A 144,179-nucleotide genomic window follows, 5' to 3' on the forward strand; every position below is an offset into this window, starting at 1 on the left:
GCTTTCTTTTCATTGGTATCTTGATTTAATGAACACACAAACAGACCATCGCCATATGCTCCAAATACCAGCTTGCTGTTCTTCAAGAAGCAGCTTGGGAAAATGCCAAGGCAAGAAGCTTGGAAGAAACTTGAAAAGGCTTCAAGACATATCTTTGTAGCCTGGGATAGCAAATGCACCAGTGATTAATTACGCTGGGGTTGGACGTGAATAGGAATGCCAATAAGGCGTTCGTAGCACTGCAACGGTGGGCATGTTGGCCTGATAATAGAACCCTTCCTGTTTTGATTTCCCCAGTTTCCTTTCTTTTGGTAACACATTCACATGCGGGTCAGGGTTATAAGATGGCAATGTCATGCTGCTTCTCATTACAGAATCATTAGATCAGGTGTGACCACAATCAAGGAAGAAGTGTTCCTAGGAAAGAGGAACTCCAGGATTTGTGCCAGAGAATTCCTGTCTGAAGAGAAATCCATGCCTGGATCTTCTTGTACAAATCCTCCACTACCCCCATCATAGATACTCAAAAAACAGTGTAAGGGGTGACATTACCCTGCTGGCAACATCACTTACAGCATCTCCTCTGGATGACTTTGAAAAATGATTCCCCTCCTTTGGGATCCAGAGTTGGAGTTTGCTGAGGTTTGTAGAGTAAGAAAGGTCATTTTCTTTCTCTTTCTTAGAAGAAGATGAAGGAGTAGTAAGAGAGGAATAAGAAGGAAGGGGGCTTCTTATCCAGAGCAGAAAGCTTAATTGAACCTAATAACAGGGAAGAACCTGTCTTGATGGCAGAATTTAAGTACCAGAATTCAGAAAAGCTTGAAAATGGTAATTTCAACTCAAGTCTTGGGGCCTGTGTAACCTACTTCCAAGTTCACTTTGTAGATTTCATCCATCCTGTATTTCTCCATTTGATGATCAGCCCAGGTGCATCCTAAATGGCTTCAGTCACCTACAAAACATATTCTAGAATCCTTCACCTTTCAACATGGCCCTTTATAACCTGACGCTGACATACAGATCCAGACTCAGCTCCCATCTTTCCCCCTACACCCTACATTGCTCTTACCACACTGCTTGTAACAGACTCAAGGGTGCCAGCTCTTTCAATCATGAGCTTTTGCACATTTTTTCCCTCTCCCTCAAATTCTCTTCTCCACATTGTCTTTCTAGGGAAAATTCTGACTACATCATTTACTTATCCCCTGGGGTCTCGTCCCAAATTTTTCACTAACACTTCCACATCTTTCCTTCAATGTCTCAATAGCACCTCAAATCAAACACATATTTATGGCTTCACTCGTCTTTCCTTCAAACATCCTCCAGTTTGTAAATCCCAGTCCCTGTTAATGGCACTTCAGGTGCCACTAACCATAAGGTCACTAACACTCAAAATATTGATTTATACATTTGCATTTGCTCATTCCTTCTAACACCCTTCTAGTCAGTCACTGGATCATTTTTGATGCATCCACTCCATCCATGAGAATCACTCTCATATCCAAAAATCTTTATACCGTCCCTCAATTGTCTCCTAGGCTTTCCCTCTCTGTTGTCCCTTCCCTACTTCAGATATTGCTTTTATTTCACATAGCCTATTGTTATAATCACCTAATTGACCTGGTTTCTTTCCAGTCTCTTTATCCATTTTGCCTTAAGCTACTACAGTATTACACTGTGATACTTGAAGTATCCATTCACTCATTTGATATGTATGAGCATATGTGCCAGGTACCAGGATATACACCCCTCAAGAACAGAATTCTTATATCTATTTAAAGTGTCAATCAGTGATTGGTACTTAGTCACTTTTAAATAAGTGACTATTAAGAAAATAAATGAATAAATGAATGAGTGGGGCTTACAGTCTAGTTAGGGAGCAGAGTTGTAATATCATCAGAAGCTGAATAGTAAGATACTGTGGAATAGTTTAATAAGAGAATCTAATTGATTGCCAGATGAAAGATATTAGCGTTCTTGACTAATGTAATCAGAGACGCCCTTAGAGAAGGTAAGGGAGAAGAAAGAGAATCAAGATTTATTGGGCAAATATTACACATCCAGCCCTATACTAGGTGAACTGCATACGTTATTAATTAATTAATTTATTTATTTATTTATTTTTTAAATTTATGATAGTCATACAGAGAGGGAGAGAGGCAGAGACATAGGCAGAGGGAGAAGCAGGCTCCATGTACCGGGAGCCTGACGTGGGATTCGATCCCGGGTCTCCAGGATCGCGCCCTGGGCCAAAGGCAGGCGCCAAACCGCTGCGCCACCCAGGGATCCCCAATTTATTTATTTTTAATTTTATTATTTTTTATATTTAAAATTCAATTTGCCAACATATAGTATGACACCTTATATAAGAGAGAGAGAGAGAGAGAGAGAGCACACAAGCAGACAGAGTGGCAGTCAGAGAGAGAAGGAGAGGCAGGCTCTGAGCAGGGAGCCTGATGCAGGGCTCTATCCCAAGACCCTGGAATCACAACCTGAGCCAAAAGCAGGCATTCAACTGACTGAACCATCCAGATGCCCTCATTCTTTTATTTAATCCTTAAAACAACTCTAAGAGTAAGCCCATCCCAGATAAATCAACAGAAGTTCACAGAGGTTAAATAACTTGCTCAAGGCCATCCAGTTAGAAAAGGTTAGAACTAAAGCAGCTTGAAGCAAGCAGTGGGTGGTTCCAATGCCTAAATCCTCCCACAAGGCTAAGCTAGAAAAGAAAGGTAGGTGTGAAAACATTTCAAAGAAGACTAGATAAGCCTTGGTTATAGGTTTGACGCGGCAGACTCAGTAAGGAGGAGTCAAGATCTAGCCTCAAACTTTGGATCAGAATATCTAGGAGGAACACGGGAAGTGTGAAAGGGGTGCTACTTTTAATCAGAAAGGAATTTTTCATGAGAAACTCTTGTCACTAACTCTAGGTTCCATATATTTAGTTAAGGTTTTCATGGGTTTCGCAGTACCTACAAAATACTGGATAAAAGCAACTCTTAAGAAATGAAAAATGACCCTCAGAACCATGAACTTACTTTCCAAGTTTTTTTTTTTTTTAGTGTTCCTGGTTAGACCATGGTCTGATGTGATCAGTCTGGTTAGTAAGAACAAGTTTGAGGAGGTTAGGTGTGGAGTAATAGGATCACATACAGCCAGGCAGAACCTCATATTACACTTGGGACAGTCTTCCATCCAGTATCCAAATTTTGTCTCAGGTAATTCAGATCTGCACTTCTCAATTCTGCTCACCACTTGCAGCACCAAGAACCTCATTCCATTGTTAGAATAATCTAATAGAAAACTGCTTTTTTTTTTCCATAATCAGAATCTACCTTCTCAGGACATTCATCCACTAGTCCTCTTTCTGCTAATTCTTTGAACCATAATAGCCTTCCCTATATTTTATTACAGTCTTTGTATCTCCCTACATTCTTCTCTCTTCCAGGCTAAAATGATAGGGCTTATTCAAAAGGAGATAGGAACACCCTTTAACATACACAGTAAACTTATTGTGTATTTTTATCTGACCTATTACCTATACTCTGCAAATAGGGACATTGATTATTAATCAAAGTCAACAATATGCCCAGACTCACAAGGCTCACAAGTAAAGGAGCAAGGATTCGAACTCAGGTCTGTATGATACCCAAACCCCTATTTTTTCTATTACAAATCACTGTTTTCAACTTTCTCATTGGATATTTCTTTACAGATAATCTCTTGCCCCTTCTAAATTTTAAGTGACTCAAAGAACACTTAAGTAAATTGGACATTTTGATTATATCTACAAGCATTTTCATAGCCTAAATTGCATATATGACAAAAATCATATTTTTAAGGAAGATAATTATGCCTGATATAAACCATAAGAAAAGCTATCCATTAAAGCATTACATTTAGTTGTGAGTTTCCTAGCACTGAAGGCAAAAAGAGAAGTAAAATCATAGTTTCAGAGTTCTTACCATAGGACGTTAAAAAAAAAAAAAAACTAACCAGTTCAAGAGAGAGAGAAATGTTTTCCTGGCACTACATTCTAAAAAAGAATTCTAAAAAGCATTTATCACATAGCTGTAAGAAGAATTCATCACTTAGATGTTGAGTAAAACAACAGATGATGTCTTCAAAGTGGTTTTACAGAAGATAAAACAACAGTCTTCACACAGCTATTTCTTGTAGAGATTCTTATTAAAGCAAAGAGGAAAATATTAAATTGCTACTCAGTGAAGGCAATTCTAAATGGACAAAGCCAGCATAATCCACAAACATGCATATAAGAACAGAGCCCAGAAAAATTGAGGAATGGGCTCCTGTAATGGATCCAGATTGAGTTAGAACCCTTGAGAGGTTTACCCTGCTCTGGCCAGGAGCTATATAAGAGAAATGTCCTCTCATACATGCTTTGATAATCTCATTTTCTGCTGGGTTGAATGTTTCCATTACCTGGCCTTTTAGTTTGGATGTCCAAATGGTTACTTCCCGCTTTTTCTCTTTATCATATTTTCCAAGTTCCCAACTTCAACTCCTGGCACTGCATTTCTAAGAATGGATCTTCTCCCAAAAGACCCTTCTTCTTGATGAGCCCTAGGATCTTCCTTCTTCAGGTTCTGCTCTAGCCAGAGACACAGGCAATTCAGTAGGCACATGGTCAGCAAATCCCTTAGAGAATTTCTCAAAAAGCAATCAATTCAACAGTGCTCTGGGAGAGAACTATAGCAATCAATTCCAGACTGAGTTTTCTGGCAGCACTGAGGGTGCAGTTCCTCTGTGTGGCTGAACGAAGCAAATTCCAATGGCTTTTGATATGAGACATTCCAGTGGCACAATTGACATTCTGTTAGGGTAATTGTGGAATCTGACTTATACTTTCCCAGATGAAGGGGCAAGCTGGGCTATGAAAATGCTTGCAGATACAATCAAAATTTTCTTAAAAAGAAGATTTAGATCTGCTTAAGAGCTTGGATAAATCTCTTGACTTCAGAACATGAGAGAGATATTTTTCCCCTAACTGCCTTTGTTTTTGCTTTAGTTGAAAAAAATTAACAAAATTCTAAATAAAATTAGAAATTTACCTACAGTCCACCATCCACCCATCTCCATTAAACTGACCCTTTGTCTATGTCTATATACAAACATAATTTTTAAATTACAATTATTGCACAGGCATACTTTTATTTTCTGGGGTTTTTCTTTTTTTTTTTTTATTCTGGGGTTTTTCCACTCAACTTTATAAACACTTTTCCTATGACATGATTACCACATGGTTTTTATAATTATCACTTTTGATGGAGCCATACTTCCATTAAGCAACTGCGTTTGATTGAATTAACCATTTCACAATGCAGACATTTAAATTGTTCATATTATTTTAGTCATTTCCACATGACAAATTCAAAGATGTCATATTTTTATTGTTCATCTATTTATTTACTTATTTATTGACAGAGAGAGAGAAAGCACATGAGTGTGGTGGTGGGAGAGGCAGAGGGAGAGAGAGAATCCCAAGCAGGCTCTACACCCAGTTTTCATGAAGCCCAACATAAATCTCGATCTCACAACTCTGAGATCATGACTAGAACCAAGATCAAGAATCATATGCTTAACCTACTAGCCACTAGGTGCTGTCAAAGGAGTTATATTTCTAAACCAAACTATATAAATTCATATCGAACTGATTTTCACAATGATAAATTCCCATTTACACACTCATCAGTAACATATGAAGTATCATTTTCACCATGATTATGCCAACAGTGGGGATTTGTATGTTTTAACAATAATCTACAGGCACCTGGGTGGCTCAGTGGTTGAGCATCTGCCTTTGGCTCAGGTTGTGATCCTGGGGTCCTGGTCCTGGGATAGAGTCCTGCATCAGGCTCCCTGCATGGAGCCTGCTTCTCCCTCTGCCTGTGTCTCTGCTTCTTTCTCTGTGTTCTCTCATGAGTAAATAAATAAAATCTTTAAATATATTAATCTAAAAAGTATAGGATGGCATATGTGCAGGTATCTGGTTAAGTGACCTAGAAATTAGTAAGAATTGTCATAATAATAGGTATAACAGAGATGCTGCCAATCAGCCAGCTCTTCCCTTTTTCCTTGCTATAGAGTCCAGATTTTGTCCTGATTTCTATCCATCCCCCATACGACTCAGAAATAAATAGTGATTAGTCAAGGACAATCTTTAAAATCCCATTTTGGTGCTAATGAGACTTGGGATGTCCACCCCAGAGCTTCTAGGAAAGGTTTCTTTATTCCTAAAAAAAGACAGATAAAACAACTGAACATACTTGATACTCTGTATCAAAGTTATAACAGTTATATCATGTAACTTTTGAATATACTTTTCTGACTACATTCTTAGTGTCATATCTACACATATCAATCACTACAAAATATCTTGAAATTTTTTCGTGGGTGGTTTTAGTGGGTGGGTTTTTTTTTAATCACAGGGATGTTGGTGTTATAGTTTTCAGCTTACATACACACACATACACACACACACACATATACACACGACCCTTGAGTAACACAGGGTTAGGTGCATTGATGCCCCAGCCCAGAGTCAGAAATCTGCACATAAATTTGACTCCCCAAAACTTAACTACTGATAGACTACTGTTGACCAGAAGTCTTACTAACAACATAAACAGCTGGTTAACACATATTTTATATGTTACATGCATAATATGCTGTATTCTTACAATAAAGTAATCTAAAGAAAAGAAAATGTTACTTAGCACATCATGAGGAAGAGAAAACACATTTATAGTACTCTGTTGTAAAAAAAAATCCAGGTATAAGTGTATACATATATAATACTGTATATAGTCCTGTACTGTACATATATAGTACTATAAAAAATCCAGGTATAAGTGGATCTGCGCAGTTCAAACCCATGCTGTGCAATGGTCAACTGTATATTTATATACAATTACTGATATATATGTATGTGTATGTGTATATGTATATGTAATATATATATATATATCAGTAATTAGAAACCAAGATGTTCACTTTAAGGAAAATAAATGAAAACAAAGTAAAATAAGGTAGTATAATATTGGATTTGAATTAGAAATACCAATATAAACTTATGATTATATAGACTATATATTTTTCATGTGAATACCCTAGTTCTTTCCATTAAAAGAAGATAGAAGGAATGATAAATAATTATCAGTAAACACACCCAGCAACATATCTTGGTTTTTAAATGCCAGTCCCCTGGGATGCCTGGGTGGCTCAGCAGTTGAGCCTCTATCTTTGGCTCAGGGCGTAATCCCAGAGTCCTGGGATCAAGTCCCACATCGGGCTCCCCACCAGGAGCCTGCTTCTCCCTCTGCCTACGTCTCTGCCTCTCTCTCTGGGTCTCTCATGAATAAATAAATAAAATCTAATGAATGAATGAATGAATGCCAGTCCCCACCTGAGAGAACAATGGCTTCTTGTAGAAATGGCTAATCTATGTCTGGGATAAAAAAAGGGCAAGGTTAATCTTAGATACCTTATTGTGCCAGAAAGCAAAGGAACTCTCAAAGACTAAAGAAATAATGTCAAGGGCACCGAGGAACCAACCTGAAGGAGTTCCAACTAGCAAAATGTAGGACATTTTAAGTATCAAAAAGAGTAATCACTGTAATTGATGATATAACTAACATAACTAAATGTATGAATCCATAGTAACATTTAAGTAAAAGGAGAGGTGCCTGTCTTTACAGAAAAACACAACTAATATACATGAAATGAATTATAGAATAGAAATTTGCTATTTTACAGCCTTCTATGTAACTAATAATCAATCCAACTAAGTATTGTCAATGGATGCTAAAATCATTAGCTGAGGAAGAACCAGATGATCAAGTATTATCCTCTTCCCTGAGATTAATTACTGTTCCTTTGTAATGAGGAGATAGGACTGTCATCACCTTAACTAGGTATCAAACTTAATATCATCAATAGTAGGACATCTTGATATTGTGCCTGATATGCTGCAACATACAGTACATGGCATTACCCAGGAAGTTATCTTGCCAAAAATAATCTGAATCTACCCAAAGCACTAGGCCTGATATCTGGATATACAGTGAATAGAGAAAAAAATTAGATGACACCATAAGGAAACAATCAGATAAGTATAGAATGTGGTACTTATTACAAGGTCTGAATTCTTCAAAACATTAGTGTCATAAAAAATAAAAAGGTAGGGGTACTGTTCTGGATTAAAAGAGACTGAAGACTCATAAACAAATGCAATGGCACATAATCATTGGATCCTAGATTTTAAAAACAGATATAAGGGATATTTGGAGGCCAGTGGAGAATTTGAATATGCATTAGATTTGAAATGATATTATGGAATTAGTGTTAATTCCCTTAAGTCTGACAATTGTATTGTCTTTATGTAGGATATTATCCTTTTTCTTAGGAGATACATGCTGAAGTATTTAGAATGAAGTGTCATGATATCCGCAACTTAATTTCAAATGGTTTGGCCAAAAAGACTTTTCTTTCAATTTTTCTGTATTCTTGAAAATTTTCAAAGTAAAAAGTTCATTAAGTAGAGAAGGATAAGAAAACATAATCTTTCTTCTTCCACTAGATGTTATCATTCAGTTGTCATAATCAGGAGAACTATAGTGATATATCAAGAAGAGCACAGAAAACAAACATACAACAAACAGAGCAGAACCTGGCCCTTGATTTATTGAGACACTGAATTAATCCATATTATAACCATCTTACCTAATTTTTTCTTGTTCTATCATTTATAAATTATTCTTATTTGTTAAACCAGTTGAGGTTCTATATAATTCTATATAATTAAAAGTATTTTAATAGGATAAGTAGCAGACAACAAAAGCTTACCATGTGGCAGTCCCCATAATAAAAGCAGTCACATATAGTATATACTTTCAACATTTCACATCCATTAGAAGTACTATTCTTCTTCCCATTTTCTTGAGATTTGGAGGTCAAGGTAGAGACAGGTAAGTCTTTTTGTAGGTCAAATAGCCATTAAGGTTTGCTAGAATGCAAACCTAAGCATCTAGCGATACTTTTCCACTAAGACCCAGACACTTATATTCAATTGCTATTTAACATATTCATTTGGTTCATGAATGACTTCTTAAATTTCAGTTAACATGGCCTAAACATGAAATGGGTAGGAAATATCAGAAAGGGAGACAGAACATGAGAGACTCCTAACTCTGGGAAACAAACTAGGGGGGGTGGAAGGGGAGGAGGGCGGGGGGTGACTGGGTGGTGGGCACTTAGGGGGGCACTTGATGGGATGAGCACTGGGTGTTATTCTGTATGTTGGCAAATTGAACACCAATAAAAAATAAATTTATAAAAAAAAACATGGCCTAAACAACATTCATGATTTCTTTTACAAAACATGCTTCTATACCCAATTGTGCAAGATAGAGATATCCCTTGATTTGTCTTTCTACATAATATCCCATCTATAAGCAAATCAATTTTCCTCTACCTCCAAAATATACCCAAGATCTGTTTTTTTCTATCCCAATTGCTACAATCTTGATTAGAAGGTTCCACTGTCTCTGGCATGCATAACTGCAGTAAGCTCCTAATTGACCTCCATTCATTCAGTTTTCCTCCCTGCATCCTTTCTCTACAACAGCCAGAGTGACCTTTCCCTATTATGAATGATCTGATCATATTGTTGCCATAGTTAATGCCTCTAATAACTTACTATTGAATTTCGAATCCAAATTTATCACAACAGTCAATAAGGCCCTACAGAATCTCTTCAACATTATCCGGAACCACTTTAACCCAAGTTCACTACACCATAGTACATATCTTTTTTCTGTTCCTCAAATATAAGTACAGTCTTACACTTAGGGCCTTGGCACTTGGTCCTCTCTATACCTGAAATACTCTTTCCCCAAATGTTTTCATTGTTGGATCCTTTGGGACATTCAAGTCTTAGCTCAAGTGTCTTCTCAAAGAGGTATTCTCTGAACACTCCGCACACTTTATACGAACTGCTCACAATCCCTCTCAATTGCCTTTGTAAAAGTTAATAATATTTCAAATGATCTTGTTCATTCATTTGCTTTGTTGTTTTTTATGTCTCCTTTCTCTCTTTCCAACTAGGATGTAAGTTAAACGAGATTGGAATACTGTTTGTCTCATTCACCATTTTATCCCTTGTTCCTAGAATAGTGCTTGGCACATAGTAAGATGTTCAATAAATATCTGTTAATTGCATGAATAAATAAAATATCCAAAGGCTCTTAACAATCACACTTCACTATCTCTCTATAAAATATCAATCCAGGTTACTTTTCCTTGAAAGCATATAATTTAGTTTCTCAAATCTCCTCTATAGTGTTAGGGTCAGGCAGCAACAAAGAGCAATAATCTCTTCCACAATTTTCTTTACCATATAAATTATGTTTTCTTTTCCCTTTTCCCCTACTATTTAGAAGGTGAATATTTTTAAGTTTCATAAAAATGTTTTACTGATATATCTCTAATTTTCAGCATTAAGAATAAGATACATAGCCCACACACATACAAAGATTTACACACTCAATGTATGATGGGAAATCAGCATAATATGATATCCTCTTATTTATTAAATCCTATTTTTTGGAAATATATGGAATTTTTGCCCTTGGCTACTTATTATTTTCACTCTGTATATTTGCCCTTTCAAGAATCATTTAAGATATTTACATTAGAGCTTTTCTTTTCTTTATATTTATTCATCTTAGAGATATCTGGAATATATCTCCAAGTAATTTTTTAAGAAAGATAAATGAGAAGACTATTTCCTGTGTCTTTGCTCATTTGATAATGTCTTTCTATAGCTTTCATACAAATGTCATAACTTGGCTAGGCCACAAACTTTTTTTCCATAGTTATATAGATGTTTCTCTACTGTTTTAAAACATAATGCGTTAGAACAGCCTGGAATTTATTCCTTTTTGGATGACCTTTTATTTTATATAAATATTTGTGGCCTTTTTTCTTTACTTGAAAGTTTAAAACATTTCAAGAATGTGTCTACATATTAATTGCTTTTCATTAACTGCCTGATAACCATTCACTTATTTTGACCTAGGGTAGACATCAGCAAATATTTTCTGTAAAATGCCAGATAGTAAATATTTTAAGCTTTGATGGTCATATGGTCTGTCACAACTAGTCAACTCTGCCATCCCTGAGCCTTTCTTCACACCACCACAGTTTTCTTGTTGGGACTGCTACAAGAATGAATTAACTGAGGAATCTATGGTGATGAGGCTTGAGGAGGAAGTGTATGTTATTTCAACCTGCAGATGACACTAAAATCTAGCTACTGATAGCTAAGCAGGAAACTGAAGTCACTGAATAAGGAAAGAGCATTCAAAAGCATTTGAACAATCAAAGGGCAACAACACATCCTAGAGAAAAATTCAGAAAAATGTGGATTTGAGGACAGAAAGCAGAGAAGAAGACAAATACACAATTGAGTGGGGGGGGGGTTGGGCATCAGGGACAAGTGTGCCTAGATGAGGCTGACTTTTATTCAATTATCCATCTAACTATGTTTCCATCTTAAAAAATGGAACTGTTATCCATCAATGGTCTTTGCTCAAAGATCTTCAATGACTCTCCATAACTTACGAGATAAAGTTCAAATGACTCAGCATAAAATTAAGGCCCTGACCAATCTGATCCCAACTACTTATTTTGTAACTCAAAATCTGCCTTTCTCTCCCTCCCATGCACCATATGCTTCATTAAACAGCCCATTTCCTTAGTGTGTTATACTCTTACAATTCTATGTGTTTTTCTTCCTAAATTGTTCCTTCTTCTCCTCTCTTGTCTGGAAAAATAAATCTACTTTTCTTTCAACATTCAACTTTAATGCCCCCTTATAAATGAAGCCTTTTCCCAATATACTTACCTGTGTTAAAAAAAAAAAAAAAAAAAAAAAACCACTCCCATGTATTACTCTGGAATCCCATCACATAGATTTCATCTAAATCCACTCATTTATGACAATGATTCTAACTAATGATTTGTCCCTAAGCCGTTTTATTTCTTCACTTGAAATTTTAAAACATTAGTATTTCCTAGTATTTCCACAAAGCCAACTCTTTTTGGTGTTGCATAATTGACCACCTAAATATAAAAAAAAGACATGTGCTTAAATAATACAGAAGTATTATTTATAAGAGCAAATGAAAAATGCCAGTAACTTAATTCAAGAAATTATAGTGTTTAAATAAACCATGATAAATTTGCCACATGAAATATTATACAACCACTGAAAAAGTTGATTTTTGATATATATAGTTTTATATACCAAAATCTTAAAAATGATTGTGTCCAGGTGATGAATTATAGTTAAAATCTTTTCCACTTTTTTGCATATTTGAAATTGTTTATAACAGTATATATTATCTTAGAACAAAGTATTTTTTTAAGATTTTATTTATGCATTCATCAGAGAGACAGAGAGAGAGAGAGAGAGAGAGAGAGGCAGAGACACAGGCAGAGGGAGAAGTAGACTCCATGCAGGGAGCCCAACATGGGACTCGATCCCGGGTCTCCAGGATGATGCCCTGGGCTGAAGGCGGTGCTAAACCACTGAGCCACCCGGGCTGTCCTATAATAGAACAAAGTATTTTAATTGCCTTATTTTAATTGCTTGGTAGAACAAGGATCACAATCTATAGTATCTAAATTTTTCTTTTGGCAATTCTCCATTGACCTGCTAGAAGTACTTCTGTATATATGAGCATATTTAGCCACTTACATGTTAACTCATCTGGGTTGATGAGTTTATTATTCTTGATCCATGACTCTATGACTTGAGCAAAGAATGGGGAAAGGAAGCTATTTGGAATTTAGGTATTCCCATTGCCTGTAGTTCTTATGGCCTATCTGACATGTTTGTTTTTTATAGAAAGGAACCTTAATCTTAGCTAGCAGCTGCTTCCCTCTGCCCTCAGAAACATGCTTGGAGATATAGTGAGCAAATGTACTATATTGGATACCTCTTATGTAGCACTTCAGATTCCTTGGGCCTTGACTCTATTTCTAGGAATTGCTTTATCAACCAGTTTCAGTGAAGACTTTAACCAGCTTCCCTCAGGTGGAACCTGACAGCACTTTGTACCTTTCACTTCCTGCCCTTAAAAGTTCTGAGATTCATGGCAACCTACTTGGTATTCATTCACATACAAACCAGAGTACAGAAGAGTTAATACCTTTCTGGGTAATATTCCAACCAATGGGAAAGGAAATACTCCTCTTTCTTCACCTGAGTAGATGGTTCTCAGTGGATTCATTAAGACTTAGAAGACGAGCAATCAGCTATCAACAACTATCAAGAGCACTAGCCAAAACAGCAATATATTCTACTATGGGCTTTCCCTTCTTCCATGTTTCATGCCCTCTGTCCCTTATTACTACCCTCTGTGATTGCATTCATTTATTAAATCTTGGAGAAATTTTTTTAAAGATTTTCTATGTATAAAACCATATCATTTGCAGAGAAAGACAATTTTATGTCTTCAAGTCTGCAGGTCTTTTATTTCTCTTATCTTATTGAATTGGCTAGGACCTTCAGTATAGCATTGAATAGAAGTAAAAGTGGACATCTTTGCCTAACTCCTGATCTAATTAATGTTTCACTGTTAAACATGTCTACTGTGAGTTTTGAGTTTTCATTCTGACTCTTTTTTTAAAACCTAAAATGAATGCATCTTATTTTTATTAAATTGTGCTTACATAGAGTTGTTTAAAAAAAAAAGCTAACCTACCTAAAGAAATGAAGACAGTTTCAAATAAGCAAAAAACTAAGAGATTATATTACCAAGATACCTTCACTAAAAGAAATAATAAAAGAACTCCCTCAGAGTGAATGTGAATTATATCAAATGAAAGTTTAGATGTAGAGAAAGGAATGCTCTCCATTGTTAAATATAAAACTATTTTTCTCTTAATTTCCTTAAAAGACAACTAATTATTTTAAGCAATTATAACATTGTATCATGGGACTTATAACATATATAACTATAAATAAATGACAAAAGTAGCATAAATATGTAGTCATAAATGGAATTATTTTAAATGATTCTTATATTTTACATGAGCAGCACAGTATTAACTCTAAGTACACTGTGATAAGTTAAGGATACACAATGAAGACCCTAGAGTTAATACCACTAAAAACACCATGAAGAAACATGGCTAAAAAGCTCTTAGAGGAATTAAGATAGTATGTTAGAAAACACACCATTAACCAAAATAAGATAGGAAAATAAGAGGAAAAACTACAAAACTGATGAAGCAAATAGAAAATAAACCACAAGTGATAGGCCTACACATAAATATTTCAGTAATTTCATTAATTATAAGTGGACAAAACATTTCACTTAAAAGGCAAAGTTTGTCAGACTGGATTTTTTATAAAAGCAAAACATAAGAATATATTGTTTACAAGTGACAAGCTACCAGTACAAAGAGATAGGCAAGTTAAAGTAAAAACATGAAAAAAATATGTACATGCAAACATTGAGCATAATAAATCTTGGGTACTCAAATTCTCATCTCAAGTTCTTCTTAGGGAACCTGACCTAAGTAAGGTAAGTCCCAAATTACAAAATAGGATCTATAAGTCATTCAAAATGTCTTGATCTGATAGTTGACCTAACATACATTTGATCATAAGCAATTTATGATAGTCATTCCAAGACTATACATGTATGATTTCCTAATATTCAAGTAGTTTCTGTAAGTTTGGGGCACTTTTCAAAATCATCAGCATCCTAGGGCTGGCTCGTAAAGTAATGATATGATCAAGTACTGTTATTAAATTACATACCATAATTACATACCTATGTCTGTGTGATTGGAGAGAACTTACAGGTCCTGAGCCTTCTTCCAACTGTAATGAATTCACAGACTGCATTTTTATCCCTTTACCACTTGATTTTGCTATCTAACAAGGAAGTTTTGAGCAGGTGGGACTGGCATATTGCCCACTGAGACTTTCTAGTCATAAATGAACTGGAGCTTTGGGATGCTATCAGAGAAAATCCCTGAGTATCTTTGCAGACTTAACTGGATCAAATCTTTCCCAGTTTTTCACAGGAAAAGTCTCCACTGGCAAATTGTATGTGAAACATGGACACATGACATATGCAGGTTGTTTTCCTTAGAGAAGTCTGGGTTTATGACACATTGTTTCACTAGGGGAAAAGGAAATAATCCTTTACCTTTGCCAAATTCAGCATTTCTGATGTTCTTCACTCCTCTTTGTAGATCCAACTCTTCACCTTCTGTCATTTATCTTTAGTCTGAAGTTCTTTTATCATTTCTTATTGGACAAATCTTTTGGCAAGAAATCCTCGCAGCTTTAGTTTATCTGAAAATGCCTTTGTTTCAACTTTTATTTTGGGGGGCTGGTTATCTTTTAATCAACTTTATTGTGGTATAACTGGGTTCATATATTAGCCTCTGTAGTTGATCCAGTATGAGAGTAGAACCCATGACTTACTCTGAAGCGGTAGCATAGCACAGTGGTCCAGAGCCCAGACTCAAAAGCCAAATGCCTGAATTTGAATCTCAGCTCTACAATCAACCTCTTAGGCAGATGTTTAACCTCCCAGTGCCTCAGTTTCCTCGTATATCAAATTGGAAAATAAAAACAGTAACTACTTCAAAGAATTGCTGCAAAGATGACGTGAACTACTATATGTAAAAATTTTAGAATAATATCTGGTGCATAGGAATCACTATATAAATGTTTATTACTGTTATTATTAATCTCTATGTCCCCAGAGACTGACAGAATGCTTATATCTTGGTAAATGTTTAAGATAATATTGAATAAATTAGTTCTTCCTAGGTGATTTAAAAACTCATACAATTCAGGAGTCATAATTATTAAGGAATTCTAAGATTATTCCTTTTGTCATTTTCCCTCTATGGCCTAATTGGACTACATCATCCTTGCCCTAGACTCCTCTCCTAACTCCATTTTAGCCTTTGGCCTCCCCTTCCTTTCCTCCGTTAACTTTTTACATTTAGATAAACATCCAGATGTCCTAATCTCCATGAATCCCACATCCTCAAGTAAGATATGCTCTCTGCCTTCCATGACTCATAGTTTTTGTCTAACCTTCTTTTTTAAGACTCAACATACTTTATGCCAGATTATAGCTTTTCAGATCTGGGCCATCCATTCATGTATTTCGTCAGAGCCATGAAGGATAAAAAGAGTCCAAGACCAGTCATCATTGAACCTATGACACAGATATCCTGGCTGCTAACCTGCCTTTGTCTCACCCCTGAGGGCAGATATCTGGGTTTCTGCTTTAGGCCCTGTATTTGAATCCCTGGGTTAGTAATCAGCCTAGTATTCTAGTTCTCTGTCTACAACACCAAAACTGGACATGGCCTAATCCCAGTCTAGACTACAACATTGGCAACCTGAGGCAAACTGCCTACCCCACTTCTAGGCACCACGTACCAACAAAAAACCTTTGGCCAGATCTTACTCCCCCAAATAAACATCTGATGATGAAAATCACCTGTCCAAAAAGCTTTCATGTGTCCTGACAGAGAACTGTGTCCATAACTTGGTAACAATGTCCTTCATGCCTTTCCTACTCCATCTCCCACAAATTCCTTTCTATGTCCCTTAACTTCCAGCCGCTCTGAGTTCCTTAAAGATATCATTATATTTTTTTGAGAGATAAAGGGGAGAATGAAGAGTAGCCTATTCCTTTGTACATGCAATACACTCTACCTATAATACCTTCACCCTTATAACTTACCCAATTCCTCCTTATCTTTTATAACCCTCACCAGTTACCACACTTAAATTTCCAAGGACATGTTCAAAAGTTCAGCTCTGCCTGTATTATAAATGCTCATTAGCTAGCACTTTTCAGGTGAAAACCCTGCGCAAAGAGGAGATTTAGCAGTGCAGGATTTAGCAAAGTAGGTGAGTTCAGGCACACCAAAAAGAACAAAGCATGGATCAGCTTTTCACTCTTAGTTCTCAAGAGTTGCCATTTCTCCATATCGATCAATGAGCTTTCTGTGACTACGAATCATTTCAGTGTTCTAGATCTGTAAGTGTGTGACTGTGGTCAGTATATACATCTATGCTACGATGTCCAGAATATAAACAAGTGATACTCACAGTCAGAATGTTTCATACTGAAAAACTATTGCCCCAAAGTTGTAAAAGAACCAGGAGAGAATGATTACCCACAAGTCATCACATACCTGGCCCTAAGCAATACTTTTCCCTATTAAGGGAGGCTTTGAGTTGCCACAATTTATCATAAACCTTTATAAAATCCCTTTTCTTCAAATGTGCTCTGTTGCCAGGCACTATATCTGACAGTTCTCACTTTTTCAAGTGAGGGGCTCGATAATTTCTCCATTCCTGGCCTCAGCTTCAGTTAGTATAAATGAGGCAAGCCTTTAAAAAGGCATCAAGAAATGATGGCTGTCTTCTCCTCCCTAACTGTATCCCCATACCCAGTTTCCATCATGATAACAAATAAGGCTCTTGGTAGCTAAGCACTCCTGGTGCAAGACCAGTGAAAATAAAATCCCATGTTTCTATGACACCTGACACTTCAAAGTAGAGGGTGGTTATTAATTGGTTAATACATTTATTGTTAGTTTGGGTTTGATTCTTCTTAACTTACAGTTGAGAGAGAAATGACAATAACAGCCATCAAAAGAATAGCTGGGACTTATCTGTGATAAGATGCAGAAGCAAAGTGCAAGCAAAGGAAACATCTGCTGTATCACTGGGCTGATCTGTCTACCTCACTCAGCTGATAAAGTTCATGTCTTAACCCTGGCCACTGTCATTAGTTCGATGCGAGGTCACTTTTTTTTTAATTTTTTTAAATTTATTTATGATAGTCACAAAAAGAGAGAGAGAGAGGCAGAGACATAGGCAGAGGGAGAAGCAGGCTCCATGCACTGGGAGCCCGATGTGGGACTCAATCCCGGTTCTCCAGGATCACACCCTGGGCCAAAGGCCGCTGCACCACCCAGGGATCCCTGCGAGGTCACTTTTGAGCCACAGTTGCTCCTTTTTCAGGTGCTGCCTTTGATGCAGCTGCTATTGCCTCAGAGGCTGGAAGGTGTTGGTAGAAGAAGTTCAAAAAAGAAACCTCTCTTCTAAACACCTCTTGTGTAGGTACTATGGTGGGGTGGGTGGGTGGGATATTATATATATTATATATATATATCCTTCTACCCTCACAGCAATCCAATGAGGTCAATGGTATTATTAGCTCCCTGTTAGAGAGGCAATATCTGAGATTCAGAAATGGTAAATAACTTGACCAGAGTCATACAGGTACTAAGTGAAGACTTGAATTTGAAACTAATGCCAGACCGGTGCTTTTTGTCATCTGATTTCTCTTAATTTCTCATAATTTAATTCAGGGATGTTTAATACAGTTGGATCTTAGAAACTTTAGGGACCTATTGGAAAAAGCCTTTTATTTAGATCTTCTGGGTATGGAGGACTCAGGGTTTCTAGTTGATGGATTTCTGGGTGGTAGTACAATTTATGAGATAGTAAATGCAGGAGTTTGTGAACAACTAAAGCCTTAATGATCCCAAGCCTTTGCCCAAATCACCTCCACAGCATCTGAGCTGAACACAAAGAGGCACATGAGTGACTAAATCAAAGCAGATTTGACTGCCCATGAAATAACTACAGAATAGTCACAATGTAGCCTGAAGATCTAGCCATCATCTCCTTTTCATGTCTGCAAAGAAAGTATATTACCTACAAAAGATCTGCATCCCTCTTTTTCTCTCTTCCTCACTTCTTTCTTAGAATTTTCTATTCATTTCTTTTCTTACTTTTTCTCTAATTCATTCTTCAGCAACAGATTATTAAACATTACATGCACACGGAAGTATTCTCTTTATGGAAGTATTCTCTTTATAATAATTAACTATGCCTAGTTATTGTGATCCAAGAACTAGCATTCTGATTTGAATAATAAGACATATACATAATACAAGATAAAAAGTATTGCCTTAAGAGAAGATTGCAAAAATATGTTGTGGGGGTAAAAGGAAGCATTACTTTTAACTAGAGGATGGGCTTTAAAGGATGGATGAAATTAATGGATGGATATATACATATAGAAATAAAGGAGAAAGGAATCTGGCAGAGGTTCTATGCTAGGCAGAATAATGCCCAAGCCCGAAGATGTCCATGACCTATTAATGCCCCAAATCCTGTAAATGTATTAGGCTACATGGCAAAGGGGAAGTAAGGTTGAGATGGAATTAAGGTTGTTAATCAGGTGACTTTAAAATAGAGAGATGAGGGATGCCTGGGTGGCTTGACAGTTGAGCGTCTGCCTTCGGCTCAGGTCATGACCCTGGGATCCCGGGATTGAGTCCGGCATTGGGCTCCCTGCAGGGAGCCTGCTTCTGCCTCTGCCTGTGTCTCTGCCCCTCTCTCTGTCTCTCTCATGAATAAATAAATAAAATCTTTAAAAAAATAATAAAATAAAATAGAGAGATGATCTTGGGTTGTGTGGGTGGGTCCAATATGGGTGCTTAAAGATAAAAGAGGGAGGCACAAGGAAAGAATCAGAGAAGATGTGATTACAGAAGATCAGAGAACTATTGTATTTATGGCTTTGAAGATGAAAGGAGGTGTCTATGAGTCAGTGAATGAGGGTAGCCTCTAGAAGCTCTAAAGGGCAAGGAAATAGATTCTCTCTTGGAGCCTCCAGAAGTTCCAGAAAGAACACAGCCCTGTTAACACTTTGATCATAGCCCAGGGAGACCTGTGGCCAACTCCTGACCTCCAGAACTGATGGATAATAAATGTTTATTGTTGTTGTTTAAAGATTGTATTCATTTATTTGAGAGAGAGAGAAAGTGTCAGTAGGGGAGGGGGAGGGGGCGAGGGAGAGGGAGTGAATCTCAAGCAGACTCTGCCCTGAATACAGAACTCACTCGGGGCTCTCTCACAAACCTGACATCATGACCTGAGCCAAAACCAAGAGTCAAACCCTTAACTGACTGTGCCACCCAGGTGCCCCTAAATGTTTTAAGCCACGAAGTTGGTAGTGATTTGTCACAATAGCAAATGGAAACTAATACAGGAGAAATCATACAGTGGAAGGATAGGAGATTTAATCTTATTTTTTATAACACAAAGCACACTAAGGAAGAGATGATGCTTGGGAGGCATGCAAGAACCTAGCTATGATAGGCAATAAGGAGCCACAAAAGTTTTTAAAGAAGAGAGATATGAGCAGATTTCCATTTAAGAATGATCACTGTGGCAGTTGTATGAAGGAGATATCAGGAGAGCAAGTCAGGAATATCAGTTAGGAAGTTACTAGAATGATTTAGGCAAGGGTGATAAGGCCTCAGGGAGAGCAGTAGAATGGGATGAGATAAGAGGTCATTCATTGGGCAGCCCAGATGGCTCAGTGGCTTAGTGCCTGCCTTCAGCCCAGGGTGTGATTCTGGAGACCCCAGATCAAGTCCCACGTCAGGCTCCCTGTGTAGAGCCTGCTTCTCCCTCTGCCTGTGTCTCTGCCTCTCTCTCTCTCTCTCTCTCTCTCTCTCTCTCTCTGTCTCTCATGAATAAATAAATAAAATCTTTAAAAAAAGAGGTCATTCATTCATTCACTTATTCTTTCATTCATTAAACAAATTATTTATGAGCCAAACGTTGTTGTAGGAGTTGGAGATATGGGCAAGCACGTGGCTGATACTGCAATCCTCCCTTCAGGATTTAAGGTCTAATTGGTACAGAAAAACAATAAGCCCACAGGTATATAATATGTTATGGGGTGATAAGATATCTGAAAAAAATGGGAGTGGGAAAAGAAGACTAGAGAGTGATAGGTGTGGACATTGGTACCTTGGGGAAGGCCTCTCTGAGAAGGTAGTGTTTGAGCACAGATTCGAAAGAGAAAAAGAGAACCAAGAAATATTTCAGGGTAGAGCCTTCCTGGCAGAAAACAGAAAGAGAAGTACATTTAATTTGAAAATAAACCAAATAATAGAAGTATATATCTTCTGTAAAGTGAAGAGGCAGATATGGTAGATGGAAGTGAACAAAGGTGTGCATGGTGGGAGCTGAGGTCAGGAACATGGAGTGGGGGCATCTGTTGGACTGCCTCAAAGACCCTTGTGAAAACTTGGGCTGCCAAATAAAGTAAATTCATTCTGCTTTTTGGATTGATAGGCCGTTCAAGTGGAGAGCCAAGGGCCTAAGAATAATGAGTCTTCTCCTATGGCTTCAGTTGTTAGATTCATCCTGAGCAGATTAGAAGTTCCCATCACACTCATCCAAAGGAATCCCACTCAGGAGAACATAAGAAATATGTGCTGAGCTATATGCCACCTCAGGATCACTCAAATCCAACTGGACTACAATGTGGGTGCTTTGCATGAAAAAAATTCCATCTTGTTTTCCATGTTTTCTTCATGGATCAAAGCCAGACTGGCCACCAACAGAAAAAAATTTGGATCCCCAAACAATGCACATTTACCTGAAAAGAGACAAACCAAGAATCCTGTTCAACTTGCAACTAGAAGATATCCCACTGCAATGATGGCACCACAGGTGGTCTTGGATGTGTCCCTTAACTTTTCTAAGTCTGTTTCCAAACTTTTAGAAGAAAGAAGGACTATTTAGTTTCCATTTAGATCTCTTCAAGTCCTTTGGCTGTAGGACCTGTGCTTCTACCCTGAGATAAAGGCCTCAGATATATTCAATAAATAGTCTGGCATGTGGGTAAAGGAGGACAAATCTCCAATCTCTGGGATTTTATGTAGCCTGGTATTATATCATAGAGCAGGAACAGAAACTCATTTTAGTGATAAGAGCACAGATTTGTGTTTTGGTTTTAATTCCATCTCTTACTGGCCATGTGAGCTCCTGTAAATCCTGTTGTAGAATAAGACAGAGAGCAAATACACAAATGTATAATAATAACCATGTGACTTTGAACTCATTATGTCACCTCTCTGAAGCTTATATGATCATCTACAAATTGGGGGTATTATTGTCTACTCAATAATATTATTGGGAGGGTTAGAGAAAAATGCATATAGTAAATGCTAACCAGGTCCTTTGCCAATTAAAGGTATTAAAATGGGGGAGGGGAAGCTATTAACGTTACTTTAAATTGAAAATTAAGTGTAAGAATTCCATTAGAAGTTGAAAACTACAATAATCCTGTTGAGAAACAGCACATTAAAGATACTAGCTCCCGGGAAAGGAGAAAGAGAAGTTCATGCTCTCCACAGTTGCTCCTAAAGAAGCAAAGGTCTTAGATGCAAAATCTCTCAAACAGTTGACCTAAGAATTGAGGGAGAGTGCTTTCTTGTTCTGTAATCCTTAACTCCTACCCAGACCTCTTATTACCTCACCAGGAGTTCCCTTAACACCAACTGAGAACCACAGCCCTAAGGGGAACTCAGGGATTGTTCAATGTAACACTGATTTAATCTAGCTTGTATACATCCCCCAGCAATCTTTGGTGAGAAAGGGGCAAAGTGGCTAATGGGATCTGTCCCTTTGCCTTACCTACTCTGTTCCCTTTTATAGGCTGTGGTAGGGGACTGATCCTGAAGCCTACATTTCCCCAACACCTGTGTGATCTGCACTCAGCCAATGGGAGGCACTGGCAGGAAATGAAAGAGGAGGAATAGACAAGCCAAGGTATTTCTCCCCATTTCTCTTTTTGCTAAAGGGACAAAATTTCTGGAATCAGTGATGCCCCTCCCATAGCTCCAGCTTTCCCCTGGTGACCCCAGCCCCTGCACTCTGACAGCAAGTAGTGCCTCCATCCTCTGTCACTACAGTTCACAGACAGAAAAAGTTTCTTTTGCTGGAAGGTGGGTTACTTTGTTGTTCTCAGTTTGGCTTTGCAGCTTTTCTTTTACCTATGTAAGCCATTCTCTACTTTAACTTCCCTGTTTTTAATGCTTGGAGTGATTTCCTCTCTGGTGGGACCCTAGCTGATATAGCCACATTTAAAGCTGGCTGTAACCAGGACAGGTTTGGACAAGTTCGGACTGGTCTCATAGAACAGCAGCATCACAGAGGTTGTGCCACTCCAGGATCTGTCTATGGTCAAGTTGGTCCAAAATTTCACTCTTGCTAGGGATCCTAAGTTGATTTAAATTCTAGGAAGTACACTCATACCCAAACTAGTACAATTTTGAAAGATAAATCACAATATCCATTTAAAAATTCTGATCTGAGATAGAACTGTCACGTGGACCATAACAATCTTGTCAGCAGGACCCAGTTTCTCCCTACAGAAGACCTACATGGAAGCCTAATCACAAATAGAAGGCAACCTGGAAACACCAGAATCAGAGGAGTTTATGTGTTTAAATGTTAAATAGCATCCGGCTCAGAGTCCACAGAATTCATTGCAATGTTAGAGAGACAGCCTTGACAATCTGCCAATGATAACTTATTGGAAATTCATTGTCAACGGGATAGATTGTTCTTGCCCTCATGGAATGTACATTAAGTCTCCAACTCACTTCTTGGGGAATGCTAGAACAGAGACTTCCACACCCACCTCTGTGACGTTTCACTTATACATACCTCCATGGCTACCATACCCTGTTCCAATGAGCACATTGTTGCTTTGGATCTCTGTCATCAGAAAAAGCATCATTCCTCAGTAGAAAATAGGCATGGTCTTAGGTAAGGAAGATCCCAGAACTGGTTCTCCTCAGCTGCCCACCCTTCCCACAGGACTCCTGGGGAAGTTACCTAAATGCTGCCTGTTGGAAAGTCAGGTTACACACGGCATGAAACACTATTCTCCAAGTGTAATACTGAGCAAATCAGGTCACTCCCCCTCTGAGAACCTAAAGGAACCATCAGAAGCTCAGGTTCTATGTGGTTTTTGATGACCACACTCAAGGCAGCACTGCAGAGAGACAACTTCTATTCCTGCACATATCTGCACATGCACTCCCATGCAAATGCACAGTCACACACACACCCTGAAATAACAGCAGGGTCACCTCAACAGTAAATAAAACATTCAGTACCATCAACTGAGCAGCATCATATGTGGTACTCACTCAACAGAAAACTGGTACTTCTATAAGACTGGTTGTATCCCCCACATCTCTCTCCATGAGGCACTTGAAAGCAGCAGACTGTACTACCCTCTATTTTGAGCCATAATTTATTAATCTGCAGTTTAAGTCTAAAAAGACAATTTTACTAGTTCATGTCCAAATTTGGAGAAGGGGAGAGGGCAACACCCAGTAGATATGCTGGTAAACAAATTCTAAAAAAAAAAAAAAAAAAAAAAAGTTTTATTTTTGTGACCTTTTACCACTTTTATTGCATTAATACTCTTACCATAGGGGATCCCTGGGTGGCTCAGTGGTTTGGTGCCTGCCTTTGGCCCAGGGCATGATCCTGGAGTCCCGGGATCCAGTTCCGCGTCGGGCTCCCGGCATGGAGCCTGCTTCTCCCTCTGCCTGTGTCTCTGCCTCTCTCTCTCTTTGTGTCTCTCATGAATGAATAAATAAAATCTTAAAAAAAAAACCCTACATATAAAAAAAATTCTCTGGCTGACTTAAAGCTACCAGAGTGTCATCAACCAACTTGAAAGATCCCTTAAAATTTAACAAATTCTCTCTCATGAAAACAAACAAGCTCTAGAACATGGCTAGAATATTTATCCCTCGAAATGAACTATCATCTCCCAAAATAAACTACAGGAGGAACTCAAGAAAATCCACCTATGCTTAAAATTCACTTGTAACTTTCTCTACTACCTGGAGCTATGGAGAAAAATTCTCACCATTGTATGGAACTCAAGCCTATCTCCTACAGAAATTATGTTTATTTGCCTGTTTATTTATTTATACTTTTTTTTTCAATAAAACACTTTAAGATGGATTACCTAAATATATTCAATATAAAAATAGATAAAATCTAATTTAAAATAAGTAGATGAGGAAAGTGGGACAAAGAGAAAATGAGAGTTTTAATAGTAATAGAACATGAAATCAAGAGTGAGCTTAGCACACAAAAGGCTATGGTATAAGGCTTTCTGGGCCATTCAGAATGCATGCAAAAAAGTTCAGTGGGAATAGACAGACATGGATGAGCCACTCACAGGAGTTCTTATGCCCAGATAACGGTGGATCAGGCCATCTATACAGAATGATGTGGCAACTGGGTCTCAGTGGGTCAGTTTGGACATTAATGTTACACCTAGGACTTCTATGGAAAGGTGGTAAATGGGTCTAGTGTCCCACTCTCTGCCTACAGAGGTACTTGGCAGTCTAATGATCTCCCATTGCCCTGTCAATTTGTCAGAATTGCTGTTCTGGAGCAAACCCCAGTCTCCAGGAACAGGCTCGCTAGGGGCACTCTCTGGATGGTGAATTCATCAAGCCCCCTCCGAGTCAGACTGGCAGCCTATGAAAGCTGTGATCCAGCTCTGCACAGACAGTGCCTGTCAAGCAGAATAGTGGCCCATGCTTTCTCCAGCTGCCAATAACCCAGAAGGGCCAGAAAATCAATCCTTGGGACATGGATGAGTGGAGAGGCCAGAGAAGAAGAGAATCATTCAAAATAGACATAAATCTGGGCTTTAGCGACCTATGGTCACTGAATGCCTAGGATAGAAACTTTGGCAGGCTTTTCATGTTATTTGTGATGAAGCTCCAATATTAGCCCCAAGCTGGCTCCCCAGAGCCCTTGGGGAGACCCTCCAACAGTACCCTCCATATAGAACTCTTTCTATGTGTTGGCTCAGTTATCAGACTTGGTTGTAAGTTCCTGCTTAATCAAATTTAAGAAACAAAACAAAACAAAACATATACCTGGCATAGGGCTTGTTATTGAGCAAAGAGTTGAATGGAAGCCCCAAATCTGATTCTTCCAGGCGTCTGAGATGCCCCAAAGCTTCAGCAGGATCTTTATGGCAAGGTCTTGCTCTTTTTCTGGGGTCTGGTCTGGGTTAGAGCCCACTTTCCCAAGATTATGACCATGGGATGCCTAGGTGCCTCTTACCCCCACACCCCACACCCCTGTGCTCAGCCAGGCCTGGTACATGATAAGCTTGCCAAGCTCTCTGGGCTCAGTGCCTTCCTGCTTGGCTGTACTTCCAGAGCCAATCACTGTAGCCAGGACAGTTTCCTCAATGGTCTTCATCTTATGCCAGACCCATCCCACTTTCATGCCTCTTCTGAATCTAAATCTGCAGATAAGCCCCCTAGGATGATGCTTTGGGGAATCTGCATTAAGCAGGCATTGGTCCATCAACCTTTAGGGGACCAGTTCATGGCAAAGGAACAAATATGTAGTCCTGAGAATTCCATATGCTGAATATCCGTGGGAATTGGCAGACCCTGCTCAGTGGTACGTGCCCAGGCTTCAGAGAAGACTTTCCCTCTCCAGTTGCCATTCAGCCACATCCAGCCACAAATTTTCTATGAGCAGGTCATCAAAGCTATCCAGGCCTCAGTTAGGAGGCAGAAGTTCCCTATGGAGACAACTTTGGTGTCGTGTAAGAAGCCCACGGCTTAGAATTAGCAAAACTGAGTTCAAAAGACAATTCTATTAGATGCATGAGCATAAGATAATGTCTCTGAATTTCAATTTCTTCATCTGTAAAATGGGAACAATGAAATATCTTCCTAACTAGATTGAGTCAAAGTTTAAAAAAGAAAATATATATAAAAATCCTTCATAAACTGAAAGCACAATACAATGTTATAATATTTATTTATAGCTGACTTCTCAAAGAGGTTGCTAAGATTATAAAAGGCAAAGTGAATTTAATAAAGTTCCAACTTCCAATAATGGCAAAGTAGTTCAGCCAGACTAACTCTTCTACAGATAACAATAAAATGTATTAAAAATAATTTTTAAGAGCATTGGATAATAACACAACCTGGCAGAAATTGGATGAGAGATCAATCCTTGTAAGACAGAAGTATACTGCTGAGATCTGTAGTTGGCAGCTTTTTACCTGAGGGCATGTCCCAATCTCTATAGCTCAGGGTGGTAGGAAACTCGTCTTGCTATCTTGAGATATTAAAGAATGAAGTGCTGAGTTGGCAAAATTGCTGAAGTGTGTGTGCGTGTGTGTTGGGGGGGGGGGGGCAGAAAAGATCCTGAAGGGGGGAAGTACTAGAGGGAGGGAGTGCAAAAATCTGCAAATAAATTCTCCTAAAAGTATTGGTTGACTGCTGAACAAGGAAAAATACAAGCACTGAAAGCTGAAATAATTGGGCAGAGATTTCAACTATTTCCTCTCAAGGAAGACACAGTTTAGAGTTAAGTTCAGCCAGGTTAATTAAACAAATAACAACACTCTTCCAAAAAAAAAAAAAGTCTCTACAATATATCTTCCACATTGTACACATATAATAAAAAATTACTAGACACTCAAAGTAAAAAGAATGTATGACCTCTACTTCAAAAAAGTGGTATGTTCAAGAACTTCTATGAAAATATGTGTTAGTGAGTGAAGAATGGGGAATATTAGCAAACAAGTAGCAACTATAAAAAAGAAACAGCAAATTTTAGAACTGAAACAGAACACTAAAAAATTCAGAGGAAAGAAACTGTAAACTCAAGAACAGATGAACTAAAATTATCCAAACTAAAGAACGGAAAGGAAAAATTCTGAGTAAAAATTCACAAAATTTTAATGACCTGTGAGACAATATCAAGAAGTTTAAGAAGTTTAATACATTTATAGTTGGAGTTCCAAAAGAAAGTCAAAAAGAATGGAGCAGAGAAAAATACTAAAGTCAAATATTTCCCAAATTACTTGAGAAGGTTCAATTTATAGATACAAAATTTCCAGTGAACCTCAAGTAGAATAAATATAATCATTATCATATGACATCATATCAAAATGGTTGAATCCAAAGGTTAAAAGAAAATCTTAAACACAGCCAGAGAAAAATCATACATTACATACAGAAGCATAATGATACAAATACTGCTGACTTCTTATCAGAAATCATGAAGGTCACAAGGCAATGGAATGACACCTTTAAAATGATGAAAGGATAAGACTGACAACCAAGCATTCTATACCCTGTAAAAATATCCTAAAAATATAAAGGCAAAATGAAGATATTTTTAAATGAACAAAAGCTGAGAGGACTTGTCACCAGGATTTTTACTGTGCAAAATATTCTGAAGGAAGCTCTCCTGGCTAAGGGGCAATAACACTAGATAGACAGTCTGACAGATAAAAAAAAAAAAACAAAAAAAAAACAAAAAAAAAAAAAAACAAAACAAGAGTAGCACTAACCACGATAAATATTGCACAAATATGGGGGTGAGTTTTCCTTTCCTTTCTTCCTTTTCCTCAAAAATATGACTGTTTAAACAAAAACAAAAATTACGATATTTTGTTATGGTGTTTATAGTATATATGAATTGAAAAATGTGTGTATATAATATATGTTTATAACACAAAGGATGATGAAATCAATGTTGCAATTTTCCTGTGCTTCATGCAAAGGAGTAAAGAGTTAGCACTGTGAAGCTAAAGGTGCATTGGTAATCATTATTTAAAAACTGAACAGTCAGTTAAAGATATGAAAAGAGGTATGATTAAAAAGCTATGAAAGTAAAATTGAATATTAAAACTGATTAATTCAGAACAAGGCAAGAAATGTAGAAGAGAATAATGAAAAAAAAAATAGTTGAAACAAGTAATAACATGATCAATTCAATAATATCAATACTTAGTGTAACACAAATGGACTAAACCCTCAAATGAAAGGTAGAAATTGTTAGGTTGTATAAAAAGTCAAGATGCAACTATATGCTGTGTACAAAAGACAATTTTAATACCAACACACAAATACAGAAAAGCAAATCCCATGATCACACATAACTTTTGAGACGAGTGCAAAAGTGCAACCTTACCATGTGCTAGATGGTGGGAAAGCAAGTATCTGTGAACATAAGCTCTCTCTGTCCCACAGATAGGTGCTGACAGTGTTGATAAAGAGAAGGAAAGAGCTTAAAGTCTCTTGCACAACAGATTCCCATTGTCCACCTAGCTGGCTAGAGTATGTAGGGTACATTATGTCCATGGTTCCTGTGTCAAGTCCAGTCCCCAATGATATTCATGCCTGAACTGAGGTTGGCATTGTCACAAACCAGGGGGATCCAAAATAAATTGGAAATGCTATTCTTTCTTTAGCTACCAGAGGGATAGGTAAGTGGCAAGTCCAACTCTTTAGACTGTAGCATTAGTGTTAACAAATTCCCTAAGCATTTGAGAGAGGGTCTTACACCAGCATATTCATGGGTACAGTGTTGGGAGTATTAAGAGAATTCCTTTATAAGTCATCTCCTCCATAACTTATATCTCATAGAAAGAATAACTCCAGCTATTTTAACAGGAAGAATTTAATATAAAAATTGTAATTCAAGTAAAAAAATATTAACTAGATATCTCAAAAGACAAAATATGATACACTAAGAGATAAATAGACATAGCAAATGTAGAAAGAGCTACTACCCCTAGGACAGGAAGAACAAAGAGAAAAGGGGAAATTAAAATTTAGAAGTGTGGATGAACATCTCATGAATAGACTAGGGTCCCAGAGACCCTCAGATCTCTGAGGGTAGGGATGCCCACTGCTTGGCTGCATTTGTGTCTTGGAAAAGGTGCCATGCAGCTGATTCTTCGTGTTGGAAAAATTGGATTCAGCAGCTGCTGCAGAAACACCTTGCTATTGTGGAGGTACAAGAAGCCTGAGGTAACCCACCAAAAGCCCACAGGGAAGAGACTCCTGCCTTGCAGTCTGACTCTGGCTCTCCCTATTGACAAAATACCATGGAGCCTGGTGGGAAAACAGAAAAGAGGTGTACAGGCTCCCAGTCCCTGCTTAACAAACCTGAGTGCAGAAGACTGAGTTTGGAGCCAAGAGATAATAGTTCAATATCTGACCCAGCCAGGCCATGGCAATTCCAGCAGTGACTACGAGGGTGGATTCCTGAGGCAAGGAACTTGATATGGGAACTGGAGAAAAGACTTTCCTAGAACATTCGGGAACAAACCAAATCAAAGGAAGACTGAGTTCAAGTAAGTGAGGCAAGACCCCAAAGTGGGAAGCCAGATTTTGTTTTAGGGTGAGAGGGACTGTGGAATTAGTGTTGGGGGAGGAAACTGTAGAAGTCTGGGAAATTTGGGAGCACAGCAAGGCATGGGGAGCCTAGTTGGTAATGAAACAAGAAGACACAGAAATGTGCAGGACCTGGTTGTCAAAAGTCTCTCTGGGATGGCTGAATACTGACGGGAAGGTCAAAGGTACGGTTTGGATAGGGTGCTATAAATTGAGACAGAGAGCAACAGCACTTATTCATCTATTTATCAATCAGCCTTATTTTGTGTTTTAGAGGGCAAGTGGTATATAAATAAGTTCATGTGTGCACATGGGCATGCATGCAAGTGCACGCATAGGTGGATGTATATCTCAGGGGATTGTTTCAGAAGAACACTGTAACATTGATGCATGGGCAATATGATATGTATTTATTATGGCTGGTGACAAGAATTGGGTCTTAATGGAGAAGGTGATTGTTATTCATGATTTCCAAATGGTTAACTAGATCCAGAGGATTTGCATTAAACCAAGTCATTCCCCTTCCATGCTTGCTAGCCATGATCGATGGAAATGTCAAGTCCCATGAGATCTCTGAGCTCACATTTTCTTTCTACTAGAATTGGGGCATTTTTTCCTACCATTTCTGCTCTGAGTCTCATTTCCACAAACAGTGCCGGCAATATGTCTATGGATTTGATCTTCAATTTCTGACTTCTTTTAAAGGGCATTGTCAGTCCACAACATAGTTTCTAAAGCAGATATTGTTCTGGCTTCCAGGAAAAAAAAATAAGGATGGGAGAAAGCAGGTGACTCTAAATATGAAGTACGAGATTTCACAGAATCATGGATTTTCTAGCCAGAAAGCACTTTAGGGATTACTGAGTCCAGTGTTTGCAAACCCTATTTTAAACAGAAGAGGTCTTTACACTAGACGTTGAAACTGGTGATTTGAGTGAATAAATGCATAAACAAGACAAAATATGTGATGGAGGACTTTTCAAGTATGAGAAATTACAGGATCAAAGGTATCGGAGTCATGATATTATTGTAGCCAAGGTGCAAGAGAAGAGAAGGGGAAGGTGAAGAATGAACTCATTTCCCTCATTTCAACTTAACCTTATAGCTAATGGTGCAAGAACCAGTGACGCATTTTAAGCAAAGGAAATACACAATCACATTTGAGTTTTAAATATATTACATCAAGATTATACCAAAAAATAGAGGAAGGAACTTTGCAACAATCAAAATGAGAAATAATAAAGTCTAACTAGAGAGGAGGAATTGGGTAGCTAAGACTAGAAAGAACAAATTCAAGAGACATTTAGGAGATAGTTCTAAATGACCAGTTGGGTGGAGAGAGGGCAGACAGGAACATGGAAGAGTCTGGGATCACCCCCCAGGTCTCCAGCTTATACTGCAGAGCTAATGATGGTCTTCCCTAAACTCAGGAGCCAAAGAGAAGCAGGGGGACAATTACAATGTTTGGTTTTAGACATGTTAAGTTAGGTTCAGTAGGGGAACACTGAAGATAAAAATAAAGAATGAAAAAGCTAAGATAAAATACTGGTAAGCTTCTGGGTGGGTTGACAGATTGAATGGGAGACAGACATAAAGTAGAGATAGCACTAGGTGTGGCCACCTAAATTTCAAATAAATCCAGTATCAAAGCCAGCAGAGATTGCTGAGGCAAAGCCTAGGAGCAAAGGAGCATCTGAGTAGATTAGGACCAATTTCCGCAAAATTGCCCTAGTGACCTGGGCCTTTCGGCTCTTCATCCCCTTTCTGGGATCTTAAAGACCCAGTAGTCCATACCCAGTTTCTAAGAGAGGATATGAGCAAAGCCCAGCTTTATCTATTCCAGTGTCTCTGTATTCCATTTCCAAGAGAGCACATAACTATTAAGCTGGAAAAGGATGTCTCCATCTCAAGGGAGATGGAGCTGTGTGGGTAGTGACTTTGGCGAGCAGTCCAACCTCAGAGGAGTGTGAATTACCGCCCGCACACACAGAGTGGCTCTCCTCGACTGCCTGCCAAGGAAGGGATGGTTCTCAACCAAATCAGTCTGTGGCTGCCAAAAGCTCTTGTGAGGGCCCAGTTTTCCAGCAGGAAACGTAACCTGAATTGGAAAACATGAGTGTAAGCTGGAAAACAAACAGCTCAAAATATCTGTGTCCTGAAATGAACTGTAAGCCATTCTGTCTCCAGAACTGAATCCACTTAGTCAAAGGAGCAGAGGGTTGAGGGAGCCAGCAGAAGGGAGGGAGAGGGGAAGGAAAGACCAACTGATGAAAGGAAGGAAAGAAAGAAGGAAATTCAGAACAAAAGGAACATTGAGCCTCTGCTATATGCCAGGATCTGTGCTGGGAGGTCCACATTCATTTTCCTATCAAGGCTCTCCACAATGTCATGATGCATGGAGAAACTGGAGGTCCTGAGGTTAATTAACATACCCAAGATCACATAATTAGAATGCAACAGAGCTGGAATTTGAACTCAGATTCAATGACTCCAAAATTAACATGCTTTCACTAGATTCTTTTGCACCCCAAAAGAGGGAAAGGGGGAAGTATTATTGGAAACCACCTTAGAGAAGGCTTCCTGAGTCCCTATTAGAGTGGAAGGAAAAAAAAAAAAAAGATTGAGGATTTAGAATGGGCCAACATCAGAGAATTCCTAGTCCCTGAATTGGGCTTATAGAGAATAGTTTGAATAATTAATTGAAAGCCTACAAGACAACTATTCTTTCCTAGAAAACTCTCCCTTCTCATCTCTCCCTTTTTTTTCCTGATTTTCCCTGCTCTCTGAGGCTCCACTTGAGCTATTTGCATATGCACTTTCACATATGGTGCTTATACATGAAACTCTACAGGGTCAAAGGATTTAAGCAATTTATCAAGCCACCTGACTGATAAATGACAGGACTGCGATTTAAACTCAGGTCTTCCAACTCTTCATTCTAAGCAATTTTCACTGCATAATAGCTGTCTCTACAACATGTGCCTTCAACAAGGAGATGCAAGATAAACATTGACCATTAATTTGTCAATTCCAGCTCCTGGGATATTTGAGTGACCACTAATCCACCGGTAACTTCACAGAAATACTGAGAAGGATAAGCCACTGTCGATGAGGAAATGATTATTAAAATATGTTAAAAGCTGTAAAGTGATATGCAAATAAAAGCAATTACTACCATTTTAATAATGGATTCTTTTTTGCTTGGTGCCCAAAACTATAGTTATTAGTTCAAAGATGGCTACTGGAAAATACTGCAAAGATAGAAGATAAAATATTCAGTTATCCATTTAAGAAATGATTGTCTTTTCTAAAGCCTGTTTTAAATGTTAATGTCCAAAGTCACAAATCTAGAAGACGGTGAAACAAATACAACTCCAGCAACTGGTCTCCAGCAACCACAGTTAAAGCCACTTTGTAACAATCCAATGAAATAGATGACATCATTATATATGCCTCCATTGTCTAAATAAGGTAATAAAAAGTTATAATTCTTGGGTAAAGGACCCACATCCAGTAAGCAGTGGAGCTGAGATTTGCATTCAGGTTCTTTGACCCCAGATTTGGTGGGATTAACCATGATCCTACAGCCAATGCCTAATAAGATAAAGAGAAGACGGAAAAATATAGGGCCAGTTTCCCTTTGTAATTTGTAAACAGTAAAGAATTGCAAGGCGTTAACATCATTGTCCGTAATGGTCATCAACTACCTGTTCCTGAAACCTAACGCACTTGTCCATTTCCACTTAAGACACCTGAATTCAGAGCCATCAGGCCTCCCCTAGACAGCATCTTATGTCCTCCCTCTTGTGCAACCCATTCCCCACATTGCCACAGGAGGAATCCTTTAGAAACTTGGATCTAATTATGTCACTCCTTAACTTGGAGACTCTCACCAGCTCCGTCTTTTCTTTAGGAAAATGCCCATGGATCCCAGAGCTACATTTCTAGCCTCTCCTCTGCCATGTGACAACCTCATGGATCTTGTCCCATGCTGCTGCTTTACAACCCTCACAATTTCCGATCCTACCACACTGGACCACTTCTGGTTCTTAGATTATGCAATGCTGTTCCTTGCCTCTGTATCTATCCTTGCAATGCTCTCCATGGCTGGGATATTTCCTCTTCCCTTACGCGTGTCTGGCAAACTTCTAGCCAAGATACCCTCTCTTTAAGAATCTCTCTTTTTCAAACCCTCAGAGTTCCAGTCCTTCCTTGGGCTGCTTTTGTACTAATCATGTATTTCTGTCATTTTGCGTGGTACATGTATCTTCACAACCAAACTGGGGCAAGCTCAAGGTAGAGCTTGTCTTAATCATCTCTGGGTTATCAGAGCCTAGCATAAGGGTTTAATAAGTGCTTGTCAAAATGAATTTAGCTGACGTCTCTGTTTATTCTTTACTTGTCCTCAATCAAGATAATAAACTGGCCCCTCAGGTAGATAAAATGTGTTTTCCTTTCCTGCTTGCCTCCCTGCTTCCCTTTCGTTCTCTCCATCTCCTCTGCTCCCTTCCTATGCACTTGGAAGAGATGAGAAAGCAAGGGGCTGGGAGAAAAAGTGCCCTCAAAAGCCCTATCCAAATACCAAGGTATCTTATTTCTTCCATGTTTGTAAGAGAGAGACAGAGAAGCAGAGAAAGGGGAGAGGGTGGAGAGCTTGCAGCTGGCTGTGGGTAGTAGTGTCCCCACTGGGCAAGATCTCACACTGCGTTTAATGGCAAGCTTACTTTGGGGACGATGGAAATGGGGAGCAATAGATTGACTGCTGTGTGTACCAATTTCAAATTGCTAGCTATACCCTCAGCTAACACTAGTGTTTCATGTTGCAAATCCAATGTTACCACATGAAATAGTCAGCAAGTACACCTCTGCCAGAGATGGAGTAATTTGTTATCGGCTGGAGTGAGAAGCTGACACAGTTACCTCCCAGAGATGCTTTTATTCAGATGTGTGGCCTTCCTTAGATTAACCGTGACTCTCCCGTCTCCCTGGCGACACACTCTGAGCAATAGCTCCTTGACCAGTGCCGTTGCATTTTTGAAGGCAGTCCCCTATCTGCTATCCAGTTTCTGACTTTGCCAACTCGGCTGTTACATGGTGATGGCAAAGGAGGGTAATTTGGAGAAGTGTGGGATTCAGAGATAGTTGGAAAAAAGGTCTCTGTCTCTGGTCTTAACTACCTTCAATCTGTCCTCCAGTGTGTTTTGCTAAAACTCGGATCTGAATGCATCACCCCTGTTGACATTACCTCAATGATTCCTGTTGCACTTGGGATGAAATGTAAAGCTTCCTAGGCTAGCATGTCTCCCTCCGGGTAGCCTGGCCCCTGCTTACTTGTCCACTCTTGTTTCTGACTTTTGGATCCTGTGAACATCAAACTATTTGTCAGTTTCTGCACGTAGTGTTTTTGTATCCATGTCTTTGCTCAAGCAATTCCTTCTGCCTGGAGTACCCTTTCCTATACCCCTCACCTCTCACCTACTTTGCTTAGCAAATTTCTACGTAGCATTAAAAGGCTTAGCTAAAGCATCAACTCTTCCAGCTTCTTCTAACCCTCTGGATGAATTCATTTCTTTCAGGCTCCCCTAATTCTTTTACATTTCTTCTGCATGTTTTACAGTGACCTGGGAAAGCAGTAGAGTATAGGGGTTAAGCAGAGAGGAAGTACCAAGGGCAGTGACAGGAGTCGTCTGCCCTGGGTGCAGGCAATAAAGAGTGCATTGTATGTAGAATATGTAAAATTAGTTGAAAGTAAAAAAGCACTAAAAGTTTGATGTACCTGAAATTCTACACAATCTCAGTGATAAAACATCCACTTCCACCAGGGCAGTCCGTTCCCACCTCTACCTCTGGTTAATAATGCAGGGTCTGGAATGGAACACTCAGTTCCATTATTTAACATCACTTATGACCTTGGGCACATTACTTATCTATCTTACTGTTCTTCAGTTCCCTCCTCTGTAAAATGGGTACAAGAAAACCATCTGCCTTGCTGGTTTTACTGCATGAGACAAAGCAGGTAAAACACCTAGCATGGTAACTAGGATTAAATAATGATTAAATAATCACCCCATAAATATTTACTACTATCTGCTGATGAGTCTGTAATCCTCCTTTAGGTTAAAGCCCCCTCACTAGCTTAAAGCTCTTGGAGAATCTCTCTTGTTCACTGTTGTATACGCTCTGCCTAGCATAATAAGCATTTGTGGAATGAGTGAATGAATTTTATTCATCTCTGTGAGTCAAGTGCATTGCAGAGTGTGTGCACTGCAAATAGGTGAATGTTTGTTGGATGAATTGGTAGTTGAATGAAAGAATAGTTCATAGGAAAAGAAGAAACCTGCAATGAAGCTTGAAAGAACCCTAAGAAGACAGAAAAATAGGGCTAAAACACATAGAGAAAGTCAATGGTGAGAGCAAAGGAGAGATCCAAAATTCTCTCTCCTTAAACATCATGCACTCCAGGAAAATGGGAGCAGTGAAAGGGTGTGCAAGAGAAAGCCTTTTCCCACAGTCTCAGCCCCACATTAAGCCTAGAAACATGGCTATGAAGAGGAAAATGGAGATCTGCCAGTTTCTTATTCCAGCTACTGTCTTAATATTAGGGTTTTTTTTTTTAATTTGGTCAGTAAAGTTCACTACCATAATTCTTTGCATCTAGTTTTTAAAAGATATATGACTAAGATATGTTCAGTATATGGATTACTGTCAGATTTTCCAGGGTGGGACACTTATGAAACCCGGTGAGAGACTCATAAAACTCTAGATTGGAGTCATTAACAGAACCGATCAAGATAATCCTTTCAAGTAACTCTAACAACATTTAGAATTTCCTTCCAAAATATCACCTCATTAATTCTTAGCCTTAATAAGTAGGAAGAATGGGCTATATCTGGGAAAACTTTGCTAGATCATATGTCATCACCAGGATTCCAAAAGACCTTAACAGACTGAATTCAAACCAACAAAATACGATCCAATGTAAAAAAAAAAAAAGTCCAAAGCTTGGTTGACATTTATATTAAATTTAAAAAAAAAAAAGCCTGCATAAGCAGCTATAGTTCCAACTATGATCCTGATGTTTCCACCCAGTGACCCAAATCCTGTCCTTTGTGGAGGCCAAGAGGTGTAATTTACTTCGTATATACATCACAGCCCACCAGCAAACTGGTGATAGCTCTCACATGCTGCCAACCCAAACCACTAAGGTTTATCTTTTCCAGAAGTAAATATTCCCAGTTCCTTCAGCTAGTCCTCACAAAGCACATTTTTCTATCTCCTCTTAGAATTTAAATCAGAAAAAAAGTAGCTTCTGAATATATGGACTAACTTAAGCAATTCCAGTATCATTCAAATGCTCTATATCTAACCTATGATGAATCACGTAAGATATTTTGTCCAGTCACCCATTCAATGAAATACTTTCCTCCACAGTAATTTTGTTTGGACCTCACCTGCTAATAAGAGATCATTATCTTCCAAAGCACTTGTTGGAAAGAACAGACAGATGAGGTACTAGTTACTCCATTATAAGGAAACCCAAAATAATATTGGCTTTAATAATCTAGTAGTTTATTTTTGTGAGTAGATGGTCCAAGTCTGATATGGCAGTTCTAACAGTCATTAGAGCCCCTGGTTCTATTTATCTTTCACTCTGCTGTTTTCAACATGCAACTTCCATCTCATGCTACAAGGTAGTTTTTTCAGTTCCTATCGTCATGAGTTTATATTCCCAGTGACAAGGAGAAAGGAGGGCAGCAGAATGCACATCCCTTCTTTTTGACAGTACAACCAGAAGCTGCAATCATAATTCTTGCTCAGTTCCAGCTAACCAGAACTCAATTACATTCCATACATGGTTAAAAGGAAGTCTTTATTCTAGACCATCATAGACATATATATTTTTTTTAAAAAAAGGGTTCTACTGCAATGTAAATAAGAGACAATTAATATTAGAGGACAACTGGCAATTTCTGCCATACACGGTTTAAAACTCTTCCTCGTACTTAGGTAAAATTACCTCTCTCTCATTTTTGCAACTGAAAATGATTTATTCTCTGGAGACAAAATAGACAAACTTATTTTCTTCAAAAAATTAAATACAATTGCCATGTAGCTTCCCCTTACTAAATCTTTACTTTGCCAAGAAAAGCAACCCTCCATTTTTTTTGCTTCTTTTGTAATATGGTTTCTGCATATATCTGCATCCTTGTCACATTCTTTTGTCTCTTTTATCCTAATGTTTCTCTCATAGAGTTCTTGTTCTATATCTCTAAGATCATCCATAACAGTCACATTCCACAAACATGTATTTATTACTGATACTTTCCCAAAACGATGCTAGGTATTGGCAATAACTCAAAGATGATAGGACTTTTAACTTCAAGTTTAGAAGTCTAGTGCCACATCAGACAACTGATTCATAATGACCTTACAGTCAACTCAATCCTCCTGGGTATTTCTCACAAGAACAACAATGAAGTAATGCTTGCATCATTCTGAACTTAGATAATTGACTTTTTCACTTAACTGAGGGATGTAATGTCCAGCTATCTTGTACCTTACCTTAGTTTTCAGCCTTTCAATTGGACCTTGAATTGTGTCCTTGAACATTATGCAACCACTCCCACTTTTATGGGTTTTAATTTTTTTCTTTGATAGACATGTTTGGAGAAATCATTGATATAGGTAATTTGTTGGAACCCAGGTAGGATTCCAAGTATAACATCCATTGCTTAGGAGAGGTTAGAAAAAGAAACCATGATTAAAAAAAAAATCAGGACTTATTTTTCCTTTGCATCCTTCTTTTTTTCTTTTGTTAAATATTGTATAAAATGATCCTGACAGTAGGAATGGCTGTGCAGGTAATTAGCCAATGCCAGCTGAATGCAGCCCAGAAGCTTCCAAGGCCCATTGGCAAGCTGGTACCAGTAACATTCCATATTAATAACTGGTAATACTGGTATAACTCTAGGAATTATGTGAACCCATCCTGTTTTGTGAGTTTGATCCTCATCAACAGAATGTTCTCCCATGCTCCATCTCCTCTTCTGAAAAGAAATGCAAATAAATGTGAATTACAGCTTGGGAAGTTTTCAAATTCTCAAATATATATTCACTTCTCCTGTTTTGGGGCCATGAATGAGGAACCAGCTAGAAGTCGAAAAAGTCTTATCACGAGAGCTTAACGTCAGCCATAAATCTACCTCTTTTCACCTGGATTCTCAGGCTTACAGGGCAGAAGCCAAATATATGTCTTGTTCCATCGCCTCCACTTGTTTGTATTATCACAATTATTCCCTGCCCATGTCATCTGTGTGACAAGGAAGGTAGTAGCTAAACACAATCTCTCACACACACCACAGAATAATTTAATAGTACCATGCAGAAGAAGGATAACAACCATGATTTCAGCAATGGGGGAAATCCTTCGCATTTATATCCCTCTATAAAATTGGTGAACCCTCTACCTGAAAAAAAAAAAAGTAGGAAAAAAGATCCTTCCATCATTCCCCCCAGGGAAAAGGTAGAACACAGGAGGACAATTAAGTTTGAGGAGAGAGGGGGAGGGAGACTAAAAGAAAGAGGGGAATTAGAGGGGAAGGAGAGAGAGAGAGTGATTCACAGACTAGGCAAGTGAAGAAATAATCCATTCCTTTGCTAATAAGAGAATGGGAAAGGCACTTGGCAGAGAGCATTCAGGGGAAAGTACATCTTTTCACTGCAGCTAATAAAAGCTCTACATTTTAGGTGACCTTTGAGCAGTAACAGACACAGAGAGTGAAAAGTTCCTGCAAATAGAAATAAATGCCTCACAGAAAGAATTGACATCCCAGAGCAGACCTACCTGGGGCAACCACAGCTGAGGGCACACAGTGTCCTGTAGTGGCCTACAGTCAACCTTATGTCCCTTGAGGCTATACCCAGTGGAACCAGGATAGCTCATTCATGTTGACTACCTACTACCTATCAGGCACTATACAATAAAATCATCAATCCGTCCTGGATCATAGCAGTGACAATTTTCTTTGCAGGCTGCATTGATAGAGGCCAACCAACAAAAGCAACTAAGATGGACTCCCAAGGAAGACAGACACTTAAAGAACATTGCTTTGTCAGGGCATGTTTGGGCAGGCTGCCTGCCAATTATATTCAAATAACACCGTTGCTTACTTTTTTTTTAACTCCCTGAAGTATATTCACACAGTGTCTATGAGAAGAAGAAACAGAAATTAGAGAATAACATTTATGGATAGTACAGAATTATGTTTTCATGACTTAAGGTTTCTGGTAGCAACAGAGATGTGCAGCAAAAACAAAACTGATTAGAGGCCGTGAGACCATCTGAGACTTTACCAATTATTAAATGAGATGCTTTCTGCAAAACTCTAGCAAGTTGCTTGGAGATTGGTAATTACTCAAGATATTACAGCTCCTGGTATTGCATTATTACTATTGATTATTGTTCCAGTTGATTTTGGAAGCCATTGCATATCCATGATTCTAAAATTATCTCAGTTTTATACGGGTTCATTTTCCAGGGATGAATTGGGGAAAATGATAGAAGAGAATCATCCTTCCTAAACAAAAAGTATACAGGAAAAAAAATTCCTAGAAAAGTATAAACTATACCTTCACAACAAATACTCAGGAAAGTCAGCAATCTTTTATATCCAAATTCAGACCAGTAAAGTAAGATATCAGCATGCCTGGGATGGGATCGTGCCATACATCAAAAGAAGTGAACTATGGACTCCAGAGTGACCTACAGGTTGGTGGCCTGTACCAAGAAAGGGCAGAGAAGACTAGTCTGTGTAGATCGGTAAAAGAAATGTTTTAGCTTTAAACTCATTATATGCTTCAAGCCAGCTACCCTAAAGGCAGCTTAGTTGCAGACAACAAAAACCATTATATCTGGCTTAAGGAAAGAGATCTATATTGGAGGGCAGTAAATAGTTCACAGAACGTATTGGATAGTCAGGGCAATAAAACTGAATGCTACGCCCCTTGGAATTATATTTTCAGGAGAAATGTCCAACCACACTACTGGACTTCAGCAGATGTCCCATTGCTGCTGCCAAAAGGGACTGGAAAATAGAATTTCCAGCATAGATGCCCTATGAGAAACAAGTGCTTCTGTGATAAAATTTGGTTTCATGCATGTTCTCCAAATCTCCTATAATTGTGTCAGCTTAGTAGAATCTAGGTAACCTATAAAAATCTTAACTGCACAATAATGTCAGAATGCAGTATTTGGCTTTCCAGCCCCTATAGTACAGAAAAGTATGAGAAAAAAAAAGGTAGTGGAAGTAGCTGTTGAGTAAACTAATCTGTAGTATCTGCCACATTGACATCAGATGTGGAAACTGAGTTGCTTTTTTAAAAAATATATTTTATTTATTTATTTGAGAGGGAGAGAGAGAGCAAGCACACACAAGAGCTGGGAAAGCAGCAGAAGGAGAGGGAGGAGCAGACTCCTCACTGAGCAGGAAGCCCAATGCAGGGCTTGATCCCAGGGCCCTGAAACCATGACCCAAGCTGACGGCAGACATTCAACTGGCTGAGCCACCCAGGTGCCCCCTGAATTGCTTTTTAAGGCATCTGGTTATTAAATCTGGAAATCCCTCTTTATGCCAAATGGCCTAGAGCTGCTGCAGGACTTGGAATGGCCCCAGAAAATTAGTTTACCATGAATTTAATGGACAGAGATCCACAAATGCAAAGAAAAGCATAGAACTTGTCATTTTACTGGACTCCATAAGGTTTAGCATAGGCTCCACTGGGTATTTTCAATATTGAAAATGACTCATGCGCCTTGTCTTTTTACTAGTGGTACTCTCAGGTATGGGTATAGACCAAAGTGTCTCAAAATAAGTCCTGCACAACACCCTCATTGAAATCACTTGGGACCTTTGTTAAAATAAAGATTATTGGGCCCCATTCCAGACTCTGAAGCAGAATCTCTGCAATAGTGGGAACTACAAAATTATGGAACCACTTATCTGTATTTTGATATAGGTCCCCAGGAGTCTAGAGTCTAGACTCAGAGTATAGTGAAAACTCCCACTTATTTCTATAGAAGTTTACCTCCAACAGCTTATTATGTAGGTCTAAAAATTATAAAGTAGGAATATCATTGGAAACTACTTTCTGGCCTTGTGAATTTGAGGGTCACAAAAGAGCTGAGATTGAAAATATACTGAGACTTAATCCAAGATGTTTTAATGTTTTAAGCTACATTAGCATCTTGTCATATCTTAGACACCAAAAATATATAAATCAAAATTGCATTCATACTAATCCAAATGTTGTGTGCAAAATACCTCACTCAATTTCAGGAATAAGGTCATGGGCTTAGAACGTTGTTTATAGGTGTCTCCAAGGAGATGGCATTAAAACATTTATACATGATGTACCCTGTATTTATATGCAAACTAGCTTCTACTCTTTTCCTGTGGATGTTTTTAACCCTACAAAAAGAAATGTGAGGACCAACTTCTAGCACATGGAAGTAGTTTCATGTGGCCAACTGTATGGGAACTAGAGAAAACAGGAAAGACCTGTAAATACTGTGTGTTTAAATGTGCCTCTCAAATTCCATTAGAAGACCTAAATCCCTCTATACGCATGCAACTAAAATCAGCCAACATTTCTTGAAAACCTACTGTGTGCCAAACTCGTTCTGGGTGCTTTCTCATATGCAATCTCATTTAATTTTTAGAACAATCCTATGAAGTAAGTAATTTTAATTCTGTCCACCATTCAGAAAACTGAAGTACCAAGAGATGATTGGGCAACATGCCACAGAGCAAGGAAGAAGCCAGGACTTTCTGACAACAAATCCGGTGCTCCTTCTACTCTGTCACTAAATAAGTAAATAAGTATTACTTAATACTAAATAAGTATTACTTAATAATCAATACTAACAACTCTCTATTTCTTATAGCAAAATACATTTTTACTAACTACATTATCTCATTTGATCCTAGTAACAGCACTCAAGGCAGAGAATGATGTTATTATTTCACAATGTGAAAACAGAAACCCCAGGAGACTCAGTAACTCCTCATAGGTCACAAAGCTTATAGCTGCAGAGCCAGGATTTGAGCCTTATTCTGATTCCAAATATGTGTTCTATTTACTACCTCAGAATTCAGGAAAAGGGAATTAACATTACCCTGTGCCTGGTTTATCATCTGCTAGGCATTTTATAGACATGAGTTCTAATCCTTACCACGGCCCTGAAAATTAGGAAGTAGACCCATTTTATAGATGTATAAACAATGGCTTAAAAGAGATTGAAGTTAATCAGCACCAGAACTGATTCCAACTCAAAAGCGTGAGACACTGATACAACTGTACATTACACACACATACAGTGTCATTCAGAGTGGAGAAGACTGTGATAAAGTACAAATAGCTCTTAACAGAGCCTTCTATTTGGAAACTCCTAGGTTAGATCACAAAAGTGTTCCAAATCACTATTCTTAAGTAACAACATAGAGCAAGCAAATGTAGTCAAAAATCTCTCCATAGAGTCAAAATTGTACCTGAAGGAAGAAGAAACTGGTTGGCTCATTCTGAAAGCACTTGACCATGTCTCTGAATGTCTATTGCCAGGATAACTTCAAATAACTATGTCCTTCATGCCATTTACACAGAGTCATTCTTAGAAGCAATATCCTTGAGGATCAAGTTATGAACAGACCTGTAGAGTCAATGAGGCCCTGTGCTCAGAACTACTTGCAAATGGATAGAAAATTAAGTAGAAAAACTTGTGTACTGAATGAGAACAGCATGCCAGCCAATACTTTCACAGATACTCTGAAAAGCACATTTGTTATAAAAATGCATGAGATTTTATCCAAGAAGGAGCAATAAAGTATTTTCCTTGTTAACCAATAGCTTAGCAGGTAAGTATGTCATTGAGACTTACATATACTTTTTATAGCATACAAAATATTTTCACACAAAGTTCATTTGATTTTCAGATTATAAAATATTTTAATCCCATCTTCTGTCCATTGGAGGCTTTCAAAAAATGCTTGTTACAATGAACAGAGTTAATAATTATTATCCTTTTTAAAAACATGAGAAAATAGATGCTCAGTAAGGTTAAGACTTGCCAGCTGTCAAATAAAAGCTGTTACATTTATTTAAGTTATTCTACTCTTTGGTGGATCTTTTAGAAACCATCCAACTCCATATTGTTATCATGAAGTAACATTAGGCCATATGATAAACATCAAAATTGGGTATCTTTCCATTAAGATGTCTATCCATCTTAGTCAGAAAACCTGGATTTGATTAATTTTGGTTTCTAGAATAGAACCCCTGAAGAATTTAAATCCAGATTTTTTGAGCGGTCTATATGTCTGAGTAAGTTGTTTCTGTCAAATATCCATTATCCCATGGCCCAAATTTCCATAATTAAATGAGGTCAAATGAGAATATATGCAAACTGAAAAGCACCGTGTTAATATTAGTTGTTGCCAGTGAAATGTATTTCTCTTATAAACATAGAAGACAGTTAGATAAAGGGCTTCTTTTATAACAGAAAGAACTGTCTAGTTAGAAAAAAAAGATTATTTTACATTTTGCACACAAAAAATTTAAAGACAAACATAATTGGTAATAACACTATTATAATTATATTGCAAAATGGGTTGAAAGTTTGGAGTTTATTGTTTAAAGGAACAGTCAAATGTTGCAAGCACGGAGAACTTTTAGGGATTCAGTCTATTATGAAAACCAGAGATTTACCGGGATATAATCCTCTTAAAACATGAGCACATGTCTTCACATTTTCGGGTTCAGCTTTCTTGATGTCTTCAATCTTTAAAAAGCTATAACTTTAAAAAGGAGGGGGGCTAAAGCACTTGGAATGAATATAAGCTATATTCAAAACAGCAGCTATTTATTGAATATGTTTTAGGTGATAAGTGACTGCAAAAAATACATTACTGTCCCTATTTTACACATTAGGAAACTGAGATTTAGACTGGCTAAGGCACTTGTCCAAGATGATGGAAATAATAATTAACAGAGGCATAAATTAAGTTCAAGTGTTCCAATGTTGGGTTCTATATTCATATTTTCTAAACTTTTCTATAAGTTTCAAAATAGACCAATAGATGGGTCCAACATGCAAATACCGTCTTTTGTTCTTTTAATCTTTTTATTAATGTAATTATTTTTAACATTTGCTTCCTCTTAATGTCTCAATTACTCTCTATTCTTCACATCTATTTAAAGATTAACACATTAAAATCAACGTAATAAAGAGACTTCTAGTGTTAAGATATCTTCTTCTTTCAGCTATCACTCCCAAAGTAATAAGAAACATAAACAACAGAATTCATAGTCTTTTGTTTGGCAAAATTTAGAAAATCTATAATCCCAAACCACTGTATATGATTAAAAGATGTCAAGATGCGGGATTAGCTCAAGAAAAGAAGCTTTCAGGAGCAAATCTTAAACATATCAGGGGAGTACAATCACCAAAACAGATGGTGCACTAAAAAAAGCAAAAAACAATAATCACATCTTTGGGAAAAAAAATAGACTGAGAGGCCCAGGCAATGTAAAGTAGCAAGAGATAAGCAATGAAATAGGAAGACATTCCATATTTACAAGAAACAGTCTATTGATGAATTGTAGTGAAAGAAAAAGTCAAGCACTGAGAAAATAAAAATGTCTAAACTCTTTAAAAAAACCATCACACACACATACATCCACACAGACACATACACACACATACACACACACACAGGGAGGAGAGAAAAAAAGGGAGAAATAGAGAGACTTTCATTTCACTGTGAAAGGAAGAGACTCCTATTCATCTGCAATATAAGTTGGTTCCTTTCTCATAAACTTCCTATGCATGCAATCCAAGAACCCAATAATTTATTTCACTCAAGCTACATTCAAAAAGAACCAAAGATTCTTTAAGAAAAAAAAGGAAGAAATGGAAAAAGTTGTTTTCTTTCTCACAAAAAAAAAAAAATGCACGTATAAAAGAGGCAGAGAAAAATCATGACAAAACTTATTGTTACAAATCAAAGAACATTAAAAAAAATCAAAGAACCCAAAGTAGAGATACAAGAGCTTAGGGACTATGTGGTGAAATGATAGAAGAAAGTGAAGTATAAGAGGTCAGGCCTAAGAAAAGAAGGAAAGGAAAAGTAATTAAATAAAGACCATATTATAAACAGTACACAAAATGGATTAAATCTTATGTAAACATAGTAAAGTAGGATGAGATTGCAAAAAGTAATCAAAATAAATAGAAAGAATTCATTAAAATAGCTTGGAGAAAAATTATATTAATGAAAAATAAACTGGAGATCTTTTATACATATGATCAGTGTTCCTAAAGAGAACAAAACACACACACACACAAAATCAAGATATAAATATATAAATAAAATTTCCAGAAAGAAAATATTTGAATCCAAATTAAGATAGTCCAATCTGTCTGAGAAAATGAATATATTACAGTACCACTAACTACAAACATATCTCAATAATGTTATCACATTTCAAAACAAAAAACTTCTGGTCATTCAAACAAAAATATTAACTATAAGACTAAAACATACAAAGGGGGCCTGGTTGGCTCAGTTGGTAGAGCATGTGACTCTTAATCTCAGGGTCATGAGTTTAAGCCACATGTTGGGAGTAAAGTACTTAAAAAAAAAAAAAAGGAATAAGACATACCAAGCTAATCTCAAGTTTCCCAAGCACAATTTTTAAGAACAGAATCCAGTAACACTATGTTTAAAAACCCTAGAGGAAAAATTTGAAAAATTCAGGTATAAAGACAAGAGAAAAACATTTTGAACTTGTAAGACCTGAAGAATATAAACTATACAGAGAGGAAAAACCTATGCAATTTAAGAAATGAATTTAAAACTATTACAGAAAGTCTGGCAGTGATTATTGGATTCAGGTAGCCACAAACCTAAGTCTAAAATAATTCTGGTAATGGTAAGTGTAAAATACAAATGTTGGAAAGTATTACGATGTATAAGTGATATAAATATCATATAAATATATAGCATATATATAAATATATTATATTTATATATAAATATATGTATATATTTTTAAACACCAGAAGAACCAGAAAAAGGAAAAATGAATAAAGGTAGGAGAAAATTAAGAATGTGGCTTTCATCATTGCTTAATACATACTGTCTTTAAGAAATGAGGAATTAATTATACAAGGTTATAATAATAAAGATAATAAATAAAACTTAGAATGTAAACCTAAATGATTATTTAGAAAAACAGATTTGAACAAAAAAAGATTTTTAAGGAGAATTATTAAAAAGAATCCATGCTACAAGATTTTATTGCAAAATTATGATTAAACTATTAAAGCTATTATATAAAAGAGATAAAGTCAGAAATAAGTAGAAAAAAACTAAAACACAATAAAATACAACTACACACCATATACAGAGAAGATGCTATGTGTCAATTACATATGCATATATATAATCTTATAACTTAATAATACACATACATATATATTCATATATAATAATCTTAAAGCTTAGTAACAGACAACCCAAATAAAAATGGACAAAGGACCTGAATAGACATTTCTCTGAAGAATATATACAAATAGTTAGTAAAACACTAAAAAAAAGTGCTTAGAATCACTAGCCATTATAGGGAAATACAATTTAGAATCACAGGGGAACCTGGGTGGCTCAGTGGTTGAGCATCTGCCTTTGGCTCAGGTCATGATCCCAGGATCCTGGGATAGAGTCCCACATCAGGCTCTCTGCAGGGAGCCTGCTTTTCCCTCTACCTATGTCTCTGACTCTGTGTCTCTCAATAAGTAAATAAAATCTTAAAAAAAAAAATAGAACCAAAATGAGAGATCACTCACTCACTAGAATGGCTATAATAAAAAAGAGACACAAGCAAATGTTGGCAAGTATATGGGGAAATTAAATCCCTCATATGTTGCTTATAAGAATTTAAAATGGCACAGCTACTTTGGAAAGCAGTTTATCAATTTCTTAGGATGTTAAACATAGAGTTACATATGATTGAGCAATTCTACTCCTACCAAGAGAAATGAAAACATATGCCCATGAAAGACTTATACACAAATGTTCAAGGTAGCATTATTCATAACAGCACTTGTGGAAATAACTCAAACATCCATCAGCTGAAGAACAGATAAATAATGTGGTATATCCATAAAATGAGTATTATTTGGCAATGAGAATGATGTACTGATGCATGGTACAAGATGGATAAAAGTTGAAAATATGATGCTAGATGAAAGAAGCCAATCACAAAAGATCATATACTACATTCCATTTACCTGAAATGTCAAGAATGAGCAAATTTGTAGACAGGGAGTAAATTGGTAGTTACCTAGGGCCAGGAAGTGGGGGAAGTTGGGGAGAAATGGGAAATAATGAATACGTGGTTTCTTTTAGAGATGATGAAATGTTCTAAAATTGTGGTGATGGTTGCACAACTTTCTGAATACACTAAAAACTATTTGACTGTCTTTAAATGAGTAGACTGTATGGTGTACTAACTATATATTAATAAGGTCATTAAGAAAGATAAACCATTAATTATTTTAGTTTTTAAAAACAAAGTAGAGAAGCACAAGTATATAAATGGGAAATGAGAATGGAGAACTGACTGCATATAGAATTTAAAAGATTATGAAAGACTATTTTGCTTGACTATACATATTAACTTGAAAACCTGAATGAAATGGATGACTTTCCAGGAAAATAAAAATTACAAATAAGAAAATAAAAGCAAATAAATTGTCATAGGAGACACAAAGTTGTCAAAGAACTAATCACCCCTTTCCCCCAGAGTGGGTCAGGTTAAGTCTCTCATGTTGAGTTCCACTAAACCTTTAGAAAAAATATATATTTCAAATACTCAAATATATCTCAAATATCTAATCAAATTCAACATCTATTCTTAATTTTTATAATTTTTACTAAACTATATATCAGTTCATACTTATAAGACATGATATGTGTGTGCAAACAAAGTGGGAGAGAGAAAGGGCGAGGGAAGTAGAGGAAGTAAGAGAGTTGGAAAGGGCAAGAGAGCAAGAGAGGGTAGGAGAAGAGAGGAACCATCAAATTTACAAGTAAAACACTAAAGGATTCCTAGCAAAGACAAAATAAGGCAAGGATTACAGAATGCTATCAATTGTATAAACACAAAATTATTATCATATTATAAAAGAAGATCCTGTTTACAATAGCAGAAAATAACCACAGACAAAAAATACATAGAAATAAACCTAACAAGATATGCCCAAAACTTAGATAACTTTTAAAACACATTGAAGAATTCAGAAGAAGGCTGTAATAAATGAAAGGAATACTTCATTCTTAAATAGGAAGACACAATATTGTGATGATGTCTATTGTTTTCTAAACATCTATAAATTTGACCTCATCTTTTTTTTAAAAAGCTTTTTAAAAAGATTTATTTGAGAAAGAGAGAGAGCAAGCAAGTGTACAAATGGGGGGAGGGGCAGAGGGAGAGAGAGAATCCTCAAGCAGACTCCCTGCTGAGCTTGATGCAGGGCTCCATCCCAGAAACCATGACCCAAGACAAATCAAGAGTCAGCCATTTAAGGCACCCACCTTTTGATTCGAACTGAGCCACTCAGGTACCCACCATTTGATTCGAACTTAATAAAATACCAATAGAATTTTTATTTTTAGAAGGAGACAAATTCTAAATTACATGTGGGAGAATAAGTATGCACACTATAACAAAAAGAATTCTGAAAAGCAAAAGTAATGTGGGAGACCTACTCCAAAAGGTATTAGAACATATTCTATACCAGTATAATTTAATTGGTGTGGTACTTGTGCATGAATAGAGAGTTAAGAAAAAGAAAAATGCACATAGGAATTTAGCATATGATATGGTCGTGTTGAGATATGATAGATTAATTCAATAAATGAGTACCTTCTAGAGAAAGTAAAGATCTGTCCACATAAATATTTTACAAGATCCTTGCCAAAAAGAAATTACAAATGGATAAAGGCTTAATTCTAAAAACTGAAGCCATAAAATTCCACAAAGAAAACACAGAATTTTAAAAATAATCTTAGAGATATTCTCAGTATAATACAAAACCCAAGAATCTTTAAAGATTGCTATATCTTTCAAATGTTTATGTATAGCAAACAAAAATTAAAGTTAAGATTAAAAGTTGGGAGAATAAATAACACATACAAAGGCTATATTTTTGTGCATATAAAGAGAGCTTCTGAAAATCAAGAAGAAAGTGACCTACAGCCTATATTAAAGTTGTTGAAGAACATGAACATGCTCACAATAAAGGAAGTATAAAACTTTAGACATATGAAAAGATGTTCAAATTCACAATAAAATAAATGCAAAAAGTAAAATGAGTTAGCATTCACCTAGCAAAAACCGAATCCCTTCTAAAAATCTATATTTTTCAGGGGATGGGAAAATAGGGAAACTATTTTGTTGATAGGTATTTTGCACACAGACAATTTGAAATATATACTTAAAAAATACAATTTAAAAACCAATACTGGGGGAAAATTTCTAAACTGAAAACCACTCAATATTACTGAGGGAAATTAAGACCAAATAAATGAATAGATTTACCGTGTCAATGGATAAAAAAAAAACTGAATATTGTAAGATACTACTCCTTCCTAAATTGATCTATAAGTTTAATGCAACAGGGTTCCTTTTCATTCCAAAATTTATGTGGAAAAGCAAAGACAAAGCTAGACTAAACAAGACATCTTTGAAGATAAAGAATTAAGTTGAGGAATTACAATCAAGACAATGTAGTACTGGCATAAAAAGAAGTGGAACAGAGTACCCAGATATAAAGCCCCTTATAAATGGACAATTGATTTCAACAATGACACCAACACATTTCAATGAGGAAAGAATGGCTTTTCAACAAATGATGCTGGAACAACTATAAAAAGATCTATTTTTTGGGGGGATATTTCACTTTCAATAATACTCTCTAGCTCCATCTACATCATTTCAAATGGCAAGATTTCATTCTTTTTGATGGCAGACTAGTATTCTATTGACAAATTGATATCATGCATATTTGAAATTTAGGGAAAAAATAAATTTAGGAAACAGAACAATCATAGGGGAGAAATAGAAAGTGAGAGGCAAACCAAGAAACAGACTCTTAACTACAGAGAACTGATGGTTGCCAGAGGGGAGGCAGGTGCCAGAGGAGAGGCAGAGGGGAGCCTGAGAGAAAAAGGTGATGGGGATTAAGGAAGGCACAGGAAGATATGAGAGTAAGAAGCACTTCAAACCTGTTTTACAACATATACAATTTGAGATGCATCACAGACCTAAATGAAAGCCAAACTCTAAGATATCTAGAAGAAAACATGGAATAATATTATTGCACACTTGGGGTATGAAAACATTTCTTAGTAAGAACAGAACCTGTTATAATCACAAAAGAAAAAAATATTGATAGACTAAATTTCACAAAAATAAAATCACCTGCTCTTCAAAAAACATTGCTAAGAAAAAGACAAGCCACAGACCGGGAGAAATATTCACAAAACATATATCTGACAAGACACTTGTACCTAGAATATATTTTTAAGCACACAAATCAATAGCAAAAAGATAAATTTTCCCAATTCTTTAAATGGCAAAAAATCCTGGACAGTTCACAAAAATAGAAATATATGTGCCAACAAGCACATCAAAAATGTACTCAACGCCATTAGCTATCAAGGAAATGCAATTTACAAACCACCGTGAGATACCATTTCATATTCATTCAAGTAAATAATATTTAAAATGACAACACCAAATATTGGTGAAAACATGAAAAAGCTGAACTCTACTATGTTGCTGGTGGGAATGTAGAAACTTTTGGCAGTTTATAACAAAGTTAAAATACATCTAGCCTATGACCTAGAAATTCTACTCTACATGTTTACTCAAGAGAAATGAAAACACATACGTCCTAAAAAATTTTACAAGAATGTTCTTAGCAGCTTTATTCATAATATTCTCAAACTGTAAATGACTGAAATGTCCATCAATAAGAGAATGAGTACAGTTGTGATATATTCATGAAATTGAATACTATCCAGTAAGCAGAAGTGTGCATACTGTATGACTCCACTTATATGAAGTTCAAGAATAAGCAGAACTCATCTGTGGTTAGAAATAAGACCGTGTTTGACTACTAGAGGCATAAAAATTGACTTAAAAAGGAACTTTGAGGTGATGGAAATGCTCAATATCTTGATTAGAGTGGTGAGTAACATGGGTACATACATTTATCAGAATTTTTCAAGTTGTACACTTAATGTATTTGTATTTCACTATATACAAACTTTACGTCAATAAAACAAACCAATGAAGTGAAAAAATATATATATATACATATGATTTGATCTTGCAATTCCCCTCCCAGAGTTTATCCTAAAGTATAGTGTTCACTGAAACACACTGGAAACATTCTAAATATCCACTATGAGGTCATTAAAAAGGAGGTGCCACAATAGATAAAGAATGAGCTTTAATATATAAAGTGTTAAGTTTAAAAGGCAAAGTACAGAATAGTGCATATGATATGTTACTGCACGTATTTTTAAAAAAACACAGAAAATATCCAGAAAGATACAAAAGAGAATGGAAACCCTTGTCAATGTACCTGGAGTAGGACAGACTTAATTTCAATATTTATTCTTTCTATATTTGAATTGTATATCACTGAGCATATGTACTCTACTTTTTTAAGTAAAGAATTACTTTACTATGTTTCTTTAAAACTTTTATAGGATAAAACCCACTTACATCATTTTTAGACCTGAGATTGAGTGTATGTCAAATGAGAGGTCAGAAACGAAGTATTAAGGATATTCAAAGAGAAAGAGATGAGTTTCTATACTGAAGGAAAATCAAGGAAGGCTTCATACTGAAGGGAGGATCTGTAATGGAATTTTGAAGCGAGAGTCGTATTTTGACAAGAGTACAACAGAATGAACCAGAAACAGTATCCAAATAGAGGAACTGAGGCGGCAAATACAGGCTTTAGGTACCCTCGGCCACATTTGGAAATTGGGCACTAGAAACTATGTTTGAAAAAATAAATGGGAGGCCTTAGCCTAACCACTGAAGGCTCATTCAGTATACTTTATTGATTTGGTTATAACCCTCAAGCCTGTGTCTTCTACATGTATACAGTATTGACTTCTTTTCTATCAGAAAAAGAAAATCAAAAGGGATGTGAAAAGAACAGAACAGGGAAAAAAAAAAGGAGAGAAGGGATCCCTGGGTGGCGCAGCGGTTTAGCGCCTGCCTTTGGCCCAGGGCGTGATCCTGGAGACCCAGGATCGAATCCCACGTCTGGCTCCCGGTGCATGGAGCCAGCTTCTCCCTCTGCCTATGTCTCTGCCTCTCTCCCCCTCTCTCTCTGTGACTATCATAAATAAATAAAAAATTAAAAAAAAAAGGAGAGAAGAACAAGTGTCAAGATAAAGAATCTTAGAAAAGTTAGAATGTGGTTCATTGGAAGAGAAAGTGAAGCAAATTTAAAAATTGAGGAAAATAAAGATTTGGTTGGTGTTGGTTTTGCTCGTACAAAAAGAGAAAAGAAATAAAAGGACAAGGGCAGTTGCTTTCCTAGGACCTGTGGTAGGTAATCAGACACTAGGGGATAAAAGGACAAAAGGCCTATTAAATAACTGTCCTCCATCTGCAGTTACAAACGAAGAAGGTGGATCATCAGACAAACCAAGGATCAGGCTTCCAGGAATGAAAGATGAGGGCAGATAAAATCAGAGTGGAAATTAAACATCTTTGGAAATTAAGAAGACACCAAGATCTCACAAAAGCAAGAAACCTGCAAAGGGAGGAGAATCCAACACGTGGACGAGACTTGACAGACCAGCTCTGAGTTCATTCATCTGAGCTCATTGGCTTGGCAAAAGCTGCCTCCTCTCAGAATGAACTGTACGTACAGAGATGAGCGGGGTCTGAGACACTGGGCCACTGTCGGCTCACAGTGGGCAAGTTACAGGCTTCCACTTGGCTTAAGAGAAGACCTATCTCAGGATCTGTGTCTTCTCTTAAGTGAATGTTTGTTCAGACTTAGAAAGGCCATGGGACACTCTGGTCTTTCACGTCCCTTGAAGCTCAGTCTCTGGGATGTGCTAGGAAGATATCTGAGGGAATAAAAAAAAATGTATTTATTCATTCATGGGACAAATATCTATTGGTTACCTATAGGTGCCTGATACGCTGCTAAGTTCCAATGAAATAAAGATAAATTAGATTAATAATCATTGAGGCACTCCAGTCTAGTGGGAAGAGAGAAACAAATAATGGATAAAGCAAGTGTAGCAAAAGGTTCACTGTAGAATCTAGACACTGGGGATATTTGCTTTTGCTGTACATTGCTTTCAATTCTTTTGTCACTTCAAAAACCTTAATAATAAAATGTTGAAAAAATAAATTGTAAGTGACAAATGCTATTGGCATTTAACTCAAAGTGAGGACGCCATAATTTTTTCTAATGATGGGTGCAACATGGAAAGAGGTGTGTGGTCAAGTAAGTTTGGTAAACACTGAGTTAACAGTGTTTCTTTACTGCTTCATTTATTAATACCACTGAAATGTTCTATGCACCTTAGATCAGATATAATGTGCAGAGTTTTCCAGGGTTATTCAAATATACACCTTCTTTTTCACTGGGTGTTTCTCAGCATACATGTTTTAAGGAGCGGACAGTAGGAGAGATGCTAGATTAAGGATTAATTCCCCTGAGCTACCGCTATCCTGCAGAAATGTAATGAGGTCACTCAGGTAGTGCCAGGTGTACTGCACATGGGGATGCCTTTTTCAGCTCATAGTCTGAACAGGAATTTACTTTCTCATATATAGTGATTTAAAGTACACAATCCAGTATCACAGCCCTGTGATCATTCACAGAGACACGGAGTAAGGGCTTTGTAAGATACGAAGAACAGAAACACAAAAACAAATTGATTTTGAAAAACAACAACTTCCTTTAAACAAATGCATAAGCAAAACCTAAGAACTATGAAAATATTTAGTTAAGAACCCTGAAATGAGGGCGGGGCATCTCAGTCCAGAATGACTTACAGGAGAGGAAAAGCAGAACTAGAACAATGCAAACATTAAAGACACAGTTGTTGGTTTTTTTTTTTGTTTTTTTTTTTTTTTGGTTTGGGTTTTTGTTTTTGTCCCACTGGTTTAGAGTCTTTTCATGAAGGAGAACTGGAGATGAACATTAGAATCCCACAAAATAGTATTCAGAATTGTACTTGAGTAGGACTGTGTAGTAAAATAGACATAATTCTCCACAAGAAGACATTTTCAACAAGTCCTTTTGCACTTTTTCAAAGTCCCAAATGAAAGAACCCATCTAAGTATTGTGTGAGGTAAGCTTATGTCTGCATTGATATGAACCTGCCAGACAACATGTGTTAAATTTTGCTGCACAGAGTGAGTAAACTAAGTACACAGATGACTTTGGAGAATGCTCTCTTAACAAGCCAAACTACTCTGTTGCAGGGCTACATCCTACATGATAATAGAAGTATTACAAATATCACACTTCATTATTGTTGTTTTTATTTGCACATAACTATGAGAACATTTTTCATAGTGCATTAAAATTGTGTATGCACCGGCCTCCCTAATCAAATCGTGAGCTCAGAAGATGGGACTGCATTTTTTCATTTTTTGTATCCCACGTGCAAATTCCGAAGGTCCTGGTATGCCGTTCTAAAGAGCTTGGATCTTATCCCAAGAGCAATTGGAAGCACTAGAGGCTTTTAAATAAGGTCAGTTTTTAATAGGACTAGATTTGCATTTAGAAAGCCCTTTGGCTGGATTGTGGAAAGTAGATTAGAGGCAGGAAGCCAGGTGGCAGACAGGCCAGTGAGAAGGCTACTGCAGTCTTGCAGGTAGAGATGATGGGGGGTGGGGGTGGTGCTGAAACCAGGGCACTGGCACAGAGGAGGGGACAGCTGGAGGCTTCTCAGAGGTAGAATGGGCTGGATTTGGTAACTCCTGAGATGCTGGAGATAAAGAAAGTATAGCCTTAAATGACAGATGTTTCTAGTTTTGGTGATGCCAGTGATTGAAAAGGGGATTCCTATAGGGAGATGTGGGCCAGGAAAAAAAAAGAAATTAACATGTTCCTTACAAAGGACTTTTTTTTTTTTTGGAAAGCAAGGTGCTGTGCTAACACAGAGAAACACAGACAGTCTAACTTATCAGGCTAGAATCTAACTGTTTACAAATTTCAAGTGCTTATAAATTGAAATCTGTTTTCCCAAAGAAACAATATTATAGATCCCGTTTGGGCCTAAAGGCTATTGACTCTCCACAAGTATAGTAGGTGGGTGTTGAGGAAAAAGCCCTGGACACAGGAGAACAAAGCTTAGAACCTAGACCCAGGATCACCACTGACTAGCCTCATCATCTGCTTCCTTAGTTTCTCTATCAATAAAATGAAGATTGAAAGAAATGCTCTGCTTACCCAGGAGGATTGTTGTAAAGCTCAAGGGAGATGGTTTATAGGAAAATAATTTCTGCATACAGTAATATGTCTTTTAAAGGTAAAATTTGAAAGCAGCTATTCAGTTATCTGATACTCCTACAGGGTAAATGATTCTGGGTAGCTGGGATTGAAACACAGTGGATAATTTATTCCCTTAAGCAGGAAAATATTTTTTCTGAAATATTAACCAATTTGTAGGTATGGAAAGCTCTCCAAACTATTGCTTCTTTTACAGAGCACACTGAAGACAAGATGTATAAATGGCAGCACGATTGGCCATTTGCTCTGACCAACATTCTTGGAGTCAGCCTTGACACTCTCTTTTCCTCACACTCTGTGTCCAATCCATCAGCTACAACCTTCAAGGTCAATTCACACTGCAGCCACTTCTTGCCATTTCCACTGTTCCTCCCTAGCCAAGCCGTCATCATTTGTTCTATAGATTTTTACAAAAGCCTTCTAACTTTCCCTCCTGTAATCTGTTCCCCAGTGAGCAGATAGTATGTTATTCAGCCATGGTTATAATTCACGTCACTCCTTCGCTCAAAATCCTCCAAAGACTTAGAATAAAATCTGATGTTCTTCAGTATGGAGATTCCTCGAAAAGTTAAAGATAGAGTTACCCTACAAACCAGCAATTGTATTACAAGTTATTTACCTAAAAGATATTAAAATACAGATTTGAAGCGGTGCATGCACCCCAACGTTTATAGCAGCATTATCAACAATAGCCAAACAATGGAGAGAGCCCCAATGTCCATCAATTGATGAATGGATAAAGAAGATGTGGTGTATATACATACACACACACACATACACACACACAATGGAATATTAGTCAATCATCAAAAAATGAAATCTTGTCATGTGCAAGGATATGGATGGAGCTAGAGTATATTATGCTAAGTGAAACAAGTCAGAGAAAGACAAATACCCTATGGTCTTACTCAGATGTGGAATTTAAGAAAGGAAACAGATGAAATAGGAAAGGGGAAAAGAAAAAAAGGAGAGAGGGAAATAAACCATAAGAGGCTTTCAACGATAGAGAACTGAGAGTTGATGGAGGGTGGTGGGTGGAAGATGGGCTAGACGGGTGACGGAGATTAAAGAAAGCACTTGCGATGAGCACTGGGTGTCGTATGTAAGTGGAGAAGCACTGAATTCTACTCTAGAAACCAATATTGCACAATTCAAATTTTAAATAAAAGAAAAAAATCTGAAGTTTTCATGATCTAATAGGCTATAGTAATCTGACCCACCTTTTGCAAGCCCCCCAGTCATAGAAGACAGCATGAATCTTGGCTCAGAGCCTTTGCTCATATGGTTTCCTTTCCCTGAAACTCTCCTCTGGTATCTGCAAAGCTCACACTCCTACTTCATTCCATTCTCTGTTCAAACCTCACATCATCAGGAAGCTTCTCTGTCTTCCTTCAAAAGTAGCACCACCACCTTCCAACTCCATCATTCTCTTTTCCACTGCTGGGCTCTATTTCACTCAATAGCATTTAAACAACACCTGCACATTATTTGTGTATTTGTATGTATTTCAGTGGTCCATGTGGTCCATGGATTGCTGCCAGTCTGCAAACTGTTACCAGTCTGCAATGAGAAAAAGAAAAAAAATGCTTTGAAACTTGTTTAGTAATTTGACAGAGGTAGTTTATGTTTATAGAATCTAATAGTAAAAAGTTAAGCCTTGTGCTTTGTATTTATTTTTTTTCAAAATTATTTTTCCAAGTATCATCCTACAAGAGATTGGAAAATTAAAAAACAAACAGGAAAAACTAGCTTTTCACCAAAGATTGTCCAAAAGGGGCTAGTTTACTTCATCCTCTGGACCGTGAGCTCCAAGAGAGCGGGATTACATTTATCAAAGACTTACTAAGCACCTACTATGTTTCTGGTCCTGTACTGATCTCTGGGACTCAAACTTAAAAAGCACATAGATCATGCCCTCCTGGAACTCACAATTCACAGGAGGAGAGAAACACAAAAACCAAATGGTAATAATATGGAAGTCCAACAGCGCAGGCAAGTTACATATCACTCATAACTTACAAGTTTAAATATTTTCATACCTGAAAAAATAGCCAATAGTGCAAATGCATAATAAGCAAGGAATAAGCGGTCACAGAAAGCTTTCTTGGGGAGTCCCTAGGCTACACTGGTACATGTCTCCCTCCCAATTCATGAGAGTCCATTAGTGCTTCTTCCCTTAGCATCACCTTACATATTATATATCCATTTGTTCATTGTTTACCACAAAGGTATTCCATGGACCAGTACCCATTTGTTACCTGGGTCAGAGGAGGTAACTCACCTCCATCTTTTCAGCCATTCACACATACCACATCCATGGTCCATGCCTAGAGAGGAGTTTTCTGTTTTTTTGTGCTAGTCTGGCAGAGGCAGGAGCTCCTGCTAAGTGGCAAAAGTTAGACACAGGAAGTGGAAGGACAAACCACTGCTGAGATGCAAAAACCTACAAATATGTAACAACACCAAACTGTAGCCAGGAAACATTTGTTTGCTTCATGTTCTCTGGACCACCATAATAATAATTTTTAAAAATTCACAATTCCTCCTAGCACTGTCTCTGGAACAGGGTATCTCATTTCACTGCAAACAAAGTCACCTCACTCTTTCCACTGCAAGCCTGGAAGTACGTGAAGGTAGATAGCACATCCTCCATCATCGTCTCCATCTCCCAAACACACAACATGCATTTGGTACAGTGCCATACAATCTGAGAGCCCTCATCAGTTAGGTATTTTAATACGTGTCTAAATCCTATTGCTTTTCAAAAAATGGTTTAATAATAAGAAAAAATGGAAACAAGGATTTATTGATCAAGGCCCATTGCATAGCTCTTTGATTATTTAATCTTCACCATGGTCAAGGGAGGGAGGGAGAGTATGCCCATTTTACAAATGAGGAACCCGGCTAAGAGAAGCTAGGTGGAGAGATTAGGCTACAAATTATGTTGATTTTATTCCAGAGCTATGGACTTAAGTAGGGTCTTGGAAAAAAAGTAGGAGGAAAATATGAAAATAATAATAGCCACTAGAATTTCTACAAGTGCATTATAATTGGCTACAAATGCTTTTGGTTTCAAACTAACAGCTGAGGCATCACAAAGGAGGAAGAGGAGAAAAGGAGGAGAGGCAGAGGAAGAGAATGGGGAGAGGAAAGGGAGGAAGAGAAGGGAAAAGCTAATTTTCCTAACATCTATATCAGAAAAAGAGAAAGCGCTCAATTTCTCAAAGGTATAATTTCTTATATGAAACTTTAAATAAAAGATAATGAGCTGAAGAAAGAATGTGGCTGTCAACAAATTTATCCATTTATTCAATACTGTCATCAGGCCAGATGCTAAAGTTCTCAGGCACAAAAACAAACGAGTTCCTGATCTCACAGAGCTTAGAGTTCTAAAACAAACAGGGTTTTTCTCAATGACATTAATGTTATTTTCAAACAACAGTTCTTAAAATTGAAATATTCAAATCTCCTTGACATTGGGCTTCAAGTAGATCTCTTGGTGAGTTCCTAAGCTGACAGAGCCCAAAGTCATAGCATTTTGGAGGAGCTAATTTGACCCAAAGATTAAATATAAAGCAGTGGATAGAAAACATGTCTCTTTACCCTATTTTCCATAGATATTACATTTCACAGCCTGGCTTAATTGAGGTCATTCACACAGACCCATGAACAGGGTTTCCTGTGTTGCTGATGGAAGGAAGATCCATTTTGTTTTAGTTGCCAAATTTGTGGCTAGGAGAACTGTTATCAAGCTCTGACAGTTGAGAATCCAAACCAATTTCATTCAAATGGTTCATAAGCAAATTCATACTAAGATTCCTGTTTTCTCTTTTGCTGCTTTAGTTCTCTCCCAATTGCCAACCCCCTCACCCCCACCAAAACACAACAGAATAAAAAATATTTTATAGTATTACACAAGAAATAGGACCTTTGATTGGATTAGGGCCTTGTGGTCATTGCCTCCTTCATTTTAGGGGGATTCTTTCCATTATTCCACAGCTCAATTTACTATTAACTATAATTATAATCGCTCATTCACTGAATAGTAAATGAGTACTTTCTCTGTGCTAGGCACTCTACTAGTGCTAGTAATGCCCTCAGGAAGCTTACTATCTAATGGAAAAACTGGGCAAGCATATAATTAAAATATGAAAAGCAATGTTTCTATAACAGAAATGGAACTAAGCTGTGGAGCCCAAAGAGAATAATATAGTGATGACTGTTATGTAATACATTGTATAATGATATCATCACAATAAAAAGTGGAAAACAGACTTATAAAAATCTTACATGTTCAACAAAACAGGCATTTTTATGTCTTTGTTCACTTTCTGCCTTTATGTTCAGACACAGTTGATTTCCTGAAGATGTACATTATTTTTTATTGTTTATTTTTATATATTTGGAGTGTCTATGTATTGCTCTGTAACTTGTAATTATCACATAATAGCCTTCTAAATCAATTTGTTGTAAGTTTCATATCAATTTCTCCATTGTTGAATACTTAGATTGTATCTAACCTCTCTCTAGTATAAATGACACTAATATATATTTTCACTGTATATGTTTGGGCCAAGAAAAGTTACTGGAGCTCTTATATCTCAATTTTCTCAATTTTCCCTTCTTTCTATATCAAAAGTAGCATATTGTGTTGTAGAATATTTACTTTTCTTTATATATTTTTCTCTTTTCTTTTTGATTTTTTTGGCATTTAAGAGATTTTCAATTTTTTTGTTCTTGTAGCTACCATTATATAATAAATGCCCTTTTAATCTTTTTTCTTCCCTATGCTTCTACTATTTCTGTTTTAAACAGAAATTACCTATGGGTCAATTATCGAGTTTTTGTCTTTTTTTTTTCTCTTCTCTCATGGTTTAGTTATGCCACTTCTTCTTTGTAAAAATGTATAAAATTTACATAGTAGTCTCCTACATCCTTTTTTTTAGCTTTAGATGTTGCTCTATATTTTATAAATCTAAAATCTACAATTAGATATATTTAATGCTTGCCAATGTGCCAAACTTCCCCTAGTCATAGCTTACTTGAATGAAGTTCATCCTCTATTAAGATTCCTCAGAAACTACTCATAAATGCACTATTTCCCAAGTTGTTGTGTGTTTAAAACTGTTTTCCCTTACAATATATGTTAACTAACCAGAATTTAAATAAAAATTTGGAGAGAAAAATAAAGATAGAAAAAAAAAAACCTGCTTTCCTTTAGTCTTGATTTTTAAGTACAAGTTGGCTTGATAAAAAATCCCTAACACTTTATTTCCTTAAGTCTCTTGAAAACAGTGTTCCACTATTGTCTTTCTCTGTATTTTGCTGTTAAGAATTCTGACATCCTAAATTTTTCCTTTTTCAGGTGATTTTGCTTTTTTTGCCTGGAGGCCTTTATCTTAAAAATGTGCTGTTAAAGACTTTGAACCAGAGTTGACTATTCCGGGTCATTTTTCCCAAATATGTAATCGGTCTTTTAAATATATAGGTTTAGGTCTTTTTTCCTAGAAAGTTTTCTTTGATTATAATTTTAAAGATTTGTTGAGTTCCCTGTTTTAACTCTTTAAAGACTCCAATTATAGATATTTTGGGTCTTCTTTGCCTATCTTCTAGATCTATTACTTTTTCTTTCAACAATTTAACCTTCTATTATTTTGTTATTATTTTCTTGGCTATTATCTTTCCATTTCCTTGCTCCTCTCAATGTCTTTTCAGTTGAATCTGTTCTCCTTAAGCACTTTGCATTTTATCCTCATTTTGAAGGAGATTTTGTCTCTTCTTTCAAATGCTTTTTGAGTTTATTCAGTACAAATTTCCCCTCTTCTTGGATGTTCTGTCCATCTCAATTCTGAGTTTTTGAATTTTTGATTTGAGGAAGATTTTCATATCTACTTGCTTAAGGATATTCATTTCAAATTGGGGTAATGTATTATATAGCTTTCCTGTGCTTCATGATTGGTTTGGGGGAAGAATTTTCTTTTCTGGTTTCTTCCTCATCTATTAGATTCCATTTTCTGTTTGTTTTTTGTTTTTTTTTTTTCAATGTTTTATATTTTCCTGACCTGCGATAACCGGCTTATGTAGGCAGGAGTGATGGGTTTAGATGGCTTATCAAGTTTCCTAGTTCAAGAGTACCTCTTCTATGGCTATAGCAAAGTCAGTTTCTTTAACAGTGGTCCCTTAATCAAAAGTTCCTTTTATTTGGATGGGGATAACAGCTGGTGTGTCTTCTGATTTTATGATTATCTGTTATTTCTGTAATGTCCTTTATTTGCATACTTTGCTTTCTTCTTTCTATTTACTTCAAGAAACACCTCCACCCTCCAAATCATCCCCTCCTTCCCAAAAGCAGTGGTTCTAAAACTTGTCTAGTAAATTTACCATCTTACAGTTCTAGAGGTCAAAAGTCCAAAGCGGGTCTCATTGAGCTAAATTCAAGGTACTTGCAGAACTGAATTCCTTCTGGAGGCTATAGGAGAGAATATATTTCCTTGCTTATTCCAGATTCTAGAGGACACCCACATTCTTTGACTCGTGGTCACATTCCTCCATTTTCAAAGCCAGCAAGGTCCTGCTGAACCCTTTCATACTGCCATCTGTCTGGTTCTTTCTCTTCTAGTTCCTTCTTCCACTTAAAATACCATTGTGATTACATTGAGCCCCACCTGGATAATCCAGGATAGTCTCCTCATCTCAAAATCATCTCATTAGTTACCTTAATTTTCTCTACAATTTTACTTCCCTTTGTCACTTAAGGTAACATATCAACAGTTTTCAGGAATTAGGATGTGGATATCTTGGGGGAGTGGAGCATTATTCTGCCTACCATACTCTACTTGAACAGAAATGGAATTTATAATATTCATGCCTTCTAGTGTGCTGTACATATGGATTGTGGGTAGTTTTATTTGTTCTCCTTATTGATACTGATGGTTTTGGGGGGGGGATTTGAAAAGATTTGGCTTTAGGCAATTACTACTGCCCCAGTAGAAAATAGATTTCATCCACTTATCATTTCAAAGGCCAGAATATTGTTTCAGATCTCCACTCCTTTGTTCATAATATACTTACTGATCAAAATGTCCTTTATCCTTTATAAAACCCTACCTCAGATGGTATCTCTCCCATACATCCTGGACAGAATCATTTTTTCTTTGAAGATTGTTTAAGATTTTGCATTTAAACCATCATTCCATTTGCCATGTTGTGTTACAATTATTCCTTTATGTATCCTACTAGACCAGGGAACCTTTGAGAGTAAAAGATTACTTCTTATTCACTATTGTTTACCTGCTGCCAAGCATAGCATATGGCATGTACTTTGCTGTATTATTGTTACTGTCTATATGAGTGATGTCAATTTTATAGCTAGTATTTATACTGAACACTTAATACATTATTATTAATACACACTAAAATTCAATGGCATAGGTCTATTATTATCCTTATTTTCCAGAGGGAAATACTGAGACTGAAATTGTGTCCAAAGTCAGAGTTAATAGTGGTGTAAACTTTTATCTTAATTCAAGACTAATTAAATACAAATCTTAAGCTTTCACTTCATCCCAATATGTTCTCAGAGAGACAAAGGAAAAGTAGAGCATTTTTGGAACAGTCAGCAAAAGAAGATTCCAGAACCCTCTTGTTCTTTCTTCCTTAATGTTCCAATAAAATCACATGGTCTACCTAGACGCCAAGAACCTCTGCTAGGTAGACAAATAAAAAACCTTTCAACTAGAGCATAATATAAGTAATCTTGGCATTTAACATTTTACTTGAATAAAAGGAAGCCTTAAGCATTTTCCCAAGAAAAAAGACCAGATGAACTCTGGGAGCTGTGAAGATTCTGGAGATAAGCCAGATACTCAAGGAGGCTTTCAGGAAAAGTGGCTCTCCTATTACAGAAAGCAAAATGTCCTGAATAGTCACCAAAGTCCTCAGAATAGGTATAGAGAAGGCATACAATGCATTATTTTCTAAAGAGCTGACAAAGATCCTAGCCTTGGCTCAAAAAAGACCAAAATTAAAATACAAAGTTGCTGAGTGAAAACCCATTTATAGGTATAGATTACCAGGAATCCACCGATTCCATTGTTAAGATGGGAAGACAAATCTAACAGGTAACCAGCAAAATGAGAACCATGCTGGCTAATTAGTTGTGAAGAGAGCTTGGATACTAATTTCACAGATGTAGGGATGTATTTCATATCTCCAGATGGAACCAAATTGGGAGAAGTGAGAGCAAAGCAAAATCATGAACCTAAAATAAATGACCCTTCAGTTCTGCTTCCAAAAACTTCCTTGAGAATTGGTGGCACTTCTTAAAGGAATCAATAGCTTTACAGCCCTGGAAAATAGTCTTAAGGCAGGTCTGAGGCAAAGAAGACATAGTCTTTGATCCTGACCACTGACCCCTGTGACTTAATGTTGACTCCTAATATAAGGGGATGCAGGCTTAAGTCAAATAATATAAACCAGAAAGGAATTAAAATTCAGAAGTCAGTGCCACCAAACACCAAGAAGACTGAGAAATGCCAATTAATGTTACTCAAAAGGAAGGCTCTCATACTGCTGGTATCGGGTAAGATCAGATGAGTCAGAATGATCTGAGACAGACTCCAAATGTAACTTTTGCCTCTACTATTGCATGACTTAGTGGCTTTGAGGAAGAACCAAACTAAGTCAAAATGGCAGAGTTAATTTATATGAGCTTATAGGCTACGAAGGGCTACACAACTCTGAGCTATATGACAAACCAATGACTTGAAAGTGCCATTCCCATTAGAACACAACAATGATATCTACCATTTAAACTAACAAAGATAAAACTAAGTAAAAACAGACAAAAAGAAAAAAAAAAAAGAACTTCTGTTGGTCCCACAGCTCCTTCTAGTCACTACCATATTACTCTAAGAAGGATTGACTCTTCTATTTCCCTACCTTCTGTTCTTTAATGAAAATACTCCAGTCAAGCTCTCATCCCCACCACTCCAACCAAACTGTCCTATAAAGGACCACCAGTGCCTTCTACTCTAATGAAGACAATGGATAACTTTTAGTCTCTAGCATACTTGACTTCTCCGTAACATTTGGCAGAGTTAATTTCCTTCTCCCTCTTGAAATACTTGTCTCTCTTGTTTCTGGAATAGCACACGTCTGTTTTATTTCGTTTTTACTTGTTTGCTTGTTCATTGTTTTATTAGATTTTTCTATTTTGCTGGCTGTTCCTTCTCAGGCTTTTTTGCTGACTCCTCCTCATTTTACTCCCTAAATGTTGGAATGTCCAAGGGCTGGGTCCTCCATTCTCATTTCTTCTCTTTTTATATGCATGTAAAAGGTATGCTCATCAGGCTTCAAGATTAAATATCTATCATGCCTATGATGCCTTGATATGACTTTCAAGCTCCAAACTCTCCCTTACTGACTAATAGCATTCTCAAATTCTTGACCATCTAATAGGCTTTCTCAAAAGAGAGCCTTAATTCTATTTGCTCTAGTACCTTGCAACCTGCCCCTTACCTATTCCTCTAGCCTACACTTACCTTTGCTTTACTGTACAATTATTCCTTGTATGGCAACCAGAGTGATCATTCTTTTTTTTATGTTATTTATTTATTCATGAGAGACACAGAGGGAGAAGCAAAGGGAGCCTAATGTGGGACTCGATCCCAGGACCCGGGGATCACAACCTGAGCCAAAGGCAGACACTTAACCACTGAGCTGCCCAGATGCCCCCAGAGTGATCATTTTCAAACATAAGTCAGACAATGACATTCCCTTGACCAAAACACTTAAAGGCTTCTCATCTCACTTATATTAAACTCCAAATTTCTGGTCATCTTAACTATAACTCCTGTATTACTGATGCTCTCATCTCCTTTAAATATTTGCTCAAATGTCACTTTTAAAATGTTTATAGTGACCCCCAGCCCTCTACTTTCGGTCCAACTTAACTCTGATTTATTATTTTTACAGTATTTATCACCATCTCAGATGTTACATAATTTATGCATTATATTTATTATTTATACTCTCTTGCTCTGCATTTAAATATGAATTTCTATAATGTTTTGGTCTATCTTACTCACAGACATGCCCTGAGAGCCTAAACAAGTGCCTAGCATACGATAAGCACTCAACAGACACTCACTAAATGATGACGACGACTCTATCTTGCCCTTGTGACTACGCTCCTGCCTAATTCCCTGGCCTCATTTCCTACCACTCTGCTCTTTTTCTCTGTGCTCCAACTATACTTGCCCTCTTGCTGTTCCTCAAACACACCACTCTCATTCCTCCCTCAGTCCTTTTGTGCTTGCTTTCCCTTTACCTATAACAGGCTTTGCCCATATCTTCACACAGCTTATTTCTTTATTGCATTTATAGAACACTTTCCAGACCCCTCTGGTAAGTGTGTGCTTTCTGTTAGATTGTAACACTATTCACCAAATACCCATGTCCCTCCCTATGGTTCTCCACCCAGTGGGGCAATAATAAAAGTCAAGAGCAGCCATTTAATTTGCTTTCATCAATGAAATGTGAACAGAAATGATGTGTGCCACTTCCAAGAAGCAGCTTTAAGAACCAGCCAGTGGCTTATTACATTTATTTTCTCTCTGCCACCATGACCAGAAATGTTCCAGATTGAGACTGCTCTGTTGGTCTGGATCCTACAGTAAAAATGTGGACCAGAGGTGCAGCAAATCCATAGTAGACATGTTGCAGGAGTGAGAAATAAGCTTCTTATTATAAGCTACTGATATGTGGAGCTTGTTACTGTATCATAACTTAACGCTTTACCTTCCATGTCATTTAACACCACCTGAAATTATGCTTTTGTTTGATTAGTTGTTCAATATATCCCACTGGAATGTAAACTCATGAGGATAGGGACTTTGCCTTTTTTACTATATTGCCATCACTTAGAACAGTACCTGTAGGGGACTCCATAAATATTGATAGACTTTATTAATGAAGCTTTGTGCTTTAGGACAGCAAGTGCTGGTGGCTCCAACATGCATCTATACTGTGTATATAGATATAGTGGAATTGCTAGGTCTCTCTCCCTCAAGGTAAAGGGCATACGGAGAATGCTAACCCAACACCTGTTTCTCTAAGAATCAGCATCCTTCCATCCCAAACTTCCTGCCCCATCCTGGTATTGATGGAGTAGTGTATCTGGATAAATTCATCCCTGACAAGGGACAGCCAAGAGGTGTCCGTCCCATTCTGATCCATACCAACAGGAAAAGGTATAGTTCTTGTGCCTCAGTTTTACATGAGCCAAGCCCGAGGAAGCTCTTTTTCTTTTATAAAGGATATACAAATACCACATGGGGCATAGGGCATGCTATCTTTGCTTTAGGCCTGTTTTTTATGAAGGGTGAATATCAAACTCTCTGTTCTTCATCTGCAACAAGGTTACTAGTTCTCAAGGAAGTTGTCTGGATTCAAGTAAGAGTGGAGAGGAGAGGGGCAGTGGGGAGTTGGGGGAGAGAGGGAGAAGAAAGGAGGAGAGGGAGAAAGAGAAGAAGGAAAGAAAGAGGGAAAGATAGAGAGAGAGAGAGGAGAAAAGAACACATCAATTTTACTTAATCCAAATTTTGACCAAAGATAAAATTGCTTGTTTACTTAATTTGATTATAGAGACTAATTTTACAAAGCCTCAGGAGAGACTGAAAAATCATCTACCTTTCTCCTCCTTTCCCATAAACTCCCATACTAGTGTTCAAAATATCCTACACCCTCCCTTCCCAGGGACTGACATCCTCTACTGCTCACTCCCAGTGACAGGGAACCCACTCTCCCACCCCATCTTTGGACAGTTGTGACTGCTGGAATTGTCTTCCTTGAATTTAGCTACAATCTGTGCTCCAGAGCTTTTCATACATTATCCCTAGCTCTAATCCCTGACACAGCAATCAGTCTGATCCCTCCCTGTGGGCCAACTGTTTGGCGGACTGGAGGAATCAACTTCACTTTCCTAGAGAAAGGCACCTCTAAGCAGATACTTTATAAAATAACTGGTAGTAAGTCATGTGAAGAAGAAAGAGACCTTGTAAGAAGCAAAAGGAACAGAACACACTTCTGTCCAGAAACAAGTAAGAGTGTGACAAGTTCCAAGGACTGAAAGATATGTAAAATGTTGCAAGACTACTGTTTCTGAGGATTTTAGGGAAGAAAGGAGAGTGCAAGGAATAAGCCTAAAGAGGTAAAATTATAAAGGTGCTTATAATTAATTTTAAGAAGTTTGAATTTTACTCTATGAACACCAAGGAATGTAGACCTGTTTCAAGCAGAAGAGTAACTTAACATAAATTTTAGGAAGACCACCTTTTGGAAATGGAAGACCAATTCCTGTAGCGTGGAGAATGGATTAGACAAGGGTATGATATAAGACAATTAGGGGAGACCTTTTAGGAAGCTCTTGTAGTAATTAGGGTTCGAGATGATGGTAGTCCGGACAAGGAAAATAGCAATGAGAGAGATAGAAATTGATAGAAATCATGATACATAGGAACTAGAATTGACAGAACTTTTATGCTTGGAGACTAAAATTCTCTCAGAGCCTTGGTATATATTCTGTTGGATCAAAAGCCTGGCATCACTCTTCAAGGCTAGTGCTTCTATACTATTTCCCCACCTCTCTTGGGCTTCAGTTCCCCTGACTACTGTTGGCTCATTCTATCCAAATCAGTCCAGATGCATTCTACTTGGCAAAGGAAAACAAACTCAGGAAGTGAAGACTTTGAACTCTGCTCTGTTAGGGTAACATGTCCCTATCAGTTATTTGCATAATTGACAACCAGCCAGAATAAAGACTGTGTAGGAGGGTGATGGTTGTCAACAAAAAAATGATAGAACACAAAAGCACAAAAGTATTTGTTTTCTTTTATATTTCAAACAATGCTTCAGCTTATAGATAAAAGATTACCAGATGTTATGTAGTTTTTTTGTTTTTTTTTTAATAATAAATTTATTTTTTATTGGTGTTCAATTTGCCAACATACAGAATAACACCCAGTGCTCATCTTGTCAAGTGCCCCCCTCAGTGCCCGCCACCCAGTCACCCCCACCCCCCGCCCTCCTCCCCTTCCACCACCCCATGTTATATCTATGTAGTTTTAACCATTTTTAGGCTCCCTTCATCTCAGTTCCAGGAGGCAGGAGGGAGACACGTGACACAGAACTGGATTTGAAACTCAACTCTATTCTCTAAAAAGCAGTGTGACCTTGGACAAGTCATGTAACTTCTTTGGCCCTCAGTTTTCTCATGTGAAACACAGGGTAATAACCCAGCTCGTTATACCTGAGATAGCTGATGAAGGTAAAATGCTTAGCATAGGGCCTGCTACCCAACAGTCCTCGGTAAACAGTGGTAATGATGGTTACTGTCGGTGATAATTGCAAGGTTAAGTTGTTTTGAAAAATCCATTATACTCACTACCAAGAGAATAACATTCTGTCAAGCCAAGGCCTTCTTAAATTTTCCTGGGGTCAACTCTAGGTGGCCTGAGAAGCTGTTTTCTTTTCTCTCTCTCTGAAAGTGGCCTAGCACTTTCACAGGTATAGGTGGTCTTGAGGAGAACTGAGTCTCAGCTCAGGCCTTGTCCCCTCAGGTATGTTCCAGATTGTCTCATGGTACCACCATGGCCTGGGCTTCTCCCTGCCTCTCTAATTGGACTGATTCCTATTAGTACCTTGGCTATCATATTCATCAACTTTTTTGGGACTCCTAGTTCCCCTGAACAGTTATACCATCCTTCTGCTCCCTCTCAAAAATCCCCCACCTCTCATTTCCTTAGAGACCCAGCATCTAATTCATCTCCTAAAGCTCTAGTATCATAGCCTCTACTTGGAAGAAGAAACTGGCTGTATGGTTAGCATCCAGATAAGATGTAAAGGACCAGAGAGCAAAAAGCTTCAGTAAAGTAACACTGGGTTAGAAATTAGTCTAACTTTATTCTAATTTTACTCTCTTGGAGGTGACATACATGGAAATTATGCAGATGTGTTTAATTCCACTTATTAAATAAACTCTGAGACCTCCCTGAACCTGTTTGTTCATTTGAAAAATGAGTAACAAGAGTACTTATTACTTCATGGGCTCATTGTCAGATGAATAAGGTAAGACATTTAATGGACTTAGTAGACCTCTCACATAATATGCACTTAACTAAAGGAAGCTCCTTCTATTGTTCTATGATAATGATTATTACTCCTAGAGTCATTGGACAGGTGGTTAGTGTCCAGTCCTCTTCATGGCCTATAATTCACAACTCTTTTTTTTATCCCCATAAGTTAAACATCATCTGACCTCTCCAAGGAAATGTCTATTGACTTTCTCTGAAAGTTCTCCGTACCTCCATCTCTGTAAAATCTCAAAACAAAGATATCTTCGCATACTAAACCAAAAACCATGGAAGCATGATGATGACTCTATGCATGTTACAGCTGACAAAGTACTGAATCTTCTTAGAGCCTTACCACCACTCTGAGTAATAAACAGAGCAAGGGTCACCATGCTTACTTAGAAGGCAGGCCAAGAGAGTTCGGGTAACTTGTTCAAGATCACACAGCCAGAAAAAGGCAGAACCAGAATTAGAATGAAGGTCTTAGGACTTCTAGTAATACCTCTTAACTACTAAGTTTGAACTTCTCTACTTGGAATTGGCCAACTGTTTGGCCCAGGGCTTCTGGGTCAGATGACCTCATAGAAAGTATACAGGCCAACAGCCTGTATGCTAACAGCGCTTGACCTCTGGTTACACTGACAAACCAGACCAAAGAGAAGAGAAAGGGAAGGGAACAGGAATTTCAGAACTCCAAAGACTTCAGCATGCCAACTCCTCATTCTAAATAAGAAAACCATTCCTCCTCTGAGGACACACTGAATTCATGGCAAACCAAGACCAAAATACAAAGGAGAAAATTAATTTGGGTTATTTGAAAAAAAATGTATGAACTCATCACTGTTAGGTTTCATTACCATCATTAATTCAACTAACATTCATTGAACACCTACCATGTGCTAAAGTCAATTCTGAAATCAGAAAAGATAATTCTAATTTTGAGAGCAATCAAGTATAGTCTCTCTCTCTCTCTCTCCCTCTCTCTCTCTCTCTCTCTCTTTCTCTCACACACACACACACACTCATCATATTTATAAAAACTATTAATTAACTGACATCAGCAAAGCACTATAATTTCCATATAAATACTTTACATCTTAATTAACCCTGTAAGGGTAGGCACAGTTACTATTCCTATTTTATATGTGAAGAAACTGGGGCTCAAAGAGCCTAAGAAATATTCTCAAGGTCTAAGTAACACAGGTAGGACTTTAAGGCGATCAAATTCTGAAATCCATGCTCTATTCTAGTGGAAGATAAAAACTCCTAAACAAAGAAGTTCCCTCAAAATATTTCAAGGGGATGATAGGTCCATTTCACTTGGGCAGTGAGGGATCTTAGAGCTGAGGATGGAACCCACAGCACCTGAGAATGGTGTTCTCTCAGGTTACAGACTTGGTAGAAGGTATGAAAGAAATTTCATGAGTGGAGCTGCTTGAATTCTACATCCATTGTCCAGGCAGTATCATATCTCTTCTCTGAATTTTTCAAAGCACCACTTCTTAATGAATCTGCAGCAGCCCCAGCCAGGGCGATTGCAGAAGGGGTATTACAGAAAGAAAAGCAGGAGTGAGAGGGAGGGGGTTGAGGCAGCATGGAGAGACACTTAGTTTCATTGCTATTGAATCTGTTATCTTTCAAAGCTGGAACAAGCAATCCAATCCATACAGCCTTTTCCCCCCTCCAATAAATTGCATTTAAAAAAAATCAACTGGTGCAGGATTTATTGATCTGAATTGACAGTGAACTGCACAAATTCATACAAAAGAGTTTTCTCATTATAGAGTCATTTAAAGGACTTGTTAGTTCAGAGCATTCATTGTAAAGTTCACCTGCAGTATTAAAAAAAAAAAGCCAAAAAATGTATAAAATTGAACCTGGGCTGTGTTTTTATTTCTATCAATCGAATTTTTTCAGCATATTCTTTCAGTTATGTTTTCTCCAGCTTGGTAGACAAAACCAGAAGGCACACTTCCATAAATTTATTCCAAGAGCAGCAACAGAAAACCAGGGGTTTTAGCCAGTCAAAACTTGAAACCAAGTGCTATAACTGATCAAAAGTTGAATCTATGGAAAAGTGTGGGGTTTTTTTTCTGCAGGTCCCCTTCCATGTGGAAATGAAATGGTTTGTCCTTGAGGGTGGCTTCTTAGGTTTCTCAACCTACACGTGGAATATCAACTCTACTATCTGCTCTTATGGCTTCTCAAACATAAAGCTCTATCTTCAACCAAATACTCTAAGCTTTAATCAGATAGTATCAGTCTCACTGGTCACAGTTTGCATCCTAATAGAAGCCTCTAAGTATGTAGATAAGATATTTATACAAAAAAAAAGAGAAAAAAACCACTCCTTTAGACAATTTATACTATTCTATAGGATCACGAAACAACCAGAGGCTCCATAATCAAACATCACCAGTTTGTCCTGAGTTGCCCTCCAATGACGTGGAGGCATCGCAGAAGGAATACCCATTCCACTTCTTGCTGTATTTGTCAGAGGAAGAGTTAAGGGCACAGGCTCCCAAGTCAGGCTGCCGGGTGTCAGTATTGGTTCTACCACCTACGAGTTTTAGGCCCTTGATAAGTTATATGCCCTGTTAGGTTTCAGTTTCTCCATCTGCAAACTAGGGTTAATTAAGAGCATTTACCACATAAGGTAAAAATTAAATGAGATGAATATATGCTCTTAGTTCAATAAATGCAAGTTATGGCATTTAATTGTTCTTATAAAGAACTCTTATGTAGGACATGATATATTAAATCATTTGATGTCTCTGATATTAGGCTTTCCCTGAAATTTTTTCTTAAAAATGTAACATAGAGAAAACAGAGTACCTACAAGAATCATAGCTTTGTTACCCTGACGAGCTCTGTAATCTAACCTGGTTCTCACTTTGCCTTGTAAAAAGGAATCTCAAATCTAAACATGATGAAAGCTTGTATTTGATTGACTGTAGCTAATGTATTTATTTAACCTCCCTAATACTAGTATTTTGATATCCTGCTGCAGAATGTTTCAAGGTCATTTGGGGAAGAGTTTACCTGACAGTCTGTTTCTTAGTAGCAAGGTGCTTGCCATTTCCATTTGTATACACCTTATCTAAGCATAGAGCACAAAGTAGGTGTTCATAAATATCTATTGATTTGCATGTTTGAGAAAATTTAAGAAAACAAGACACTCAAAAGATAGAGCTTTAATTAGCATTAATACTGTCCAAGGTACAATGAAAGCAATTTATGCCTTCCTCAAAACCTATCTGTTTACTGCAATTAAAAACATGTTTTTACTGTATAGTAATGAGTTTGAGTAATGAGTTACTTAAGGATCTTCAGTTTATTCATCTTTCTTTCCTCAGATCTAGCCTGGTGGTTAGCACATTTGTGGTAAAAGTAATGAATACACATATGAAATTTTTAAAATGACTATGAGTAATGGATGGTCAGTAAAGTCCCCAGAACAAAATAAAACTTACACTTCACATCAAGCACAGCACATTATAAAGACTCATTGGCAGCAGTTAGAATGAATTCAAGCCATTCTTAGTTAATCTAAGAGAAAGATAAAAAGGAGGATAATAGGGAAAAGGGAGCAGGAAGCCGTCTCCAACCACATTTATTTAGTCAATAAATATTTCTTAAGCACCTTCAATATGCCAAGCATTGTTTTAAACACAGCATTACAAGAGTGAATGAGTCAAAGGATCTGTTTTTACAGAGCCTACATCCCAGTGGAGACAAAATAAACAAGGAAACAGCAGAATAAATAAGATAAGCTTAGATAATAAATCCTATGAGAAAATGAAGCCAGATAACACAATAGAGAATAACTGGATATGTAAAGGTGGGTAGTTTTAGATAGAGTGTCTAAAAAAGCCTCCTTTTAGTCTCTATTTGAGTACTTCTTTACTATAAACTTTACATCATTGGGTTATGATGATCTCTCCTACATTTATCTCCCGACTACTCCAATTGAAATATAACATATCACAGTCTTAAGCACAAAACATAGTGTCTGGTACCTGTTAGACCCTCAAGAATTTTTGCTGGATTAACATTTTTTAAGGAAGTACTTCCTCTATTTGGACAATACCGAAGCAGGAAAAAAAATTTTTTTTTTTTCATGAGAAGGAAAGAGGAGTTGAAGTCAGGAAAAGCTTCAAAAGCAAGGTAAGAAAATGCACAGAAACAGGAAAGTACATGCCATATTTGGGAAACAACTGTAGTTCAGGCAAAGCATGGCCGGGGAAGTAACTAGAAGGTTCATTGGTAGAAGCTAGTGTGGCAAGGTTGTGAAAAGACATGATTGCTATGCTTGGACTTTCTCCTGCAGGCAGTGTAGGAGCCATCAGAGATTTTACCACAAAAGAGCCACACAACAAGGTCTGGAAGGTGGAAAAATCACCTGGCAGCTGAGAAAGAGATCAAAGAAAGGGGAAGAGGTCATAGAAGGGGAATCAAGACAAAAGCAGCTATAATGACATTGTTGAGAAAAGAAGAAGGGCTGAACTAGGCTGCCCCAGATTGGATGGAAAGACACAATGTAGATTCAGGAGATGTTAATGAAATAGAATCAATAGGACCTGGGGATCAATTGTACCTGAACCAATTTCATGTAGCCCAGAAGTTACTGGAAAGGGTGGCTCAGCAGTTGCCAGCTCAGAGAACTCCATTTTCTCATGGTTTATCCATAGGAGAGTTTGAGATACATAAAATATGTTACAAGAACAGATACCCTGAGCAAGTGGCAATTCCATCAACAAATGTGGAATCATTTTGCTTTCAGTCTGTATGAGAGTCTGAACCAAGAAGCATCCAAAACATTTTTTGGGCCAGCATGGACTTTTACTCTCAGTTGGCCAGTTTGACATGGAGTCTTTTTATCCAAGGATGTCAGCCATTGCCCTGTGCAGGCTAACTCTCCTCATCACAAGGAGGGTTTGTCTGCATAGCAGTGGCTGGCAACTTAATATTTTGCATAAAAATTCATGAGGTGCAGTATCCATTTCAGCTATGTTATAAAGTAGTAAAAGGAAGAAAGAGGGAGGAAAAGAAAAAGTTCAGCCCTGCACTCAGATAGGGTTCATTTTGAGTGATGATTGCGAGCCATCCTTGGAAATTACAGATGCTACTTGGTTCACTATTATTTTGCAGCATCTCTAGTAATCTTCCATGATCATTTATAACAGCATGTCTGATGACTTTCAAAACGTAACGGGAAAGGGTACTTCTGTGAAGCATGTCTACTCAAAGGAAAAATCAATCTTGGCTGCCGAGGGAGTGAACTTTGTACCACCACGATTAGACAGTTAGAGATTTCAACATATAAAAATAGGAATGGCAGGGGTCCAGTCCTCCGACGTATATGTGTGTGTAATGTGTGTTCCAGTTGCTTGAGCGGTTTATGATTTCTCCTTTCATCCAAACAAAACACAACATGTGTCAAGAATCCAAATTGGCACACTCCAATAGAAAATATTCATGAACTCCATAATCATAACTACTAATGTTTATATAATGCCTTTACAGTTTGCTAAGTACTTGTCACACACCTGAGCTGCTAATCATCAAAAATACCTTACACTTTCCAACCTTCTTTACTTCTCTGACAACCATTCCTATTACCTGGAATGTTCTCCCGAAACATCTGTGCTCCCGCACTTCAAGGTTAAGCTTAGAATTTCCCTCCCTGTAGCACACTCCATGGTTATTTTAACCCTTACAAGTGAATAATATTTTATAATGTATAAAGGTCTCTGACAGGCAGTGTAATGTGGAAAGTCAGCAACATTCAGCACCAGAAGACTTATATTCAAGTACTAGTTTTACAATTTATTAGCTGTATGACCTGAGCCCATCTTTAAACCACAAAACAGGAGTCAAACTGTTATCTACTCTATATGATTTTTTATGTAGATCCAAAGAGATGTTATATATAAACCTGCTTTGTAATCCTAACTGATTATATAAGTATTAAGTATTAGTATCCTACTATATTTATCTCAGAGGGTTACTATGAGAACTAAGTAACTGATGTAAACACTCAACCCAGTGCCTGGCACATAGATGCTCAATTAATGAGAGTGAGAATTATTGTTGAGGTTTACTTGTTGAGTTATCAGATTTGAATTAGGCACATATTATGTAGCACCTATAATGGATATAGCACCTCACTCATCTTATACATAATGCACTGTGGAAACATAAAAAACATTGTTGTGAATAAATAGGGCAACACAATGATTAGAAATAGTGGCTCTGGGGATGTCTGTGTGGCTCAGTGGTTCAGCGTCTGCCTTTGGCTCAGGTCATCATCCTGGAGTCCTGGGATCGAGTTCCGCATCAGGATCCCCATGGGGATCCTGCTTCTCCCTCTGCCTATGTCTCTGTCTCTCTGTGTCTCTCATGAATAAATAAAATCTTTAAAAAAAAAAAGAAAGAAAAGAAATAGTAGCTCTGGAATCAGATGATCTAGGCTCTAAACTTCATTCTAATTCTATAGAACTGCATGACCTTGGGCAAGTTACTTATTCTATGACTGTTTTCTTATCCATAAAATGATAAAAATGGTATATCCTTAAGTATAGGCTTATTATAAAGTTTAAGCAAATTAATCCATGGAAAGAGCCCCAAATGGTGTTGATCACATAGAAATTATTCAAAAAGTGTTAGATATTATTGTACTCTTCCAGAGTAACTACCTCAAAAATAGTTTTTGTGTGTGTGTGAGTCAGGAAGAAAAATGTTGTAGTAAAGAATATACTCAATTATTCATTCTTTCAATCCATTCCACTTCACCTCTCTGCCTCTATACTTGTCCTCTCTCCTCATGCACTCTCATGTTCAAACTAGTCAACTTTCTAAGGCATCAAGCCAATCATGTCAGAACCTGCAATGTATCCTTAACTTGCTTTACAGCTTTCCATTACCTGGCTTCACCTTCCCCTGCAGCTGCTCTTCTGCAACTTATCTCAGCCAATTCTCTAGACTGTCGTGGTTGCAGAGTCATGGAGATGATTTGGGAGAGATTAACCCATCCCCTCCAGTAACGTCCAGAAGCCATATATCCTCATTTTTTATTTGGGTAATAGATAGCTTATCAATTTCATGTCAAGATGCTACGCAAATTCAGCTTCAATGTAAGTTCTCTGGTTTTCTTCCAACCAGATCACCTCCCCCAAACCTCTCCTATGTAGAAATTGAGGTCATCATGTTTAATTGGCTGCCCACTTTCCCAAACAAGCCATTTCCTCCCAGACCTCCCTATTATTTGTCCAAGTGACTTCCTTTCCCTAGGATTCCACTCCACCATCAACAATAATGCCCATTTAGAGACTCAACTCAATTTTCTTCTCCTCAAAGACTCTTCGGACTCTTCAGGCAGATTCAGTCATTCTTACACCAAACTTGCCAGAACGTCCCTACAATATGTGCTTCCCAAAGGAGAATTTAGCTCAATGGTTTTAGCACCTAGCACAACTACATACCTAGTAAATACTCAATAAATATTAGTCTAAGTTAATATTTGGGAGATCATGTTATCCATAAAAGCTTTGAATAATAGGATCCTAAAAAATAATTGAGTACATTCTTTACTACAGAGCACCAGTGATATCAACAATGATGTTAGATTGCTTGTCAATGCTAGATTTTTTTTGGTTCAGTATCTTCATAATAATAATGAAACTCTTGGGGGATCCCTGGGTGGCTCAGCGGTTTGGCACCTGCCTTTGGCCCAGGGCACGATCCTGGAGTCCCGGGATCCAGTTCCGTGTCGGGCTCCCGGCATGGAGCCTGGTTCTCCCTCTGCCTATGTCTCTGCCTCTCTCTCTGTGTGTGTGTCTATCATGAATAGATAAAAAAATAAATCTTAAAAAAAAAGGAAACTCTCTAAAACCCAAAATAGCCACTATAATAAATGTCAGTAACATTGTTTTCACCATTCAACAAACACATTGAGGGCTGTAAACTCATCTCTATAATGGGTGCTAGATATATTGAGATGTTAAAGTAGCCAGATTTTCTGAACCAAAAATAGGTCACGCATTTAAGAACAATAATGATAAAAAATATCTACCATTTACTGAGTAGTTATGATGTCTCAAGACATCTGGTACAGTACATGGATTATCTGTGATCTTACAAAAATTCTGTATGTTAAATATTTTTACCTCCATTTGATAGATTTAAAAAAAAAAACTGAGTCTTAAGAAGGCAAACAACTTGCCCAAAGTCACAACTTGGAAAAGGGAAATCAGAATTTGAATCTGTTTTCAGAAACTATTATACTATCAGTTTCAGTAATAATTTCTACCTTGACATATATGAGAAGTACTAAAACATGAGCAAGACTTCTGAGTTGTCTTTTAAGGACTTTCTGAATTGTCTCTTAACCTCTAGTCTCTTTCTTTCTGTGAAATAGTGGCTTTCTTTCTAAGGCTAGCAACACTGATAATTGCTCTAGATCCAAGTTACACAAGACCTCTCCTCATCAAGTCATCCTATACATTATTTTTAAATAAATCACCTTACCACACCATTTCAACTGCTGATAAGGACAGGGAGATAGACTGGGGTAGAGTGGTGAAGGGCCTTGAGAATTTAGCTAAAAATTATCTTTCTATTCTGTAATAGGGTCCTATTACATTGAAAGTTTCTGAGTGCAGAAGTGATATATGCACAGCAAGGTTGTAGAATATAAATCTACCAGCAGCATAGTGATAGAGAAGAAAGGCAAGGAGACTAACTCAAAGGAAATAGTGTGTTGTATCTCTCTCTCTCTCTCTCTCTCTCTCTCTCTCTCTCTCTCTCTCTCTCACACACACACACACACACACACACAAAATAAAAATAAAACCAAACCTAGAGAATTGATAGTAGAAATGGAATAAATGGAGAAATGGTAAAGGATGTTATAAATGTCTAGATGATGGGGGAGAAATGCAGAAGTAGAGACGAAGATCAACTCCGAGGCTGGGATAAGGATTTTGAATTGCATTTAGAGTATTTCTCCTAAGGTAACAAGAAGATAGCTAATTACTCTGCCTGCAAATCATTGGATTGTGGCACAGGATACAATGGGTCATGGGTATCGCATGGGTATCAGATGGGTGGCTAAGACTTCTAACGAAGTCAGGGTAGAAAAAGAATTTAAGGATAAACCCTTGAAGTATAACTCTATTCAGAAGACTCAATGATCTAGTCAATAAATGTCTGTTGAACATGAGCTATATGCCAGGCAGTGTTCACAGTCCTGGAGATATAGCAGTGAGCAAAGCCCTAGGCCTCCTGCAGTTCACCGTATAGTAGAGTCTGAGAAGGAATAGCTACAGAGGTAGAGAGAAAACCAGGATGCTGTGATAATCAGTTCAATAAGCTTCAAAAAAGGAATTGGTGGTCAACCACATCAACTTATAGTCTATTGCTCTCACCAGGAACTCAGAAAAATGAAAGAATGCATGTTTAAGGTAAACATTGCCCAAAAGTTCTTCTCTAGACTACCTATTTGGACTATCAGAACCATCCACCAAAAAGACTGAAAGTGGTTGAAAATAAAAAGCGGGTCTTAGAAGCCTCTTTAGGATAATTATAATTCATCAAGGCATTGTCTCTACTCAAGTAAAGTCTTCAAAATGGGATAGGACACTAGCCAGAAGGGGAGAAAATATACAGGCTGAGGAAATCCGAAATGTGACTTGTCTCAAGCAGTTTTTAAGGAGGAATGTGCTTTAAGAGGAATTTAATCCATATGTTCCAGATTCTTTTACATTCTACAAAATGTCAGCACATAAAAGCTCTTTGATGTCCAGAGATCTTTCCAGTTCTTTTTACGAGACTTGTTAAGCCATATCACTTCTAAATTGGAAGTTGTGTTTTACTCAGAGTAAACAAGCTCACACACCAGCAACCCAGAGTTTGGGTCAAGGCAAAAAAGACAAAACCCTCAGTAAACATGTAGAACATAAAAATAATTTCCTTCCTTGACGTATGTGGTCCACATGTAAGGGGGGCATGAATCAGCTAAGCACAAAACCAGACAATAAAGCAAGTGCATAGTGTTTAAGACCAGCTGCTATGGGCAGAGACAAGAGTGTGGAGAGTGGCCAGAGAAAACATACTTGATAGTGGGACTCATGAAGTAATCACAGAATGTGAGGAAGAAAATTATTTTAGCCAACACTCAGCCCAGAAATTGTTTCATCTACTGAAAGCCAGAGAGCGCTATAAAGACCGTCCCATCACGACACTGCAGAGAAGGTGGCATTTTGCAACAAGAATTCTACAAAACAAGTTTTCCTGAAAGAATATTCTGCCTCTAGCATTTTCAAAGATTTGTGAAATGGCAAATAAAAACAGAAATCATTGGAATAAAATAGAAATACACAAAGAAATCTTTACTGTATAGATTGAACTTAAGCAATTTCATTCATAAGGATTAAAAACTGTGAGATCAGTATTGAGAATCTGCCAAGCAGCTTCTGTTTCTCCATTGAAACTGAAAACAGAAACAAACTGATGCAATTGCAAGATTGGCTCAGCCATCTACAGAATGAGTGTGACAAGAGGCGCTGGTGATAGATTGCTGTGCATTTATAATATATGCCATTTCCTTTAGAACAATTCTGTCTTTCTATAGGACACCAGAGTACTAAGCTCTTTCACTGGTCAATTCTGAGACTTTAGGTATTATGAGGAAGAAATGTTTATTATTTTTAATATCCCACTACCGTCTATGGAGGATGAGGCTTAACAAATGAAGAACCCGTTAGTTGTCAAAACTAGGGCCCAAATATTAGCTAGGCCAGAGCCAAACCACTCAGCATAAGTGATAAGAATCTGAGGATAAGAGAAGATCCGGGAAAGGGAAGAAAGGAGCCAGTGAGATGGGGCAAAGTCTGGGCTGGGAGAAGCCTCTTTGATAATAGACATGGAAAGATTGAGAGGATAGACATATCTTCAAGACTTTACCTCAGTCACCTGGTGTGCACAATTCAGCATGGCCCTACGATTCTATTTCAAGTAGCATCTGACAAAGAAGAAGAATGTTGTGTCAAAATGGGTAGGGAACTAAATAAAAGGTCAAGCAAATGCCAGGGACTAGAGCTATCTGGCTTGTATCTGGACAGAATAACTTCTTTCCCTACCACATGTTCCTAACCCAGGCCACTGCTCTGATAGGTGGAAAGGTACAAGGGAATATCCAACATAGACCTCATGACCAGGGGCCCTGCTTCCTTGGAGAATGCTGGAACTCATATCAATGACACTGAAACCCATGTCTATCAACTGTGATACTTAGTGCTTAGCACAGTTCCTGACACACAGCAATGACTTACTGAATGTTGAAAGAATGAATGAGCCAAGAATATAACCCGCCTGTATGAAAAGGGGTAATGGAATCCACAAAGAGTTACATTTATAGGTGCAATAGAATGAGGTAAGAAAAATAAAAAAGAACATGCGTAACCTTGCTACTCAAAATGTGGTTTACGGGCCGCACTGGCATCACCTGGGAGCTTGTTAGAAATGAAGAACCTCATGCTTTACTCCAGACCTTTGAATCTTATTTTACATTTTTTAAAGAGATTTTATTTATTCATGAGAGACACTGGGAGAGAGAGAGGCAGAGACATAGGCAGAGGGAAAAGTAGGCTCCTCAAGGGGAACCCGACCGGGGACTTGATCCTGGGACCCCAAGACCATGCCCTGAGCTGAAGGTAGGTGCTCAACCACTGAGGCACCCTGACATCCCTGATTTTATATTTTAAACAAAGTCCCCAAGTGATTGGTGGGCCCATTTAAGATAGAGGAGCACTGATCTAGATCATAAGCAGGACAGGCACTACTAAAGCCACACATGACTAAGAGGATCATTACCGCCACAGTGCAGAGGAACTGGTGGTTACCCCAAGACCATGCTGTGGTGATGCCTGTATGTTATTTGTCTGTCACTCTGAAGAGTGAATTCCATCTGCCACAACTCTCCTTTTCTCTTCAGAAATGCCCAAGGGAAGAACTTATTTGGATACTATTATTAGAGACAGAGAGTTTTCCCCCATTCTGCTGGACTTCGTGTACATTTGCAGTGGTCAAATCAGCAGCCTAGGGGAAAAAATATGTACTGCCAGATACATTGCTTACATTATCACTGTTCACAGTGGTAACCGTAACAACAATAAGAGCTAACAGCCATACAGTGAGGATAGGCACACAGTGCGTATGTACAGGCTTCATGGTTTCCACATTTGATCCTCTTAAGAACCCAGTAACAGAGGTGCTTTTCTTACCCTCATTTAATCCTTTGACACTGTGACGTGGGTATTTTAATGCAGTTACAGATATATTATGGAAAAGAAATTACACACACATACACACACACACACACATATATGAAAACAGCAATTAAATCATAACAAGTTCTTGCATTCAAACCCAGACCTCCTTGATTCCAGTGCCTGCATTCTTCCCTTTATATTGTGTGGTCCAGTGACAGCCAAAGTGGATGCAAGGGTGAGTGTCTTCTTGGATAACAGTTCCTAGGGGCCTTTTGCTGAAGAGTGGGCTATGCCCATAGCACCAACCCCAGATACTCTGAAGCCAGATTCATCTGAGCCTGAAGTTGTTTTCCATACCAGTGAACAAAATGATGGGAATGGAAAACACACAGAAATGATTTTGTCTTAAGATGACAGCAGCAGAAAGTGGACTGTGTGTACTCCTCCAGGTGTAGACCATGATGCTCCACCAAAACACAGGACACCTCACCCACAATCTCTGGGTGCTCTTGACACATTTGGGTACCAGTTCCTTACTCTTCTTCCCCAGAGAGTGTGCTCAGTTCTCCTCTAACTCCGAGGACTATGATTTTTAAAGATAAGTTTTCCTTTAGTGTCTTACTTTGTCTCAGGCAACTTGCTCAGATCCTGGTAGTGAAGCAGAGAAGCAAAGCTGCTGATGGGATCCTGAGGGATCAGAAGGAAAAAGGCTTGTAAGAGGCTACATCAGATGGCTTCATTCCAAATTCCTTAACTGCCCTATTTTCCTGTTTCCCTGTCTATGAAATAGGATCTATTTTACCTTAGCTGGAAGCAGTGCTAAGTACATCAATCAGAGTAGAGTCTAGTAAGTACTAAAGGAAGAAATTCTTTTTATCCAAACTTGGTTGTTTTATATTCTTTGTGTCAGAGGAACTGATTGCTCAAGATACCCACATCACTCTGAAAAGGAGTCATGCAAACTGCAGCTGGAGCTCCCAACTCAGACGATTCTGCAAGCTGGCACCAAATCTCCCTCTTGCACAAGGACTAGTGTCAGTAAAAGCTTTATTAAAGAAAAAAATAGGTGTATGTATTAGTTTCCTAGGGCTGCTATAACAAAATACCGCAATCGGGGTAACTTAAAACAACAGCAATTTCTTGTCTCACCAGTCTGGAGGTGAGAAGTTTAAAATCAAGATGTCAGCAGGGGACTCCTCTGTCACAGCCAGTGGTCTGCCAGGAGTTTTTGGGGTCACTGGCTTGCAGCTGCATCACTCCAAGCTCTGCCTCCGTTATCATATGAGGTTCTCCCTGTGGGTCTGTATCTTCACATGTCCCTCTTCTCATAAGGCTGCCACTCATATTGGACTAGGGACTCACCCTGCCCTTGTATGACCTCCTCATAACTACTTACATCTGCAATGATCCTATTTCCAAATAAGGTCACATTCTGACGTATTGGCAGTTAGGACTTCAATGTATCTTTTTTGGAGGACACGATTCAACTCCTGACAGGATGGATTCCAAATACTAGGCAACACAACAGTTGATGACTCTAAACTCCTTAACAGCCCCAAAGTACATTTCCGTTTCAGAGAGAGTCATAGTCCTCAGACTAGTTTGTTTTCACACAGACTACTCCCCTGCCTGGTGATGGAAGGCAGGATAATGCAAGGAGTAGGAAAAGTCAGGGTGTGGGAGTCAGAACTACTTGCATTCTAGTACCAGCTGGATATGACATTTTACATACTAGGGAGTAGGGGCAAGCTAGTTGATTCCTCTGAGCCTCAGTTTCCTCGACTGTAGCAGACATTGTAAGGGCCTCACCCATTTTCTCTTGAACCTCCCACCTGCCAGCATCTTCATTCATCTGCCCAAGGATTTCTCTGTCCACAAGAGCCCATTCTGCTCACCCAAGGTAGGTCACAAGTACTGAATAATTAACATGGACAGAGTGCAGCCCTCATCCAATGAGCAATGGGAACCAGTGCATACAATACTTCAACTCCCTCACACCTTGATTGGGATAAGCCTGAGGCACTTGTCCCGCACTGGCTTCTAGAGGTGCCCGGCAGGATTAGCCCCAGTTGCCCACAGTGTTAACTTGCGTTACAACACGTCCTTGATTGGCTGCCTTCCCTTCCCTGCCCACTTCCTGACTCCTTCTCAGTATTTCCTGGGACTGTTTCCCAAATAAACTACTTGCATTTGAACAATATCTTAGGGCCTACTTCTAGGAAAATCAAACCAAGACAATGTATTTTGCCTTGCAGATTAATTATGAGGATAAGAAATCATACAGGTAAAGAACTTGGTATGTAGTAGGTGTCCAGTAAATGGAGACTATTAAAATAAACTAGGGCATTTCCATTCAAGAGGCATTATAATATTTGTGAAGAGCAATGATACAATAGGCTATTGGTTGCTACTAAAAATATACTTTTTGTTCATATATGACTGTAACTAAACCTCTTTCCAACAAGAGTTAAAGTGAAATTTTCTTGCAAAAAGGATAAGAAAAGGGAAGAGGAGGAGAGGAAGGGGAGGGAAAGGGAAGGAAGGGGAAAAAAGAAAAAAGAAAAGAAAAAATATTTTCTTTCACCTTGTTCAAAGTCCAACTCCATCACCTACTAAGAGTGTACCCTTGGAAAAGTTTCTGAAGCTAATATTAACTATCATGAAAAATTTCAAGTGGTAGAGCTGTGAATCCTCAGAAAAGAGACATAACATCTCTAAGCCTCAATTTCTTCACCTGACTTGTTCAAGGTCACACAGGTATTATGGGATGCAGCCAGCAGTTGAACCCAGGCAGCCTGAATCTAAAGCCTACGCGTTTAGCCACAACATTATACTCCTTCCCTCACATGAAGTGCATTTAATAACCCAGCTGGGACCTGCATTTAAATCATTCAAACATGAAATTTTTAAGGAATAAGATGCCTTTGCATTGAAGTTAATGTACTTTCTGAGGTTTCTATAGCAACAAAAATCTAAAATCACCTCTGGTGGTATTACTTACAAAAGAAGAGAGAGGTTCCTGCTGACCCTTTATCAAAGAATTTGTTTCTTCAGGACAGGTCTAGCCACACGGAAGAGAATTGTGCGATGGATTCTCAAAGATGTGACTGCTCCACTTGACTGTGAGAGTTGTACATTAATACAATCAATAAATAGTTTTGAACGCTTATTATGTGCTGGACCAAAGACGTTAAAATATTGCTGTTTCTTTTCTCAAGGAACTCACAGTCCAGTAGAAAAGACAAATGTATTACAAGTGCCAAGCTATCACATGACCTTATTAGTGCTATAGGAGAGGCAAGTACAAAATGCAATGAGAGCAAACAAAGGTAAAAACATTAATTGGCTGGAGAATCAAAGAAATCTTCCCAAGGAGATAAAAACTGACTGTCTATTCTCCAGATGAAAGCCAAGTCAATCACTAACAAACCCCTTCTTGTTTTTTCCTCTTTCCCTATCCCCCATTCCTCATTCGAGCTTCCTGGGATCACCTCCCAAGGTGCACACAAGGGCTTGTCTCTGAGTCTGCTTCTCTAGGGGAACCCAAACTAAAATGACATCAGTCAGGTTGATTCATTCAGCTTCCTGGGTACATAATTTACAGTTAACTCAAGTTGATGGGCCCTTCAGGATTCATTAAAACAAGTTCATCCACATTACAGGATTCAGGGTAAAAAACCACAGCAAAGTGAGTGGCCTAATACTGGTCCCTGATCAATTCCCTCCTTTTTCTAAGAGCTAAATTTCACTTCAGTTTTAATTCTTAGTAACCAAGCAAAAGCTCAAGAGCACATCTCCTACATTCCTGAGCAACTCTCCGTGTGGAGCCATGGGAGGCAGGCCTTCACCTTCACTGAGTTACAGGTCACTGTGGTCCCTCTATTATCATTCCAGGGTGTTCCAGAGACAGCCACTAGGAATTGTTATATGGAGGGATGACTGGGTGGCTCGGCATTTGAGCATTTCAGCTCAGGGTGTGATCCTGGGTCTAGGGATCAAGTCTCACGTGGGGCTCCCTGTAGGAAGCCTGCTTCTCCCTCTGCCTATGTCTCTGCCTCTCTCTCTCTCTGTCTCTCATGAATAATTTTTTTTTTTTTTTAAAAAAGGAATTGTCATAGGGAATGTTGCTGTGACTTGTTGCTCCAAAATAGTATTTGGAAAAGTTTTGCTTGTTTTGAATGACTGAAATACTATTCTATCATCTATCATCTGTGATCCATGATGCTGATCATGTCTTTTCATTTTTGCCAACACAAGCGTGGCATCAAATATGAAGTTCACCTACAGTCAAATTCCTTTGACTCTCACAGTAAGTGAATTTGTGTTCTGTTATTGAACCTCATATTTTACTTTTCATTCTTCTGTTCTCCTCATTCTGGTTATTTCTATTTTATAATGTTTTATTTCTATTTTTATAATGGTTTATTGCAAGTGACCCTATAATCAACTGCCTCAGATCTTTTGTGGAATTCAGCTGAAAATCATACTGAGTATCTATAAATGTCAAAACTATATTCAATAAGGGGAATAGAACAGTGACCAAGACAGGCATGCTCCTCAGCACCACAGAGCTTACTCTCAGAAGGAATGAGGTGGAATATAAATAGATTATGCGGTAAATTTTTGGTAGAACAAAATTTGTCCACCAAATGGACGTTTTTCCTTTTATTAGAGAAAAACAAAAGACTGATTATGTTTTTGTTTTTGTCTTTATTATTAGGGCACTTGAACAGTGTTTAGTGCTTAGATCCTATAATTCATCATCAATGAATTACTTCTTCATTTTTTCCAAGTTGTTTCTGATGTTTTTCTGGGCTAGTCTGTTTTGTATGATTTGATCTTACAGTCCATCATAAATTATTTCTGCCACAGTCAGAATACATATCTTAATAAATTGGTACTGTAATTTCAGCCCTGAATATTCAGCCTGTATGTTATATGGTATTTTCCTTATAAAACAAATCAATTCAGTTTAATAATAAGTTCTGATAACCTGCAAACCAGAGTCCAGGTTATCAGGGCTGACTTGAAGGGAAAGAGAATGGTATGCAGATTAAATGGTAGCATTTCTTTCCTTCCCTAATCCTGCAAGTAAGTACCCCTTCAGGGAGAGCAATTAATTCAAATCCGGAACCAATACCTTGAGTAGACACAGGTGATCAGATAAAGAGTACCTAGAATGGTAAAAACCCTCAAAACAATGCCTGGGAAGGAAGTGAAGAAATGACAGGGGAAATTTAACGTGGAGAAGCAAACATGTAGCAGAGAAGTCCAGTCTTTAAGTATCTGAAGAGGCTGTGGATTTGTTATACATGGTTCCGTGGAGCAAAGGTGGAATCATGAGTGGAATAGTATTCAACTACGAAACAAAGAAGAACTAACAGATAAGTGTCATGGAACCACAGAAGCCTGTGAATCCTGCTCCCTGTGACTCAGACTGGCTCCCATGCTGGCTTTTGTTTCTTGCAATGAGATCCAGGAAACCACTCTTTTATTTTCCTCTGTAATGCTGTGTTGAGAAGTAATGAGTTCCTCATCACTGAAAGTAATCAAGCAAAAGTTGGACAAGCATTTGGGAGCGATGTTGCTGATAAAAGTTAAATCTTTCTCAGGTATCTCTCAAAGCTCTGGGATCTAAAGATATGAGCGTCAAGTGGAGGGAAGTAAGCTCCTCCCAAGATTCTCAGTCTTTGATTAGAGCAAGATGTGTTGCCTCACTTCTCACACTCTGCAGAAGCCTTCTCAATTTTGTAAGTACATTCCTCTCACCCCCTATTCCAATACATTTCTCACATGAGGTGGAACAGATGCTGGGGTAATGCCGTCTAAAAATAAAAGCAAGGGGAGAAAAAAAAACTATTTTACAATAAATATCTCAGCAAAAATTTTATATCCTGAATGGATTTGGCAGCAAAAGAGCAGCTGCTGCCTCGTTTGTGGTTCTTCCCTCTCTCACTTTTATAACCTGATTAATATGCCAATCAGATTTTTGTAATCAGGAGCAGGGGACATTAACCTCATAAAGCACATAAAATGTATCTTATCTGAATAAAGAAGGATGTATTTTCTGAATTGGTCTCTTTGCTCTTTTTTTATTTCCAATTGCATTGAGAATCCAGCCTGTCAGAGAAGACCAAAAATCCTTGCCATCTGCCAATGCTCTGGCCCTTGAAGTAGCATACTGGTATTCTTACCCTTGCTCCAATGGGCCAGAGAGCAACATCGAAAGAACCTACGCTACACTAGGGGAAAGTGGTACCCATTTAAGCTGTCCCAAAAGACCACAGCCCTGAAAAGGGTCTTGATCCTCCCTAGGTTTCCCCAGCCATTCCAACCAAATAATGATACATTGGAAAGGTGGTCCCCAAGAGATCACACAATTTTTGAACTTTAATGAGCAAGGCCATCATTATGGGGTCTTCAGGCCTGCACACAGAAGCAGTAATTAAGTAAGCACTGTTACGTACAAGGCAGTCTGAGAACTATAAGGATCAATAGGTGTGGTAGGCACTCTCAAGAAGCTTATGATCTATGGGAAAAGATATATTATACACATCACTTAAAAATGGCAAAATCAAAAGTGGTAAGGGACACAGAAGCACAGCCGATAAAATGAACAGGAGCTCAGAAGGAGGAAATAATACTTCTGTATTGTGGGAGACAGGAGTAGGTGCATTCTGGAAGAAGGTCCCATTGGTCAGGTCTTGGAAAATGAGTAGGATTTGGACAGTTGAAGAGAAGAGGACGGTGGTGGTAAAGAGTGAGAAAGGAAAGAACCAAATGAAGGAAAAATCATGAATGAAGACAAGGACAGGGAAGCTCGGAACACGTGCTCTGATGGTCAAGTGGACCAATTTAACTAAAGCAAAGATCAGAAGAACAAAAAAGGACTTCCAGCATTTACTTTTTATGATTCCACACCTGAGTATTAAACCCTATAATATTCCACCCTGTTGGCTCGTCAGTACCATCCATTCACCCTCCAACCCTGTCAAAAAATAAAAAAAATAAAAAATAGATATACCTAAGGTCAGCTCTAGACTGCAGATCGTGCAACACGCTGCCCCTTTTAACCCTCTGATACGCAATCTGTAGTATCCTCTGAAATCGTTCAGCAATGTGTGTATGTGTGTGACAGGAGTATGTACGCGTAAAGCATATTTGGCAAAATGTAGGCAATTGCTGGACCTAGGTGATGGATATATGTGTGTTCATTTTTCTCATCTCCCTGCTCTTTGCTAATTATGAAATGGCTTTAAAAACAAAGTTTATAAAAGGTTTAAAAAAGCAAGTAATTAAATCCCCAGTATTTACTGGCCTAAGAACCATCAGAGGACCTCATTTCCAGCAGTGTGCTGCCAGATTGAACCAATCCCTGAATTTTGTCTGTAAACCAATCCCGAGTCCATGCTGTGCTCTGACTGGGGGTGGCTGGGACCCTTGGTCACGTCTCTGTGACGCCTGTGGTACAACTGCAGAGTTAACAGGCAACAAAATATAATCATATGTGGGAGGCGAAAAGAGCAGAGCAGTGTGCCATTTGTTCGTTTTCGCAAGTTGTAGGCGCTTTCAATGGCAAAAATATTCGTGGGGTTAAGAATCAGCTTGTTTGGTAAACTGCAATTAGCATGAACTGGGTCTCCTCAGCTTCTGTAAAAGGGATAAATATAGATGTCGATACTTTCTGTGGAAAGACAGGCCCCGAGCTTCTATTTTAGAACCTTGGAAAAAATGCCTTTGTAAAGGGGCATCCCAGCCAGGAAGGCAGGCCTTGCCTCCACACCCCCTCCGAAGACGGTGGGGAAATGCTGCATTTTGGTCTGCGGGCTCAAGAGCCCAGGGCCTAGAGTGTGCCCTCACCCACCTCTGAAGGAAGCACACCAGACAGGCAGAAGGCAGGGAGGTTGGTGGACACTGGCAGCCAGACAGGCCTGGGTGTGATCCCTGTCCGCTGCTCACGAGCTGTGGGACTATACTGGAAGACCAGTCAGTCTGTCTGGGCCTCGGTCTCCTCATCTGCAAGATGGAAATGGGCTCTGGCATGAAGTAAGCAGTACCCATGTATTAGCTGTCGCTATTCTTTCAACTTTCAAGAATTAAAAGGAACATTCATGTTGACCTACTATCAGCTAATGTGTGGACCTTATCTGACTTTCCCTGGTTTATCCACTATTGTTCTTTTTTTCTGGTCCAGGATCCAATCCAGGATTCCACAGTGCAGTAAGTCCTCATGCTTCCTTAGACTCCCCCAGTCTGGGGGACAGTTCCTCAGTCTTTGTCTTTCATAACTTTGGCCCTTTAAAAGAGAACTGGACAGTTACTCTGCAGAAGGTCCCTTGGTTTTGGTTTGTTCTATGTTTTTGATGATTAAATTGAGGTTATGTTATTTGGGCAAGAATATTGCAGAAGTGATGCTGTGCCCTTCTCGGTGCCTCATATCAGGAGATAGAGGACGTCAATAGGTCTTACCCCTGGGGGGTGATACTAGCTTATTGCGAGGTTAACACAGTGTCTGCCAAGTTTTTCTACTTGGAAAGTGACGAGTTTCTTATAGGGGAATACTCTGAGACTATGCAAATGCCCTGCTTCTCAGCATACTTTTGCCCACTACTATTAACATCTATCAAAGATCCTTTCCTTCTACAGTTATCAAAGTGGTGTTTCCCTGGTGGTGATCTTCTATTTCTATCATTTGTTACATTTATTAATTGGAATTCTACTTTAAAAAGAGTTGTCCTTTCCCTCCTAAGTATACAATTGTTTGTATACATGTGACTCATGGATATTTATTTTATACGTTAAAAATCCATTGCTTTGTTTGGTTATTGGCATTGCTTAAATCATCCATGTTTTTTGGGCATTTGGAGTTAGTTCAAGTTGGTTCCTGTGTCCTTTGATAATTTTATTATAATTAGGTCAAATGTTAACATCAGGGAAAATAGTGAGGGGTATATAGGAACTCCATAATATTTTTACAACCTTTCTATAAATCTAAAAGTATTTAAAATAGCAAGTTTTTTAAAAGTTAAGAGGGACTTGAAGGGAGCATGAGGACAGCTTCTGGAGCACTGGAAATGTTCTATTTTTATCTGGGTGTTGGCCACATGGGTGTATTCAGTTAGTGAAAATTCATCAAGCTGTACATTTATGATTTGCATATTTTTCTGTGTCTTTGTTTTGCTTTAGTGAAGAGTCTTTAAAAGGAGATAAAAGAGCTTTAAAAATATTGTTTGAGGATAATTTAGCTGTAAAAGATATGGTAACAGAAAATAACATGCAGGGATTCCTACAGAAGTAATCTTGTCAAGTTTCAAACCATCCTTAATAACCATTAGGGAAATCCTCAGTCAGGAGTAGCTAAGATCAAGGTTTTCATCTGGGTCTTCCTCAGACCTCTTTTGCTGTTACTGTGTTCTCTGCCATCTTCTGAGTCATTTGCATCTTCCAAGGTGATCCATTTTAATTCTATCCAGCTGGTCACTTCCTTAGACCAGAGCCAAAATATTATCAGGTCTCAGTCTCTGTCTACAATTCCCTGATGCTCCATCTGTAGGCGATACAGTCTGTTTTGTAATACATCGTTTTCAGAAAATTCGCATTGACTGCTCTAGTTATAGATGTTATTTATTGAAAATTTTAATTAGTTGCTCCTTTATCCCTGTTGCCATAGCCCTTTCTTTGTATATAGCTCTATTAAAACATGCATTATATTGTTTCTGTAGATTATGAGCTCCTCAAAAGAAAGGCACTAGTCTCCCCCATACCTGTGCTCCAGGACCATATGAAGACTTCCCTGTATAGCACCTGACTTCATCAGAGTGGTCAAAGAAGAGGACCAGGGAGAGAGTATTAACAAAATGAAAGTCACAATCTTTTATAACCCAATATTGAAAGTGACAAGCTGTCATTTTTGTCATACTCTATTGATTAGAAGTCACTAGAACCAGCTCATATTCAAGAAGGAGGGACTAATTACACAGGAGCATGAGTACTAGGAAGCAAGGCTCATTGGGACCATGTCAGAAGATGCCTACCACAAATGAGATTAAAAGAAGGTAATAAAGTATAGGTAGCTTTAGAAAGCTTTTCTAGAAACTGTTGGTTGCTCTGCTTCTTCATTTGTACCGGCACCTCTGTGCACCCAAATACAGCTTATTGTTTACTTCTCTTAGAAGCCTATGAAAAGTGTTTTGATAGTTTGGGATGATTGCAAACCATATAATACATTTCTGAAAAATTGTTTGCATGAATTCCCTTGTTATAGGACTTTGTCTCTCAGCAGCCCATGTTTCAACTATTCATGATTAATAATCATGTCAGCAAAGATAATAACATAACAGGTTATAACTCAAAATCTATGTGTTTAAGTATATTTCTCTCTTCTTCTGTTCTCTCACTCTTAGCTGAGGGCGTTTTCCCCCTATTCTGTCTTCACCAAAGCACAAATAAAAGTCTGAAGGAACTTCCGATCTAAATATAAGACGAACATTTTTGCATGCATGCAGTTCTACTCCTAAAAACTGTATTCTCTTGAGAAATAGATAAAGATGGATGAGAAGGCAGAGGAGAGACTGACTGGAAAGGCGAGAGTAGATGCAGTTAAATATGAGAAAGGAAGAGGACCTGTCAACCCAAAACCCAAGTGAGACTCAGCATCAATTTCTTCTCCAGTATGAACATTCCAGTGTCCATTGTCCAAGGTATGTGTAAGGTCCCTGAGTAGAGAGTAGCCTCTCTTCTACCTTAGACACCTTGTGCAGGAGTAGGGCTTGAGAGAAAAGCCTTACTCCTTGAACAAAATGGAACTCTACCAAACCAGTTGAGGATTAACCCCTATTAGCTGAGGTGGCAGTGAAAGCACTATTTGTTACTAGAACAAGACCAGTAATAGTAACTATCATTTTCAAAGCATTTTATTATCTATATTATCTAGGTAGGATTATTTCTTGCTCATGCAATGTTGTTCATCAGTGGCTCTCCTCTATCCTGTAGTTATGCCATCTGAAACACCTGGCATCCAAGGTCAGCACAGGAGAAAAGAGAGGTACAGGAGCTATACTGGTTCTTAATGGCCTTGACTTAAAAGGATTAACATTAGTTTTGCTCACATTTCATTGGCTAGAATTAGTCTCATGGTCAGAACCTATCTGCAAAAAAGATGATTGTAGATGAGAACATGAGTTCTTGGTGAGCACTAGCCCATCATCTTATATGATCGCTTGGTATCTGTGTGGCTTTGAGAGTTCAGACAACATATCCAAGATCATATATTAATGAGTGATTATATCCCTAATTATTTTCCTATGTTCTGTACTATTTATATCTCAAAATATCTTTGGCTCAGATTACCTTCTTTCTGTCTTACTAATCTAATCTTACTAAGGGTAGACCCTTCACCAAACCAAAATGCTGGTCAACGTCACGGGTAATGTCAAGCTTCCCTAAGGTCACATATGCAGTTGTTAGAAACCATTCTTGTGAGTCCAAAGGGTGTTATATTATTGTCTAAATATGGTGCCATTCACTTCTGGATAGTAAAGGGGCATTTGTAGCTCAAGACCCCTGTCTGTGTAAGAAATAAAAATATCCAAAGTTTCAAAGGGAAAGAAACATTTTTTTTTCAATGAAAAAAAATGTTAAAACACTTTCCTGACCCATCAATCACAATGACATAGGCTTTAATTATTTAAAAAGAAATTTTATTTCTGGAATCAAAGATTTGGATCTTTCTTCACAAGGTAAAAGTTTTGAGATATTCACTCCGTTGAGTGCTCTGTAAGATTTACTCTGACCTTATTAGAATTTAACACTCTGTGAGATAAATTGATGCCCAAGCTACAGAATTGGAAGGCTCACTCAATCTAATTTCCAGAAAAAACATCCTAAACCACAAATCAGATCATGTCACTTGGTCTGCTTAAAAAATCTCCTTGGCTTCCTTGCTAGACACTTTTAGGTGACTACTCAATCTCCATTCTTTCCTCTTCTTCCTAGCTAACCAAACCCAGGTTATATTGAAGCACCAGATAGATAACGTGTTCAGGAAGAGCACAACCCTCCCAAATTCCAAGATATGATTAAAAATACCTTATGTCAATCACTCCCCATTGAAATGCTTACTTTTCCAACCTCACTGCAGCCAGCTGGGGGCAAGCATGTGATGTAGCTTTTGTCAGGGAGATGTAAGAGGAAGTCATCCGGAAAATTTCCAGGAAAATTGATACAAACTTACAAAGAGAGGTTTCTGGCACTATTTCTTCCCCTTTCTTCCTGTCTTGAAAATAATTTCATAAGAGGTAATACAAGAAAAAGAATAGGAAGATCCAGAGCCATTGAAGATACTGTTCAGAGGCTGTACCTAACTGGAATTAATCTCTAGACTTCTTGCTCTATGAGAAAATTAAATGTATTTATTCCTTAGGCCACTGCCAGCTGGATAGTCTGTTATTTGTGGCCTAAAATATTCCCAATGTTTTAGGTACTACATCCCATTTCTTTAGGTACTATAAGTACCTAAAGAAAAAAACTTGGTCTTCAAGTTCTTTATCAGTCTTGCCTCAGTCTTCCTCTTCATCCTCACCCTCAGCCACTGTCTTCATCTTATGAACCCATACCCCATAATGAACTAAAATCTGTTCCCTGCTTTACCATGCACCATGATGCTTTCTTGAGATTACCCATGTCCATCCCTCTCCCAGGTTTGTCCTTCCATCTCTCTCCATCAAACTCTTCCTAAAAGACCTCAAGTCAAATGGCACCTTTTCTTGTATTCTCCTCTGACCCCAGCAAGTAGAATTAACTTGCTCCCTTAACAGTATTTCCTAGAGCCTTGTAAAAACCTCTAACATGTGCTTAGTTGCTCATCTGCCCGGACAGTTGACCTGCCTACCTCCCTCTCTAGACCAAAAGCTTCTTAAGGGTGGAGACTATAATTCTTTTACTTCTGCTTTAGCTTGCACTTCGAGCAGTCCCCATGAAGGACTCTTGATAAATATTTACTGAATTAAAAAGAATCATCATATGCTAAATTGTTGATTTTTCTCCCCAGAATTGATAGGATCTTTTAACACTAACCTTTCCATCCCCCTCATTTTACAGATGAAAAAAAGTAAAACCCTGCAATGACCCAGAATTTAGTGTCAGAACAGGTGTGGAACATAAACCTTCTGATGTTCAGGCCACTAAGAATTTTTTCCATTTCTCAGTTTCTAGGCTGAAGCTATTTTTTAGTTTGACCGCTTTATTCAACTCTGGTGACATGACCTTCCCCCAGCTTTAGCTTTACCAGTCATAGAAATAATTTTCCATAAATCCTAGTTTGAGCACAAGGAAGAAGAGAGAAATGTCAGAAAGTAAAAAAGAATACATCCTAGCTTGGAAATCAATCATCTTTAGGATCACACTAACCTAGCAAACCCTGCCTTACCAGAGATTTTCTGGCTTGCAATCCACATCCTCTATGCTGGGCCTGGAAGCCATCCCTGACCTTCAACCAGAATGGGTGGGGCTTGATAATGTGCTTGGCTCTGAATAGGTAAACTCTTCTGATGGAGGCAGTTGAACCATGCCCTCTAGCCTATCAACCACTATCTGGCTTCTCATTTCAGACTGAAAAGAACATACAAAAACACAATGATGATACATAATCTGACATATTGTGCCTAGAGACTCCTGCTGCCTCACTCACCCCAGATTAGAGCACTTGGATACTGAGGTTCAACCTAGATATTCTTTTACGTCTCTGATTGGCCTGATACCAACTCCTAGCATGCCAAGTTCATCCAAGATGAGGCAAGAATGAGTGGTGGTGGCATTATGGAAAGGTTTTATTTAGGGTATTTATTCATGCGTTCAATAAAAATTTATTTCTCTGAAAGTATTTGTCATTAAGGAAATAGAAGTCAAAACCATGATGAGATATCACTTCACACAATCACCTCACACACATCATAATGGCCACAATCAAAAGAACAGAAAATATGTGTTGGCAAGGATAGGAAGAACATAAAATGGTCCAACCATATGGAAAATAGTACAGAAGTTCCTTAAAAGATTAAAAACACAATTAGCATATGATCCAGCAATTCCACAAGTGAATATATATATATATATATATATATATATATATATATATATACACACACACACACACACACACACACATTCAAAGCAAGATCTCAGAGATATTTGCAAATCCACGTTCATGGCAGCACTATTCACAATAGCCAAGACCAGAAAACAATCCAAATGTCCATCAATGGGTGAATGTATAAAGAGATCTGGCATATACATATAATGAAATATTATGCAGCCTTTAAAAAGAAGGAAATCATGCCACATGCTATAATATGGATGAATATCAAGGGCATTATGCTAAGTAGAATAAGCAAGTCACTGAAAGACACATTTGTATGATTCCAGTCACATGAAAAATCTAAGACAGTTAAATTCTCAAAAATAGAAAATAGAAAAATAGCCAAGGGTTGTTTTTACCTATTGCTTCTTCTCCAATATTTTCTTCGATATTTTTCTTCCTGCAATATCATATTTGTACGTTGGGTCTCTTGAGTCTTTGCATCTATCACTTTTTCTTTCAAGCTCTCCCTATTTTTATCTTTCTGGCTAAGTATTTGTAACAGGAATGACTGGTGCCCTGCTTCACATCCACTTGGCCAGTCTCTGATGCTAACTGCAGCTGCAATGGACAGTGCCACGTGTGCTCAAACTTGCCTTGTGCTGACAAACTGTCCACTTCAACTACTGCCCACATCTTCAAATGCAGAGGAATTAAATATTCCCAGGAGCATCCCTCAATCAATGGGGAATGGGAGACAGTAGATAAATACTCCAGACTCCTGCCCTTCAGGGGCCCAATCCCAGGAAGAATTCTGTGCAGTTCTCAAGAGGCCGCAATGGAACTGAGTCTTTTTGCCCACAGTAGACATTGAACAGTGCATTCTTATATTGGATTTTACTCATTCCCTGTCTTATTCTCCAACCTCTCTCACTCTTTCTGTCAGGAATCATCTTTAAAACACACTGCCTACACCTAAGTCCTTGTCTCAGTTTCTGATTTAGAAAGACTGAGTTGGAGGGGAGGGGGAAGAAGAGCTAAACCAAAGAATGCTTTAAGATATTTTTGTATTTATCCCTCCAGATCATGAATCTGGACTTCAAGATCAATCATCCTCTCCCTTAACTCAAATAGTCTATTTTTTACCTCAAAAATTAACTTTTTAAGCTACAATAAAGTTATATTTTCCCCACTATCATTCATTCTCTTTCTCTCATTCAATGATCATCCATCTCCTCCAGTAGATTTATTTCACTATTTTTGTGTCCTAATTGTTCAATCTGATTTCTTCTCCTTTTTTCTTGATTATTGAATCCCATCAACCCTAAATGCTAGGATATTCTCAATCATGGGAATCTGAAAGAAGGTAAAAGCTCAAAGTATGTCATATCCTGTGGGCATGTGGTTTAAGGACAGGGTGTCAGCCTCCAGGGAGGCTGCTAAGAGAGGTCTCTCTATCTAAGTTCTACCTAAACCCTTTCATACTTGATCTATGATGCTCTCTCTGGGTGACTGCCCAACAATTAGGGAATGTCCCATTCAGTTCTTTCTCAGGGTCCTCAGCAAAGCATAAGGCCTTATCCGTGCCCAGTCACTGTAAGATCCTGGCACCTAGTTGGCTCAGAAGAAATAATTGTACTTGTTGTTATAGTTGGAGTGGAAAGAACTAAAGATATGTTTCCAAAATCCCCTTTTCTCAGTTATGGATGATAAGTAAGGCTTTGGAGTAGATGAAATCATCTACAGAGTGAATACACATATAAGGAGGCCTGGGGGCAGGGTCCTGGAACATGAAAACATTTGGAGGACAGAGAGAGGAGGAAAGCTTATCAATATTATAATTTAAATAAAATATTTCTAACAAAACTATATTTTATTTAAAAATACATTAATAAAAATATCAAAAAGCTAAAAAAGATAAATCATATGATCATATTAATATATAGAAAGACAGTATTTGACAAAATCTACACTCATTCATGATTTAAAAGTTTTTCAATAAACTAGAAATAATAGAGAACTTCTACAGCTTGATAAAGAATATTTACAAAAACACACAGCTAATATCACACTTAATGGAGAGAAACTCTAAGCTTTCCCACTAAGATCAAGTACAGGCAAGGAACTTTCCTACCATTCCTTTTCCATATTGTACTAGAAATTCTTGTTAGCGTAATAAGGCAAGAAAATAAAAGGTACACAGATTGGAAAGGAAAATATAAAACTGTTTGCAGATAACATCATCTGTGTAGAAAATATGGAAGAATCTGTAAAATAAAAACACTCTCTTGGAACTAATTAATGTAGCATAGATCGTTAATATGCAAAAACCAATTCTTTTCTTATATACCAGTAATGAACAATAAAGTTTAAAATAAAAAACACACAAAACCATTTATGTTGGTAATCCCCAAAAATGAGTTACTAAGGTACAAATCTAACAAAATATGTATGAGATATATATGAAGAAAACTACAAAACTCAAGAATGAATTCAAAGAAGGATTAAATTAATGGAGAGATATTCCATGTTTATGATAGGAAAACTCAACATTGTCAAGATGCCAGTTCTTCTCAACTTTATGGATTCAATGCAATCTCTGTCAAAATGAGTTATTTTATTTTATTTTTATTTTTATTTTATTTTTTGGATATTGACAAACTAACTCTAAAGTTTATAGGGAGAGGCAAAAGACGCAGAATAGCTGACACAATATCAAAGGACAACAAAGTTGGATGATTGACTCTACTCAATGTCAAAACTTATGATAAAGCTACAGTACTCAGGACAGCATAGTATTGAAAAAAGAATAGGCAAATAGATCAATGAAATCGAATAGAGAACCCAGAAATAAACTTACACAAATATAGCTAATCGATCTTTGACAAAGGAGCAAAGGCAATACAATGGAGCAAATGTAGTCTTTTTTAATGTATGGTGTTGAAACAGCTAGGTATCCACATGCAAAAAAGTGAATCTGGACACAGACTCTATACCTTACACAAAAATTAACTCAATGAATCACAGACTTAAATGTAAAATGCAAATCTATAAAATTCCTAGAAGATAACAACATAGGTAAAAACCTTGATTACCACTGGATATTGTGATGACTTTTTAGATACAGCATGAAAGTCATGATGCATAAAAGAAATAATTGATAAGCTGGACTTCATTAAAATAATAAACGTATGTTCTTAAAAGGACAATGTCTACATAATGAGAATACAGGCCACAGACTAGGAGAAAATATTTGCAAAAGGCACACCTGATAAAAGACTGTTATCCAAAATATGCAAAGAACTCTTAAAGTTCAAGAATAAGAAACAAATAATCCAATTTAAAAATGTGTCAAAGGCTTTAACAGAAACCTCACCAAAGTAGATATACAGATGGCAAATAAACATATGAAAAGATGCTCCATATCATGTCTCATCAAGGAAATGCAAATTAAAATAACAATGAGATATCACTATGTACCTATCAGAATGTACAAAATCCAAAATATTGACAACACCAAATGCTGGTGAAGATGTGGAGCAACAAGAACTCTCATTTGTTGCTGGTGGGAATGTGAAATGGTCCAGCCACTTTAGTTTCTTATAAAACCAAACATATTCTTACCTTACAATCCTGCAAATGTGTTCCTTGGTATTTAACTAGAGGAGATGAATCCTTATGTCCTTATGTAAAAATCTAAACATGGATGTTTATAGCAACTTTATTCCTAACTGCCCAAAACTGAGAAGCAACCAAAATATTCTTCAATAGGTGAATAGATAAACTGTACTACATCCAGACGATGGAATATTACTCAGTGCTTAAAAAAAAAAAAGAGCTATCCAACTGTGAAAAGATGTAGAGGAACCTTAAATGTATATTACTAAATAAAAGAAACCAATCTGAAAAGGCTACAAACTGTATGACTCCCAACTATATGAAGTTCTGGAAAAGGTAAAACTATGGAAACAATGAAAAAAATCAGTAGTTGCCAGGGGTTGGGGATGGAGAAAGGATGAATAGATGGAACACAGAGGATTTTAGGGTAGTAAAAATACTCTATATGATACTATGAAGATGATACACGTCATTACACATTTGTCCAAACCCACAGAATGTATAATACCAACAGTTAACCTTAAAGTAAACTACAGATTTACGGGGATTATGATGTGTCAAGGTAGTTCATCAATTATAGCAAATGTACCACTGTAGTGAGGAACGTTGATAATGGGGCTACACAAATGTGTGCACATGTGTAGGGGAAGAGGCTACGTGGGAAATCTCTGCACTTCCCTCTCAATTTTGCCATGAACCTCAAACTGCTCTGAAAAATAAAATCTTAAAAAATAGAGAAGGGTAGTGTTGAGAACTGTGTCAGCAAAGAGGTCCTTAGAGGACTCAATTAATACAGTAAGTGACTCTTCAACCTTAGACAGTACAAGAGAGAAAAGAGGAGAAACAAAACTGCAACCATCAGTGAAATTAATTCAGCTACCTTCCCTTGGCAGAACAAGCAAGCTGCAAAGGAAATAGCTCATGCATTTAATGAGTGAAGAGCACATCAGCCAAGCAACTTGGGGGAGAGGGCCTGTGTCCACACAGACAAGAGATGGGGCAGGTCCTGGAGAAGGAATCCAGTCATTTGCAAGACTCAGTGAATATAGGGAAACCCCCATAAAATTGGGAGTCCAAAGACAGGAATAAGGGTATCGCCAAGGCCTCATGAGTATCAGGAAAAAGGACAGAGACCCTGTTTGAAGAGTAGGAAAACAGTGGGTTTATATGGAATTCCAGCCTCTACACTTAACACTGCATATTATGGGACATGGGATTTTTTTTATATTTATTAAACTCTGAAGAGTCTGGTAAGAGTACTTTCTTTGTATCTCAGATAATCACATAATCACAGGAGAACTAGGAAAGACAAAGACGCTATCCAAAAGTATTCCATGAAAATATTTACTTGGATGAATTCATAAAAAATGTGAATGATCAGGAATGATTAAATAATTTTAAAAATATATAGAGAGAACTTGACATTTTAAAATCACCTTTGCTTACCTGATTTAAAGCAATCCGTAAGGGACTCCTGGGTGGCTCAGCAGTTGTGTCTGCCTTTGGTTCAGGGCGTGACCTTGGAGTCCCGGGATCGAGTCCTGCATCGTGCTGTCTGCATGTAGCCTGCTTCCCTTCTGCCTCTGTCTCTGCCTCTCTCTGTGTCTCTCATGAATAAATAACTGAAGTTGAACTTGTCATCTCTGCCCCAGTTTGGCTTGGGAGATGCTTTCAGGTTGCAGCCAGAAGGAGTTTGTTTTTAATGACTCCTCTGGATTTCAGGGTTCTTGCCATTGAAAAAAAAGGGACAGCATGTTACCAAAAGGCAGGAAATCTTTGTTGCATGTTGGCCCCTACTCTCCAGCCTCCTAGCTGCAGACTATTGCTATCTCTTCTCCAGAAAGTTGCTAAGCCACCTGCTGAAGAAAGAACCAACTGACCTTCTTGATGACTCATCAAGAACTAGTCCTCAGTACAATCTAGCTCTTTCTTAGTTGTGAGCAGGTAAGGCTGCCCACCTCTTCCCCAATGGGGATGAGGCTGGGGCTGTCTTATCTCTACGTTGTCTCAGCTTAATGGCAGAAGTTGGCCAAAGCTGGTGGTCTGGCACCAATCTTTCATTCCACATCAGGAATGGTGGTGATACTGGGTTATTTCCTGCCCTGACCATCTCTGAATTTTAAGTGTTTTAATAGTGCCCTCAATTGTTTTCCATGTTGCTGAGGTAAATGACGTCTTTTAAAATGTTAATATTAAGTAGATAAATAAATCTTAGTCTAAAAGAAAAAAGTCTTTATAGTCTTAAAAAAATAAAAATAAAGCAATCCTTAAAACAATTCTGTGGGAAGAGTAGGGCAGATATCATTAATATACCCATTTTATAAGTGAGGGTATTAAGATTCAGACAAGTTAATGACTGACTCTAGGTTACTCACTAAGTGACAGAACTGGGACCAAAACCCAGGGCTGGCACTGCCTCTGCCGAGGAAGGCATGGAAGGAAGGGTAATGACTTGTAATTGAAATGTCTACCAAGAGTGTGATGAGCTAGTGTGGGTAACGGCTGCCCCGACTCGGGCTGGGCCGGCATCAGGCCAAGAGCAGCCTGCTTCCCAAGCATTCCTTCACTTGTTCAAGAGATCATGAAAATTAAATTGGGCTATAACCAGGCCTTAATTCCCCACCCTTGATGTGAGGAGCCATATTTGTCTCATTAGCCTAGGTCATAAACTCCAGCAGGAGGGAGAAAAGGAGGCAGCAGATAAAAGCGAGGGAGGGAAAGGGAGACAATTGTATGAAGAGAGAGCAAGAGGGAGGAAGGTGAGAGGGTATATGAAGGACAAGCACACCTCCTTACATTAGGGGTACTCTCCTCCCTGGCATAATCATGATTGCAATTTAAGTTTATGTAGCTCTTTGTAGTTTTCCAAACAATTGTGTGTGCTCTCTCATCTGATCCTCATTACCTTCCTGGGAATCAGGCAAGGCAGAGAGGACCAATTCCACTTCAGCAGGGAAGGGATGAAGTTCTGAGAAATTGAGAGGCTTGTCCAACTATCAGACCCAGGGCCAGTGAGGCCTGCGTTTTTTGACTCCTACTCTGTAAACAGTAGGTCACAGTCTAAATCCTCTGGAGCTACTCAGGGGCAGAAGGTAGAGCTCCAGTATTATTTTGAATATATCATGCTGCCTCTCAAATCACAGAAATATGCTAAATGAGGATTTTTTATTTCCACAGAGCAATAGGAGTTTGGGTATGAATGTTTTATTACCAATAGCAAAAAATTCAATGGATTGTCCTTCTTCTTTGGTCTCCATTGGAATATGAATGAATTGCCTTATTGATTAGGCTAGTGTGGGTTAGGAGTAGGAACTTAGAATTATTTTTCTTTAGTTTACAGAGATCTGTGCCATAATGGTATGTATTAGAGAAAGCTGATCTAAATCAAGCATGAAAGTCTTGGCTTCAAATTACATCTCTTGGATGTTTGCCTTCCACATAAAAGAAATCTAGTGATTGACTATCTCCAAAGAATAAAGCTCTTCAGAGAGCCAAAATAGATACACTTCTAGAAAGATAATGAGGTGCTGTACAATGATAAGGGCTGTCAAATCAGGGAACCTGAATTCAAATTCAGTCTCTGCAAATTAGTGGACAGTATACCATGGATAAGACAGTATTAAAAAGTGTAGATTTGGGGTTCAAACTGATCCAGATCCAAATCCTGGTCCTATTATCTTGGGAATATTATTTGGACCTCTCAAAACTTTTAACCCCACCATTGTATAGTGTGGATAATCACGCTGGTCTTACTGAATTATGCTTAACAAATGGTAACTATTATTATTAAGGCATATCTGTTCTTCAGTGTAATACATTTCATAATATTCTTTGCTTAAATGGCAAGCCTTGGGACTTAAATAGCTCATCTATATCATATATAATAATATATATTATATATAATATCATATAAGGTTTTTCCAATAAAAATATTGATTGGACTTCATGCCTTATTCTCTATATTTTTTGTATTAGTACCAATTTGGTAAGTGCTTCTAAATTTACCTACCCTATATGATAAACATAGATTATATTTCTTCTTCAAGTAGATAGAGTTCACTACACACATGACACTAGTAAACTTGTATTGCATTATGTTGGAAAACAATAGGACTTTGTCTATTAAAACAGGTTCCAAGGATTCAGAAGAAAAAATATTCAATAATTCTCTTTTAAAAGGCATTATTGTTAAGAATTTCATTGGAAGTTTTAGTTTAAGGCAAAGCTTAAGCTTTCCATATGTAAGTAGTTCTATATTCTCTGAAGGTAATGCAGCATTTTCTGGGATTTTTTTGTTTGTAATGAAGAGACTGGCCCACATTCATAATGCTGAGTGTTCAAAGAAAAATCAGTTTGTCAACATATAGTCAAATACATTTTGGGATCTTCTCAAAAAAAAAAAAAAGGTCTTTCGATAACCAGAGGACAGACAACAACCTTCACGGCTTGCAGAATTTCCATGTACCTTCTAAAGAATACGTTGAATGACCTCTAGACAAAGAACATCCAAATATGCTCAGGCGCCAAGGCTCCAATTCTTAGGGGAATTACAAAGGTATAATAAAAGCCTATTCCACCTGCTAATAACTCAATTATTACATGTAGCTTTCCATCTACTGAGCTAGAACTATATCACTAGAACAAGGCCTTTGACTGTGTGTCCTTTGGAAATTCAGCTCAAATGTTACTGCTTCTGGCCCTGAAAGAATTATTTTTAAAAGCAAAATAAAATTCTAGTATCAGAGTATCTGGATTTGGATCTCAGATACTCGCAGCTAACATATGCAAAGCAGAATCCTAAGATAGATAGATACATGCAGACACATATATATGTACATATAAAATTGTATCTGATCCACATAACAATGCTATAAAGTAGATGCTTGTATTATTCCCATTTTACAAGTAAAAAAAAAAAAAGCATAGAAAAGTTAAGAGACTTGCCCAAGATCACATGGCAACAAATAGAACTAGGATCTAACTCTGACAACCTGGCTCCCTGCTATTCTCCTCCCTCTCAAGGTTAGCTGCTTACCAGATGGGTGGCTTCATGTGGCCAGGGTACTCAAATGCTCTATGCCTCATCTGGTAAATGGAGAGAATTATAGATCACTGGAAGTGTAGCAGACTTGTAGGGTTATTAAATGGATTAACAAAGATACCACTGTCTTTATCTCAGCACAGCCCCTAGCACCTAATAAATGTTCAACAAAGGCTATTTATTATTTATAATACTGTCTTCTGGGTGAAGGCAGGAACATTTTATTCATTTACTCATTTATTCATTTATGTGGCCCAGCAAGTCACTTAACCTTTCAAAGACTTCATTTCTTCATCTGTAAAATGGGATAATATAAATATCAACATCACAGAGTTGTCATGGCACATAAAAGACACTCAGAAAATATCTGATGAATTAGTGGAACCTTTTCATGTAGTACCTAACACAGTTCTACATGGAAATAGGAACTGCAATAAAAACTTCTTGATCATAGCAATCCATAATGTAAAAATGATAATATTGCCTCCTCCTCATCCCTGGGGATGTGTGAGGATAAATGAGACAATCTCTAGGACAGAGATTGTTAGGAGAAAGGTGCTTTATAAATCTAAGAGGTTGCTATTAATGATCATCATCATCATAATAAATTTGGTATTGGAGAAATCATAACTCATCATGCATGACTCCTCAAGGGAAGCCTATCAAGGCCTCCTTCAATGACACAGTGGCAGCTGGTGCCTGAGGCTTTGAATCTATGGAAATAGGAGAGGGAAGATAGTGATGTTACAGAGAGAAATCAGAAAGGAATTTGAGCTCGCTATTTAAAGAAGGCCTTGTTCTCTCTCATGTCCTCCTTCTTCCTCACCTCCACACCTCCCTCTCACACCAGACCTTAGGTTCTCATCTTCAATTTCACAGGCCCAAGAACTCAAACAGGTCCATACATCTGAGCCTATTAGAGTCTTGAAGGCACTCTCCTACAGGGAAGTCTCAGAGAACCAGACAAGCTGAGCAGGAGGTTTACTTATGGCAGCCTGATTCAAAACTCTTTACTCAGCGAGCCACAGTTTTAGCCCCAAAGGCAAAAGACTGGCCCAGATTGGAGAGATGAAGACAAAACTAGTATCACATTATAAAGGCCAAGAATATCCAGATCTGGACAGGAATCTACCTGCCCTGCTTAGACTCATGTGGCAACCTCTCCAGGGCCTTGTTTCCAGTAAAACAGAAGGCTCTCTGAAGGGACCCATAAGGATTAAGGAAGATAGAATCCATGATGTATCTAGCACAGCAACTGACACAAAGGCCCTTGGATAATGATAGCAATCATCATGGTAGTTACTGTGCTGCTAGTATTTTTATTTTGATTATTAAAAAAAGAAGAAGAAGAATGTGTAGCAAACCCAGGCTAGCATGAGAAAAACGGAACAGGTCAGTTGGCTAATCAGATGAAGTTTCTCCCATATATTCTATGATTTGGTCATAAGTATGCTGAGTATGGGAAGGTCAACAGTGTCCTTAAAGGAATTATATCAGGCTGGACAAACTTGCCCAACTCAGGAGACACTGATACAGAAACCAGACACAAATATATTCATTTATAGATTCAGATGTCCATTTCCAGTAACCAAGCTGTATCAAGTACACAAGAAACCAAATTAGCTATTAAAAGATGACTTGGTGAGCATGAGATCATAGAAAATTGGAGGGTCCAGTGGGATATTTATCCAGGTATGTCAAGGCTAAATAGATTCTCCCCCACAATAGGCCCCACCTCCTCATTGATCTGAATACTTGACACTCACATCAAACACATGATATTCAGATAGTTCTGTGTTACAGAAAACAGAGGTTTGGAGAGGTTGCCACACAAGTCTAAGCAGGGCAGCTGGATTTCTGTTCAGATCTGTGTGCTCTTGGCCATTATGATGCTACCAAATAGGTCTCCTTCCAGTGTCCAGAGCTGAAGCTTTACTCCCCCTTTCCCAAAATCCACATAGAACACTGCCTTCCCTAAAGCAAAGGTTTTGAAGTCAACTAAACCTGGACTTGATTCCCTGCTCCATCACTGCCAAGCTATGTGACCTTGGACGCATTATTCAACTTCTCTGAACTTCAGTTTGCTGATCTATAAAACCGTGATAACAGCCTACCTCATAGGCTATTGTGATGCTTATCAAGAATGTATATATAGACTTAACGTAGTGACTGTGTGATTATTTTGTTATAGTAACTGCTATGTAATTCCATTAAACCCGCTCTTTCTTCACTTTCTGTGATTCTAGTTCTAAAGACAAATCCTAAACATAGTGATCTACAATGGTTCTGCATCCATTCCCATGTCCATTCAATCCCACAAGTATAGCACATCTCCAGGGCTGCCTATGTCTGAAGATAGTCCAGTCATTGATTCTTTGCAGATTTTGAGAGACTTTGCCTTCAGAGGGTGACCTCATTACCTAATTCTGGGGACATCTATAACTGATGTACACAGGGAAAAGAAGAGGAATTCTGAAGGCCCAGAGGAATGCAAAGGTATGACTCTTCTGCCACCATCAAACAGTTCTGGCCTTGTAGTCTATAGCCATTTCTATTTTTCTTCCCAGAGCATTATTTTTCCCTGAGACCAGCCCCACTTGGAAGGAATGATTGCTTTCCCCCTGCTACTCTTAGCCAAGTAGCTAGCTCTAGCAGGAGCATTAGTAGGATCATCTACAGTGATGTCACATATTACTTTGGATAAAATACCCCAGATAGAGCTTTTCCCAGTGTCTCTGAACAGTTACTCTCTCTTTATTTCCAAGCGCGTGCACGAGCTCCCTTCAATGAAGAAACACATTAACAGCAACCTCTCTATTCCCTCTAGGTTCCTCGCAAGCCTTCCCGTGTTTTTAATCTTCACCGAACTCCAAAACCAACCGCGTTGAGTGATGTGAATACCAGGCTTCTCATTTCAGTGAGGAGATGACTGGATTGGAGACTGTGAAGATTAATAAAAAGAAAAAAAAAATCCACACTTAGAAAAACCACTGGTTTGAAGAAAAAAAAAAGAAGTAGATCATGATAAAGATGAAGATGATTCAAAAAAAAAAAGAAATAGAGGAAGATGTAAAATATTCCCCTCTTATCTAGAGTGGTGAAAAACTAGCATAGGAGCAGGGCAATGCTGACCTGCTCTCTCATAACACTGGCGATAAGCAACAGCAATTCAGAATGGGGAGTGTATTGCAACAAAGTACAAGGTTGGGGGCTTGGGATTCAGATCACACAGAGAAAGGGGTTGTTGATTTAAGTGGTGTGGGAAAATGGAGAAGATATTGCTTAAAGCAGTAACCAATGTTGTTTATTTGGGATACGAGCTAGAGAATATTATTATGGCAGAGAAAAGAAGTTATCTCTTGTGAATTGTCTTGAATTATGGGGGGGAGCGAGAGAGGCTCACTGTGTATGACATTTAGAATTGCAATTTCTAAGCAGAGCGCCATGTCTGATATATCATTATTGTCCCTGCCTCTATCCTTCCAAAGCTGCATTAAGGACAGATGTGAACCTCACTTCCCTGGGTCTCCATTTTCACGTTGATTTGGAGGACATTTATTTTCCCTTTGCAACAGAATCATATATTTTCCCCCTCTCAGAAGGTTTAGTTCATCACTAAATATTCAGGTCTAGGAAGCGATTTTCTTTTCTCTTTGTGCGTGATTTGTCTTTCTCTGGAGCTGAGCCCCTTTGGTTGAAAACAAGAATCTATACAAATAAAGGGCGCAGGTGAAGAGAGAGAGTGGGTGGATGAGCAGAGGGAAGGTTTCTCCAGTTGTGATGGAAATTTGCACTTGAGTCTTCCCGTTTTAGCTGATTTTACAGGAAGGAAGAAACAATGCTCATCCGATCAGGTATCAGATCCTGCTGGCTTAGAAGATTCAAAAGGCAGTTTCAATTACCACGCAGTGTACTCCTACTTCCTGCTGAAAAACAGTATGCATATTGCAGATTGTGGTGGTTGCTCTTTGAAAATGAAGTTTGCACACTACCCTCCCTGCGTTTCAGGTAGAAATGAACTGATTTCAGAGACAGACATTCCATTTTCATAGATTCAATGAATTTTGTAACTAGGAGGGATTGATATACCCATTTTTTTTAGTAGTGGGACAAACTGAGATCTCAGAAGATACCTGACCCAGTCAGAACAATATATTCTCACAAGTGGCTGTATATATACATATATATGTATGTGTTTTCTGTAGCACTTTGGAATTCTGTTTTCTGGCTGTGTGTTGGGAATCTCACACTTAGCATGGGGTCCTTGCCAAGATTGAGCACTGGAAGGACCATGCAGCCCTTTCTTGCCACAGTCTTCCCACCTCCCTGGGGCTCTGAGAAGAGGCAGGGGGACAGGTGCAGATGCCCTCACCAACGTAAACTGCAGCCCACAGGCAGTCTTGAGGAAAATGGCTTCTCCTCTGTTCTCATTATTCTGCATCCCACGTGAACAAACTAGCCACTCCCTCCCCCCTTCCTGTAATTCCCACCATACACTGAGGTTCCTGAACCAAAAGCCATCAAAGTCTGTTGTCTTCAAGCAACTTCTGCTTTTAGCCCTACTGCTAAAATTCTGGAGAAAAGAAATCACAATACACAAATTAATATCTCAACAAATTGAGATATTACACTTGCCTTGTAGACTCCTGTCCCTGGGGCTTTGTCCAAGGAGCCCTCCTTGACCTCTTCGCACAATTCCTAAAGCATTCCTTGTCTTTATTATTTTATGTCTCAAGGCCATGTGACTTTTTCCCCCCAATCAGATTGTTAATTCCCTAGTGGCTCTTTTGTGTCCTCCGGATTACCTAATATGCCAGTCAAGCCAGTCACATGGCTTGGAATGAGGCTGGGTTTGAATCCTGAGCAAATTATTTTTCCTCTTGAGACAGCATAACCACCTCAGAATGCTGCTGGGAGTGTTGGTCCTCAACAGCTTTATTATACTTAATTGTTTTTCTTCTGATTATATAGATGTCACATTGTCATTATAAAGAATTCAAAAACTACATGGTACAATAAAAATAGGATGGAAAGGTTACATGAATTCCACTTTGTTTATGTAAGCACCATTAACATGTTCTTGGCTATTTTTCAGATATCTGTTTATGACTCTGTGTGTGTGTATATGTATATATATACATGATTTTACAGTTTATATAATTAGGGTTTTATAGAAATAGAGTTATTTCATACACACTGTGTTTTAAGTGGAGAATATTAAATATCATATGCAAAAGTGTCAAGCAACTTTAGTAAACGAGTAAAAAATATTAATTTAATTGGAGCTTTAATAAATAATTTTAAATGGAAAAAATAAAAATGTTTCCCATAGAATGTGGGGAATAAAGAAAGGCAGGAGATGCCCCCTAGACCATTTTCCTGTCTCTAGGCAGGACTTCACTGAAAATATTCCACTTAAATTAGCCCAGGATCCAAAGTATGTGGCACAAAGGACAAATGAATGTTCTAATTGGTAACTCTATACCCGACTCTAAGATCAGATTTCTTCAGTATAATGTGGTTTTCAGACAGCATACATATTCTCAGTTCACCAGCTGGAAGCACTGAATGGGATGGACAGAGCTATATACGTTGGGCAAAATATTTACTAAAGTCAAGACAAAGTAGACCAGACCAATGTGTATCTTCCTGGAGACCTTAGAGAAGATTCTCCAACCTCTAGAGGACAGTGAAGAAGCTTAGCTTTCTTACAATGAGAAAAAAACATATCTCATCTATCAGCAATGACGTTAAAACCCATGTTAGAAAACTGGAAGCCATCTCCTTTTAATAGTCCTCAGTTAAAGATCAAATTCAGACCTATAAGAAATTCTGTTCCCATGAGGAACAAATGTGATAATGGGATTCTCCCCATGACAACACCCAGCTTGGTGGTGGCAAGTTTTGCATAGTTTCTCCTGCTGTCCCTTGCAGAGAGGCTAGTGTCTGTGTGTCAGTCAGATAATCATCACCCGTTTGTGCTACCAGAAGTATGACTAATAGATTCTAAATATTTCTTCTTCTGTCGACTAATCGGCTGGAATGTGATACCTGCCATGACACATAACAGTCCTGCTGTCCTGTTAACAGACACACAGGATGTGACCACCTCCACACAGGTGTATGTTTATGATGGAGACTTATCAGCTGGGTGGTCAAGCCTGGCAGCAGCCTGAGCTTCTCTCATGGAAGAGCAAAGACATCCAGTGCTAGGACCATGAATTTCTCATGCTATCCTTTTTCTTCAAGGCATTTATCACTATTTGAATTTAAATTACTTATTTATTTACTTACATCCAATGCTCCCAGTAGATGGTAAAAAAGGGGTTTTGCTCATCATTAAAATTAACTCCCTCACCTCCTAGTTTCTTCCGACATCTCACTTTCTCAAACCAATATAACAAATTGAATAGTCCTCTGCATACACTTACTGCCTTGGGCATTCCTGACCTCCCTTTACCTTGCTTACTTTTTTCTGTTTCTTTTTTTCTAACAGCTTCTATCATCTAACATATTACATAATTAGCTAAGATGAGTATCATTTATTGCTTGCCTCCCCCTATGAGAATGAAAGGCCTATAGAGGCTGGAATCCTTGTGCTCTGTTCACAGATGAATCCCAAGAACCTGGGAGAATGATTGGAACATAGTAGATGTTTAATATTTATTGAATAAATGAAAAGAATTCATTCACTTTATCTTTAACTCCCTAACAGCACCTGGCATGGAAATGTTGCTCAATAACTGTTTGTTGAATCTGTTGCTTTCATGGAAGCCCCCAAGTTTATAAATAATTTCTCCAAGGTCCTAGCACATGCCCTTCTAAATGCCTTTCACTCATCTTCCTATGTCCTTAATTAATAGCATATGATAAGAAACAAATAAATGTTTGACAAATTAAACAATAAATAAATTGACTGCACTCAATGCTCCAATGACTGACACTCCATGTCTGACATTCTTTTCTGACTGCTTATTTCCTTCAACATCATTTTTTCTAACCTACCCCATTATAGATCAATTCAACTAACATTTCCTGAATATCTACAGTATTCTAGTTACTGTGCTAGATACTGAATGGGATAGTCAACAACAATACTAAAAAGTGTTTATTGAACACTCATTTCATATGAGATACCATGCTAAGCATGTCACATGCATGAACTCATTTAATGATCTCAATAACTGTATGAGGCAGGGAATACTGTTATGCCCATTTTACTTACAGGCAGAGAAACTTAAACCTTAAGAGGTAACTTGTCCAAGTCAGGCACACAGTTAGCCAAGACAGTGAGGAGGCAAAGCCCAGATCCTCACTCAGATGGTCTTTAGCCTAGAGTTCATAATAAATTTATTTTCTCAAAGAAGCTGTATATATTGAGGGAGGAAAGAAGCATCTTCAAAAGTTCTAAATCCCTCATTTTTGGTCCCAATGCCTCCCTTAGAATATAGCACACAGTGAGTAATGAATACATTTTGGCTAAAAGAATAAATGATACTAAGAAATAAAAAGAGGCAAAACTACAAGACAGAAACATTGATTCTAATTGGAAGAAATGTGAACAATTCAAGGCAATAGAAGTATTTAAGTCAGGCATGAAAAAAAAAATATGTAAGATTCTAATGAATCTAGAAGAAAGTCATTCCTAATAGAGAGTATATTGGTTATCTATTGTTGCATAAAAAATACTCCAAATTGGTTATCTATTGCTGCATAATTATTTCACCAGATTAAAACTAAAATAAACATTTATTATCCTTATGGTTTCGCTGGTTTTGGTACTCAGGAGCAACCTTGCTAGGTGATTTCAACTTGGGATTTCTCATGAGGTTGCTATTATGGTGCTGAACAGGGCTGCAGTCATTTGAAGACTACACGGGGAAGAAGATCCCCATCCAAGGTGACTCACTCACATGGCTGGAAAGTTGAGTTTGGTTATTGGTGGAAGCCTCAGTCTTTTCCCCACAAAGGCCTCTCCACAGATGGTGTAAGTGGCTTCAACATCACAGCAACTGGCTTCACCCAGAGTCAGAGGTCCAAGAGAGAAAGACAAAGAGCCAAGCAGAAGCTATCTTTTTAATGACCTTAACTTGGAAATCATATAGCATCTCTTCTGACACATTCTGTTAGAGGCAAGTCACTAAGCCTGACTCACATTCAATGGAGGGGAATTAAGCTAAGCTCCATCTTTTGAAGAGATGAGTGTCAAGAGTTTGCTGACGGATTTTAAAACCACCACAGAGGCAGCCCATAGGAAAGATTAGGGCAGGTTCTGGAATGACATGTTATCCAATGTTCTAGTTAATGGACTTCTATAACCTGGTGACCTCTTTTATTTTTGCAATTTTCATGTCAATCCATCTATTATATTTTGATCCTTTAGTCTTCGTCATTTTGAAGAATCTTTCAATATTTCTTATTCAGTTAATCCATTCCTCCATTTCATTTAAATATCACTCTGTTCTATGGATTTAGAACTGGAAATGTAAAAAGAAAAAAGACATGACCCTTCCCTTCAAGTTTGTCATCATTTGATAAACCCATATAACAACTACATACAAAAAAAAATAACCACATACAGTATGTCAAAGGCCATAACAGAATTATATACAAATAATTCATGGTAATACAGAGGAGACCAATTTTTCTCATTAGAAGAACCTCATTACCCTGTTAAAGATTTTGGATGCCATCTTCTATGCAACAAATATTTTTAAGCAGGTGTTTGCTAAGATTCAGACCTGTATTTTAGAAAGACAATTTTGATGGCAATAGAGAGGATGGAAATGGAAGAGAATATGTGAGCAATGGCATGTGAAATGGAGAGGATGAAATATACTTGAGAGATATTTATTAAGTAGAATTGACAAGGCCAGGTGATTAATTACATAGGCAGAGAAAGGTTAAGAATAACTTCGAGATTTCTAGAGGGCATATGATGGTCTCATTAACTAAGATAGGAAATACAGGAAGAGGGTCCAGGTGTTTTGTAGGGAAGAAAATGAAATAAGTTCAGTTTTAAATATACTGAGTTTGCATTACCTTTAGTTACATTATTGAAGGATGTGTCACATTGGTGGTAAGAAATATGCAACTGAAGTTCCAAGAGAAAATTCCCAGCTGGAAATATAAATTTTAGAAATACTAGCATTCCTGTGCTAGTTAAACGCATAGCATTGAAGGAGATCATCAAAAAAAGCTTGTAAAGTAGAAAGGCAGCCAAGAATGGGACCTAGGAGGATACCAACACATAAAGGGTGGTGAAGAAAGAGAAGGCATAAAAAATGGTGGAAAAGGAGAATCCGGAAGAGAAGGAAGACATTCAAGAGATTTCAGGGTCATGAAACCCACAGAAAAGAATTTCAAAGAGAGAGGATCAACAGATGCAAGAAAGAGAGGGAGAGAGGGAAGGAAAGGAAGGAAGGAGGGAAGGAAGGAGAAAGGAAAAGAGAAAGGGAAAAAACACAAGGACATCAAATTAGAGGCAAACTGAAAGCTACACTTGTTTATCAATTAGGAGATTATTAATCACTTAAGTGTTTTAGTAAGGTGATGTGGGATGGAATCCAGCTGCAGTATGTTGAGGGATGAAAGAGGTGAGGGAGTGAACACAAGAGTAGACTACATTGACCAAAAGTTTGAAAGTGGAGAACAGCAAAAAGATTTGAGTTCTATTACTATGAGGTGGGAAAGTGATCTATATAATTCCACTCCATTAGACTGTGTTTTTTTAGGATTCTGTATTATTCTCAACCTAGTCTCAAGAAAGAATATTCATTCTCCCTTTGGTTCTTGCAAGTGTTTCTCCGAGAGCATGTCATAAAAGGGAAGGTGCTTTAAGGGCCAAGGAGAAGACCTAGAACAAACACAGGATATCAACTTCAAGATAGAAAGCTAGTAACTCAAGAGAATCTGAACTTACCAGTTTGCTCATTACATTCAATAGACCAAATCCCCTCTCAATTCTCAAAGGGATTAGCTGGTCAATAATTTATAACATTTTCAAGGTAAGAGAAGGTCAACTAATTATTAATGAAGGCAACCTAAAAAGAGGGAAGTATGTATTTATTTGATTTATGGAAACCTTCCCTTTACTCTAGGGACACAGCATAAGCCTATGAATATAAAAATCTTGATTCATAATATTTTTCATCAGTGTAATATTTTCATCATTTATCAAGACATACATAAGAATAATTAGAATTGAACATAAATTTCCACACCAGTAGATGAAAGGACAAAACCTGGAGGTCCAAATGGCAAAGGAGCTCTATTGAATGACTTATATTAGCTCTCTGGTAGGTAAATCTGGGCATTTTAGCAGACTTTCATCAATTTGTTATCAGAAAGAACACAGGAACGGAGGCAAACTCTAAAGAATATAAGACCCAACTTAAGAGGTCTTACCACAAGTCCATTCTTTTTTTTTTTAAGATTTTATTTATTTATTTATTCATTAGAGACACACAGAGAGAGGCAGAGACACAGGCAGAGGGAGAAGCAGGCTCCATGCAGGGAGCCCGACGTGGGACTCGATCCCAGGTCTCCAGGATCAGGCCCTGGGCTGAAGGCAGCGCTAAACCACTGAGCTAACCAGGCTGCCCCCTTCTTTTTTTCTTCCTAAGTAAAAATAATACAAAAAGTATACAGAAACTATAAAAAATAGAGGGGAATACTGCTCATGACCCAAGTATTTTGTTATATCTGGGTGCTTCCTTTTTAGTAACAATAGAAATAACAATGGTTGTTATTCCTTTATTTCACAAATGTTCACCAAGCATTTATTTTGTGCCAAAGACTGTGTTAGGTGCTGGGAAACAAAGCAAACCTGCTCCTGGCTTTGCATATTTCATATTCTAAAGGGAAAGTAGACACTGGACAACTAAACATACTTATCTCACCACAACTCATATGGATGACAGGAAAAAGTATAGGGTGTTGAGAAAGCACTGTTAGCAAAACCTCCCTAAGTTCTTCCACCTCTTGAGGACTTCTGTCCTTTTCCACCTGAATAAAACTACTCAAGGTCATTTCTGCACTTAATTGCAAAGCCTGAGAAGTCCTGGGACAGGTGATTACAAGTCATGGTTGTCTCCTATCAGTCCAACTTCCCTCTCAATCCCGATGGGCCTCTTCAGTGCTTCTCATGTGCTCCAGCTCCCTGTGATTGATCTCACCATAACCATAAGATGGGCCTTTCATTCTTCAAGGCAGCACTTATAATACAAGGCTAATTCTAAATGTGTCACTAATATGGCTCTATTAAAATTTTAATGAGTGAAGGAAGGAAGAAGAAAATTAAAACAAAAAGTACTGGATATCAGACATCTTTGCATCCACTATACACCCACACACATTGTCGCAGGGAATCTCTTATTTGAACCCTCCCTTCTCATTAGTCTTTTACCTTTTCCCATCTTCCTAGGACCTGTGTTTGCTCAGAACCAGGTCCTTCTGTTTCCTTTCCTCTTCCCTAATGTCAAGGCTCCTTACAGAGTACTGATCAGGGATACACTCTGACAAAGCCAAAAATGATTATACATCAAAAAGATCTTCTAACACTTATTTTATAATCATACAGAAAAGCTTACTTTTCTTAATCTACACTTCTTCGTCACATCATTTCACATCGTCTTGACTTTCCTCGCAAAAGTTCCATTGCTGTCTTTAACAAAATACTGGGTTTCTTCTTGAGAATAATTCCTCAGCATAGAATGCAGAAGTGGTTTTAGTTGCTTTATTGTTGCTTAACAGCAATTTTTCTTTTAGCTACAACAATTCATCAGTGGGGAAAAATGAGCTCTTTGTAAACTGGAGAGTGGTGTGGTCAGGCTTGTATTTTTTAAAAGGTCATTCTGATCTGAACCCTGGGCAAAGATTTAGCCATAAAAATTTTCTCCCCAGAGTTATATTTCATTGTGGAAAAGTGAAAATAATCTAATGCCCAATAATAAAGAAATGCTTAAATAAATTATGGCAAAATCATCTGATGGAATATTATGTAGCCATCCAAATTCTGTTCATTTAGACTTTTGGCAATAAAGGAAAATGTGCATTATAATATTGTTTAAAAATGCAGGATCCTGAATTTAATATAGGACTTAATAACAAATATTCAAAATGTATGTCTCTAAAAAAATGGAAAGGTGACTTGTATGACTAGCTCTCTCTTCTAGCCCCAAAGACCAATGACACAGACACTAAATAAGACAGAGGAGAGCAAACACACCGGGGAACTATCTAAATACTGTGAGACTTCCACTTCCCCACCCACCCAGGAGCCTGAAGGATGTATCAATCTTAGGAAGGAGGGGGCTGGGGACATGGAGAAATACTAGATCACATACTCCAGGTATAGTAGAGAATAAATAGGAAAGTAGCTTTACAGTCTGCTTCTGACTCTCCCTAAATTGTCCTGAAAGGATTATGGTTGTCCTAGTACTCTGTGAATTAAAACATCATGGTGCCAACAAGACAATAACAGGGAAGAGCCAAAGCCCTGATGGAGTAAAGGGCTAGGAAAAAAAGACAGAGGTGGATCAGCAGGATTCCCCACTCCAACCCAGGGACGGGTGGGTTATAATCCAATACAATGTCTTTCAAAAATTTGATCTTGATCCATAGTTAAGGAATACATTTTTTCCCAGTACATATCTTCTTGTGTGTATAAATATAGATACAGAGCTAAAACAAAAATTTGACTAAATAGTACTTACATTTATCAATTGTGATGTATTCTGGTATTTTCCTCTATATTCAATTCTACCTCATTTTTAGAACAATAGATGCACTCTATTAAACATTCAGCTTGAAAACCACCGATCTAATGAGATTATCTCTACTCAGTGCTATTACCACCAAATAGTTTAAGGGAGAATCCCTAATCATAAAGGCTGCCTGGTAGAGTACTGGCAAAACAAAACAAAACAAAACAAAACAAAAGGACAGTTGACCATTTCTCTCTCCTCTTTCCTGTATTCACCCAAAGGAATATAACATAGAGTTTAAGCACTGGCCTCTTTTCCAATGTACATTAGCAGACTGAGTAGCTAATATCCCAGGAAAGCATGAGCTCATAAGCCAGAATAAGTCATTTAGGAAAATGTCATTTAAGATAGACAATGATTATTTTTTCTTTAAAGATTTTATTTATTTATTCATGAGAGACACAGAGAGAGAGGCAGAGACATACACAGAGGGAGAAGCAGGCTCCCTGCAAGGAGCCCAATGCAGGACTCGATCCCAGGACCTCAGGATCACAACCTGAGCCAAAGTAGACACTCAACCACTGAGCTACCCAGGTGCCTGACAATGATTTTTTTTTAAATAAGCAAACTGACACCCTATACCACATAGTGTAAATATAGGAATGTACACATATATTCAATTAAGCATAATAAATACTCTCAAAAATAAGGAAAGATATTGGTTAAATGAAACATAAGAATTCATAAAAAATAAATGAAACATTAACTATGAAAAAATCTAAAAGTTAAGGGATGTAAATAAATATAATAAATTATGGAGTAGATACTGCCAATGAATAAATCAGGAAGCTGTAAGATATAATTGAGGAGCTCTTCCAGAAGGAAGCAAAAATAATAATGGCATTAAAAAATATGAAAGAAAAGCTAAGCAACATAGAGATGAGAACTGGAAACACTATAATTCAGAAAACACACAGAAAGGTATGGAAAAAAACCCAAGGGAATAAATATGGAAAGAAATAAAGAAAAATAAAAGTTCCAGATTAAAAAAAAGATGGAAAGGATGAAATGTGTTTGACTTTAAGACTCAACAGAGAGCCAAAAAGAATATAGAAAAATACACAATAATAAATATTAAAATAAACTTTAGATCAAAGAGGAAGAAAACATTAGTTTTTTTTTTTAAGGTTCCAAAAAGGAGCTGGAGAGAAAGAAACATAATGACATCATACTTCTCAAGAGCAAACACTGGATGCAAGAAGATAGTGGTTCATTATTTTCTTATTATGGGAGGAAAAAAATCTCTGACCAGGTTTTGCCCAGAAAAGGTATCATTTAAAGGTGAGTGTACAACAGTTAGTTTCTGGCTACAACAGAGTAACTGGAACCAGATTTACCTTCCTAGCTTAAACTACTAGAAAACTGGAGAAAACATATGAAACATGAGTTTTCAGACAATAATAAAATGTATACACTTCCAGCAAGACCAGTAAGAGAGAAATTTCAGTATCAGGAATGATGAGAGCACATCACTCACTACAAATCCTACAGATATTAAAAGGTAATAAGCAATTACTGTGAACAAATGTCAACAAATATAACATCTTAGATAAAAGTCAGATAAATAATAAAAGACATCAACTACCAGAACTTACTCTCTCTAAAAAAAATTAATAAAAAGTTTTATGCTTTTGAACAATATTTGTATTGGGTTTAGAAATCAAAGTTGACAATTTTTCTTTTATCTCTACTACATGTTGAATCCTCCCAAAAAAACATGTTGAAGTCCTATTCTTTAGCACCTGCAAATGTGACCTCACTTGGAAATAAGGCCTTTGCAAATGCAATCAAGCCACTACCACGGGGCCTAATCCACTGTGACAAGTGTCCTCCTATGAAGTCAAATATGCCACATAAAGACAAAACACAGAGGGGGAAATGCCATGTGATGAGGTAAGCAGAAACTGAAGTGCTGCAGCTTCAAGGCAAAGATTGCCAGCAAACCACCAGAAGCTGGAAAGAGGCAAGGAAGGATTCTCCCCTAAAAGTTTCAGAGGGAGCATTGCCTGCCAATACCTTGATTTTGGAATTTGAGCCTACAAACCTGTGAGACAGTTAACTTCTGTTATTTAAACCACCTAGTTTGTGGAACTTTACTACATGAGCCCTAGGAAATTAATAATAATATATTAAGATGTTCTAGTGTCTTCTTGTTTGCATTCATTCCAAAGAGAAACCTGCTACCATTCTCATTTTTTTTGTTCTCCTTATATAATGTGTTTTTTTTCCTCTTGCTGCTTTTAAGATTTTCTTTTTATCACTGATATTGGGCTATTTGGTTATGATGTCACCGGTGTCATTTTCAATGAAGAAAATTCATTTCTAAAAAAAAAATCATTTCTTGTGCTTTGAGTTTATTGGATGTTTTGAATATGAACTTCTTTGTCTTAGATCAAGACAAAATCTGGTCTTGCGCTTGCAGTTTGTTCAGCAGGCCAGAACCAATGCGTAGTCTAAAGATACTTATTCCCCACCCCTGAGCCAAGTGCCTTCTGTGTAATCTAATCAATACCTCATGAATCTTGAGGCTTTCCCATCTGGCTGGTTGGAATGGCAGCATTCCTGACCCTGGGTGAGCACTGCGCACAAGTATTTCCAATCCTTTATATAGTTCTTTATCTTGACTCACAGTTTCCTCACAGGACACGCTTCTCAGTTTTCTGCAGACTACTCAAAAGAGAGCCTCTGTAGACCTCCAGAGTTGTGTGTGCAGCTTTCTCCTCTCTGGTACTCTCTCCTACAAATTCTAACTGCCTTGATCTCTCAACCCAGGGAATTAGTCAGACTATCTGGATTCTTCCTCTCTTGACAGATCCTGGAAATCTTCTCACTCTAGTAAGCTCAGGAAAACAAAGCCTCAACTTGTGTTTTTTTTTTTTTTTTTTTTTTCCATCTCACAATCACTGTCCTTTGTTGTCTCATTATTCAATGCCTTAAAAACTGCTGGTTCGTACATTTTCTTCATTTTTTATTTGTTCTAGATGGAAAGCATGTTCTATCTCTGTTCCCTTTACCTTGGACAAACATGGCAATCTGAATCTTTTAAAATCTCCGATGTCTCCACATACTATGCTCAATCTTACCTCTACTTTCTTGAACACATGAAACAAAATTTTAATAACTATTTTCATGTTCTTATGTACTAATTCTATCATATGTGTCATTTCTGGGTTGTTTTCCCATGGATTGATTTCTCTCCTCTTTATGAACAGTATTTTCTGCCTTTTTGCGTACCTGGTAATTTTTTTAGTATCGCGCATTTTTTATTTTACCTTATTAAGTCCTGGATATTTTCGAATTCTTAAAAATACTCCTGAAATTTTCCCTGAGATGCAATTAAGTTCTTTGGAAACAGTGTGATATTTTTGAGGTTTTATTTTAAGCTTTGACAAGCAAGAGTAGAGTAACCTTTAGTTGAGGGCTAATCATATCCCATTTTTGAGGCAGTACCCCTCTGAGTTCTCTCCTTCCTATTCCAAGAATTATGAAGTTCCCTTCCATTGGGCTGATGGAAACACAAAAATATTCCTTGTCTAGGCTGAGCTCTAAAGATTGTTCCCCCTAATCTAGTCATTCTCAACCAGAGGTAATCCCATCACAGGGAACATCTAGCAATAACTATGAAAAGTTTTGGTTTTCATAATTGGGGAAGGGTGTTACTGGAATCTAGTGTTTAGAAACCAGAGATGCTGCTAAACATCCTACAATACACAGGACAAACACACACACACACACACACACACACACACACAATAAATGATCTAGACTAAAACTTTAATAGTACCAATTGAGAAATCCTATTCAAATCCTTTCAGATGATTTTTCCAAAGTTTGGGGATAGGAAAATCAAGAACACAGAAAATCTCTCAAAATATAATTAAGGACAACACTATAACAGAAAGAAATATTATATTCCTGTAAAACAAAAAGTAGAGCAATAAGATATAAAAATCATGAACTTATATGAACCTAATAGCATAGTCTCAAATGATTTAATGCAACAACTAATAGATCTACCAAGAAAAGTAAGTAAATTGACAATTGTGGTAGAAGATTTAGGAGATTTTGACATACTTCCCTCAAAAGCAACTGCATCAAAAAGCAAAAAAAAAAAAAATCAGATATACAGAATATACAAATGATATAATTTGAAAGCTTATATTATTAGATATATACATATCTTTTCACATTATAAAGACTCAACTTTTTGGTAGTCTTTCCAAGCACAAATTCAAGTATAACATAGATGAACCATGTGCTGAGCTACAAAAAAAGTTCAATAAGCCCCATGTAATTAGTATCATACATGCCAACAGCAAAAAAATAAAATAAAATTTGAAATCAATAACAAAGATGTAATATACAAAACTCCTGGTCACCCCAGTCACCATTACCTCTACCACTTTTAGGATCCATAGACTAAAGGGAGAAAGGATTTTCAAAAGTTGAGGAAAAAAATATTATAATTCCTCTTTGAGAATAGTCAGGGAATTCACATGCTTCCCTCTTGAGTTCCCACTGCAGTTTGTCTCAGGGTAAGCTGTCCATGCTCACTTGTTTTCTGCCTGCTAAACATAATGTTTTTTGTCCAGAGAACTTCTATCATGATTCAATATATTTCTATTGGAATCACATGCACCTTCTCCTTTGACTTCATATGCTGCAGACTCCCTCTAACCTCACCCCTTTTGTAGATGCCTGCGTCTAGGAGCTCCTGTTCTAATGTGTCTGAGCTTTCCATTCTCAGACACCTGTTTTCTCCAATACACCTTTGGAGCCTGGCATTTGAGGTCCTAGCTCAGGGACCACCTGTGGGCCTGCAGAGTGATAACCAATGAATATTCAAACTGCCAAGGACCTGAAACCTATAGTTGTAGATATGTAGACCATATAATTTAACAGCCAAACCAAGACACTTCCAGATGAGAAACCAGGATTACAGAAATAATCCCGAATGTTTCTAGGAAACTGGAAACCTTCTTAATCACTCTAGTTAGAGAGAAATGGTAGCTGGAAAGCCTCTATGGGCAGCATTTAATTGTTCCTCAAAGATTTTTTTGCAAACTTAAAGGAAACTACCTGTTTGGTTTTTCTTTCATAATTTAACAATTTAAGCAAGAATGGAATAAAACTATAAATCCCCCAGCCAGACTAGATGAGATTTTGTCAGAAGACTTCAATTAAATAAATGAATATATGAGCTCTCTGAATTTGATTTTCACAGCCTTTAGACATCTGCTAAAAATAGGATGATGTTATTTATGAGGAAAATTTAAGGAAAGATTTTTTTATTTGGATCAATAACTAGTACCAAGATGATACAGAAGGATGACAGAAACAAAGAATTTATCTCCTTTCCCAAAGAGGCCCTCAAACCATGACTGAAATGAACTGGTACACTGTGGGCTCAAAAACATTTCTTTAGCCCAGAGGAAAAAAGAAAGGACTGTCTCTTAACCAGTACATCCAGGAATGGCAGGAATGAGACAGCTGCCTTCCAAAGCAGTTCCACAGGGTCACGGAAGACCTCCATAATCAACTAGTTCACGTGAAACCTCAATTCTAGTGGTAAAACCTAGTAGACTTCAAGTCTTCTAGAAAATGCGAATGCGATATACTAGTCTCAGTGATGCCCAAGCTTTGTCTCTAGATCCAACTGGTAATGTTACAGTCTCTGGGCCTCTCTACATTCCGGCAGAGTATCAAGGTTCTCACCCTATACTGTGCTTTGAGCTCATTCCTCCATAGTCTCTTTTGCATCTGAAACTGTTGTCTCATACAAAGATGCCTTCAAAGTGGGCAGCCCATATCCCACCATAAAGCATCTTTGGCTACCTTCACCTGAAGTTCATGTTCAGGGACAGAAGCCCCTGACAGCCTCAGTGGTAAGGATATTGTCTCTATAAGAGCTGTAAGAAATGAGAAATTGTTTCTCTCACTTATCTAAATGTTACCCTTAAACATGGCTTAGAAATTCACAAGAATGTAGCTGGTGATTGACAACTCTGAGCCTCCACCCAGACTGGAGTCTCTACCTCCAAAGTGGGTGGGATTAGGGCAAGAGCTACAACTTCATATCTCCAAGAAGGAAGTTTTCAAAAAGGTGGTGATTTTTGCCACTACCTGTTAGACCAGAAAAAAAAAAAAAAAAACAGATTCATAGATTCATTCATGGTCATTGTTTGAAAATTTCCTCACTTTGGTTATAAATACCAAAACCACAAGTTTCTTTAATAAATATTTCTTTAATAAGATCAAGAAGTCAACTATTTTAAAAACCTGGAATTTAACAATTATCCGAATCAATTTTCTAGATTTTTTTTTTTTTTTTTTTTTGGTGATAGTCTAGGCAATGGTAACCTTTTTATCCCCACCACTTTTTTTTTTTTTTTTGGTTTAAGGTTTACTTGGAATTATTTACATTTCATGTATCCAGTGTACATACCAAATGTTCTAAGTATGAAAACTTTATCAATTATAAAATAAGGCCTTCTTTAAAAAAGAAATCCCATAAATCTGGGGAACCTGGGTGGCTCAGTCCATTAAGGTTCCAACTGTTGATTTTGGCTTGGGTCACAATCTTGGGGTTGTGAGATCAAGCCCTGCATCAGGCTCTGTGCTGAGCATGGAGCCTGCTTAAGATTCTCTCTCTCTCTAGGAGGTGGGGCAAGGTGGTGGACGAGTATGGTCCCCAAGTCACCTGTCCCCACCAAATTACCAAGATTCTCTCTCTCTCCCTCTCTCTTCCCCTCCCAATCTGCACATGCACACTCTCTCTCAAAAATAAATAAATAAAAATTCCATATATCTGAAAATTAAATAAATGGTATTAAGTAGCCCTTGAGTTTAAAGGATATTAGAAGTTAGGAAGTACTTAGAACTTGATGACAATGAAATATAATATGCCAATATGTCAATATTTGTGGTACACAACTAAAGAAGTATCTGGAAATATATAGGTTGAGATACATCTTATTAGTAAAAACAGAATGATTTAAGGGAGGAAAAAAGCTAAAATTTTAACTTAAGTTAGGGAAAAAAGCCCCAACAGAACATGTAATCCAAGAAACACAAATGTAGTAAATAAGAAGAGTGCATAAATCAATAAAATAGATAAGAAATGAAAGGGGGAAGATGAGATAAATAGAACTATAGCTGCTTTTTTGAAAAATTTTAATAAGATAATCCTTTAGCAAGACTGAGCAAGGCAAGAAGAGGGGGATATAAATAACCAAATATAAAAGTAAAAAGAATAACTACAGATTCAATAAAAAACTAATAAAACTGTAAATAATATTACAAACTATATATTAAGTACTTTGAAATCTAAACAAATGAATACATTCCTACAAATATAAAATCATAAAATGCCAAAATTGATACAAGAAAAAAAAGAATACTTGGCTAGACTAATAATAAAGAATAAATAATTGATTGATAAATAAAATTTATAAATAAAAATAAAAAATTGATACAAGAAAACTGATACGATAAAAAAATTGACACAAGAAAAAAAAGAATACTTGGCTAGACTAATAATAAAGAATAAAGAAGTTAAAATAACAAGGAAGTTAAACAGACCTCTCTACTGAGAAACTCTGGTCTCACAAGACTTTATTGGTGATCTTACCAAATTTTCAAGGAACAAATAATTCTAGTCCTATACAAATTTTTGTAGTTTTGTTCCAGTGACAAAAATGTCTATTATTTTTATAGGACTAGCATCATGTTGATTCCCCCAACAAAATTAATTTGGTGCCATGATCATTGTTAGCACTTAACTAGAAGTTAACTATGTGCTAGGTATTCTTCTAAGTGTTTTTACATATTTTGACTCATTTATTTTTAAATACCAGTTATAAGTTAGGTATCATAAACGTTAACCTCATTTTGTATATGGGAAAAATAATGCCAGAAAGGTTTACTGCTTCCTCAGATCACACAGCTAGTAAGTGGCCAAAGTGGGATTGAAACCTAGGTAGTTTGTTTGGTTCCAGAGTACTCTTAAGCACTATGCCATATTTCTCCAAAAGAAAGAAATTAGTGGCCAAAATAACTCCATAGAAGCAAAAAATATTAGCTAGCAATATCTAATAGTGTATGCAAAACAAAGTACATCAGGATCAGGTAAGGTTTATCCCAAGAATGCAAAATGGTCCAATATCAAAAAATATTTCAAGGTAATATATCTAGGCCAGATGAAAAAAATTCTAGATACAGCAAAAAACAAAGTTTATCATTTATTTATGACAAAAACTCTCAGAAAACTAGAATTGTAGGGAACTTTATTAACATGGAAAAATATATCTGCAAACTCACCATGTATATTCTTCTTATTAGAGAAAACGTAAGAACACGAACAAGACAAATATGGTTTGTATCATTTACCATAATACTGGTCATAGCCAAAGCAATAAGAAAAAAAAATAATGTATGAGGACTGCAAGGAAAGAAATGAAGTCATCAATACTTGAAAACAATGTAATCATCCATATAGGAGAAAAATAAAATGAAATCATCAAGCTATTAGAATAATTATAAGCGTTCAATGAGGTTACTAAACATGAGGTAAATGTATTAAATATAGATAGCATTTTTCTCCTCCAGGAAACGCTAAAAGAAAATGTTATCAAATATGAGATACCACTGAAAATACAAGAAAATTTATAATTACTAGAAATTTACTTAAGTATACAAAGGCCTCCATGGTATTTTTAATTTGTATTTTGAGGGGCATGAAACAGGTCTGCTATAAATGGAGAGAAAACTCATGATCTTGGACTGTAATACTCTATATCATTAAAATACCAATTTATTCTAAAATAACCTAAAAATTAAATCCCAAACTATATTTCAGTTAGGGTTGTAAGAAAATCAGTTTACTTATTCTAAAATTTATAGGAAAGAAATTATGCCAATGATTAACCTAACTTTGAAAAAGCTGAATAAACAATGGAGATTTGCTTTTCAGAGATTAAAATCTATACATAGCCGTTGTAATAAAATACATAACAAGAACCAATAAGCCATTAGAGGATAGTAGACAGTTCAGAAACAGATCTATGAATTTATGGCAACCTTGTATATAATAAAGGTAGCACTACAAAGTAGTCATAAAAGCCTAATTATAGATGGTATTAGAAATAACTAGCCTAGTATATGAAGAAAAACTAAAAACTAGACCACTAACTTTACACCATATAAAACACTGATTGCAGATGGATTAAAGATGTAGATGAAAAAGATATAACAATGAGATTGATACAAATAATGTAGGAGAATAGTTGTATACCCAAGAGAGCAAAGAACATTTAAAACAAAACTCCATAAGGCAGAAAAAAAAATGATAGATTTCATTACATAAAAATCATGGACAACCATTCAATGAAGAACATGCTTCACAATGTTAACAGACATGTCACAGACGGAAGAAAATTCTTTTATTGGCTCAAAACAGGATGCTAGTATCTAGAATTCATAGGATATGAGAGGAATTTCTAAAATCAATAATGAAAGAACAGGAAACCTAGCCAGAAAATAGGACAGAGATGTAAAGTGGCAATACGCAGAAGAGGAATTCCAACAGGTTAGCGAGCAAATGAAAATACACTCAAATTCATTTGTATTTATGGAAATGCATATTTTAAAAATGAGGGATATGAAAGAGGTAGCCACTATAGATCCCATAGGCACTAAAAGGATAATAAAGAAATACTATAAAGAAGTCTAGACCCACACATTTGACAACCTAGATGAAATGGACCAATTGCTTGAAAGATACAATTTGCTAAAACTCACACAAGAAGATCATTATGTATTTGTCCAAACCCATAGAATGTACAACACCAATAGTTAACCTCAGGGTAAACTATAAACTTTGGGTGATTATAGCAATGGGAGATATTGATATTGGGAAGGCTATGCATGTGAGGGGTAAGGAGAATATGGAAACTCTCTGTATTTTCACTTCATTTTTGCTGTGAACCTTAAACTGTTTTAAAACAAAATCTTAATTATTTTTTTAAAAGTTATTCAATAGGGCAGCCCGGGTGGCTCAACGGTTTAGCACCACCTTCAGCCCACGGCGTGATCCTGGAGTCCTGGGATCGAGTCCCACATCGGGCTCCCTACATGGAGCCTGCTTCTCCCCCTGCCTGTGTCTCTGCCTCTCTCGCTCTCTCTCTCTCTCTCTGTGTGTGTGTGTGTGTGTGTGTCTCATGAATAAATAAAATATTTTTAAAAAATAAAAATAAAAGTTATTCAATAAATTGAACCCCCAAAATAAAAAAAAAAACTAGAAAGCTTGTTAGTATTAAAATGTATGCAGCAATACAGGGCACCTCCTACAATGGTATAAGGAATGCTGCTAAGTAAACCATTCTTATGTGCAATCTAGCAGTCCTTCAATTAAATGCACATATACCCTTTGGCCCAGCAGTCCCACCCCTGAGTTTATATGTCATAAAAAGAATCACACAAGTGGATAAGAGAACACATTCAAGTTATTTCATGATTTTCTTTTTTTTTTTTTTAGATTCTATTTAAATTCAAGTTAGTTAAAATGTAGTGTATTATTAGTTTCAAGGGTAGAATTTAATGGTTCATCAATTACATATAACGCCCAGTGCTCATTACATCAAGCACCCTTCTTAATGTCTATCACCCAATTACCCCATCCCTCCACTCACCTTCCCTCTAGCAATCCTCAGTCTGTTCCTTATAATTAAGAGTCTCCTAAGGTTTGCCTCTCTCTTTATATCTTATTTTTCCTTCCCTTCCCCTATACTTATCTGTTTTTGTTTCTTAAATTCCACATATGAGTGAAATCATAGGGTATTTGTCTTTCTCTGACTTGTTTCACTTATTATAGTACACTCTAGTTCCATCTACATGATGGCAAATGACAGGATTGCATCTTTTTTGATGGTTGAGCAATATTCCATTATACATACACACACACACACACACACACACACACACACATTTATCCATTTATCTGTGAATGGACATTTGGGCTCTTTCCATAGTTTGGCTATCATGGACATTGCTAATATAAACATTGGAGTACATGTAAACCTTCAAATCACTATTTTCGTATCCTTTGGATAAATACCCAGCAGTGCAATTGCTGGGTCATAGGATAGCTCTATGTTTAACTTGTTGAGGAACCTCCATACTGTTTTCCAGAGTGGCTGTACCAGTGTGCATTCCCACCAACAGTGTAAGAGTTATTCTTAGCAGTGGTGAATTGGAAGCAATCTAGCTAGTTGTCACTCACCTCAAGAAGAGATGAGTAAAATGTACTGGTTGTATATTTTGGAATACTAACCACGGTTTAGAAGCTACAAACTATATATACACAAAACAACCTGGATAGATCTAAAAACACACTCAGTGAAAAATAAGAGAAAACCTTGCAAGGACCATCACTGATGATGTTCCATGAGTTTAGGAGTACAATTAATTCAACACTTTGCCAACAGACATAAACAGTCAAGTGTAGACTTTTAAATATATGTTTTTGCTATTTACATATGGTTGACATAGTTTTTATGTATGAAATAGTTATATTTCCATATGTATTTTTAATATATAATTGAATATTACGAAGCCAATTTAAAAAGCTTTTCCTTATGTGTTGATGAATGATCTCCAAAATACATTAAGTAGAATAATGTAAGATATGCGTGCTTGGGTGGTTCAGCCGGTTAAGCATCTGCCTTCAGCTCAGGTCATGATCCCAGAGTCCTAGAATCAAGTTCCACATCGAGCTCCCTATTCAGTGGCAGGGGGTCTGCTTCTCCTTCTGCCACTCCCCCTTGTTTGTGCTGTCTCTCTAATAAATAAATAAAATCTTTTAAAACAAATATTTAAGATATAAAATTAAGTAGATAGCATGCTACTTGTATATAATACATAAGTATATATTTATATATGATACATATGTACATGTGTATATTCTTCTAAGCATATGTACCTATCTATATACATATAAATATATATATAGTATATATAGTATATGTATATTCTTTTGTATATACACACACAGAAAAAAGAAAAAGAAACTAGTAGCTGTGCTTACCTCTGGGATGGGAAATTGTGGGGCTCAAGGGCAGGGATAGGAGATAGACTTTACTTTTACTCTATGCCTTTTTGTAACTTTATAATTTTATACTGTTTGCATTTCTCAAAATGAAGCATCAAAATAATTACAAAAATAAAACTAAAATATGTGCATATGCTGAGACAAAATACTACAATCATTGGTCTAAATGTCTTTCATTCCAGACTAAGATAAGGGATCAGTTATGTTCATCTTTATATCTCCTAAACAGTTTCTTCTGCCACATAATAGGTCCACTACAAATGCCGAAAGAACAAAGGGAAAGATAAAAGGAAGGAAATAAAAAGGTGATGGGTAGATATACATGGTTATTAGTTCTTGACACATTTCTATAATTTTCACATTTTCAAAATTAATATTTTTTAATTAAGAAAACATGACTGGTGACTGTGTGGAACATAGATCTGAATATGGAAGCAGACTAATAGTTAAGAGGCTATTTTAATAGTTCAAATAGGAGATATAAAGTGGCCTAACTTGGCCAAAGGCTCTTCTTGCCAGACTCTTAGACACTCACTTGATTCTGCCTCTTTCACTACTATGAATTATGTACCCTAAGGCCGTATGGATAGAGCGAGCTGACCAGATGCCATCAGAAGTAATAGTACGCTAAATGGTAAGGTGAACCTACCATAGCTGTTTCTTGTTCTTTTTCAGCCAACCCTTGAGTTGTTGCTGATTACCTTCCAGGAGTAGGGAAAGGTAATTGAATACAGCCCAGGATCACCAGGTGCCCAACATCCATGTACTCTTAACACTGGGTTCTCCTATCTGTTCCTCTGTGGTCCCGGGTCTGTTCTTAATGGATCCCAGCCTTTAAACATTCATTTGACCTCTCTCTCCTCCAAGTCTTTTTCTTTCCATTTCTTAACCCTCAGTTCCATCTTAGCTTTCTCGCTGCTCTCCAAGGCTTCACCTTTTTGAGTGCCTTTTATGTGTTAAATATTGGACTCTGTTGCTGGGCTCCAGTGAATGTTGCTTAAAACACAAAAGGTTAAGCAGAGAGCAACTGTATTGATTAAACATCCATTTTCTTTCCTTTTGTTTTTGTAAGAGCCCTTGATGTTGTCGCTGATTGACAGCCCCACCTGCACACCTCTGGCCCCAGATTCCCTTGGTAATGTCACTGAGAGCTACAGAGCACCTCACCCACTCCACACAAGCCACAGATCCTTCATGTACAGCTTTCAAAGGAAAAAAAAAAAAGAAATGTAGCTTTTCTCTTTTTTCCTTTCTTTCTCCATTCCTTAGACATATTTTATTTCCAGAAGTCCCTGTTGAATGAGAAAAAGTAAAATGGGGAGAAGAGAAAGCTTTCAGCACTGACCCCTCCCTTTTATTTGAATTTCTTCAGCTAGCAAGCCTTTGAATATGCTTTCAAGAAGGTGACAACCTTGTTAAATTAGCTTTTCCTTCTTGCCTCTCACAGTGTGAATGACCTAAAGAATCCTTCCTGCAAGACTAACAAAATTACACCCATTAGCGAGCTCGGCATGAGAGGCATGGTATGATGGTGGCTTTGCCCTGTTGTCGGTTCATGATAATGACTACATCAGCTGGCTTTGACTCTTCTCGGCTCTTCCCTAAAAGTGTAATATTGCAAGTAATAGGGCATCACATTGCCATTAGAGAAGAGGATAAGCCTCCCAAGTATAGAAGCCAAATGTCCAGTTACTAATACGTACCCAACAATAAATGAGGTCAAACGACTACAAAAATTCATCTCCTTCCCCAAAAAGCTCTACTTACACAATCAAGTGGAGCCTTTTCATAATAACAGGGTCATAAGGATGATCACTAGAGTTAGCAGGACTGAGTAGAGTGACCAATGGTATAGGGCACTGTTTTAGTAACTTGAACTCCTGTGTGGCTCCTTTACCAGGTTTTATCCCTATTCTTACCTCTGCTAGTTCAGTTTAAACTTTTACAGAGAGAAAGTCTAATCTGGATCAAATTCTGAGTTAGCGTCACTACAATTTAACTAGACAAAAGCTATGGAACAAAGAAATGAGGTGCAAAGCTGGATGCCTGCCTCTCTCTTCCTACACTTATCAAGACTCAAACCTCCAACAGGGACCAACCCAAAGGCCCAGGAATGTGATGAGCCAGTTTTATCAGCTCACAAAAGCTGACAATTTTCAGGAATTTTGCAAGCCAGTTGTTAATCACAGCTATTAAAAATTAACTTACATAAAATTATCATTAGATAAGTTATATTAGAAACAAGAACAATATTCAAAACTCATCACTTTCTAATCATTTTACTACATTTTGTGTTTCTCACTTGTGTTGATAAATTTACTATTATCTACGCTATTGTCATCATCTACAGCTATTGATTCTGTACAGTTAAAATAATATTGTGCATCTACTATTCCATGTTCAGCTTGATATCAGCCATGGTGGGAATATTTACACCGAAGAAACTGGCAATGCTATAAATCAAAGCTTTATTCATTGTCCTACTGATTGTTTAGACTAGGGTTCAGTGATCTATGGCACAATAGACAAATCCAAGTCCTTATCTTATTTTTGTATTGCCCACAAGCTAAAAGTGATTTTTACATTTGAAAAGGTTATAAAGTTTTTGTTATAAAAGAACAAGAAGGAAGAGGAGGAGGAGAAAAAAAAATGTGGAAGACAGGAGAAGGGAAGACACTGAGACTTCCTTTCCTTAAAAGGCCCAGAGAGCAAATATATTAGGATCCGTGAACAATACGGTCTGTTAGAACTACTCAATCCTGCCATGTTAGCACAATGGTAGTCAGTGGGTGTGGCTATGCTTCAGTAAAATGCTGTTTACAAAAGTAGGTGGTGGGTCAGATTTGATTCACAGGCCAACCCCTGATCCCCACTTAGGAAAGCATTCTTGAAGAATCAGTTGGCTATATAAATTGATAATAATGGGTATTTGTGTATTTTATGATTTGTAAGTTTGTGTTATACATCCTCTATGTTAGTAAAATGTATAATAAAAAGGCCAGACACATACATTTTTATTGGCAAGCTGGTTGTTAAACAATTATCACTATACCATTGCTCACTGCCTACATCCTCACAAAGTCTGTAATCCACTGTGCTCTCTCCTTTCTCTATAAGCCTTTTCTAAGTGCTTACCACATGCTAGACACAGGAATGGAAGAATTAGAAAGCTGAGGTTCATGTTCTTCAAGAGCTCACAATCCAGTGTGAAAGGCCAAGAAACAACAGATAAAAGGCACAGGACAAAGAAACAAGTGCACAAAACAAAGGACTCAAGTGTTCTAGGGCAAAGAGAATGAAGAAACCAATGTTCACTGTTCCAGGTGATTCCCTAGAGAGAAGCTGACTTAATCCACATAGCAACTCGATGAAGTACATATTAATTTGTCTCTAGATTACATATGGGCAACTGAGATTCAGAGATCTAGTTAATATGCCAAGGTCGGGATCCCTGGGTGGCGCAGCGGTTTGGCGCCTGCCTTTGGCCCAGGGCGCGATCCTGGAGACCAGGGATCAAGTCCCGCGTCGGGCTCCTGGTGCATGGAGCCTGCTTCTCCCTCTGCCTGTGTCTCTGCCCCTCTCTCTCTCTCTCTCTCTCTGTGTGACTATCAGAAATAAATAAAAAAAAATAAAAAAAAATAGTTAATATGCCAAGGTCAAAAAGATAAGGGCAGAACTAAAATTCAAAGTCAGGACTGGTTTGACACCAAGACCTTTGTTCTTTCACTCCACTCCCAATTAATCCCTTGTTTATAAAAATAGTGTAATCTTATTCCTACCTTAATTCACTGCAAAGTATGTCTCCCATGTTCTTGCTTAATAGGCTCCCCCTATCTCTAGTATCTCTGCCATATGAGTTTATTATTGCACCAAAAGTCAAAAAGTAAATGTTAATTAAAAGTTTTAAAAGAACATGTGTCAATGCAGCTCTGAAATGGTAACAACAGTAGTGAGTTGAACTGTGACCAAATTAAAAGCACTGGCATTAATTAACATTAATATGTGCAGGTGCCTTTTCTCTTTATGGCAACAGTGAGCTCTTTAAGAATAGGAATCCAGCATTCGTTCTACGGTGTCTAGCAGAGGCTGCTCATACAGGTGAATCTGTATCAAAGCACTTGAGTGACTAGGAAGCCTGAGGTTGGAACTGCAGAGTCATAATCTAAGCATACTCAACATGACATGTGTATTACCCACTGGTCTTCTGGAAGGACAATCTTTATCTCTGGAGGGACAGGGAAACCAAAAAGCTAAACTACCTGAATCCTCATCTTAGCTCTAGTAGGAGCCTATTTGATGCAAAGTCAATACATTTATCAGTTCACAGAGATCTAAAGAAAATCAACACTTTCTTAAATGTATAGGGGAAAAGATTTTTCAATCTCCCTTGGAAATTTCTTCTAGAGCAGAGATTCTTAAATTTTGATGTGAATCAGAGTAACCTGGGGAGCTTGTTAAAAGTATCTTTTCCCAGTCCACTCCCACATGGTCTGATTTAGTAGGTCTCCAACCAGAATTACACACCCCTGGTTAAGAATCTTCTAGAGTTTCTCAATTCCTATAGTGAATAAAATTTTCCGTCATGCCTAACAAATTGATATGCTCAGATCCACACACTATAATCTACAATTCTGAACTCCAAAAGCTTTGAAGTCTAAACAACTTCACATAATTCAACTAGTGGCAAAACCTGTTGTGAACTTAACTCATTTGGGGCAAAACCTGACCTGAACTCACTAGAAACTTTTTTAAATCTTGATTTATCTAGTTTTGTGTAGACACGCATATATTTTGCTACAGAAACATTAATGTGATGACTACAAAGTGCTACTCTAGACCCTCTAGGGGCATTACAAAATATAAAATGCATGCTCCATTTTACTTTCCCCAAACCATAAGCATTTGACCTATGAAATATATTTTGTTCCAAGCATTTCAGATAGAAGGCTATGGACCAAAATGAAATCCCTTGTAACTTTGGTTACTCCGAAAAGATGGGGGATTTAGAAAGAATAAGGAAGCAAATTTACCAACATTTATCTTTGAGCTGCCTCAGTGTTCCCCAGGTGCCTGATCTTCAGAAAGCCAAAAGCTAAAATATAAGAAATTACAGTGAACACAAGCTTCTTGGCCACCTGCCTTTGGAAGTTCCGTCATAACCAGGACTATACTCCAATACCTTATTACTCTAGTGCAGACAAGACCAACTCTTCATCCTTTTTGTGTTCAGTACATTTATCTAGTGAAAACATTCAAGACCACATTATAAGTCCATGGGTATTTTAAAAGTTTCCATTAGTCTAAGCCCCTATTATCCAAACCCTTTTCCCAGGGCAGACTGATTCAAGAATATCAGGAAAGTGGACAGATAATAAAGTTGAGTTCCAGAGACTGAAGTATAATCAAGGCAGCAGCACTCCCAGAAAAAAATAAAATAGGAAGGACATGAGGGTCAAATCAAGAGAAGATGTCTAGATACCATATGCAGAGTAAATGCAAACTAATTAACATGACCTTCAAAGCCTCAGATTATTTTGTAAGTGCCGCTCTTTCCAATGTTCTTCACATCTTTGCTTAATTACTCTTAACTTTATTCAGTTCACCGGAAACCACCCCCCTAACCCACTCCCACTGAAAATAAACCAATTTGTGCATGTTTATGGTTAATAAAAAACTGAAGATTAACCTGGACAAAAGGAGACATCTCAACATGAGGAAATCTAAATACTAATTCATCAAGAACTTATACTTGGAGAGGTTTCCGATGCCCAGACAGTAACAATCTCAAAAAAGAAAAGTACAGGAAAACTCAAGGGAAGAGAAAGATGCAGGAAGAATTAGGTAGAGAGGAAAAGGGAAAGGTAAAAAAAATGAAATCTAGAAATACTTCATGAGTGTCCATTTTTTTTGTGAGCATACAGAAAGACCTGGAACCTTTGAAAGACAGACTTACAGCAACAATCCCATAATTTTTTTTCTACAGTAGATTCTTCAGGAACTATAGAGACAAAATAATTTGTACACAAATTATAATGCCAGTTATTCAGAGTGATAAATTTTATAGACATGTATTCATGTTTATTAATAAATATTACATGGCCAAATAACAAGCTGGGGAAAATTATAAACAGTGATCTATTTTAAATACTCAAAATAGGGATCCCTGGGTGGTGCAGCGGTTTGGCGCCTGCCTTTGGCCCAGGGCGCGATCCTGGAGACCCAGGATCGAATCCCATGTCGGGCTCCCGGTGCATGGAGCCTGCTTCTCCCTCTGCCTGTGTCTCTGCCTCTCTCTCTCTCTGTGACTATCATAAAAAAAAAAAAAATTAAATACTCAAAATATTCTAAATATATGAGCATATTTAATTCCAGTTGAGTATCCCCATCATCTTCAGCAAAGACACGTTAGGCAGCAAAGGACTTGTATTTAAGTCCTAGCTACTCTCCTTGTTATCTCTCTGACTTTTGGCATGATGCCCAACTTCTCTGGTCCTGAATTTCTACAGTTGTAAAATGGGGATGTTAATAACACTTACCTCACACTGTTGTTGTGTATAGCAAATGAAGCAATATAATAGTTCCAAGATGCCAGAGTGTGAAAAATATTTCAGTCTGCAGTAAAATGGGAGAATGATGTATAGATTTTTGATAAAGCTATTTATTCAATAACATGTCTATCCTTTGTTTGGATAGCATACTTTTCCTACTTTTCTGGTGTTAAAAATCATCTTTATGTTATTAAACTAAACTAAAAAGCTGGCAAAGATCTGGCTCTTTCTCTGTATGGCTTTAGTAAATGGCTATTGTTTTGGTTTTACTGCTTTGTTATTTTCCTCAGTTGACAAAATAAACAGCAGGCAATTCAATGTTATTTCTGCAAATGGTTTCTGAACTGTTGCTGATCTTTGAAACCCAAAAGTCAGAGTACCACTAACATAACACATGGATGACAGAGGTCTTTCCATGGACATAATCTATGTTCACAGAAAGAATCAGCTGTGTTTGAAGACTAGTAGGGACCACCAGAAGGTAGCTTATTTGTCTGAAGAACTAGGAAATTCAAGGAAAAAACTTACTGTGAGATAAAAAATAGTCCCTCAGGCACATCAGTTAATGATTAGTAGTTTGAGTCAGAGAGAGAGTCCAAGGTCAGCCATGTTATCTGTCTCTTAAATTTATCTTTTTCCTGAATAATGCCTGTGATGGCTAATTGTATGTGTCAATTTCACTGGGCTAAGACATGCCCAGATAGCTAGTAAAACATCATTTCTAGATGTGTCTGCAAGGGTGTCTCCAGAAGAGGTCTGGATCCATTACTGACTAAAGATCACCTAACCAATGCAGGGAGGCAACATTCAACATGTTGCGAGCCGAAATAGAACAAAAAGATGGAGGAAGGATAAATTTGCTCTCTTTGCTAGAGTTAGGACATTTCTCTTCTCCTGCCCTCAGACATCAGAGCTCCTGGCTCTTGGGCATTTTGACTTGGACTGGGACTTACACTATTGGGTTCTCCCAGTTCTCAGTCCTCTGGGCTTGGATTGGAACTAGACCATCAGTTCTCCCGGGGCTCCCTCGTGCAAATGGCAAAGGGTGGGATTTCTCAGCCTCCATAATCCTTAGAGCCAATCTTTCATAATAAGTCAGCCACTCAGTCAGTCAATCTATCTATCCATCCATCCACCCTATTAGTTCTGTTTCTCTGGAGAGCCCCAACCAATATAAGGCCTCATTAGGACTTTCAAGAGGGTTCTAATAAAACGAAAAACAATTTTCCCTAAACTCTGTCAGCCACTGGAGTAACAGAAAGGTATTACTGCTTTAGGGCTTGATGAATGGACTTTGACACAAAATAGGGAGAGAATTTCTCCCTACTTGGGTGGCCTTATTACCGAAGTACTAGACAGCAAGGTCACTATATGCTTAGGCAGTGTCAGTTGTGAGCAGAAACACTGATGACTCTGGGAGCACAATGAGACTGGGCTTTCAAATATAAGCTCCTTTGGTGGCAGGCATCAGTAGCCATGGCAACAGAGAGGCGCCTTCATAATGCTTCTTTTCAGGTAACAAACCACAAACCTTACCAAAACAAACCAAATCTGGAAAGGAATAAATGGCCAATGCCAACAGTAACTAAGAGGATATCTTTATGAGGACCTGTGAAGGAGCTCCCAAAGGATCCCAGGAATACAAAGGGACCAGGAGACAGTGGCAGCAAGTGGGTAGGGGAATACAGAAAAGAGAGGTAGGGTCACTACTGGAAAAGCACAATTTGTTATGTTAGGTGGCACTGGGGGAAGCCATGCTTACTCCAATGTCTCTAGCTGTGTGACCATGGCTGAACCCCTGAACGTTTCAGAGCCCTAATTTCCTCCCTGGGAAATGGAGTAATAACAGATACTAATAACTAGCTCACAAAATAATTTTAGGAATTAAACAGGACAACATATTTGAAGGTGTTTCTTAAGTGCTAAAGTGCTATGTATATATTAGTTTTAATATGTAAGAGTGGACTACTACATAACATTCAGTGCAGGGATCCCCTCAGGATTTAACCTGCAGCATATCCACTCCAGAAATCATTGAAAGTGTCTTTAAGGAGAAAGAATAAGGAGGGAATGAGCTAACTTAATTATGAAATGCAATGGAGGGGAAAACCCACCCAGTTATACTCAGAGGACCATTAAGACATCAATGTAGGACAGAAGTGTGCTGGAAGGGAAGGAATATATTGTGTATATCATGGTTATATAGATATCACCTATTCCCTATAAAATCTCTATAAGGAAGAGATTGTCATTTCTGTTTTACAGATAAGGCAAATAAGATTCAGAGAAGTTAAATAGGAAACCAAAGACCACATAGCAAATAGAAAACAAGGCCTAACTTTTTTAACCCAGACATTTCTGGATCTAAACCAGATAGCATTTTCTTCTTTTGTTTCTACTCTTCTTTCTCCTTCTTTTTGACTAAACAGGTAATCCACAATCATAGCAATTATGACCAAAATAAGATGACCAATAAGTCACTAAATATGTTGCATTAAGTTCCATGCCTTCCACACTTTGCAAGATCAATTCAAATATTTTTGCATATCCAGTAGCTAGCTTTGCCCCCCCACCCCCATAAAAGTTTCTTTCCGATATGCTTGTACTTGAACACTTTCTAAAAAATTTTATTTGGGGTGGTATATCATTTTATTTGTTTTGCAGTATCCTGAAAGCACTAAAGCAAGATGACTCAGATAAAAAATAAAATAAAATCCCTTCATTATGTGTAAGTGCACCACATGCAGCCTATGTAGGAAGAAACTAACTCAAAGCACATGAACTGAGAATGAAGCAGGAAGTGAGGATGGGAACCCTGTGCAAGGAAAACCACAAGCTTGTGGCTTTCTGCTCTAGAACACCATCATGCTAATGGGATGATGTGGGACTGTGTGTTCCTGCTAGGAACACCATATACCATTATTCAGCTCTTGTGAAATGGGGTATGCAAGGAAGCACATGTGGTAGTAATAGAAAAGATGCAATTCTCCTTGGCTGCTTTTCAAGCTTCACTATTCAGATAATTTGGGGACTTTTTTTTTTTTTTTTTTTTTTTTACTTTGAGAAATTCTCCCAGGACTGGACTGATTATGAGGATATGTCTTGAATTCTGCCAACAGAGAAAACTTGGCTGAACTAGATGTTTTAGTTTTTAAGCTGTGTGCACTTTTGCTAGGGACAGATCTACTTCCTTCCAATCAACCTTCTCTTTTCAGAAAACAAACTCAGATGCTGCTTTGAAAGAGTTTAAATCTTCCCTTCACAGGATGAAGGACCTTCAGTGTTCTTCCCAAATAAAACCCCCCAGTGCTCATTGTCAGGATGCCAAGCCAAATGTTGAAGATAATCTCATTTCTGCAGCCTATAGTGTCTTGAATTAATGGGATAACTTTCTTCCAATGAATTAAAACCTTAAGCAGTTCACTTATTGTTTGCAGTTCATTAAATTGTGTCTGTCTGCTGTGGTCCCTGGGTTCATGCTCAAGGACAAATAGTAACCACAATGAAGAACGTACAACTTGTTTTTACCAAAGCCAAAAAAGACTTTACAGAATAAGCAAATCTATACTATGACTTACATGATATCAAGACCACCCAAAAGACGCTTTGGGAGTATGGAAGATGAGCAAAACACTTAGGTATGAGTGAAGCAGGTTACCACATCGCTGATACACATCTATAAAATAGAGATATAAAGATACCTTCATCCTAGGATTGATACATAAATTAAATGACTATTATGAAAGTTCCTGGCTCTATTCCAGGCACAAAGTGATGCTCAATTATTGCTGGTTCCATTCTTTCCTTTTTTTTTTTTTTTATCTGCCTCACAGGGTTAATGTGAATATTGAATGAGATCATTGGGTTGGAGTTTTATTTACATGTGAGATATAAGAAAAAAAGGAATTTAAAGTACAAGAGCCCACCCCCAGAGAACCCTCCAGGGTCCAGATCTGAGCATTTCCCAGATCTCTGTGACAGATTCAAATCGCTGGCAGTCTCCTCAAGGAAAGAAGCCAGGCCCATGCCCTTATATATAGCCTTATCAGAGAACCCAAGGGAAATCAATGATAAGAATTCCAAAATCATAGGTTTTGCCACCCACTCACTTGACAAATATTTGTTGAATACCATATATCAAACATTGTCCTAGAAGCTGTGAATAAAGCAGTGAACCAATGATAAGGTTTCTCTTCAAGCTTACTTTTCAAGGAAGGAAGACAAAATATTTAAATGAGCACAAAAAAAAATACTATGATGGAGGAAAACAAAGTAGAAAAGGATTAGAACAGTTGGGCTTTGTGATTTTTCAATACAGTGAATCAGGGAAGCTCTCATAGAAGATGTAAAGATCTGAAAGAAAATAAGCCAAAAGGATATTGGAGAGAGATCCAGGAGAACCCTGCAAAGTCCCTGAGGAAAGAGACTTCCTATTAAGTCCAAGGAACAGCAAGTCACCAAATGTGGCTAGAGTAGAGGGATCAAAGAAAAAAGTAAAAGGAAGTAAGGTTAGACGCGGGGCCAGATCACCATGGATGATCTTGGAGACCTCATAAGGAGTTTGGCTTTCTCTTGACAAGGAGTGGGAAGTCACTGGAGGGTTCTGAGAAGAGGAGTGAGATTTTCTGACCTCCTCTTTAGCAGAATAACTCTGGTTGTTGTTTTTAAGAGGAAGATAAGGGTGAAAACAAGAAGATAAATTGGGGAAACTTCATACTGTTTTCCACAGTGGCTGCACCAGTTTGCATTCCCACCAACAGTGCACCAGGGTTCCTTTCTCTCCACATCCTCACCGATACTTGTTATTTCTTGTGTTTCTTAACTATTCTGACAGGTGTAAAGTGATACCCCTGATGATTAGTGACATTGAACATCTTTTCATGTGTCTGGTTTTTTTGTGGGTTTTTGTTTTTGTTTTGTTTTTTGCTTGTTTGTTTTTTGTTTTTTGTTTTTGTTTTTGTGCTCTGCACACATTTGGCTGCTCCCTTGTCATCTCACATAGTTTTGGTAGGGGCCCAATCAATGCTCGTTGCTACTCTGTCTCATATCCTTCTCTTCCTTGGTGGTGGTTTCACCCCTTTCTTTTAGTCCCCTGCCAGCACCAATGGTGCACCAAATGTGTGGCATACAATCTTTACTGGCAGGTCTAGCCCTGCACATGCTTTGCCCCTACTTCCTTCACAAGGAAGGTGTATTTCTTTGGAAAAAAACTTATCGGGTCCTCTGCCCATTTTTTAATTGAATTACTCGGGGGGCTTTTTGTGTTGAGTTGTCTAAGTTTTTTAATATATTTTGGATATTAACCCCTTACTGGATATGTTATTTGCAAATATCTTCTTTCATTCAATAGGTTTGCCTTTTTGTCTTGTTGATGGTTTCTTTTACTGCACAAAACCCAACTGTCCATCAACAGGTGAATGGATAAAGATATGGTATATATATACAAAATAGAATGTTACTCAACCATAAAAAAAAAAGAAGAATGAAATCTTGGTATTTGCAACAATATGTATGGACCAACAGGGTATAATGCTAAGTGAAATAAGTCAGGGAAAGAAATACCATATGATTTCACTTATGTGTGGACTTTAAGAAAAAAAAACAAATAAACAAAAAAGAGACAAACAAACAAACAGATTCTTAAATACAGAGAACTGGTGGTTGCCAGAGGGGAGGGGAATGGAGGATGGGTTAAATACATAAAGGGGGTTAAGAGTACACTTATCTTAATGAGTACTGAGAGATATATAGAATTGTTAGATCATTATACACCTGTTATATTAACATATAACACTATGTTAATTATACTTGAATAAAAAGTAAATTAAAATAATTAATTTTAAAAAGAACATAAATTGGGAGTCCATTACCATTTGCCACTGATAGAAAAACCGGTGCATAAAGGAATGATTTATTTTCCTTACAACAGAATCTGGACAAATTAGTGAAGAAAACATGCCTTTGGTAGAATTCTCTAAATTGATTTCATCACCTAAAAATCCACCATCATTCAAAAAATAGTAAGGAGAGGGAGGAAACTCTGCACAAAAGTCCATCATTTAATTATTAGGTTACTGCTTGCTCCTGAGATAGCATAAATTTCTTTTCTATGTATAAGTAACCTATTTAACCTACCAGGTCTTTTGAAATAGATACACTTTTGTAAGAGTGGAAATTTACCCTCAAGTTTTTGTTATTAAGCACTGTATAATGTTTCTTATACATCCAAGTATTGTTACTAAAAAGAGAAGAAAAAACAAATACCCTCCAATGGTGGGGTGATCTGATCTATATCCAACTGACTAAGTTCTCAAATGTAAAAACAGAGAATGAAGGAGCCAAATTCAACACTGGTAGAAACAAAGTTTGGGCAGCCTTAATAGTTTAACTGTTCTGCAGGATAGGTGGAATACAGTGTGCACAGAATCCAAGTTTAGAGGAAATAAGTCTCAGAGACAGAATGACATTTTCCAATTTGAAAGACCCCAGGAATAATCAAAATGCAGATGTATTAAGTAACTCACTTAAGAGTTAGAAAGAACTTGGGAGCAAAGATAGTCACTGTTGTGAAACTGTTCAGGCAAGAAGCATCCAGGAAAGAGAAAGGATCAATAATGAAGATTTCTCTATATGGAAAACCAAGAGAGTTTCACCACTCAGGAGCATGGGGGCTGCTTTCAGGAGAGTCCAATCTGAATCTGATGGTAGGGCTGGAGAAACTAGAAGGAAAAAGCCTCTTGTTTCCTTCATGACTAGGAATGCCTTCGGGGAGAGCTCTCTTTTGTGGCTGAGGTTACACCATGCCAGTGGAGAACTGTGAAGCTAAATAGAGCCGACAG

The sequence above is a fragment of the Nyctereutes procyonoides genome, unplaced genomic scaffold (assembly GCF_905146905.1).
Source record: "Nyctereutes procyonoides isolate TBG_1078 unplaced genomic scaffold, NYPRO_anot_genome, whole genome shotgun sequence".
Lineage (NCBI taxonomy): Eukaryota > Metazoa > Chordata > Mammalia > Carnivora > Canidae > Nyctereutes > Nyctereutes procyonoides.